Genomic DNA, 109,178 nt, shown 5'->3' with positions numbered 1-109,178 from the left:
TTAGACTGGCTGGGGCACTCCGCTGTCCCGCCAGCCCCCTAGCCGACTTCTGCCACCTGGGCCTTGCCGGAGGAGTCCAGCCTAGCTCCTAATTTCTGCCTTGGCCTTTTGCTGTTGCTGCTCCGTAGGGCCTGGGCATGGTGCCTCCGTGTCCCTCAGGCCTGACCTTCAGCCTTGTCCCGGCTCTTACCTGGGCAGGTCACCGCAGTCTCTGCTTTGTGGCAAGAGGAGCACTTTTGGACCAGGGGAAAAGGAGACGCGTCACAGGTAGCTGAGCTCCAGGTGGGTGGAAGGGGGTGTGGGGGAAGGCACAGGGGGAGAAGAAAGAGAAGAAGAGAAGAAGAAGGGAGGAGAAGGAGAAAACAGCAGTGGAAGAGGAAGGGAGGAGAGAGGGAGAGGGTGAAGGGAAGGGGAGGGGAGAGGAGAGGAGGAAGGGAATAGGAAAGGAAAGGAGGAGAGGGGAGAGGAAGGAAAGAAGGGAGGGAAGGGAGGGAAGAGGAAGAAGGGAATAGGAAAGGAAAGGAAAGGAGGAGAGAGGAGAGGAAGGAAAGAAGGGAGGGAAGGGGAGGGAAGAGGAAGAAGGGAATAGGAAAGGAAAGGAAAGGAGGAGAGGGGAGAGGAAGGAAAGAAGGGAGGGAAGAGGAAGAAGGGAATGGGAGGGGAGAGGGAAGGAAATGGGAGAGGAGAAGAGGAAGAGGAGAGGAAGAGGAAGAAGGGAAGGGGAAAGGAGAGGGAAGGAAATGGGAGAGGAGAGGAGGCAAGGCAGAGGAGAGGAGGAAGAGGAAGAGGAAGAAGGGAAGGGGAAAGTGAGAGCAGGGGAGAGGAGAGGAGGAAGAGAAGAGGAGAGGAGAACAGGGAAGGGCAGTGGAGGGGAGAGAAGAGGAGTTGGAGGAGGCAGCAACAGGAACAAGCAAAGAAGGGGCTGCTCCTACGATGGAAAGAGACCCAGAAGACTGACAGGCACCCATTAAGCCTGGGAACAATTCACTGAATTTTCTTGCCTCAAATCATTTGCGAACGGTGCTGGGGGGTGAGGGGTGGGTGGGTGGGTGGGTGGAGAACAATATTTTTTGCCCCCCACCCTCCTGTCCCACAGCGTTAAACCTTACAGGATCCTGCAGATCCAGGGACAAGATGGTAGCTAAACAACAGAACGGCGAGACTTTGTGCAAGGGCGGGTGCTCACGACAGAGGCCCCTGCCTGCCCCCACCCCAGTACTTCCCCCCACTAATGATGCAAGGCCTGGCCTCCACTAACACCAAGTTTATGAGACGGTTAAGATCTCCCCAGGGCCTGGGGGATCGGAGAGCAGCTGGTGCCCTGAAGTGGCAGCCTGCCATTGAGGTTAACTCTTTGCTGTGCCGCAGCCACCGACGGCTGACTGGGTGCCAAAGCTCCGTTCTGACGCTGAGAATCTAGAGCAGGGATCCCCAAACTTGGCATCTTTAAGACTTGTGGCCTTCAACTCCCAGAATCCCAAACTTGGCCACTTTTAAGAATTGTGGACTTCAACTCCCAGAATCCCAAACTTGGCAACTTTTAAGACTTGTGGACTTCAACTCCCAGAATCCCAAACTTGGCATCTTTAAGACTTGTGGACTTCAACTCCCAGAATCCCAAACTTGGCAACTTTTAAGACTTTTAAGACCCTCTTTATCCTGTTTTCCCAGCTGCAGCTAATGAAGGGAATCAGGGCCTTTTTCTCCCCCGTAATCCCACATTGCTCCCTTATCTGTTCCTCCCTGCGTGCCCTAGGATGAAGAGGGGGTGGGCCTGGGTCTTCCTCTGAATGCCCAGCCAGCCTGTGCCCTTTCCCAGTGACCGGAGCCACACTCCCACTCCTTGTCAGCTGTTCCATCTCTCCCTTGGAATCAGATTCCAACAGGGGCATGAGAGGCGGGGGTTGGACTAGATGACCTACAAGGTCCCTCCCGACTCTGATTATCTGTTATCTGTTCTTAATTCCCCACTTAGCAGTTCTACGCTGCAAACCCTGACAAGCGAGAGAGGAGAGGGAGATTTTCGGAGCGTGCCGTTCAAGCAGCCATCCGGAATGCGGCCATTCAGGTTACGGTTAAGCCACCTTTTGAGACGATGCCAAGCTACTTTGTGCAAAAGGCTGAGCTGAACTTTTAATTCCGGATTAGGTGTCCTGCAATAAGTCAAAACTATCTTACCGCTTACAGACACGTCCACTCGATTCCTTATGGTAAGCTAAAAAGTATTATCGTTTGTACAGGTAGTCCTTGACTTACAGCCATTTCTTTAGTCACTGTTTGAAGTGACAAGGGCACTGAAAAAATGAGACTTATGACCATCTCCGGAGATTCTCCATCCTCCAGGTCCTGGTTGTCTCAAAGGTGTTTTTTTTTTTCAAGAGGCAACAGGACTTACTTGTTTTTTCTTTGAAGACACTTCGCTTCTCCTCCAAGAAGCTTCTTCAACTCTTGAAGAAAGAAAAACAATAAACAGGAAATCCAGTTACCTCCCGAAAAAGCACCTTTGGGACAACCACTGATCTGGAGGACTGAGAATCTCTACAGACTTTTGGTCATACAATTTGGGATGAACAACCTTGGAATAGTGTGGGAGAAGGAATGGATTTCCAGAGGAAAGAAAAAATTGCAGACTACAGGAACCAGGAGCATCACTCAGGTGACCCTGAGGACACAGATAAACCTCCAAGTGGCCTCAACCACCCTCTAAAAGGATGCAAATGACCAGGGATTTAAATCCTTTCATTCCCCACCATCCAGTCAGAGTTGAAGAAGCTTCTTGGATGAGAAGCGAAACGTCTTCAAAAGAAAAACCAGAAAGTCCAGTTGCCTCTTGAAAGAAAAAAGCACCTTTGGGGTGACTTATGACTCTTTTTCTCCCAACCATTTTAGTCTTAAAAGTGGCCAAGTTTGGGATTCTGGGAGTTGAAGGACACAAGTCTTAAAAGTGGCCAAGTTTGGGATTCTGGGAGTTGAAGGCCACAAGTCTTAAAAGTGGCCAAGTTTGGGATTCTGGGAGTGGAAGGCCACAAGTCTTAAAAAGTTTGGCCGAGTTTGGGATTCTGGGAATTGAAGGCCACAAGTCTTAAAAGTGGCCAAGTTTGGGATTCTGGGAGTGGAAGTCCACAAGTCTTAAAAGTGGCCAAGTTTGGGATTCTGGGAGTGGAAGTCCACAAGTCTTAAAAGTGGCCAAGTTTGGGATTCTGGGAGTGGAAGTCCACAAGTCTTAAAAGTGGCCAAGTTTGGGATTCTGGGAGTTGAAGGCCACAAGTCTTAAAAGTGGCCAAGTTTGGGATTCTGGGAGTTGAAGTCCACAAGTCTTAAAAGTGACCAAGTTTGGGGATCCCTACTGTAGATAGAGATAGATTTGGTTTATGTTGGTGCCCGAGCCTGCTATTTATCAGATTAATTTCATGGCTCATGTCCCCTTCTTTTGTGACCTTCTGACAACCAAAGTCAATGGGTAAGCCAGGTTCACTTGACAGCTGTGCTACTAACTTAACTTTCACAATAATGCACTTAACAACGGTGGCAAGAAACTCACCTGAACAAATGTCTCGCTTAAGAACTGAAATTTTGAGCTCAATTGTGGTCATAAGTCAAGGGCAACCTATATATTATTGGTACCTACTTTTTGTTTTTATTATAATTCCCGTATATGTAGTGCTTTCTGCTCTAATAAAGATGAGTTGGTGGTAGTGATGTTAATGTTTTCTCTTTCTGACCAAGGACAGCCTCGAATGGTGTAGAAATCTGCTTGCCTTTGGCATCGACAGTTTGGAAAATAGTCAAGGATTGGAGGAAGGGAGGGCTGGACATGGGCTGGCAAGAAAACGAAGGAATTTCAGGCTGGGCTAGTTTTCTGCCAGTCCAAGAATGGGTGGGGAGGAACTCAGCCTGAGGGAAAAAAAAAACTCTTGTTAAGCCATGTTCCCCAAGAATATTATACTTTAAAGAGCCAGCCTGCCCATTCATGTTTAAGATGGCAAAGGATACAATCGTATACAAATCAATTCTGTTTTGACTGTGTTCCAGGCATCCAGAATTCTTTGGTTTTGAAATTCCTGTGCTCCTGTTACTTGATTTTGTGTGCTGAGCTGTGATATTTTACCAGCTAAAACAGGCAAAGTTTAGAGCTTTAGGTTGAATTCTTGAATGTTCCTTTGGACTGATACATAGGCACAAATAAATGATGCTTAAATATATACTTTTATTCGGTAGTATAACAAGACAAATAAAAAAGTAAATAATACCAATGCGAATAACAGAATTGGAAGGGACCTTGGAGATCTTCTAGTCCAGCCCCTATATCATTCCAGACAAGTGGCTGTCCAGTCTCTTCTTAAAAGCTTCCAGTGATGGAGAAGCCACAACTTCTGGAGGGAAGCAGTTCCACTGGTTAATGGTCCTCACTGCCAAGAAATTTCTCAATTCTAGGTTGCTTCTCTCCTTGATTAGTTTTCATCCATGGTTTCTTATCTTGGTTTCTGGTGCTTTGGAGAATAGTTTGACTCCCTCTTCTTTGGGGCAGCCCCTCAAACATTAGAAGAGTGCTATCATGTGACCCCTAGTCCTTTTTTTCATTAGACTAGACGTATCCAACTATTCATATGTTTTACCCTTCAGTCCCCTAATCATCTTCGTTGCTGTTCTCTGCACTCTTTCCAAAGTCTCAGCACCTTTTTTTATATCATGGTGGATGCAGGATTCCACGTAGGGTCTTATCAAGGCTTTATAAGGTGGTACTAAGACTTCGTGTGATCTTGATTTGATTTCTCTGCTGGTATGAGAATGATAATTACAAGTGAGACTAAAATGAACTAAAAGTTCCAAAATAAAAACGAATTTCCTATAGTCATATAAAACATGCAACTAGTTCAGTCTTTTGAAATATTTTTTAAAGCTGGACCATCTAGAAAGACCTTCTCCATCTTATTATTATTTTTTTGCATAATAAAACATATCTAACGAACATGCTTTTTTCTCACCTGTGTGGAATGATTCTCTTCACTTGAACCCCAGGTTCTTCGTGAAGGATCGAGTGCCATTTTTTTCTGCAACATTAGCAGCAATTACGTAATATAAATATAATTAAAAAAGAGGGGGGGAGGTCTTTGAAATCCTGACCACCACAGGATGGCAGCAAACAGTCATGTGCAAGGATCCTCCAGATTTCTGCAGTGGGGAGTTTATAATTCTTTATAAATAGATAGTTGATATCGAAGAACATCTCTAGCTAGCTTCCTTGCCTTTTTGGCTCCAAAATCTTTATACTGATGCTGGGGCTACCTGTTGCTGCCCATATCTTGCCCCTCTGGGATTGCATTCTTAATGAAATGTAATAGAATAAAATAGAATAAGAGATAGGCTAAGATAGAATGGAATGGAATAGGGATAGGGATAAAAGAGAAGAAGAGAAGAGAATAGAGAAATAGAAGAGAATATAGAATAGGGAATGAGAATAGAATAGAATATAGAATAGAATAGAATAAAATAGAATAGAATATAACAGAATACAGAATAGAATAAGAATAAAATAGAAGAATAAAAATGGAATAGAATAAAAAAAATAGAATAAAACAGAATAGAATAAATATAGAATATAGAATAGTACAGTATAGAATAGAATGCAGAATATTAGAAGAGAAGAGAGAGTGTAGAATAGAATAGAATGGAATTCTTTATTGGCCAAGTGTGTTTGGACACACAAGGAATTTGTCTTTGGTGCAAATGCTCTCAGTGTGCATAAAAGAAAATATACATTCGTCAAGAATCATCAGGTACAACACTTAATCATAGTCAAAGGGTGCAATAAGAATAGAATAGGAATTAGAATAGAATAAATGTTGGACGAAGAATAGAATAGAATAGAATAGATGTTGGATGAAGAATAGAATAGAATAGAATAGGAATTAGAATAGAATAGAATAAATGTTGGATGAAGAATAGAATAGAATAGAATAGAATAGAATAGAAATAGAATAGGAATTCTTTATTGACCAAGTGTGATTGGACACACAAGGAATTTGTCTTCGGCCTATAAGCTCTCAGTGTACATAAAATCTATAAGTGATAAATCATGATCATAGTCTTAGTGATAGTCTCACTCCGAAGTAAACGCGCAAGGAGCGATCCAGAGCCTCCCGGTCCTTCAAACCGGCTCGCAGAACCGCCGCTCAGCAAAGCTTGCGCGGATTTCCAACCCGGGCTCAGCGCCTGCGCAGAGCCGTGCGCTCGCCCCCGTCCCTCTCCCGAAACCGCGCGCGCGCACACACACATATACACATACATACATACATACATACATAGATAGATCGTGGCTGCTCCCTCAACCTGCCGCCCCTCCCTCCTCCTCCCAGTTCCGTGCCGCTCTTTCCCTCTCTCTCTCTCTCTCTCTCTCTCTGTTCCCACACCCCTCCCCCGCGGCCGGCTCCTCCCCTCGCGGGGCTGTTCCGCTGCCAAGGGCCTCTCCGCCCTCCGCAGCGCTACGGACCCAAGATGGCCGCCGTGTCAGTTTGGGTCTTCGTTGCCGTCTGGCCTGAGGCGCCCGGGCTCCGCCTCTCGTAGGCCCCGGTAAGGCTCGGGCGCCGCCGCGGGGTTCCGCACGGCCCCCGGCGGGGAACGAAGAGGCGGAGGGGGCCCTCTCCGGCGGGGAGAGGAGGGAGGAGGAGGAGGGTGGCGGGGTGGGGAAAAGGGAAAGGTGGCGGAGCGTCGGCGGCGCGTCGCCTCAGCGCCGGCGGGCGAGAGAGCGAGAGAAAGGGCCCTGCGCGGGCGGGCTTCTGGCGTTAGGCCCCGCGGCCTGCTCCGGCGCTCGCGCTTCACGCCGGGCCTCCTTCCCCCCCGCTCCTCCTCCTCCTCCCCGCGGCAGGTGCAAGCAGGCCGCCTTTCGCCGAGAAGCGAGCGACCCGCGCGGGCCTCGCGCCTCACGCCGAGCCGCCGTCCTCCGGGCGCCTGGGCAGGCCGGAGCGGGGTTAGGCCTCTCTCTCTCTCTCTCTCTCTCTCTCTCCTCAGCCGGGGGCGGGGGCTCGCTCGGGCCGCCTTTTCCCGTGGCAAAACCCCGCTCCTCTCCCTGGAGGACGCGGGGGAGACTCGACCGCCGGAGCGGGCTGCTTCGTGCCTCCGGGCCGCGGCCCTCCGGCCTCCCCTCCTTCCACAACCAGGGCCTCTCCGGCAAGCCCGAGTCCGTCGCCCCCCCCCCGGGAAAGGCTTTCCCCCTTCTTCTGCCGTCTCCTCCGCCGAGACGATATACGCCCGCTTGGTTTGAAGGCGGGAGGGAGGCCGGCCTCCGTCCCGTCCAGCCCCGCCGCGGGGAAGCCGCTCCCGGCCGCGGCCGCCGCCGCCGGTCGGTCAAGAGCGGATGGAAAGTTTCCCAGGGAAAGTTACTTTCCCACAGGAGAGGCTGCTGCTGCTGCTAGTCTCTCCCCCTCCGCCGTTGGCCAGCGACGATCCCCCAATTTTGCTCTTCTCTTTACCTCTTTTTTTTCCACCCCCCCCTTTTTGTCTGTGTGGGGATTTTTTTTTTTTTTGCTTTTATTAAAATCCGGGAGTTGAGAAAGTTTGCCGGCTGAGTTGCCTCCCCTCCCCATCCCAATTGATTTGCGTCTATTTAAAAGAATATAACCCTCATTCTCTGAAATATATCGGCTGTGCAACGTTGGCTGTTGCAAACACAACTCTCAGGGTTTTTTGGGGGGTGGTTTTTTTTTTCCTTCTCTCTTTGATTTCTCCCCATCTGGGGTTTGCCTCCCTGGTGTAAATCTGGAGTTTGATAAAGGGCATCTATGCGGCTGCCAAAAGTTCAGAGTTGGTTGGGGTAAAAAAAAAAAAAGAAGAAAAGAGAGGATTGATCATTGCTGTTTTAAGATAACCAGTTCTGAAATGCTTTCAGTTTCAGTTGTGGAACAAGTCAAAGTGCTCTTGGGAGGCAATTGGGGAGGAGGGGTGTTTATAAACAGGGCTGTTTTATGATAACGAATCCTACAATATCTTCACAGATTGTGTTAAGTTACTTAAATCTATGTTTCCCCCTTCTCCTCTCCTTTTCTTGCAGGTGCACAGTTTGCCTGTCAAATTGGGGATTACCAAGCAGTGGAATGAAATGTATTGATACCTTTTTACTTGTGTGGATACGTTTTTTTTTTCCATCCGGGTTGGGCTTTTTTGGAGGGGGAGGCTGTTGGAAAACCGTGAACCAGAAGTAGGAAATACTGATGTTTGTAAAAAACAAGAGCAATTGGGGGCCAAAAACGCATATGCTATGATTAACTGGTCCTCTTTCTCCGATCTTCTGTTTTCCCATTGTGTGAAACTCCTTCAGCATAGGGATAAGGGATAACGACTCTATGGATATAAAGAATTTTTCACCATGGTAAAACTCGCTAACCCGCTGTACACGGAGTGGATTTTGGAGGCAATTAAAAAGGTCAAGAAGCAAAAACAGCGGCCATCCGAAGAGAGGATATGCAATGCCGTCTCTTCATCCCACGGTTTGGATCGCAAAACTGTCCTGGAACAGTTGGAACTGAGCGTTAAAGATGGGACTATTTTAAAAGTTTCTAATAAAGGACTTAATTCCTACAAGGATCCCGATAACCCTGGGCGAATAGCACTTCCTAAACCACGGAACCATGGAAAGTTGGATGGTAAACCAAATGTGGACTGGAACAAACTGATCAAGAGGGCAATTGAGGGCTTGGCAGAGTCTTCTGGGTCATCTTTGAAGAACATTGAGCGTTACTTGAAAGGGCAGAAGGATGTCTCAGCTTTGTTTGCCAGTGGTGCCCCTTCTACCTTTCATCAGCAGCTGCGGTTGGCCATTAAGCGTGCGGTTGGCCATGGGCGACTCCTCAAAGACGGACCTTTGTATCAGCTCAACACGAAAGCAGCCACACACGCAGATGGGAAAGAGAGTTGTGAGTCTCTTTCTTGTCTTCCTCCGGTTTCACTGCTTCCACACGAAAAAGATAAGGTAAGAAGGGCATGCTTGCTGAATCTTTGGCCAGTAGTAATGAAGGATATCCAGGCCTACCTTGAGGTGTGGAATTGTAGAAATGCAACTAGCCAAGCCGTGGGCTGGAATTTTCCACTTCCGTTCTTGGCTCAGAAACTGACTTTCTAACAAGACCTTTTTTCTTTATCAGGTGGTGCCATTCCGCAGCGTCAAGATTGCATATGCATTCTCAAAAGTACTACCTTGCAAGCTTGTTGAGAGGATTTTTGAGAATGCATATGTACATTATCTGAGGTGACATATAATTAAAAAGCAGCCTGGACATCTGATACATATATTTAAATTGTAAATTTAGAATGTTGTTAAAAAAAAGCCCCAGGATAATCATGTTTGAAGGATGGCACAAATCCTAAATTTGTATAGTGCATAATTGTCACTGGTACAGGTTGTTTCATGGGAGAGTAAAATTTGTCAGTGGAAATATTTTGTCATTATCTTATGAAGTATGTGCATTATTCAGATGTCCAGATCCACTCAAAAATAGGGATGGATTTAATATGGCTAGACACACATTTAATTTTTAATATAATGGTACCAATTTGTAACCCCAAACTTGAGACCTTTGGGTGGTAACCCCTGACTGGTTTTAAATGAGCTTTGTAATTAAGTAGGGCTCATTCTGGCAGTACTTGGATTAGAGATCACCAAGAATTTGTGGGGTATAGATTAGATTGGGAAATCAAGATGGTAATTGCAAATCATGTTGATATTGTTGCCAGGAATACTTCATGTTTGTATCTGTATCAAAAATCAAGCTTGACTCATTGGTATTTGCGTGTATTTAAAAGAATATAACAATCGTATCTGTTATAAAATATATATTTGGTGTTTGCAGTTCTTTCCTGCAACAGAACTCTTACCTGAACTCTTACCTTGTCTAGAGTAGTCTAGTCTCCTGCTTGAACAGGGGGGTGGACTAAAAGACCTCCAAGGTCCCTTTCCCAACTCTGTTATTCTGAAACCGCATTTATAATTTTAGGTTAGTCCCTATTTACCAGCAGAATTAAAGATGTGGATTTATTTTCTAACTACGGTGCTTGTTTAACAGCGTGATAAACATACTTTGCTCTGTTCTTCTTCCCTTAGTCTTCGTTGATCCCTTGTCAGTGTTATTCAGCACTTATCATGGTGGTAATAAGTATAGGGCTGTGCATGGCTTCAGGGATAGATCCTAAAAGGTACTTTGGAGCATCAATATTGCACCTGCCTGTAAGTCATAATCTGACATGGTTTTTCTTGGGATCACACCGCAATTGCATAGGGTGATCCTGGGAAAGGAGGCAGTTGATTTAAAGTGTGCTATTACCTACCTTAACAGTGGCATCCAGCTGGAGTATTTCAGATCCAAAGCACTGCACAGTCCTAGTTATGCTAGTTGGATTCCTTTCACTAGTCCTAAAGCTTTCAGAAGGAGGAGAAAATTGGGAGTATGATATAGCAACAAGAGAAGAAAGTTTGAGTGTCGTATTTGCTTGGTGATCCTATAATTCCAATAGAAGTGGTGTAATCGTCTGCAACAGTTAAGGTTGACAGTGAAGCGTCCACAGAAGGAAGTTGGAAAGCTACTCACATTTTTTTCTAAGCCCAAGCTTGTCGGATGACAAATAGTTGGCTCCTAAACTCAGCTCACCTTTGCATTGAGTAAGAACAGTATTGGGCAACCTGTTGGGTAGCAATGTGACCATTTAGAGTCTTGCTAGCCAAGGAGGCAGCTTGTGGCAGAGAATTTAGCAAGCTGGGGCTTCAGTCTCTTCTATCACTTACATGCAGGACGCTGCCATTCTAATGTCTCCTTGATTTTTAAAGTGCTGTTGATCTCCAAATGATTTTCTCTGTATACAGTACGTTGATTATGTTGACAGTTTTAAAGTTTTAAGTCTTGACAGATAAGAATGAAGTGAATGAATCACCAATGTAATGTCTAATAGAATGATATGTATGCAAATATTATTGTCTAACCCTGTTTACAATTTGGGGGGGGGGGTATTTATTTATTAGACTTATATTCTGCCTTTCTCAAGTCTTATCTGCCTGTCTCTTTGCTAGAAGTAGGCAGTGTTGCTTTAGTGTCTATCCTAACTATTGTTACGTTTATTGTCTTGTTTAAATGGAGAAGTTCTATATTTCTGGAAACCTACAGTTTTTTTTAAGGGGAACTATGTTTTATATATTATAGCTTACTTAGTTTTATCTCCTGTATTAGTTGTGTGAGATAGATTGATCTGAGAAAAGTAACCCTATGATTAACGTTAGGAGAATTTTGAATCTAGCTCTACTACTTAAAACACTTAAGCTGTCACACTGTTTTTCTTCTCTGCTGGTTAATTTCCTGCCCTGTGGCAATTAATCCCAAATATTACTAAGGTATGATTAAAGAAAAGTATTAAGGAAGCATGTGGATTTCACTGAACAATTCACCTTGTATTGTGGAAAGTGTTTTGTACTTTGATGCCTCCATCATTCTTTTACATGTTGACACAGTGCCTTTATTCTGTGGCATATTTAACGACTAATTCTGCATATTTGTCTTGATGTCTATACTATTGACACAAGCAAGGTCTACATAATGATGTAGGATTGTAAAATCCCCAAATAATTTCAGTGTCCACTTTTTAGGTGTGCATCTATCCGCTGTGGCAGCAGCCCTGTTTTTTTTTCTAAAACTCTCTTCTCTCTTTTATTTCAGTTCCTAGATAAAGGATATTTATCGTGTTATGTTGACAATCTGAAATTATCTTACAGGAAAGTTTATAACGTTTGTCCCAGTGATTTATCTCTTAAGAAGGCCTAGTTAAGATTTGGCATTGTGATGCTTGCTGTTTTTTTTTTTTTTAATTTAGATCACAGTTTAATATTAACCTGTGATGTGGTTTGTTTTGGTTTAGTGTGTTGTATGACCATAATCACATTGTTTTGTAAACTATGGTTCATGACTTGCTATATTGTACTGCATTGCACGGATCCTACCATTAGGACTTATTCAGCAAATTATTCTTAAAACTATTTCTCAGGCAATATGTGATTCCAGTCTATAGACTATAGGAATTGTTAGCCAGTGCAATCATTAGTTTATATTTCCTTGTTGATTAGAATATAGAGATTTTTCTTTCGGTTATGGCTATCTGGGAAACAAGGGAACGAGTGGAAGAATCTCTCCTCTCCTCCACCAGACCTGTCACTCATCATCATGGAGTTCTTATTTGCTTGTGGGCTACCAGACAAGCAGTTAGAAACAAACCTAGTGTAAACAGATGCTGAGTTCCAAATCCACATCCGAAACAAGTGGCCCTTTATTGAATTCTTTCAAGAAGGCAGCGCTCTCTATACCTCTTAGAGAACTTTTGTTTAGTTTACTTCACTTTATTGTCATTGCACCTTGTACAATGAAATTAAATACCATATTGAATATTTTTGCACGCTTCTTGCTAGTGTGTAAGCAGCATCAGCACTTAATTTATTATCTGTCAGTTTAATTTCCCAATTGTAAGTATCTTGAATATGATGTTATCAATGGAGCATGCTTGTTTTATAAAGTCTAATATAATGGAATAGTCTGAAATCCATATATTTTTATTAACATTGTTTTTAGAAGTCCAGGAAGAGTCTCTTGGTAATATTTTCTTAAAGTCCAGGCCCTTAAACCGTGAGACATAGCAATGGTCTTTGAACAACGGAGCTACCTAGCTAATAGCTTTCATTTCCTGTAATAGTTTTGCTGAGGTGTTTTATAAGGTCTAACAAAGTTTACATATTATAAGTTGCAGAAATACTACTGTTTTGTAAGCTTGCTTACTAAGTACTGTAAAATTTGCAAGTGGTATGCGCAGAACTATTTTGTGTATGTTGGCTGATTGATCAAGTTCTTTTGTAAAATGATCTTGCCATTTTTCAGATACACTTGAATTATCTAAAGTATGACAATCTTGAAGCCTTGTAATAAAATATTTTAAATTATAGCATTCTGAAAGTTCTTGTAGAATAAAAGTTTCCTTATTTTGAAGAGTGATATATGATTCCTTGGGGAAAATCATTTGAGAAACAGTGTGCTCTCAGATATTTTGTGCCTGGTACTCCTTTGGTTTGTTTCTGTTGGAAGTCGTGGTCCATAACAGCTGGAGGGACCGATGCTAGGAAAGTCGAGCAGCTGTATATCCTTACGTTTTGGAAAACCTCTAGAATTGTTGCTCCTAATTCTCAAAGTAAACGTTTTCTTTGGCCCCCAATGCTTCAAAAGAAACACCATTTAGTAAATTATGGAGAATGCATGTTTATATTGGCTAACAGCTCCATTCATTGCATGGGAGCCAATGTATTGTGCCAAGACATAAAGACAACTCTTTGTGATTCAAAATTTAATTGACCTGAAACAGTGGTTAGATGATATTGCTGTGTTTGGATCATTTTATTTCGGTTTAATAACCTCAACTAAATATAAGAATGCCTTCACTCTTTCCATGAACTGGCAAACAAACCAGGAAGTCTTCCATTCCTTGTCCAAGACGAATTAATAAATTATGACTTGCCAGGCAGGACATTAATGCTTTCCCCAGCTTTTAACTGTAATTAAATTCTAATTTAAGAAGTAGAAAATCTTCCGTTTGCTTTCTATGTAATTCGTGCTCACCTTATTTCTTAGCTGTTCATTGAACTGGCTCAACTATTTCCACATGACGTATCGGGACTTCCCCCGCTTTGCTAAACCGGGCGGGGGCGTGGACAGCATGTGATACATCCGGCCTGCGGGCTGCAAGTTTGACAGCCCTGTTCTAGACTAATAGCCATTAATCTCTAGAGCCTGAAACTGCACTGCCCACAAAACCTGTCTTTGAGATGATGATGATGATGATGATGATGATAATGACCCAGAGGAGAATGATGTTTATCCACCTACTATGGAATATAGTCTTTTAATATTTCCAGACTTTTTCAAATAAGTCACTTAAGCAAGCTTCTTTTAGATCCCAGTCATGTCCTTAGACCAGAGGTCTCCAAACTTGGCCACTTTAAGACTTGTGGGCCTCAACTCCCAGAATTCTCCAGCCAGCAAAGCAAAGCTGGCTGGAGAATTCTAGGAGTTGAAGTCCACAAGTCTTAAAGTGGCCAGGTTTGGGGATCCCTGCCTTAGACTTATCATAGTTCTGAAGTCAAAAGATTGACAAAGTCTTGTCAACTGGGCTATCACTAGCAGTTGGTAGAATCATGATTGTCAAAAGAACAAGAAAATAAGAACAACAGTGTTGGTCACTTCTAAGCTGTTCATTTCAGTTTCTATTTGAGCTATTCATAGCCACAACCTCCCTTGAATCAGAATCTTAGCAGTTTCTCCCCAGGAATTTGAAATTAGTGGATGGGGAAACAGGATCACAAGCGAAAAAAGTATTTTTACTGTTCCGTCTCTTGCATTTATATCTCCTCTCCGCTTTTTCTCTAAGCAATGTCCAAAGGAAAGTAAAACTAAGTTTACCATTGTGGGCTGTCAAGAAACTGGGCAGAGGTCTGTTTTGTGGTAGAAGAACTAGGGAAAATTACGTGGGGAAAGATATAGTTTGGTACATGAGAAATTCAGCAATACGGGTAGCCCTCGATGTACAGCAGTTCACTTAGCGATCATTCAACCTTACGACGGCACTGAAAAAAGTGATTTGTGAGCATTACTCACAGTTGCGACCTTTGCAAGCATCCCCATAACCATGTGATCAAAATTCAGAGGCTTGGCAACTGTTTCACATTTATGTACGTTTCTGTGTCCCGAGGTCATGCGAAGATCCCCTTTTGCGACCTTCCGAGGAGCTAAGCCAACAGGGAAAGCAGATTCCCTTACTAACAGCTGCAGTGATTCACTGAACAAATGTCTCGCTTAACAACTGAAATGTTGGGCTCTATTGTGGTTGTAAGTCGAGGACCCCATGCCGGATTTTGTGCACAGCCATTTTAATAGCAAGTAACAGCAGAATTGTAGAATTCATGCATATGAATTGGTGCATCATTTCTATGGTCTTCAAAAGTGCTGAGTAAACGCTTACTGAGTTTCCTTGTACTCTATTATGTCAGTAATAACAAGTTTTCAGCATCAAATCTTTCTTTCTTTCTTTCTTTCTTTTTTTGCTCTTCTGACCTGCCATTTCCAAGTGATAGTTTAACTTAATAGAAAGCAGTTTTGATTTATTGAAAAAAGTTGTATCATTTGACAGTATTTGTACTAATGTTGCAAAGTACCCAACATCTCACTAATCTTGTGGAGAGAACAAAAGATACAATAGTGATCCGTCTGGAGAAGGACTTGGTAATTTATGTTTTTGGCACTCATGTCCATTTGGTTTCAAATCCTGCTGTGTGTAGCATAATTCTCAATGATCTATTCTTAGAACACAGATATTTGAAACAGTACGGTAATAAAATATGTTGATTTTGTAAAACGAATCAAGACAATTTACCATATTTGCTTATCTGAGTTTCTAATGCATACATTTCCTAAACAAAATATAAGATAAAGTTTCATTTGGTGAAACTTTCCAGTGTGGTTTTCTGAGAAAATAGGGTAGTCTACTTCCAGAATATTTTTTCAATGTCTTGATCTCTGCTGGCCTATGATTCTAATAAAGACTGATTTGATTTAATTTCCTAATCTGTAGCCTGGTAGTCTCTCATCTAAGTAAATTCCAGGTCTACCTTGGTTCCATTTTGAGATCACACAAGGTTAGCTAGGCCCTGTTACTTGATACATATGTTACAAATTAGCTGTTACAATTACAATGTTTTTAATAACCACATATTTTATATTTTAAATGAATATGATCTGATTTCTTGTCATGCAGCCCATTTCCGTGATGGCATTACAGAATGTTTATTGAGTGTGTATCTATGAATTAAGGATTTTTGTTTGGTTTTATTTGTGAATCCCAGCAAAATTGCTTACTTAAGTCTTTCACTATGCAAAATTTTCTAGAAGCTTAATTGGGTAAACCAGTGTTTCACCAAAAGATTCTGTGTGTCTGTGTTTTTAACATATTTGTACTCAGCTTTCATTTTAAACCAGATCATTACAAGTTTCTTTTATTGGCTGTCTCTTAAAAATCTGTTTTAATAACCGTTTTTTTATTCATTTTAAATGGTAAGATAGCGCAATGTTATTAAAATCTTCTGCTTTATTGGCATTTTTGGATGGGTTGCTTAGAGCTATTTTAAATGAAACATTCTGCCAGAGAAATCTTCAGTCGTAAGAGAGCATAATTCAAATCATTTCTATTCTTACTAATGAGAGTGGTTTGTAATACAGCTGCAGTTCCTTTTGCCAAAAAGGAGAATAGCTAATACAGCTTAGCCCAGGGAAGGAAGTAAACAAGTTATTTATATCTGTACTTTTAATTCTGGGGATTGCCTCTCTGATTTGACAGGAGAGGTCTTCTCAACCTTTGGACAAAGTTTCCTCGAGACACAACCTGCAATGCAAAATCTGTATTCCTCTTAGCAAGCTCCAGTTGACTCAGTTCTAATTATGTTTGAATAGATATTTATAGACACTAATTCTGGTTTTAGTTTTTGTTGACATAGCGCCTTATCAGCCTCCTCTAACATTTCTTGTGAAAGATTCTAAACTGAAAGGTACTTTTTGTGCGTGTGTTAAACTAGGTGCAGCAGCCAAAGGAAAAGAAACCTTGCACGCTGAGTAGGCGTAGACTAAGAATAGAAGCGACTGAAACGTTAGATGTTTTACACAGCATTTTGAAAGCACTAGTGAGTTGCTTGTTTTCTTACAGGAAAGGCAAATTAGTTGCTGTAAAACAACTCTTTTGTGTTTACCTGCCCTGCCTTATTTAGATTACACATTACTTAGATACCAATTGGTAAAATTTAACAGTCCAAAGTAATATTTTTAGTTGTTTGGAATAGATGGCTTAAAGGACTTGTTTCAGTTTTATAATTCACTTGTTTTCCATTTTTGAGGGTGGAAATTTGGGAACTGAGTTATGGAGGTTCTTAGGTGTCTTAGATTTCCTATCCGAGGTCATGTAAAACCCCCATTCCCAATAGCAGTTGTTCTAAGGGTTCAGTGTGCTCCTCGGTATGATTTTATATACATATGTAGAAACATCTGGAGGAAATAATTTTTGGACCTGAGCTCCTGTGAACTGATGGTAGTTCTTCCTTTTATTAGATCCAGATGAGGAGCAGTGTTTTTATATTTATGCTTATGATTGGTAGTCATTGGGCCAGTAGATCATGCCTCCCTTTTAAGATAAGCTTCATAGTCTGAAATATACCCAGGTTATGTCGTGAATCCTTATTGAAGATGGTTTGTGCTGTCTTATCGGTTAGCCCTGCTACTGGAAAATAGAGCTAGGCCTTGGGGACATCCAATTTAGATTGGATGAATGAAGCTACCTTTAAAAAGGATTCAGGCAGTTTTGTGGGTTTCAAAGACTATTTGCTCCTGTTACGCCATCAGAGATCATGGTATTGCTTGCTTTGTTGATGGTACGTGCACTTCCGTTAGCTTTAGTATATCAGTTTTGACTTTGAAATAAGCTAAGTGTGACAACAAAGTGTGGGGAGGAATTAACAGGAAAAAAAATATCTATGTAATACTTGGATAATCACAATTTATCTTTTTCTCCTATTGGTGTGATAATTTTGTTTGGATTTTCCTGCTAAAATACATTTTTAAAACTGTGATCTTGTTTCAGAAAGCTTTTGATCCCTGGCTTCTTGTCTTGCTTTTTTCTACGGTACCTAAAAAAAAAAGACACTGTCCACCTGGTTAGTACAATTTAATCTGGGATTAAAAACAACCCAGAGGTTTGCAATGTTCTGTTGGAATTTTAGTATTTTTTAAACAAGTAGGACATTAATCTCTAATGGCACGCCTGGAGTAAACTTCTGAAAATCTTCAAAAGACAGGTCTCTTGCTCTTTACGTTGCCATATCATTAATATTGCATTTCCTCCTAAGCAAACTTTCGAGGCAATAGTTAACAAGCAGAAAACTGACATACTGCTTATGGAATAGTTTGTTTTGGATGGAGCCAATATAAAAAAGAAAAAAATATCTTTGGTTGCCGGAGGAGTGTAGTGAGATGAGAGCAGACCTCACACCCCTCTTTAAGCGGGGTGTGTTCCAACCAGAGCAGGATTAGATGAATTGCTGTATTCCAGCTTGTTTATATCTGACAAGGAGAGTCATGATCTCAACAGATGGCCGCCATCTGTGCGTAACTCTGGAAACCTCAGTGCCAGGAAACTAATCTGAATTTTCTTCCCTGGGTTGGCGAACAGGTGAAATGATTCCTAATAACAAACACAATGCATCGTGTAAACGGTATCCACTCACGCGTTTCCATCACAGCGACGAGAAACAAAGCAACAGGAGGAAGCAGAGCCAGAGTTGGAATTTTAAACAAAGAAACCCGACAGACTATTGGCATTTAGTCAGAAAGGCCACAAAGGACCCCATCTAGGTAAAGACGCAGGAGGCTGAGGTCCCCAAAAATGGGCACCGTAGGAAAATGCCTTCATTCGGTTAAGGGAGTCGCTGTAGGAACTGAACTTGGAAATGCTGCAAAGGGAGTCCGATATTAATGGACAAGCCAGCTAGAACACCTTAAACATTTTCCCCCAGTTAAAGCAGTTATTACAGTGTTAATGGACTCTGGTGCGGGCATAAGCTCTCTTTAATAGTCTTGAATGCACCCTTTTCATTTGTGCTTATTAAAGCTAACTAAGTAGGGAGGAGTTAATTGGAAGGCGATTCGTTCAATCTGCCAATATGGGGGAGATTGGCTGCTATAACTTTGTCAGCTATTAGCCTCCAGATTTATTTGCTGGGTTATTTAAGAATGAACAGTATATAGAAAAGCTGTTAATTGCCCTGTCTTCCTCTCCCAACAGTGAGCCTGTTAGTAATTATATGGACTTATATTATATTATATAGAGAAACAAATAGTTATCTGTGTTTCAAAACACTATTTTTTTTTGGTGTATGTTTTAAAAAACATTTAATTAAGAACAAGTATGCTCTTAATTTAAAAGATGCTAAAAGATCTCTGCAATCTAGCTGAATCTATTCCCAGTGATAGTTGCAGCTCAGGCTTGTTTTTTCCTACGTAAGGTTAAGTGGTCTTACGTCCGTACTTCCTTCTTTACCGTACAGCTAGTCCTTGGCTTACGACCGCAGCGGAGCCCAAAATTTCAGTGGCTAAACAAGACCGCTAAGTGAGTTGTGCCTCATTTTATACGACCTATTTTTGCTACAGTCGTCAAGCGAATCACTGCAGTTGTTAAGTGAACCATGCAGCCATTCAGCACATCTGGCTGGAAGCCAGCTGGCAAGGTTACAGATGGCAATCATCACATAACCCTAGATCAGTGCAGCTGTCACAAATACATGCCAGTTGCCAAGCATCCGAATTTTGATCGTGCGATCACATGGATGCTGCAACAGTTGTAAGTGTGAAAACTGAGCATTAATCACTTTTTTTCAGTGCTGTAGAACAGTCACTAAGCAAACGGTTGTAAGTCGAGGACTGCCTGTGCTGTACAGGTATGCGAAACAAAACTCAGTTCTGCTCTGATCATCAACCAAATCATCTCCCTTCAAATTTTTGTGATGTCCTAATCAATTTCAGCTTGATGACATGGCATAGTCCATTCTTCTTAAGCCTGTGCAACTTACACAACTTTGATTTAAACGTAAGCTTTAAAGGGGTTATTTCTTCCTTACAGTGTTTTAGGCCTTAACAATGGTAATTATGTGCCATAAAAAGAGGTCAGTTCCACGATATATGCATATCAGAAAATTAGGCATATTTACTGCTTATTACTTTTCCATCTGGTGGTGTTGTTTTGCAGGAATTGGCACGAACTTGGTTGGGTTACAGTCAATGTGAGCAATTTTGCAGGATGAGATACGTAGTTTACTTTAGCAGTTTGTGTTGTCTTCCATCGTTCAGGAATTCTGTATTTTTTATTTAGAAAAGAAAGGAAGGTTTATGCTCTTTGCAGGAACAGCCAAATTACAAAATGGGTGTTTCAACATGAGTGTCCTCGTACTTATTCCCTCTGCTGTTTTATGGCTGTGTTGATTAGTAGTAGACCCTTTGGAATTTCTCTGCACACAACAATAAGGTTGGAAGATTATGGAAGGTTGTAGGATTGCCTGTTTCAATGGGCTGTAGCAGGCCTCTGTAGTTTTTATGCTGCTAGATTGAAGAGAATATGGATGGAAAAGGAGACACTTGAGGGCAGGTATAACAGAGTGACCTCATCAATCTATTCGCTTTGCTCTTCTGGAAGAGGATGCCATGTTTGCAGGCCTAGTGCTTACGATTATCTTTTAGTTGTTGATTCAGTATGTGGATTGCACTTCGGTTGCTGTGTGTGTGTGTGTGTGTGTGTGTGTGTGTGTGTGTGTGTGTGTTTGAGGGAGCTCCTGGGATCACGGATATTACCCAGTATTGCAATGCAGAGATGAATGGCATAGAATAAAGGGCAGTTTGGAAGAAACGGGGGCTTAAAAAGTACCTCAAGCGAGACTCGAGAAGATGCATGCAGCCGTATATTTACACCAAAGTAAATTGCAAACTTTGAAGGAATTAAGGCTTCCCAGACATATATTGACAAAACAGCCATGCAACTCTGTAGCTCCACTGAGGAATCTAGTTACTATGGTCAGTAGCAAGGGTTGATGTGAGCTTCAGTGCGAATTGTGGCCAATAAAAGGGCAAAATCACATTATGATTTGATGTTCAGTATAAACCAGACAGAACTATAAAATATATTTTAAAAATACTAAGCTATCCTCTCTCTTTCTTTCTCTCCCCTCTCTTCACTTTATGGCATTTGTCATTACTTTGGATATTTTATATCTCTCTGTTCAGACTGAAGTCCCAGGTTTATAAACTAATTTTTCTTTCCTTGTCATTGCCAAAGGGAAGCTCAGAACTGAGTTACTGTCAGCTGTAAAGTTGTTTTTGAAATGGTTGTTCTTTATGTGATAGAACATGTTCATTGAACCAATAATAAATGCTTTTTACAGAAATAAGAAATGTTTTCCTCTTCTTGTTTGGCACAAGAAAAGCCAGTTCATGATAATAACAGGAATCTTTGTTACAACTGGAGTTAATTTTAAAAATATGTGGATCAACTTTGAAATCTGGGAGAATGTTCCAATTTTCAGGCACATTCACCTTAAGAACTGTGGCTGTTTTTGTGTCTTTTAGGCTTTGGAAATTTATTGTGGCAATTAATAAATACTCATCCGTTGGCACATAGTACTGAACTGACTAGTGTTGGTTTAAGGCAAAGTGGCAATGATCCTTTTGTCAATGAATGTTGGCGATATTTATATAGGTTCAAGAAGAACGGAGCTTGTCAAGTGGCTGATCTGATTGTGTTGTTGCTGCCATGGGGGGTGGGGGGTGAGATAGAGATGGATGATGATGATGACAACAATGATGATGGGTCTTTAAATATTGTAAGCTGCCTGGAACCACCTATGTGTGAGTTGTGCTGCTATATAAATTTATATGGAAAATATAGAAGGAGGGAGGAAGCGGGGAGGAAAAAGGGAAGGAAGGAAGGATTCCTTGGTGAAGCAGATACTGTTTCCACCCCGTGGTCCAGTAGCTGTGGGTTGTTTCTGCTGCGCTGTTGTGTTATGGTATTATGTATAACACCTGCTTTATTGCATATTTTATTTATTTACCTGGCTATTATCCTGGTTGCTGTAAGAATGCAAGGTAATTTAAACATAGATTCATAACAATTGTTTTCACCCTGAAATAGCAGTTGAAGTGATGATAAGAAACTCCATTTGATTGCTATGTTTCCAAGATAGAGGCATTTCAAAGTGCCCTGTGTTTAGGGGATTTAAGAACGCAGTCTTCAGGGATGAAGAATTCACCGTCTTTCAGTGGCATGTTTTTAGAAGCAGTCTTAAAAAGCAGCGGTGTCCAACCTTAGCAACTTTAAAATTGGTGGACCTCAATCCCAGAATGCTGGCTGGGGATTTCTGGGAGTTGAAGCCCACCAAATTTAAAGTTCCAAAGTTGGACATTAAAAATTGAAGAACAATGAGCCTAACCCTAACCCAACTGAACATGGAGATGTGTTGAACTTTTGTCATCTACATTCACACTCACTGGTGTGAATGATAGAGGTTGCAGTCAGACACATCTGGAGGTTCAGTAATCTTATGCTTAGGCTGACCGCTAAGCATAACCTTAACGCCTGCCAGATATAATTGTAATTTAACTCCATCTGGAGGGCAGTTGATAAAAAGGCCCGTGTAATGAATCAAGCTTTATCTTTTGTTTGATTCAAGAACTGAAGCAAAAAAGAAATGCTTGACTTGTGAGATTACAGTTATTTATGAATTTACTGAGTCAAGTATCACTCTCTGTAATGTTTTTTCAAAGTACATGGATTGATTCCCCAAAGAATGCCTCACAGTCACTTCTAAGGCTTTGGACCTGATGTCAGAACTGAGTGGCGTTTTCTGTATCCTGCAGCAGTAGATTAAAAAGGGTCTGATCTTAAAACCGCTGCATGTTCAAAAGATTCTGCTGTTTCCAAGGGTACAGTTGGCCAAGGACGGCGAGTAGTCAGTTGTCAGAACATTCTGAGATTGATGATACTTTTAATCTGGAGGTGTTAAAAGGGGGATGTTCATTTGAAAAGAAATATATATATATATATATCAGGAGCTCTACACAAGCTGGCATAAAGAGCCAGCTTGTGATTCTAAATGGAGGGCCAATCTGAGGAAGTTAGCTTGGGGTGTTTTCACTGTCACTCTTCTCAATCTGTCTCCACCATAAGATTCTGCACTAATAGTAATGCAAGGGTAGGAGAATTAGGCATATACTTCGAAGATCTAATAGGAAGGATGATATACCCGAGGTTAAATTACTCCTGAGTAAGAGTGATATACAGGAGGGAGAAATGGTCTACCTGCCCTCGCAGACTGCCTTTCTACTCCCCACCTGTGTTCTAAGAACAGAAAAGTAAATCCGCCTCCAGGTACTTACAGTGTGTAAACATGAGTGCCTGTCTGTGTGTGTTTTTTTTTTAAAACTGGGTGCCCAGACTGTCATTGCTCCCTCCTCCCCTTCTGTTGTTTGCCTAAAGCAGAAGGATGGAAATGTAGCAAATTGCATAACGTGGAAGGGACCCTCTTTTTCTGCAAGCAGGAGTTGATATTCCAGTCTGCATCTGGACTTAGAACTCCCAAAATAGACGAAACAGAGCTCTCGCGCCTGGAGAGGAGGAGAAATTGTTGGCTGCTACCTCCATGTATACATCTCTTGTGTGTTTTTGTATTAAACCTTCCTTTCCATAAATTGTTCTCTTTTCGGTGCTTCGCTATGGGAACAGTCAAGCAAGGGGGCTTCCCAGACAGCTTTTGTGTTGTGCGCTGAGAAGCTGGCAACCCTTAAAACAGCCTCACTTTTTTCCCCCCCTCAGTCTCAGACTCTTCCCTTTCCTTTTTCCCTCCTCCCATTTTCCCTTCGGCTCTGCTGACATTACATCGATAGATGTGCTTGAAAGGAAAACAGCAGAGAGGGTTGAACGCCTGCCAGATTCTCTTGCTGCTATCCCTTGCCTATTCTCTCTCTCTCTCTCTCTCTCTCTCTCTCTCTCTCTCTCTCTCTCTCTCTCTCTCTCTCTCTCTCTCTCTCTCTCTTCCAGGTCTTCAGTTGTATACATTTATTTCTTTCCTTGCTGTCTCCAGATTTCTTTGCTGCCTATGTATATCACCAAGGGATATCTCACACCCCCTTCCTACAATAGTTGATTCAAAAGATTAGTCTTTCCCCTTGGCTTCCTGGCCTACTCTCTGTAATTACACGTATCCTAACTGCGTTCAATATACTTTCTTTCTGGGAAGGTACCGGTGTTGATTGCACTTGTAGAACTGTTAGTTGATTATTCGGTGATTCCCTTAGGGATGCCAGCTAGGGGAAGGCTTTTACACTCTCAAAAAGTGTTCTTCCTACCCTCTGCTGTGAGTCTTTCCCGGTTTGTCCTCCAGAGTTGCTCATTTGTTGCTTAGCTGACCAGAAGAGATGAGAAAGGGGTCAGGTGAGGGGATATAAAAAAGGGAGATGGGCGGCAGAAGTTTTGATTAGACCTTTTCCAGGAATTTTTCTTCAAAAAAAAAAAAGATTTTTTTTATTTCTGCAAAAAAAAAGAAAAAAGACGTTTACCCCCATTGTTGTCTTTTCTCACTAGGTGGAAAGAATCTGTTAGTGGTTCGAGTCCTTCCTTCCTGGCACCCACTTGCGTCTTTTAAACATTTCGTTCTGATCTTCCTGTATATTTAGTTTGGTGAAGGGCCCTCCAACTTCAGATTTAACACCTACGAGAAGGGGAAGGGGGTTTAGTTTGAATCGAGCCTGATTAGCTTCACTGCTTGATGGCATCTTTGCTAGAAATCCATCGATTATCAGTTGGATGGCTTGTCGTTGAGATCTTGGGTTCCGCATAACTGAGGGTTATCTAGAACCAGCACACAGACAACTCAATAATGCTGTCCCAATATGAAATAACAATAATTGCTTTGGCATTTGGGCATTAGTAGAATTAAGACCTCCAGCAAAAATCAGACATAATACGCCCCATCTCTACTTTGCAGCTAAAATTGCTTTTTTAAGGAGCCCCCCCGCCCTGCCCCCCGATGATTTCCTAAACAACCCAGTTACCCTGGGGAGGGATATATTGCTGATAATGTCACGAAACCGATTGACACGGCTGATGTAAAGTGCTAAGAGCGTATGATTTATAGCAAACCAGAGAGAGTTGCTACCTTCTGTCCTACGACCAAGTCTTTCCCATCATTTTATTGTTTCGATTTTGTTGAAACAGCATTTTATTATTGGGAAATAATTCATCAATAAACTTAGAATGCAAGATTACCAAATTAGTAAGTATGGGGACAATTTGTGCCATATAACACAGTAGCCTGCAGGTAGTCCCTAAGTCCTAAGTGAACTTGGGGACTATTCAAAGTTACAGATGACACTGAAACAAGTAACTTATGACTGTTTTCCATACCGAGGACCGTTGCAGCATCCTCATGAACACGGGATCAAAATCCAGTCGTTTGGCAACTGATCCATATTTATTGCAGTTGCAGAATCCTGGGGTCCCCTTTTCCGTCCTTCTAACCAGCAAAGAAGCCAGATTCATTTAACAACCACGCTACTAACGTCAACAGCTGCAACGATTCACTTAACAACAGTGGCAAGAAAGGTCGTAAAATGGGGAGGAGGCAAAACTCACTTAACAAATGTTTCACTTAGCAGCATAAATTCTGGGCTCAATTGCGGCCATTTAAGTCTGCTTGTATAATGATCCTCAACAGAAATCGTGACTGACTTTGTCTTCTCAAACTGCTGACTCGAATCCTGGTTGGATCATGTGAGCTAAAGGGGCATCTGTGGTTCGGGCAGCTTCTCCTTTGGACCTGAGACACCACTTCCCCCCCCCCCCATATGTTTGCTCCTGCCAGAGTGATTTGGACCTAGCTTCCTTTCAACTCTGTTTTCATTGTCAACTACTTTGACTTTGAGAGGGAGGAGCAGTCCCAGAACCCCAAGTTCTCCCATCTCTCATCTGATGTGGAAGTTAGGCTTCTTTGCCGTGCCATCTTGATACAGTATTTTGCAAACATGCTAATTAATGAAAGCTTGTGTTCTCTTTCTCCCTCCTTCTCCTCTCCCCCCCCTCCCCTTGCAGCCAGTTGCTGAACCAATCCCAATCTGCAGTTTCTGCCTTGGTACAAAAGAACAAAACCGAGAAAAGAAACCTGAGGAGCTCATCTCTTGTGCCGATTGCGGCAACAGCGGTAGGTGACTTTCCATGTAAAATTTGGGCACTAAGGTTTGTTGGCACTGGACATGATCCATCTGTTGATCTGGTTGGAAACAGTAAATAGTTTCTAAAGGTAAATGGGAATAATTATAATGTTCTCGTCTGCTAGTCGATTCTATATCGGTTGCAGGAAAGCACCAGAGTCCATCCCTTGTTTAGCTGCAGTAATTCCCAGCTATTCAGGGTTTTCCATTTGAGTTTCAATGGAGATCATGCACGAATCTCTCAGCATGCACTGTTTTAAACCAGGCACTCGCCCGTTGTCCTTGTTGCTCAGGGTCTAGAAGTTATAGTTGATACAACACAGCTATTTTCGTTTTTACTAGTAGCCCTTGACATACGGCCATTCCTTCAGGGACTGGGCACCGAACGAACGCTAGTTAGGACGGGTCCTACTCCTCATAGTTCCTTCCAGCTCAGCGTTCTCACAGTCATGTGATCTGGGTGCTTGTCAGTCAGCTCACACTTAGGACTGCTTGTGAACACCTGAACTCTGTTTGCAACGTTTCCCTGCCAGCTTCTTCAAAAAGTCAAGAGGGAAAGGTTTGCAAGTTGCTGGGGAAAGTGTTCCCCACCTACGCAAGCTCTCCTGGCCTTCTGCAGGGCCCCTATGCACCCCCCGTGATCCACCTATCTTGGGCACTCCCTCACACCCTGCCAACCTGTGCCTCTCACACACCTTGTTCTCTCCCCCGCCCAGCAGCAGCCACTTACCTGTCTGCAGGCTTGGAACCTGCAACTTCCTGCCAGGTTTCACCCTGACTTTTGGCTTCACACCTCACCCAACAAGTGGAGGGTCTCGATTAACCATGGCAACTGGGATTGCAGGGATCGCCACCACCATAAATGATACGGTCACGCTTTATGACTGCCTTGCTTAGCAACAGAAATTTCGATCCCGCTTGTTGCTGTAAGTCAAGAACTTAAAAGAAAAGAAATAAAGATTTCACCTGTCCCGTCATCTCCAGCTCTAGGGAGGTGGTGCTTATCTCTGCTTCCTCGCTGAGGAAGTCAGTGTTGCCAAGCATGCTGTGTGGCCATATGGCCAGCATGACTGTACACCAAGGCACAGGGGACACTGTTACCTGCCCACCGAAGTGGTACCTAATTATCTACTTGGATTTGCGTACTTTTGGACTAGTCGGTTGGCAGGTGCTGGAACAAGAGAAAGGAGCTCACCCCGTCACGTGGCATTTGGGTCTCGAACTGCCAACCTTTCGCCTGACAAACTCTGCATCTTAACCACCAATTCACTGTGGCCCCTAAGTCAAGGACCACCTAGAATTAAAAAGAGAACACTTCACCTCACTAAACAGAAAGGAGCATTGGGTGGTCTTCAAACTTTTACAGCTCAGATCAAATCATTACAGCACAAAGGCCAGGTAGAATAAAAATAATAAAAGAAGTATTGCATCTTTCCATACCTGTGTGTAAACGGTCAAACCGTAAGTGTAACAGAATCTAGAAATAATTCAGAACAAAAATGCTAAACAAATCCAAGTAAAATAAAAAAATATATAAAAAAATACATTCCAAATCTAAATAACAATGAAATATATTCAGCAAATGGTAGCACTGAATTGGGTGACTTGAGAGATTGTTTTTGAAGGTGTACTTCCTACCTGTACTTCCTAACTGTACTTCCTACCTTCAAGACCGGACGCATAAGGGTCTGTTTGGAATCCATATGGCTTAGAGTTCCTATGGAACCTTGACCACATGGGCATAACCAAAAGTGCTTAGGAGTACCCTTAAAACATCCAAAGAGGACTGCTAGGGGCAAAGCATCCAACCTGCCTTACAGCGAAGACATTACAAAATTTTAAAATCGGAATAGATGGAGTCTGGAGCAAATCTTTTGGAAGTAAATGATAGATATTGGGGTGTGACGCTTTAGTTAACATTGTTGGGAGATCTATATCCCAAATTAGTTTCTTAGAGGGAGTTGTAGCATTAGAAAAACTTAAAAAGCACAGACTTTCCATAGAGAGGCCTAGAAGTTGAATTTTTATCAAGGGCTTTTCAAAGCCACGATGATTTCAAACAATTTTTAAATACTAATGGGATCAAACCTATAGGAAGCGGAATTAACTTTAGCCAGAAGCCGAGAAAAAGGAACCCTGCTCCAGCATCCAAGAGAAACTAGGCCAGTTTTGCCATGTTGGATGGCATTTTTAATGAATGTTGGAACCATCAACATGGCTGTAACACATTTATTTTGGATGGGTTCAATTACACGAAGCTTTGCAAAAGAGTCAATTTGGGAGCCATAAAGAAGCTGAGGGACTCTTTGAGCTTGGAAGACCTTTAGTTTGGAAGGACTATAATAGACTCCTTTCAAGTGGGTAAAATCGTACAATAGCTACAGAGGTTACGCTTTGCAACATTGCCCGATAAGAAAAATGAAGGTGCCAGAATAAGAAAGCATGAAATTGCACGCCAGGGTATTTATAGGTGTGCACCTGTTCAGCTGGCGTCCCATTTATTTGCCATTTATAAATTTTACGACGTTGGGTAAAAACTTTTTAAAAAAATTATTGATAGATTTTGTTCTATGCAAAATAAAACCGATGCTTTCCTCATTCCCACGTGTGAAGTAGCTTTAATAAAGACATCAACAGCGTGCGGCAGTGTTGAAATCACACCCTCAGCCAGGATGGGTGGGTGATGGGCTAAAACTACAAGTGTTTGGGTTACAGGGAGTCCTCAACTTGCAACATTTCATTTATTGACTGTTTGAAGTCACACCTGCACTGGAAAAAGTGTCTTGTGACCGGGGGTGGGATTCTACAAGGTCAGACCAGTTCTATAGAACCAGTTGTTACAATTCTGCACAGTTCAGAGAACTGGCAAATCACACCACTGGCTGGCCCCTCCCCGCCCAGCTCACTCCTCACCTGGCATGTGCGCCATCAAACTTGCCTGCATTTGGTAAGTTGCTATTTTTCCTCCCCCGACCATCAGCTATTCTATTGTGTCGGGAGATTTAGATTACCTAGAAAGCAGGAAATCGTTGGATTTCTTGCTTTCTAGCTAAAAGCAGAGCTGAACCTTCCTTAGGACTGAAGCTTCTATTTTTCAGTGCAGACTCAGGTAGCAGATTGCAGAAAGATAGATCTCTGAGTGAATCTGTGATTCTGTGAGCAACTCAATCTGCCTGCCTCCTTTGCCTGATTTGGGGTAAAAATTGCTCTTTTTTAAATAAAAAATTTAAATAAAAAATCAATGTTTAGATAAATATTTATAATATTTACATACAAGCCACGCCCAGCCAGTCACATGACCACCAAGACACACCCACAAATTAAGCCAAGCCCGGAGAACCGGTTGTTAAGAAATTTGAATCCCACCCCTGTTTGTGACCATTTTTCTCACTTAAGACCATTGCAGCATTCCCCAGAGTCAACGTGACCCAAATTTAGATGCTGGGCAAGTGATTCATATTTATGACGGTTGCAGCGTTCTGGGATCACGTGACCCCCTTTTGCAACTTTCTGACAAGCAGAGTCAATGGGGAAGCCACTTTCCAGCCATGTTGCTAACTTAACAGCCCCAGTCATTCACTCAGCAACGGTGGCAAGAGAGGTCATAAAATGGGGCAAGATTCATTTAACAACTGTCAACGCTTGGCAGCAGAAATGTTGGGCTCAGTTATGGTTGTACGTCAAGGACTACCTGTGTTGAATTTAGATACACATTTACGGCAAAAACAAAGATGTATGCTTCCTCAAAACAGGGGATACATCATTTCATTCTGAGCAGTCATTTTAGTGCCAGGAGGCATTTCTTTGTCCAAAAATGCTACACAGATGAAAACAGAGATAAGTTTTAACAAGTTTTGCATGAGTGGTACTTTAAAATCATACGTGAATCGTGGGCATGTTGAAATCATTTGGTTTCAGCCATCCACAAAAATCTTTTAGGGCTAAACTTTTCCTCCTGAAGCCGGAATAAAGTTCTTGGGCAAGAAACCATTTCCTTTTGAAAACACAGCCCGTGAATGAATGCAAAGTGCCGAGACTGTGTTTTGAAATCCTTGGACAAACCAGGAATCTTCTCCGCAAGACAAGAACGAACCGCGTTAGAATCTGTAACCTTACTTTTAGTAAACATTAACTCTTTTTTCCCTTGGCATCATGGAAATTCCTCTTGTATCCTTGGCACGTACAGGTCATCCATCCTGCTTGAAGTTCTCCCCAGAATTAACCGTTCGGGTGAAGGCCTTACGATGGCAGTGCATTGAGTGTAAAACCTGCAGTTCCTGTCGAGACCAGGGCAAAAATGCTGTGAGTATGTGAGCTGAAGGTTTATCTGCTGGATCAGATATATCAGACAGCAAGAGCCCTTAGACTGATATACCGCTTCACAGTGCTTTACATCCCCCTCTCTGAGCGGTTTACAGAATCAGCCTCTTGCCCCCCAAAATCCTGGTCCTCATTTTACCCACCTTGGAAGGATGGAAGGCTGAGTCAACCTTGAGCCCGTCAGAATTGAACTCCTGGCTGTGTTCAGAGTTAGCCTTCATTCTAGCCACAGGGAGGGAGGGAGGAAGGAAGGAAGGAAGGAAAACAGCAATAGTACTTGGACTTATATACCACTTTCCAGCCCTCTCTAAGCAGTTTACAGAGTCAGCCTCTTGCCCCCAAAATCTGGGTCCACATTTTACCCACCTTGGAAGGATGGAAAGCTGAGTCAACCTTAAGCCCATCAGAGTTGAACTCCTGGCAGTGGGCAGAATTTGCCTACAATGCTGCACTCCAACCACTGCACCACCATGGCTCCTGGATAAAACTTGGAGTAATCTCTTTTGAAGAATTCATCTGATTTGCACTTAGACTTTGATTCAGCGACAATCACATATACCTTTGTAATGTCCAAGTTAGAGCACTTTAAAAATACTTTTGGGCTATTTGGAAACTACAGCTGGCACAAAGTGGGACGGGAGTCCAGCTGGAGCAACTTATTGCAGGAAACCGTTGAAACAATTGTTTTATTCCCAGCATGTTTTTGGATCTAATCCAAAGCTCTGAGGTTACTGTTTAATGCTCCGAAGGGCCTTGTAGTCTGTGAACTACTATATTCCCTGTGTGCCCGACCATTTTCTAAAGCCATCAAATGCAAGCGATGCTTTGTGTCGTTCTGCGGCTCATGTTAGATAAGTGGGTTTGCACGAGAGCATTTTTGTGGCCCTTGTTGTTGGTGATCTTTTTAATCTTTTCTTTCCAAAGCATATAGTGAAGAAGCCGGTCTTGATTTTATTTATGTATGTTTATTTATGTAAACATTCGTTAAAACGTGTTTTTTTAAATAGAAAAGCAGAACACAAATATTGTGAAAACAAAAGTTGACACTTTAAAAAGAGCAATAACAAAAGTATTTCTTCTCGTGCTTGTTAGTTTAATATGTTGCTTGTCACAATAGTGACAAATTTATTTAAAAGTTAATTTAATACATAATCTTTCCAAAATCGTGACAATGTAATCAGTAACAAAATGACAATAAATCAGTAGAACAATCAAACTGGAATGTGAATAAGAAGGGTTTCTAACTTTCAACTACTGCAGACAGCTTTGAATGCAAAAATTGCAAAACCAGTTCTGCATGAGGTGGCTGTCTTGTTGATTGTGGTTTTTCAGAAAGTTCCATACAGAAGGTGCCCTTTGTGGTTGTTCTAACTTTAGAATATGAGCAAGGCATATGAAATAAGTTATTTATCAGAGGGGTGGTGGTAATTATGAAGAAGACATTCTCTTAATTCGTTAATTGAGCCAATTTGGTCTAGTGGTTAAGGCACCAGCCTTGGAAGGGCAAGACTGTGGTGTTCAAGTTCTGCCTTAGGAATGAAAGCCAGCTGGGTGAGTTTGGGCCAGTCCCTCTCTCTCTCAGCACAACCCACCTCACAGATGGGAAAATAGGAGGAGGAAGAAGATGTGTTGGGTAGGTTCGCCACTTGGGTTATTTGTAAAAATAATAAATAATAAATTTATTTGGGCTACAAATACAATAAATCAGTTGGTTACAGTAGGTAGATCTATATCCTGCCCTTCCTCTAAGAGTGCAAAGTAGCATGATCCACCACCAGTTTTATCCCCACAGCAGCCCTGGGAATAAGTTAGGCCAGTGGTTCCCAACCTTTTCTTCACCCCACCCCCTTTCAATGCCTTTTGTGACCATGGACACCCATGACTTAAGATTAAAATCACAACATTTCTTCAAGCCTTTGCGAACCCCCTCTGATGACATCGTGGTCCCCCAGGAGTCCCTGGAGCACAGGTTGAGAACCCTTGGGTTAGACTGAGAGAAGGTAACTGGTCCAAAGGTATCCGGTCAACTTTTGTGGCTGGGGAATGGCCTCGAAGTTGCTCTAGCCACCGTATCACCGTGGCTCCCTTAGGTATTCTCAACTGTGGCCCAACGCATTGGGGACTCCCAGGATGTAACTCTCCTAAGCTTGCGCATACAAGGCATTAACCAGAAACATCTTTGCCTTTACAGGATAATATGCTCTTTTGTGACTCGTGCGATCGGGGCTTTCATATGGAGTGTTGTGATCCCCCTTTGACCAGGATGCCAAAAGGTAAGGAGGGTGGCGGCAGCTCAGAAATGCTACAAGAAGGAGCGGTAAAGTTTTTTAGATGACGTGGAAAAACTTGAGCACGCGGGATAGAATCCATAGGCAGAACCGTTTACCCATTTGCACTCCTGTGCAATGAAAGAAACCGCTTTATGATAAAGGAGCTAAGAAAATGAACGGCAAGGCTAGTTTTTCTTCCCTGCTTTTTAACATATATACGTGAAGTTGCTGGGAGATGTTCTTCAGTGGTTCAGGACATGGTGGTCTCCTCAATATCCTTGTCTGGCGTCCTATGGAGGGAAGAGAGAGCAGCTCTCCGAGTTGTTGTGAATACACCAGGGTTTTCCATCACTGCCTCAAGCATTCCCTGTCAAAGAGCAGGTACATGATATGGGAATCCTTCTGGATTCACAGCTTGTGGTGGATGTCATGGTTAGAAGATTCCCAACTTCAGCTGGCGCTTCAGTTACAACCCTACCTCAGGCACAAGTGAACCTAGCTGCAGTCATTCTCCTGCTTATCGCCATCTAGCTAACTTCCCTAGTGTGCTCTAGTTGTGGTTGCCCTTAAAAACTACCCCAAACATTACAACGGATCCAAAAAATGCACCAGCTTGCATACTTTTTGGCTTCTGTTGTTGGAAGTGCGTATGTGACACTGGTTTGTGCACCCTGTATTGGTTGCCTTTTGGTTTCCAAGTGCAATTTAGGGTGCTGTTTTGTTTTAAGCCATAAATGGTTAGATCACTGCAGGACTACCTACTCTAACGAGTATTGTCCTAATTGATGAGGTCTAAGAGGGAGAATCTATTACCAACTCTTCATTTTCAGAAGATCCAGGTGGCTACAGGGAGGAGGCCCTCCTGTGAGGTGATAGCACTGATGCTATGGAACAGCCTCACAGTTGAGATCAGGTTAGCCCCCCCCCCTCCATTGAAAGCATTTAAAAACTGACCCCAAAGTGCTTTTTCAAGAGGCAAGTGGACTTTCTGGTTTTTCTTTGAAGATGTTTCGCTTCTCCTCCAAGAAGCTTCTTCAGAAGTTAGGGTTCTTCTCTAAAACAGGATTTCTCAGCCTTAGCAATTTTAAGATGGGTGGGCTTTTCACTCCCAGAATTCCCAGGTGGTGGGGAATGAAAGGAAGATGCGAAACGTCTTCAAAGGAAAACCAGAAAGTCCAGTTGTCTCTTGAAAAAGAACCTCTGAGACCACCATGACCTGGATGACTGAGAATCTTCCTAGACATTTAAAAACCGAATTTTATTACCGATTTTAGTATGCCATCTTCATTTTCTACTTTTATTCTTGCTAGGTTTTTTTTGTTTGGGCGGTGACGTTTTTACTGTTTTTAGAATTGCTGTCCTGTCCAGTTTTACTCACCTTTATATTCTGTGCGAGAATCTCCAGATAGAAGATAGAAATGTGGGGCACAAACAAGCAAGACTGTGGTGCTCTTGTATGATGATGGGATTTGTCTCTTACAGGCATGTGGATATGTCAGATATGTCGACCACGTAAAAAAGGAAGAAAACTACTCCAAAAGAAGGCAGCACAGATTAAGCGACGTTATGCCAACCCAATAGGACGTCCCAAAAACAGATTAAAGAACCAAAATGCAACGTAAGTACTCTGTGGCTTGAATAGAGATTGAAGCAGTTTTGCTGTTGGAGACGCCCTCCTTTTTGCAAATTTAAGCACCGAGTAACTTAGTAGCTACTTCGGAAGATGTTGGTATTACCTCAATTTTAAATAGATTTTTCCTTTAAACCTTTGGGTTTTTTTATTCACTAAATTCTTTAATATTCAGCAACATTGTTTTGGTTTCAACATTTATTTCCATTTTTAGCTTTGGAGTTTGCCAGATGAAGAGTCGGGGAGAGTTAGGTGGAAGAACACTTTTACAGGATGGCACCGTGCAATATTGATATTTCTTAATTCTGTCTTCTAAAAGAACACGGCTGCAAAAGATGGATTTTGCCAGAAGAGCTACCCTTAGGTTAAAAATCCTTCAGGGAGTTTGGATTTCAATTTGATTTAGAGCCATTAGTGAGCTTTGATTCTTAGGAAAAATGTATGTTGAACATACATTTAATTAATACAACTTTTGAGTTAGGGATGTCCATTAAATGTTTTATTTTTTATTTTGAGCTTCTAACAAAACAGTCCCACTTGAAACATTCCATCAGACCATTTTGTTAGACTAGCAAAGCTAGCTTATGTTCTGCTAGAAAAAATCTCGAAGCAAACTCGTAGACCATTCACATTTTGCTTTAGTCTTGGAATACTACCAGTCCTCAACTTATAGCCACAATTAAGCGCCAAACTTTCTGTTGTTAAGTGAGACATTAAGTGAGTTTTGCCCCATTGAATAACCTTTCTTGTCACAGTTGTTAAGTGGCTCACTGCAGTTGTTAAGTGAATCTGTCTTCCCCATTGTCAGATGGTTGCAAAGGTGATCCAATGACCCTAGGACACTGCAGCCATCATAAACGTGAACCAGTTGCCATTCACCCAAATTTGGATTACGTGACCACGGCGATGCTGCAACGGTCATGAGTGTGAAAAATGATCATGTCAATTTTTTGCAGTGCCGTTATAACTTTGAACAGTCACAAAACAAACTGCTATATGTTGAGGACTACACATACTCAAACATGCCCTTTCTTGTGGTTGAAGTAACTCTTTCCAAGGCTCTTAGAAAGTCCAAATTTTGCTCCGAGTCTGGACCACTCACACTGTTTTCTGCACCCCTGTTTTTTTAGGATATGGATATTTTCGATATTGCATCCTTTTCTAGCATCCCCCGCTTCAAAACACAGAACAGTTCTATTAAGATACTGATTTCTAAAGAAGACCGTTTACTTTCCTGCAACCATATTATCTCCCAGAAGTTCAAAATTGTTGCGGCAACAATGAAATCTTTGTTCATTATTTCATTTGAATAATCAGCTAATCATCTGGCTGGAGAATTCTGGGAGTTGAACTCCAACAAGTCTTAAAGTTACCAAATTTGGAAACCTCTGGATTAGATGCTTATCAGTTAATCCAATGCAAAAAAAAAAAAAAAACCACCCTGGGAAGCGATATAAAAGATAAAACATTCAGGGATGTGCCAAAAGGGGACATGTCGCTGTTCCATAACACACGCAGAATATTGCACACCTATTCTTATTCTGGAAGATTTACTTCTGGAAAACAGAACAGCTGGATTGGGACATTCTGGGAAATACTGGGATATTCTACCCTTGTATGTGTTTTAGTTTTGCCCACAAGTGAAACCACCTTTTCAGAAGCCTTTTTATAGATCCTAAGATTCTGGCTCATAAAATGGTAAAGGAGTCCCTGCACATTTTACTCATTGCTAGAGAGCAGTGATCATCTCCGTTTCTTGCTCATAAACACAGATTTTTAATATTTTACCAAAAATGGAAGCATGCGTTTTTTGTGGTGGCAGTTGTATTTTATGTTTAGGCAGAAGAGTCGTGAGAAATCAACACCAGGTGCCATTTTGCACAGTAACATGGAAGTAATTTCTCTGTTGAACTATTGAACGTAGTTGGATTTGATTCCAGTAAACTCACAGGGATGATAAAGTATAACTCACAGCCCAAGGAGAATTTTTTTAAAAAAAAAATATACTGTGAATCAACTACTGTTTGCAAGCTTGGTTGATACTTTGCTGTCTTCTTTTCTGATAGCTAACACCCTCTTCTTTTCCTCTCCAATTATTTGTTCAGATCAAAAGCCCCCTTCAGCAAAGTTCAGACAGGACCCGGTCGGGGTCGTAAGCGTAAGACCCCCTTATCCAGCCAGTCAACTTGCTCATCAGATGGGGGTTACTTGGACCAAGTTGATGGTCTGGAGTTCTGCGGCGATGCGAGCATCACCTTGAAATTCAACAAGAAAACCAAAGGGCTTATCGATGGCCTTACCAAATTCTTCACCCCGTCCCCCGATGGGCGTAAAGCTCGAGGAGAAGTCGTGGATTACTCTCAGCAATATAGGATCAGGAGAAAGGAAAATAGGAAATCAAGCACTTCAGATTGGCCCACAGGTAGCGAAGAGAGATTGGCTCTGTGCTTTATGGAACTCGGAGGTTGTCAGGGTAAACGGCTACAACAAAGAAACTGCGATAACCACAGTTTAAGAGCTGTCCATTAGAAATGATCTGTTGTGTTATCATAGGAAGATCAGAGCAAATCTTTATCTTGATTTGCTTGCAATTTATTGTTTTAGTCAATAATACTCCAAAAAGCATTGGAAACTGGTTGGAATTACTCTGTCTATTAACAGGGGTTGCCAACCTTTTTGACCTCAGGGACCGCCAAACTCATAATTTTAAATCCCGCAGACCCTGGGAAAATCCCCCAAAAAAGTCTGCAGGAAAATTCCCCACCCCGTTTTCCTACCGATCGATCATTCTTTATTTGGGATCACAGGATACCGTCTCCAGCTCCATTCTCGGGGAGTGGGGGGGAGAGACTTTTGGCTTCGTGCAAGGAAAGCAGCAGAAGCAGCAGAAGTCTTTCTTTCTCTCCCCCAAATTCTGTCAGAAACAAGTCTTTGTGAGACTCGTCGTGCCGGCACAGCTTCTTGGAGCAGGAGGCCTTGCAGGGTCCCAAAGACTCATCTTTCTGAAGGAGTTTGGGGGAAGAGAAAGAAAGACTTCTGCTGCTTTCCTTGTGTGCAGCCAAAAGCAGAAGAAGAAAGAAGCGGAAAGAAGCAGCCCGGTGGCCAGGCACGTGGGGCAAGTCCCCTCCCTCCGCCCTTTCCCCCCCCCCACAGCCTGGTGTTGTTTGCAATGCAAGTGACACGATCCTTGTGTTCCCGCAGGCCATGTGGGTGCCGCAGCCTTGTATTCCTGTGCAGCCTGGATTAATTGCTTGGGGGAGGGGTAACATTTCTCTGCGGACCACCAAAATATTCTTGCAGATCACCAGTGGTCCCTACCCACCGGTTGGTGACCACTGCTCTAAAGAGCATTGGAAACTGTTTGGAATTACCCTGTCTATTAACTAGAGGCTTTTGCCATAAATCGAGAGAGGGCACAGGGCTGTTTTTGAGGAAGGGTTTTGGGTGGATGTGGAAGAAAGAAAAGCACTTTCGGTAACCGAGAAGACTTCCTTCTCTTGCCAAAATTAAGGAGGATGAGATTGTCTTGTTAGAAGGCAAAGAAAGGCACGGATGCCATTTCTTAATGGAGAAATTGCTTCACTTGCTGTTTCAATTGTGGATAGTTCATCCAGGCATTCTTTTAAATGTTCTGTTTTCAGACAATCAGGATGGCTGGGATGGAAAACAAGAAAATGAAGAGTGGCTTCTAGGAGGCCCAGACGTCATGGCGGAGAAAGATATGGAGTTGTTCAGAGACATCCAGGAGCAAGCATTGCAGGTAAAGTCAAGCTAACTTCCACCCAGTGTGTTCACAGCCAAAGAAGCTCACCAAGAAAGAAGCTTTTACTGCTGTCAAGGAAACCGAAGGAGATCACTGACATAAGATTTTCTGAGTATCAGACCACTGATGCGCAATTTATTAACTCTGATTTTGGTGCAAGAAGTTCTGGGGAAAACTTAGAAGACACTATGGCATGGCTCAGAAGCATGGGCCTGAGGATGCAACCCCCTGCTGGTTTAGGAAGACCTAGCTTATAAACCTTCCATGCAAATGGGAAACAATAATTTGGATCATTGCAGAATTAATATGGAATTACTGCTGTAGAGTTGAATACATTCTAACTGGGCATTTCTTGGTGGCTCCTCTTTCTGTCACGCACATCTAGTTGTGTGGGAACTCCCTTGAGATCCTTGTACAGTTTGTTACTTCCCTTTTTAGGAGGGATAGTAATTCAGAAAAACGTTTGGCAGTCTCTAAAACGTTCCATATTTTTGGAACACTTGTTCTACAGCCAGACATTATCCTCTTTTTAATGAAGGCAGGATTGATCACATTAGGAAACTATAAGAGAGTGGGAAGTTTGGGCTGCATTTACAGGTAAAGATGGGGAAGAGGCCTAAAAATTGTAGTGGCCCAGTGGTTAGAAGGCAGAATTTGCAGGCTTACTCTGTCCACACCCAGGAGTTTGATCCTGACCAGCTCCAAGTTGACTCAGCCATCCATCCTTCCGAGGTGGGTAAAATGAGGAGCCAGATTGTTGGGGGCAAGAGACTGACTCTATACCGCTTAGAGAGGGCTGTAAGGCACTGTGAAGTGGTGTATAAGTCTAAGTGCTACTGCTATGGCTTATTTGGAACCAACACAAAGGTGAAAAAGCATGGAAAAGCATGCAAACTTAAATGAACTGGTTAAACTTACACGTCTCTCAACTTTACTAGCCAAAGAGCCACTGCAAGACGAAATACGTGTCTCTCTGTTAATGTACGATGCCTTCAAGCCTTCGAAGCAAATTGTTTTAGTGTGGGTAGCAAGACAGAGAAGTGTGAAGCACTCGTGGTGGGGCTAGTAAGAAAGCACACGTGTTTTACAGCCTTCAGGAAGCATTAGATCCGTTCCTTCATGCCACAACTTTGCTAATTGGTTTGTTTTGGCAAGGACTGGGTTAAATGCAGCCGAGTAGCTGACGCAGTCCGTCTCTAGGTAGATCAGACGGCCGCACCTGACCAAAAGGGAATTCACTCAGTAAAAATGCAAAGATGGCTCGCTGATTTATTGGGGAATCTTGTCTGACAAGAAGAACCTCAGACTCTGTGTGGCCAGTTTGGGTATTGGCAGCTTTTGATGAAACCTGGGACCACCTGAAGGGGATTTGGGCTGTTGTGATGTGCAAACAGTTGTATTGGAACTGGGACTTCACCTTTATTTCGGATGCTCAGTTGGAGGCTGTCGGGAAGGCGCAAACTCACACGCTGTTATCACAGGTACAGTGAGCGGCGTTCCTGCTTGAAGCATCTCTGTGTACGATTAAAGAAATTCCAGCGGCCCCCCCAAAATACGAATATTCTCAGTTTCCCTAGTGAGATCATAGTTTTATATTCATTCTGATTGTTAAAAGCAATTACGTATTTTCCATTCTTATTAGGAATGAAATGGCGATTGATTCAGTAGGGCCCAAGGGGGCTTTTTCAGGAGGCAACTGGACTTTCTCGTTTTTTCTTTTGAAGACATTTTGCTTCTCATCCAAGAAGCTTCTTCAGCTCTGACCGGATAGTGGGGAATGGAAGCATTTATACTCCTTGCATTCAGTAGGCCGTATTCTTACAGGATGTTATTCCACCGATTAGTCTGTTTGTTAGAGCACTTGCACCTGAGCAAATTAATTGAAGGCAGCTTGTAGAATTAAACTTTTTTTTTCTCTTTCAATTTACCTGTTGTGTGTCCCCTCCCCCGCCCAATAAAGAGACTTTCTTAAACTGCGATGGAAACGCATTGTCTAGTTTGATTTGCTCAGACTCCTTAGATGCCCGAGGCTTGAGACTTCTTTGGTGAACCCTGGCAAAGAGATGGCATTTGAAGAAATTGAATTTCCTCTGGTGTGCAATGCGATACACTGACCGAAAGCTTTTGTTGTGCGGTGTTGTGAATAGGTCTAGCAGGTTGTACGCTAGTATGTCGGGTAAGTGTGAAGGCAAGGCAAGATTTTTCAGAGGCAGTGTTAGACTCATTGCTACTTTGAAACGGTGAAATAAAAGAGATGGTAAACAAGGCACACCTATAAATTCCCAAGGACTTGCTTTGCCCTGAGGTTGGTATAGGAATATACAGATTGCTTTGTGGGTTAAGATCAAAGGTTTTGCCTTCTGTGGCATCCTTTTTAACAGTTGTCAGCCAGAGGTCTCTAGCAGGTTCGTGAGCAGAGCTCGATGGCGGTAGCTAGCCACTTCTCGTTTTATCCTCAGTATATGGTGATCAGGCTTGCTGGTTCTAAATACAGAAATTGTGTTTAGCTATTAAAACCCATCCTTATCTTGCGGACAATGTCATCCACACCTAAATTACATAATCTTCATGCAGTTCCGAAGTTTCATGTGCTGGTTTCTGAAGATACCTCAGTTTAATAAACCGGTGTTTCCTAGACTTCAACTGAATGTTGTAATCTCTCCTGCTTTATAATGGAGGATTTAATGTAGGTTTAATGTAATGTAGGTTCGTGTAGGACATTAACCGGCATCATGTCACATCCAACTCTGGAAATTTAGCTTAATCTTGGACTACAAATTTGGATAGGAAACTAGAGAGTGAGAGAAGAGGAAACAAACTAACTCATTGTTCTCTGTTGATTTACTAAAAAAGAAAAGAAAAATAGAGCTGTTTATAGGTATTTTTAAACACCTAGAACCATTTTTTACACCATCAAATTATCATTTGGAGGGAGATCAGCTCCAGTGCAGTAAAATTAAATAATTGTTAACCTAAACCTGAAGAGACTTGCTTTTCCTGGTCTTCTAAATGAATCCTACCAATCTCTGGCTTAAAAAAATGATTAAATTATTGGTTGAAGGGCAGTCCTAAATCTTTGGGGACATAGTAATTGTGGCTTAAGCTAAAGAGAAAATAATTCACAGGGCTGAAGTAAGAAAAGTCGAAAGGAATACATGCACCCACAAGGCTTGCTTGCCTGATTAAAATTCTAAACAATGATTTGGCATGTCACCGTGGTTCGGTTCAGTGCATGAGGATGGGGGAAATCTTGTTCTTTTTTATCTAAACGTTTCAACATGTTCCTGTAATTCCCTAGGAAAGGGAACATAAAGGAAAAACAACCAACAAGAAATGGCTTTACGGTGGAGTTTCAGCTCTGGCTAAGCTGAACTAATTAATGCCTACTGAGAAACCATCTGCACGGCCTTCCTCAACTGGTTGGGAGCGGGGGGATAAAAATGGAGGAAAAGAAGGCAAGAAAGAACTGGACCTTCTGGCTGTAATGTTTTTTGGGTGCAAGAACTGGACACCTGAAACCCTCTGTAGGCTAAGAATATTATTTCGGGCAGGACGTGCTGCCCTCGAAGCTCAGGTGCGCGGATACGCAGTGCTGAGAGCAAAAACAACCCTAAGTACCCAAGAAGCAGCATCTGGAGTAAATAAGAGAGGAGGAAAAGCCCTGTCACTAGGAAAAGCTGTAAAACATTTATAGTCTTTATTGTTCAAAGTTCTTAGTGCACGGGGGAAACTAAACAGGAAAGGATTAAAAGAGCCTAATTGGCTCTTGTAATCTTCACCTTTCTGCCGCTTGCGAGGTATTCCCTCCTCTCCTTGAGAGGAGAAGGGGGTAGTAGGTAGAGAGGAGAAAAGAAGGATTCCTCCTTTTACAGAGAAGTAAAACTGTAAGCAACAATTAAGGCCAAAATTATGTTGATCACTTGAAAGGCAGAGGCAGGACTCCCACCCCCCACCCCACCCCCAGAGCACTTAAACTTTTATGACCTCCAGTCTTCCTGCAGAAAACCCCCATTTCTCCCCCCACCATGAAGCTGCTTCCTATGCAGTTAGAGCTAAGACTTTATTGTCCCTTTGAATGTACACTAATCGGTCACCACCTCCAAATACGCATTGCATAACCATGACAAAGTAAATAAATACAGAATGATGCGTCTGCCCACATATATTATATATATGACACAGAGAAACACCTCAGCCTGGTTCTGGTGCATGCATATATATATATACATGGTGAGAAAAAGGAATCCTGCGAGTTTGCCAGACGGGTGGCCTAGGGGAGAAAGCAGTTATAGAAGGGTTCTTGGGAGTTCCTAACTTGGTTTTTACTTGCACAAATAGCCTGTGTAGGGATAAGCTTTCTTTTGTCCTGGTTTATTTTATTTTATTTTGTTTTATTATTTTATTTTATTTTTTTGTCAAGCAATTATAAGATAAGAGGTATAAGTATAAACATAGTTATGAATACATGAAATGGGTAGATGTAAGAAAAATAAAAGAAACAATAGGACAGGGACAGTAGGCACGTTGGTGCGCTTATGCACGCCCCCTACAGACCTCTTAGGAAAAGGGTGAGGTCAATAGCAGACAATCTAAGGTTAAAGTTTTGGGGGTTTGGGGAAGAAACCACAGAGTCAGGTAGAGTATTCCAGACATTGACCTCTCTGTTGCTGAAGTCGTATTTCCTGCAATCAAGTTTGGTGCGGTTTACCTTGAGTTTGTATCTATTGTGTGCTCTTGTATTGTTGTGATTGAAGCTGAAGTAGTCATTGACAGGTAGGACATTGCAATATATAATTTTATATACTATACTTAGATCAGACTGAAGGCGGCGTAGTTCTAGGTTTTCTAGGTCTAGAATTTCAAATCTGGTGGCATAAGGTATTCTGCAACAAATAGAGGAGCGGAGAACTCTTCTTGTGAAATATTTCTGGAATTTTTCAACTGTATTAATATCAGATACGTAATGCGGATTCCAGGCTGATGAGCTGTATTCAAATATTGGTCTAGCAAATGTTTTGTATGCTCTAGTTAGTAGTGTGATTTTACCAGAGAAAAAGCTACGCAACTTTAAAAGTTTAAAACTTTAAAAGTTGTATCTGTATAAGTTGATAATGCTGATATTTTTTTCATGTTTACAAATAAAGAACGTATAACATTTCCCTTAGAGGTCTGAACTCAACCGATAATTCTTAAATTGAACTCAGTATCCTAAGGCAATTCCCTCTGAGGTTTACTCTATTTATTATAGATGCCCTTGATACACAGTTTTCCTTCTTCACTTTATTTGCCCCGAACTGCGAGATGGGTGGCATACAAACTGAACAAATAAAAATAAATAAATAAATACAATCCCATTTATTTCTTTAGAATGATAAGCGGAATTTAGTTTCCTTACGATCATTGCCTGGGTCATTACAATAAGAAACATTTCTCGAAATACGAAGTATGACTGGCACAACCTTTTTCCTATGTAATTTTCTCCATTTTTTTTGGCGTCGATGGAAAGAGATGTTCACATAAACTTGTTGCTTTTTAAAACTAGATTCCCAGAGCCGTGGAGTAAAATTGAGAGGGTTGAATTTGTGTATTTCTTTTTACAGAAAGTAGGAGTGACGGGGGCACATGATCCCCAGGTCCGCTGCCCATCAGTCATCGAGTTTGGAAAATATGAAATCCACACCTGGTATTCTTCTCCATATCCCCAAGAATATTCCAGGTAGGAAGCACCTTTTGTGATGTGCGGTGTGTTGCCCACTGGAACTTTTTGCCATCGCTGGAAGTAAAACTATGACATGTTTATCTGATACACTCCTTCTTTTAACCTCCCTTAAAAATGGGAGGGTGGCGGGGGGGGGGGCATGTCAGACGGAGAAAGGAAATAGTAGCCAGCAGTGTAATAAACATAAGAAGGATGCAGATAAAATTTTGGAAGGTAAAGTAAAGAATATGCTGGCTGATTTTACAACAAGCTTGTTTCCTGAATTTATTTTTCGAAAGAGTCCTTTTCGTAGAGGTTTTATAGGAGAGAGTAAAGAATTACATTTGAGTGTGATGGTTGGTGTACAGTTAAATCAGTAGGTTTGGTAGTATATAATATTGAGCCTCTGGTGACTTTCCTCATAACCCTTTTTGCACTGCGCCCGTTTGAGCTTGGAAAATACATTCCCTACTTTGTCTGCTTCTGCTTCTTCTTCTTATTGATGGATATGCAGGCAGTCCTCAACTTATGGCCACCATTGAGCCCCAAATTTATCCTGCAAAGTGAGACATTTCTTAAGTGGCTTTTGCCCCATTCAGTGACTTTTCTTGCCACCGTTGCTAAGCGAATCAATGCCCCTGTTAAAGTTAGTAACACAGTTCTGTGAATCTGGCTTCCTCCATTGAGTTTGCTTGTCAGAAGGTCACCAGAGGAGATGTCACGACCAACCCTGGGAAGGCTGCAGTGGTCACAAGTGTGAAAAATGACCTTAAGTCACCTTTTTCAGTGCCGTCCTACCTTCAAACGGACACTAAATGGACTGTTGTAAATGAAGGACTGCCTGTATCATGCCGGAAGTCAGCTTAAGTAGTCTTTCGCTTAGGCCTCTGCAGGTCTCCCTCTGATCCAATCTGCTCTTTGGTTTAATACTGTACAATGAATAATTATTTAAGAGAAAACACTTTCTTGCTCTTGTTATTTGTTGCAAGGATTGAGAACTGCAGGGATTATATTGCTTAGCTCTTTGAAAGTTACTTTTTTCTTTAGCTACGTAGAAGAATATATATAACTTTATTACAGTCATACACCAGCAATAGACATCACTATTTACAATAGATATAAAAAATACTGACACATTATAATACGTTAATAGTGGATAAAAACATCTGTTAAGAAAATACATGTTCTCAAACAATTAGGGGCACTCCCTGGTTTATATGAGTGGAGAGCCAATAAGTATGTGTGTAAATATCATTTTCCAAAGATTGTTCTATCTCCAAAAATTGTCACAAATTGACAGCTAAAATTCTGTAACCAATTTTTTTCTAGTAGACATTACAGCAACACCTTTAGCTATATATATATATATACGCTTTTCTTTAATAAACATAAAAACTCTGTGTCTATATGAACAGCGTGTTGTTTGAGTACAGTTAGTTTTGAACAACAAAAAGTGAATAAGCATAATGGTAATCCTATATGTATCATTGATAATAATCACATAATAATAGTAACATTGGTTATCCATACCAGGAAGCTTTCCTTATATAATTCATCATTCTTTTAGTCTCTTTAATTTCTAACCTCTGTTTCTATTAGCCATTGCTAAACATGTTAAAAAGTATTCAGTTGCTTTCTTCTCCTTTATTTTTAGTATTAATCTGTCCATCTCTGTGCATTCTAATATTTTTTATTGTACTTTCATCTAAAGAGATCTCTTCATTTTTCCACTGTTGTGCAAAGACAATTCTTGCTGCTATTAACACATGTAAAATTAAATATGTAGTCCCTTTATTATATTGTTCTGGTAAAATACCCCCCAGAATATTTCTAGTTTAAAATTAATGTATTAGTTTATTATTTTTTTCTAACCGTGTATGTATTTTGGTTCAGTATTTTTTTTTGCCTTTTTTCTTTAGTTCTGAGTGGGTATTAACTGGTTTGTATTTTTTTCAGGTTGCCCAAGTTGTACATTTGTGAATTCTGTCTCAAATACATGAAAAGCAGAACTATTCTCCAGCAGCACACGAAGAAATGTGGTTGGTTTCATCCCCCAGCCAATGAAATATACAGAAAGAGTAATGTCTCAGTTTTCGAGGTAAATTTCAACGGCTCTTAACTGCTGTTTGTCCCCAATAAAACAGGCAGCGTAGTTCACAATGAATTTTCACAGCAAGTTCTGAACCAAGGAATAGGAACTAGCTCTAGAACACAGAAATATAATCTGAATAGTCTCTGGGTATGTTGTTTGCAGAGTCCTGGGCAGCCAGCAATTTTTAGTGAAGGTACAGTGGGTGAGAATATGATTTATGCTCACATGTTTCTGCTGAAAATTTCTGCCTTCTACATTGGCTTTTTAAATACCATTTCCAAAAAGAGTTCTGTTTCACGATTTAGGAGTAGTAGTGTTTTAGGTACTCTTTAAATAAGGTTATAAATTCTTGCCCATATAAACAAATCTAAGTGGTTGCTAAGCTTAGGAATATGGGTTGCCTGGGGGGGGGGGAGGGCAAAGGTCAGAGTAGTGAAGCTTTCCAACTGCTCTCTTAATGCTTTCAAAAATGGATGTTTTCCCTGTTCGCTCTAATATTATTTGGCCAGGATGTCGTATTCTATTGTGGTTTTGTGATGAGGATACACTCAATTAATCTACTTCTCACTTTGAAGGTGGATGGCAACGTCAGTACTATTTACTGCCAGAACTTATGTCTATTGGCAAAACTCTTCCTGGACCATAAGACTCTGTACTATGACGTGGAGCCATTTCTTTTCTATGTGCTAACGCAAAACGATATGAAGGGCTGTCACCTCGTCGGCTACTTCTCCAAGGTGAGGGTGCAGGCGTTGAAACCTGGCTTTTGATGTGCGGGAACCCTGCAAGGGTGTGTCCTCAAAGTCACCAAGAAATGAACTGAGTTTGAAGGGGACTTTAGTTTCATTTTGCAGCCCTGGGCGTTGGTTCTCTTCTGACCCTCTCAACAGAGGGAAATAAGCTTCTGTAGTGTAAAAAAGCTACTATAAAATGTGGAGTTTGGAAATCCATTTAAATGATGCTAGCTATGTATAGGAACAGCCATTTCCTTAGCTGAATATTTCAGTTTTTACACGCCTTGTGTATATATGTGTGTGTGTGTGTGTGTGTGTGTGTGTGTGTGTATTCATTCATATTCTTAAGTTTTCGTGGGTACTTACCTGTATGGCATTCAGCTTTGTTCAGGTATTTTCCCACATCATTGTAGTTGTGCTTTTAAAGTTGTAGCAACGTTTCGGCAGAATCTCATCTGCCATCATCAGGCTTCTGTATTATATACAGAATATACAGTATACACAATACAGAAGCCTGATGATGGCAGATGAGATTCTGCTGAAACGCTACACTAACTTAAAAGCACATCCATAATGATGTGGGAAAATACCCGAACAAAGCTGAATGCCATACATATAGTACTCGAAAACTTAAGAGTGTGTGTATGTATGTATGTATGTATGTATGTGTATATATATTGTGTGTGTGTGTGTGTGTGTGTGTGTGTTGTGTGTGTGTGTATGTATGTATGTATATATATATATATATATATATATATATATATATATATATACACGCTAATTATTAGGATAGTAAATGCTGCATTCAGCATCAATCCCCCATGTTTTTTTGCTTGCCCCCATCCCCCAACACCACTTCTGAAACTATGATATAATTTGTGCAAAAATATAATTTTTCCTTCCCCTTTCTCTGGCTTTTTTCTTTTGCCGTCGCATTAAGCCCCCTGTGCTGATTCTTTATCTCTGCAAATTACCTTTGAAATTAGTTCTGAACTGCATTCTAGTGGCTATAATTGGGCTGGTGTTTTCAGTGTGCGAATTCAAAGTGATTCCGCCGTCATTCTTCCAAAAGTCTGCTGGATTTTTAACTGCCCGAGGGACTTCTGAAGCAGTGGGTGCATTTTTTCCCCCTATCCCTTTTAAAACTCTGTCTAGACAGATCCAGGGAACTGAAGCAGTTAACACGCCTGGCTTTCTCTTCATCCTGCCTTGAAACAGAGTGTATCCTCCGAGGAGGGTGAATTCCAGCTTCGGCGGTTCTAAAGGGAGGTTTTAAATCACTTCCTCATCCCTTGGGTAGCGAAGAGTACAGCTAGTTGGTGAAGTAAACATTCATTGTTGGCGCTGCTCCTCAAATCAGATGCTGACCTCATTGCAGAGCTTTTGTTTTGCGCCCCTGAAAAAAAAGACACACACACACACACACACACACACACACACACACAACATGGCCTTCGTATTCCTCCTGCATAGACGGGGTCCAGGCGTGAAGGCTTAAGACTGGCCTTTTGCAGAAACTGTTCTGCTGGGAGAAGAAATTTTCCAGGACGTGTGTGTGTGTGTGTGAGTGTGTGTGTGTGTGTGTGTGTGTGTGTGTGTGTGTGTGTGTGTGTGTGTAGAGGGGAGGAAATAACCATGCTGTGTAGTTCAGCTAGCCTGCTTACAGAATGGGGCGGGGTGCAGGGTATGCCTGCTGGATGGTAGTTCTGCTGTAAGGGCCTAAATCCTCTGTTTTTTTTTTGGGAGATGCTGCAGATCTTCAATTTCCACTCGGCAAGGCAAGGCAAGGCAAGAAGTGTGTGTGTGTGTTTGTGTGTGTGTGAGAGAGAGAGAGAGAGAGAGAGAGAGATTCGTGATGACAAGGCAGTGTTGAATAGGTTAAAAACATCATCAAAGAAACGAAGACCTAGGAATCAAGGCAGAGCTTAAATACAATAGTAGCATTTCGGGAAATACAAAAACATTCAAACAGCTACTGTTCAAATGGTTCACAAATTGCTCCAGAAATACTGTTTTCCAGAAGGACAGCAGGGGCAGAGGTGTGTGTGTGTGTGTGTGTGTGTGTCCAAATTGGTTTGAGGGGAACTGCTACTCCAAAGGAGAGAAGCAACAACAAGAACAGCACACCTCCTGGGTCCCACAAGGTGGCATTATTTTATAGATGGGCCCGGAGTATGCCCACCATGCCAGGTCTCATAGGACAGACTGGCATAACGCTGAGGCCAGTATTCCCATATATATACACGTATACGTATGCGTATACAGGCGAAATACCCCTCACGCATTATCACGAAATCCCCAGAACCAGTTTTGGAAAGTCGCAAAGAAGCAAGTAGGGAGAGCCAGAGTCATTTGGATGAAACACTGCTGGATTTCAGGAACCAAACCCATCTTTCTTCCCCCAGCCCCACCCTTCCCAAATAATTAGAGCCTTGCTGTTGTTCTTCCACCGGAGACGTGTTTTTCTCCTGACTCCCCGATGGAATTACACCTGTGTCCTCGGCTGGAATATTCCCCTCCGTATTAATTATTGCCCTAAAGAACTTCTTCCGTGCTTTTAATAACTGGATTCTCCCACCCACCCCTTTTTCCTTTCTCTCTCTCTTTTTCTCTAGGAGAAGCACTGCCAGCAGAAATACAACGTCTCCTGCATCATGATTCTTCCCCAGTACCAACGCAGGGGCTACGGCAGATTCCTCATTGACTTCAGTAAGGCCCCCTTCTTATTTTATATTTTTCTGGGTTGGTTGGTTTTATTTTTATTTTTTTAAATTTTCCCCTGTTCTAACTTGGCTTTACGGTTTACGGAGGGTATAATTCGCCTTCGACTGATTTGGCTGGATGTGACTTCAAAAGGATTCTTTACCTGAATCAGCTCTTATTTTGCAAATCCAGGAAACCTCTGCTCTCCACCTCTTAACTCTTTTTTTTTTTTTGGTGAAAGTTAATGTTTTATTTGTTTGTGTGTGTGTGTGTGTGTGTGTGTGTCTTACATCATCACCTTCCTTTTTTCCTCCCCCGTTGCATGTCCATTCAGCGGTCTTAAATTAACAATCCTGTTTTAAATCTGAATTTTGTTTTTATCCAGAAGTCCATTCCGGTAAATTGTTGCTAATTTAGATCATAGTTATACAATACCGCAGTAGCTCAGTGGTTAAGACGCTGGGCTTGTTGTCTGAAAAGCCAGCAGCCCAGGTTCGAGACCCGAGCGCCATGTGATGCGGTGAACTCTCATCCTCATCCCATCTCCTGCCCACCTAGAAGTTTGAAAGCATGCAAACGTGAGGAGAAAATGAAAAGAAAAGAAAGCTCAGGACCATATTTGTTGGAAATATATGGAAGAGGGCTTCATCCTGCAGGGGATCGATTGTGGCTAAGAGGAAGAGGAGAAGGAAGAAGAAGAGGAAGAAGAAAGAAGAGGAGGAGGAGGAAGAAGTTGAAGAAGTAGAAGGAAGAAGAAGGAAGAAGAAGAAGGAAGAAGAGGAGGCGGAGGTGGAAGAAGAAGTAGAAGAAGGAAGAAGAAGAAAAGGAAGAGGAAGAAGGAAGAAGAGGAGGAAGAAGAAGGTAGGAGAGGAGGAGGAGGAGGAAGTAATAGAAAAAGAAGAAGGAAGAAGAGGAAGAAGAAGAAGGAAGAGGAGGAGGAGGAGGAAGAAGAGGGAGAAGAAGAAGAAAAAAGAAAGAATAAATACATCTTTCCGTGACATCATGTTGGCCACATGACCATGGAAACGTCTTTGGACAGCGCTGACTGAATGGCCTTGAAACAGGGATGAGCATCGCCCCCTATAGTCAGCAACAACTAGCCGAGTAAAATCCACAGGGACTCCTTTACCTTTACTTTATGTAGTAGTGGTGCTGTTACACCTCTATTTAGGTCCATCAGCCTTGGGGACTGGGATGGCTTGCTTGAATCTCACCAGGGAGCCTGAGGGGCGGCCAGTGGCTATCTGGAGACGCCCTGTGTTGCATGCTAGGTTCCAACCAAATAAGCAAGCAAGCAAGCAAGCAAGCAAGCAAGCAAACGAAGGTTTCCTGCCTAGTCGTGTCCATCTCTAGGGGGTGGTGCTCATCTCCATTTCTTAGCCAGGGGGACCATGTAGTCATGTGGCTAGCGTGACTATATACCGAGGTGCATAGAACGTGGTTACCTTCCTTCCAAAGTGGTATCTATTTATTCACTGGCTGGAGAATTCTTTGGAGTTGAAGTCCACAAGCCTTTAAAGGTGCTAAGGTTGGAAATGCCTGCTCCAGATCCTTTGATTTGTCCCAAGTTTGGATTACTCCAGTTTGCAAAGGGAGAATCGATGGAAATTCTGTGATTCTGTCTTAGAACCATAACTTACAGAGCAAAGAGGTGAATTTAGAGTCGTAAACGACTGCTGTGCATGGGAAAAATACAGGTGTATTACTGTACCAATCTGAAAGTTCAGGCAGTGCTGGGGAAGAGACCTCAGCGTTATTTGAGAAAGAGGAAGTACTCTGGTTATTCTTTTTAGTTGCTCTTAAAGATTAGAAAATCTGATACATGCGGATTGTTTTAATTTTTTTTTTTTTAAGAATCTTGAATTGTGCATGGAAGTCAACTAAGTTGGATAGCAACTGACAGGAAATATAAAGCAATGCAGTGCTTTCTGGAGAGGAAGAGAAGTCCCATTTTCAAAGCCAAACTAAGCCAAACTCTACTCATTTTCCCCTTCATCTTTAAATGAGAAGAGGCTCATTTGTGCAGGCAGCTTCCTATGTCACGGAAAGTGAGCTGCGCACATGATGTGCCCTAAAGGGATGCTGACATTTCAGTCCTCATTATCTGGAACTGAACTCCATGCGCTGATAGCAATTTCTAGCTGGAGTTCCAGCTCTTTTCACCTTCTTTAAGTAATTGCTTGTGTACCACCTTGTTGCTGTCTGGTGCATTTGAAAAGCTCAGTGATCGCTCCTGAATCCCAGGCCTTTAGACGAGTCTCTGAATTGACTTCGTTACCAGCTTGCTGAAGGTGAAGTGTGAGCTGAAGGCTGGGGAGGAAAACCCTCTCAATCATGAGAGCTTCTTTGTATTAATTGTAGAACATGGATGACTGGAATTTAATTTTTATAAAGCCAGGGCGTGTAAATGAATTACGATTCCCCGACTTTAAGGTGAAAAATCATTCTAATTAGCTTCCTTGATTTGGTCAATTCTTGATCGTAGGAGGCCTTGACGCTACCAATATACAGGTAGTCAGTGCTTGACTTATTGAGCCCAAAATTTCTGTTACTACGCGAGACATTCGTTAAGAGGATTTAGTCTCATTTTACGAGCTTTCTTGCCAAAGTTCTTAATTGAATCACTGCAGTTCTTAAATTAGGGACACGGTTATGAAGTTAAGTTAATCTTAGAACAGAGTTGGAAGGGACACCTTGGAGTTCTTCTAATCCAACCCCCTGCTTAGGCAGGAAACTCTATACCGTTTCAGACAAGTGGCTGTCCATCCTCTGGCTTCCCCATGGACTGGTTGCAAAAGGTGATCACATGATCCCAGGACACTACAGCCGTCATAAATACGAGCCAGTTGCCAAGCGTCCGAATTCAGATCACACGGCCACGGGGATGATGCAAAGGTCCATAAGTGTGAAAAATGGTCATAAGTCATTTCCCCCCAGTGCTGTTGTAATTGAGAGCTCCAGCTCTAGGCCACAGCACCACTCTTGGAAGGGACCTTCCAGTGTGTGTTTATAGTCTACCTGGACCTCATTCTCTAGCGTTTCCTTCAGTAGAACTGGTGCCAAAGCCCTTCTCTGCCTTGGAAGAATTACTTGTTTTCCGTGAAAATTGAGATTTTGGTTAAAGGGGGTCCATATGACTATGGTTTTCACATGTCCGTCCATCTGCTGAAAAATCTCAGCTCTTTATGAAAATCCCCCTTGATGTCTGCCTCCTTTTCTTGACGAAACTGTGGAGAAGGTAGCATTTACTAATACGTATTAGATTTCCATCCCATTTTTTGTACAGGAGCTGAAGGCAAGCTCCCTGAGATAGATGTTCATAAGGACCAGAGTAACAACTTATTGGTCGTAACAGTTTGTTTTGTGAATTCCCCCCACCAAGAGATGTGTTTCAGGCCCCCTTAAAAGGTAAAGGTTCCTCTGCACATATGTGCTAGTCGTTTCCGGCTCTAGGGGGCGGTACTCATCTCCGTTGCAAAGCCGAAGAAGAGCCAGCGCTGTCCGAAGACGTCTCCGTGGTCATCTGGCTGGCATGACTAAACGCCAAAGGTGCACGGAACGCTGTTACCTTCCCACCAAAGTGGTGTCAGAGTATATTCATGAACTGGAATAGAGTTTACTAGCAAGGTCAGCCAGTGAGAGCTGAATTGAAGGCTGAAACTTAAAAGAGAGAATCTGGATGTGGTTTATCTCTGTTCTGTGCTCAGCTCTAAAGTGAAAGAGAAACTAAATTGCTTGTCTACTGAAGTTGAGTTGCTGTTAAGCTCTGAGCCTGTGTGCTTCTATTTGAGTTTGCTCCGTGTTGAAGTAATCTACAACTGGTATTGTAAAATTCACTTGTGTTTATAAAGAAGTTAAATGAAGCCTCAGCCATCTGTGTTTACTTTTCTGGCGCTGAATTTATGCTGCAATACTTTGAACAAGTGGTCCCTATTTTTCTACTTGCATTTTTTTTTACATGCTTTCGAGCTGCTGGATTGGCAGAAGCTGGGACAAGGAACGGGAACTCACTCCGTTATGCGGCGCTGGGGATTCAAACCGCCGACCTGCCGACCTTCCTGATTGACAAGCTCAGCCTCTTAGCCCCTGAGCCATCCTTAGCTGCTCCCAACTCTTGCTATTTCCTAACCTGAGAAGAGTTGGGTGGTCCTGAGCCCTTTCTGCTATTTCCTAGGTTATCTCCTCTCAAAACGTGAAGGCCAGGCAGGATCCCCGGAGAAGCCGCTGTCTGATTTGGGTCGTCTTTCCTACATGGCATACTGGAAAAGTGTAATCTTGGAGTGCCTTTATCACCAAAACGACAAGCAGATCAGCATCAAGAAGTTAAGCAAACTGACCGGCATCTGTCCTCAAGACATCACCTCGACCCTCCATCACCTGCGCATGCTTGATTTCCGTAACGATCAGTGAGTATCTCATTTCCTTCTCTCACGGAATCGGGTGGCTCGGGAAAGGGCAGGATTATGGTCAGGGCTGATTCTGTAGATGCAAAAATCCCCCCCAAATGCAATTAGCCCTTGTGCTATCAAGGTTATTCTTGAGAGGGTTGTTTCCGCGCCCCTTCAATCTCAGAAGTCAGGGTGAATTTAGAGAGCCAGAGAAGCGACTGAGGGGTTAAAATAGGAATGGAGAGGCTAGAATAGAATTAGAATTAGAATTAGAATTGCAGAGGGACCTTGGAGGTCTTCTAGTCCAACCTCTTGCCTAGGCAGGAAACCCTATAGTATTTCAGATAAATGGTTGTCCAATCTCTTCTTAAAAACTTCCAGTGTTGGAGCATTTACAACTTCTGGAGGCAAATTGTTCCACTGATCAACTGTTCTCACTGTCAGGAAATTTCTCCTGAGTTTTAAGTTGCTGGATTAATTTCCACCCATTGCTTCCTGCCCTGCCCTCAGGTGCTTTGCAGAATAGCTTGACTCCCTCTTCTTTGGGGCAGCCCCTGAGTATATTGGACCATTGCTATCATGTCTCCCCTAGTCCTCCTTTTCATCAACCTAGACATACCGAGTTCCAGCAACCGCTCTTCGTGTGGGTTGATGCATTTTATGAGCCCAACCAATGCGGCTGATTTCATCTCAAGGGTCTCTCTGACATTTCGAAGGCCCCAAGCTTACAGCGGTGAGCAACGGCTGCACCGCTTAGTAGCAAATGCTTAGTAATGCACCTCTCCTCTGAGTCTTCCAGTCGCCTTTTTTTTCTCCCTCCATTTCCACGTTTGAGACATGAACTTGATGCCATGTGACTGAAGCCGCCCATCCTTTTTCTCCTTCCTCAGATTTGTGATTGTTCGGCGGGAAAAACTTATCCAAGACCACATGGCGAAGCTGAAACAGAACACCCGGCCTGTAGTCGTGGACCCAGAATGTCTGCGCTGGACCCCGGTCATCGTCTCAAACTCGGTGGTTTCCGAGGATGAAGAGGATGATCCCGAAGAGACAGAAATCGAGGTCCCACCGCAGTTGCGGGAGAGAGACATTGAGGTCAGAATGCGAGGCATTTATGCGTTACTAGCTGGACACCCATGCTTCGCTATGTGTGGTCAGGTTTAGTTTTTGGGGAGGAAAATAAGGGGGGAAAATTGAGCCTCTGCCTACCAGCATCTATCGGTATTCATCTGGCTAGTGTCCTGTCAGTGTGTGAGAGAGTTGAGGGATGTTTGGAAACGGTAGTATTTGCTGTGTGAGCAAGAAGGAGACAGCAAGGAGCCTGGGCGTGGCTTAGCTCAACTGTTCTGTAGTAAAGCTGTTTGGTGCTGCTGTGAAACTGAAACTCCCCTCCTCTGCTTGTGTTTTGCATTTGGAAGAGATTTCTTTTCAGGTGAGGAGTAGGAGTCGAACTCCTTAGCATCAGAGCGTGTTAATAATAATAATATAGGAAATACTAATGCTCTGATGGCCATGTCAAAAAATCCTTTCTTAGTGAGCACCTAGAAGCCAAAAGGAACATATATGCCAAATTTCAAGTTTGTAGGCTTTACGGTTCTGGAGATTTTGTGATGATGCGTGAGCGGTCTTTTGCTTTTATATATAGAGAGATGATAAATTGTTAAGTAGTATAGAATCACAGAATAACAGAGTTTATGGAAGTCTTCTAGTCCAACATACTCCTTAAGAAGGAGACCCTATACAGTCCCAGACAAATGGTGGTCCAGTGTCTTCTTAAAAACCTCCAGTGATGGCGCACCCATAACTTCAGGACACAATCTGTTTAATTGTTCTCATGCTCAGGAAGTTTTTCCTTAGTTCCAGGTTAAATCTTCCTTTAATTATCTTCCCTCCATTACTTCTTGCCCTGCCCATAGATGCTTTGGAAAATATATTAGCTTCCAGCTCCCAGAATTCCCTAGCCGGCATGCTGACTGAAGAATTCTGAGACTGAAGCCCGTATATCCATATGCAATGAAGAAATGGAGCCTGTAGAGATTCTCAGCCCTCCAGGTCATGGTTGTCCCAAAGGGGATTTTTTCAGGAGGCAACTGGACTTTCTTGGTTTTCTTCGAAGCTTCTTCAGCTCTGATTGGATGGTGGGGAAGGAAAGGATTTATATTCCTTGCAGACAGCTGGTCATTTGCATCTTTTTAGAGGGTTGTTGAGGCCACTTGGAGGTTTATCTGTGCCCTCCGGGTCACCTGAATAGGGTAAAAAGTTCCTGTAGGCTGCATTACTCCATTAGCACTACCCAGGTGACTCTGAGGACACAGATAAACCTCCTAATGGCCTCAATAACCTCCTAAAAAGATGCAAATGACCAGAGCTGTCTGCAAGGAATATAAATCCTACCCTTCCCCACCATCCAGTCAGAGCTGAAGAAGCTTCTTGGAAGAGAAGCGAAACGTCTTCGAAGAAAAACCAAGAAAGTCCAGTTGCCTCCTGAAAAAAGCCCCTTTGGGACCAAGTGAGATATTGTGGTCTAGCAGTTCAGGCTACTGGAAAGAGGCCTCGCCCTTTTTCAGAAATCTGCCTGGAAGCAAAGCACATTCCCTAATTTTTTCCCCCTTCAAGCTCACTTCCTTTGCTTACCTCTTGAAGGGCGTTGAAAGTCCCCCCCTCACTCGGCCTGGTCCTGCCACGCCTCCCATGGCTTCAGTCACCAATATCATAACCATGTTTTAATTTCTTTTCTTTTTTTTAAAAAAAAGGATCCCAGATCTACCAGTCCCAGGAGCTTGGTTGTTTTTTATTTTTATGGCAGCCAGAAAAAAATAATAATTTCTTTTTATACCCCACCCCGCCATCCTCTCCCCTGTCGTCTCCCCCCAGGTGATAAAGTGCGTCTCCTGGGAGAGGAAAGAGCGAGAGCCTTGCTTTCCACTGGAGAGTGAAACCAAGCCGGAGGTTCTCCCGGTCAACCCCCTGCGATCTGGCAAGCAAAGTCTTCCCCTCAGCGGTCTTCCCGCCAACAGCCACACGCCGCGCAGGGGCCGGTGGAGCCGCAAGAACAAAAAGCTGCGGGAATCCTTTACCGAGAAGGACCCAAAGCTGACCTTGGAGGAGAAGTCGGCAATGGCCAGGGCGGCCGATGCGGCGAGTGCCAGGAAAAGGCGGCGGCAGCGGCGGCGGCAGCGGCGGTGGTGGTGGCGGCCTCTCGAGGGAGGTTTGCCGAGTGCGAAGAGAAGGCGGCGCCCTCCCAGGGACAGTGTGGGAAATGCGAGGAGAAGGCCCCGACTCCCCGAGGGCACTTTGGCAAAGAGGAAGAGAAGCCGGCCTCCGCCCAGGGGCCCTTTGGCAAAGGCGAGAAGGCCCCCGTCGGCCAGAGGCGGTGCAGCGAAGGCTTGGAGGCCTGGAAAGGGCAGATGAAAGCCCTCGAGCCCCTGAAAAGCCGGCTCTCGGAGCAGTGCGACCGGCTAGCCCGGCGACACAGCGACGGGGACCGCACGGCGCTCAGGCACTTCAGCGAGAGCAGCGAAGACGAAGATGAGGAGCCTGCCAGCCCCTGCTCCAGCTCCCCACCGGTTCTCACCAAGCCGGCGTTGAAGCGGAAGGTGCGTTTCTGCCTCTCCACCATTTGGGGTGGGGTCCCCCTTCCAAACTTGGTAACTTTAAGCCTCGTGGACTTCAACTCCCAGAATTCTCCAGCCAGCGTACGCTGGCTGGAGAATTCTGGGAGTTGAAGTCCACGAGGCTTAAAGTTGCCAAGTTTGGAGACCTCTGGTTTGGGGGCTCAGGAGAATGGCGCATTAAACAAAAATGACAAGCATTCAGCATTGGGCCTCAAATGGACTCTTGGACCCCTTGCTGGTTTTCCATCCAAGTTTGGTTAAGTGAGGAGCCTCGGTGGTTGCAGCAGTTACGGTGCCGTACTGCAAGCTACTTTTGCTGCCGCCAGCTTCCTACAATTTGGCTGTTTGAATCTCACCAGGCTCCAGGTTGACTCAATCTTCCGTCCTCCCGAGGTGGGAAAAATGAGGACCCAGATTGTTGGGGGCAAGAGGTGGACTCTGTAAACCGCTTAGAGAGGGCTGCAAAGCACTGTGAAGCGGCATATAAGTCTTAAGTGCTTTTGGGAAGGGAGGGAGGAAGAAGGAAAGAGGGAAGGAAGGAGCTGTGGTTAACGTGTAGTACTGCAGGCTAATTCTGCCAAATGCCAGCAGTTCAATCCTCACCAGGCTCCAGGTTGACTCAACCTTCCATCCTTCCAAGGTGGGTAAACTGAGGACTCAAATTGTTGAGGGAAAGAAGCTGACTCTATTGCTTAGAGGAGGCCTGTAAAGAGGTGTAAAAGTCTGAGTGCCCTTCCTTCCTTCCTTCCTTCCTTCCTTCCTTCCTTCCTTCCTTCCTTCCTTCCTTCCTTCCTTCCTTCCTTCCTTCCTCCCTCCCTCCCTCCCTCCCTCCCTCCCTCCCTCCCTCCTTCTGGTTAGAATGCAGTATTGCAGGCCAACACAGTCATCAGTCACATTTTTCAGTGCCCTTGTAACTTTGAACAATCACTAAATGAACTGTTGTAAGTCGAGGACTAGCTGTAAATGTACAATCTGCTTTTTTTTAAAAAAAATTCCCATACGTATTTTGTGATTCTGGGTGCCTTAAATGCCAGAAGTAATAATGAAGCGTTGGTAGCCAAGTTTCCTTATTTATCTGCCAGACGTCGGACAAGTGGTTTGTATGACAGACTATCTAAAAATGGAATTAATAATGGTTAGGTTTCATTGAAACCGGGGAAATCTAAGACATTAATATACGCTTCACATCCTGTGGGCTGAGTTCATGCAACACCCTAAGCCAGGGCTCCTCAAACCTGGCAGATTTAAGACTTGTGGACTTCAACTCCCAGAATTCTCCCAATTCTGGGAGTTGAAGTCTACAAATCTTAAAGTTGCCAGGTTTGGAGATCTCTGCCCTAAATCAAGATACCTTTTATGACTGTTTTTAATTGTGAGGAGCTGCCTTCCATTGAGTGGATCAAAAAATATAGAAATACAGAGCCACGGAGCTGGAAGGGACCCTGGAGGTCTTCTAGCCCAACCCCTACCCAAGGCAGGAAAACGTATACCACCTGAGATAAATGAATATCTAATATTTTTCTTGAAGACTTTCGGTGATGGAAGACCAGCAACTATGGGAGGGAAGCAGATCCGTTGACTAATTTTTCTCACCGATGCTTATGATAAACATCGATAAACAGATGCTTATGAGCTATCAGATGGTGGAGATAACTTTGCAGTGTTTTTTTTTTTCCTCACCATGTTGTTATTGTTGTTGTTTCCTTTTCTTTCTCTGGACTGTCCTGCGCAGAAGCCCATTCCCCGAAAGAGACGAGTCCGTAAGCGGAAACACCACAACAGCAGCGTGGTTACCGAAACGATCTCGGAAACAACGGAAGTCCTAGACGAGCCGTTTGAGGACTCGGATTCCGAGCGGCCCATGCCTCAGCTGGAGCCCACCTTTGAAATGGGAGATGAGGAGGAGGAGGAGGAGGAGGAAGAGGAAGAAGAGGAGGAGGAGGAGGAAGAGGAGGAGGAGGAGGAAGAGGAGGAAGAGGAGGAGGAGGAAGAAAGCGAATTGTTCTCTCGGGGATATCTCCGCCGTCTCTCTCCACAGGATTCCCTGAGGCATAGGCCCCCCTTAAAGAGAGGAAGTCAGGAAGAAGAGGAATCCGATGATATGGCCGGTAGGTTTTCTGATCCTCTGATTCCGTGTTTCATCTGAATCCAGGACGGTTGATGTCTTCCCTCCCTTAGTATTTATTCCTCCAGAATGTCCAAACTTGGCATTCTGTAAATGTCCAGTCAGTTGGTACGTGGCTTAGGCAGGCACACTCAATATCTTGGTATGTGAGAATGATCTTGGGAGACAGGGCAAAGAGAGGAAACGGTGTGACGGTCAGATAAAAGGCAGATGGGCCCGCAGCGGGAATGTTGGCAAGAGAAGACGACTCAGAAGACACGCACCCTGTCCCTAGTGTCTTGGCCAGTAAAGGGGACGGGCTGGTGATTTGGACTTTCAAATTTGCAAGATTGTGGTAACCCAATTAAATTAGCTTATCGGGTCTTCTTCCCTCTCTGGATGACACCCATCTAGCTGCCCGCCCTGTTCTACCGGAGTAACTTCCTGTGTTTTTGAACCCAAAAGAACCAAACAAACGTTTGCCATAGAGAGCAGAACTCATCTCTGCTTCCTCGCCAAGGGACCCAACATTTTCCAAAGACGCTTCTGTGGTCATCTGGCTGGTGTGACTATATGGTGGATAGTAATTCAGGGACGCGGTGGCTAAGAGGCTGAGCTTGTCGATCAGAAAGGTCGGCAGTTTGGCGGTTCGAATCCCTAGCGCCACGTCATGGAGTGAGCTCCCGCTCCTTGTCCCAGCAGCTTCTGCCAACCAAGCCGTTCGAAAGCACGTAAAAAAATGCAAGTCGAAAAACAGGGACCCCTTTGGTGGGAAGGGAACAGCATTCCGTGCACATTCGGCGTTTAGTCCTGCCGGCCACATGACCACGGAGACGTCTTCGGACAGCGCTGGCTCTTCTTCGGCTTTGTCACGGAGACGAGCAGCGCCCCTCCCCCAGAGCCGGAAACGACTAGCACGGATCTGCAAGGAGGGGATCCTTTGCCTTTAATTCAGGGAAAAAAGGAAGGAGGAAGTGGGGAATAGGCAGGATACAAAACTTAGGAAGAAACCTCAGCCCTACAGGGAGATGGGGGAAAATGGTGAGAAATAGCTCAGCTAGCCGGAGATAAATTTGCTGAAATCCCTGTAAATAAACGTTCCTGCTTGCGGGAGAAGCAAACCCCCCGAAGCAGCTGTGCTTCTGCAGTCCAAGCAGAAGTTCTTCTGACCTTGGTTCCATCCGATAAGGTTACCCAGCGTCGTCCCTGCCAGCCAGCCCACTTGGTATTGGTATTTTCAGCCCACAGCTGCTGCTTAGGGGGGCCCCAGAACTGGCAGGAGCAGGCCAGGCACGCACTACCCTCTAGCCGTCTTAGCTTTTAGATTGCCTGAGGTTTTCATTGAGATCCTTTGAAAATCTGGCCCAGGATTAAAACTCTGCCTAAGGCTGATGCCTAAGAGAGCGGCCTTCCGAGGGTGAAGCTGAAGATTCTGGCGTGGGATAGAAAAGGAGGCCACTTGAGGAAGGAGGGGCGTGAGCATATATTTTGCATCCATCCATACGTTCTCCCTCCCCTCTCGGCAGCCCTCATCTCATCCAGGACTAAACTAAAATTAGAAAGTAGCGTGACATATTTTTAGCCCAGTAGAACGTTGCTTTCAAATTGCGTTTGTTCAGACATACCAGGGTGAGCTCCCTTGCCAGGAGAAACAGCGTGGGGAAGTTGTGTGAATGGCTTCTTAGCCCTTCCGCAGGTATCACCCAAATCTTTTAATTGACATCTTAAAATAGCAGTCACTCACCCACCCATCCACCCACCCACCCTGAGTGCTTTCTGGAATATGCCTCTTAAATTGAGGTTTTTGTTTTTGTTTTAAACAGCTAGTCTCCCGCCTGCAAAATGCTTGTGCCAAATTAGATATAATGATATCCAATCACACACAGATGCCTAATAAAAAGTTGTTTTCCATTGACAGGTCTCTCTCAGTGGTTGACTAGTAGATTGAAAGGAGGTTGGAGCACCTGCGATCAAGGTGGTTTTATGTGGATTGAATAGATGGAGCATTAGTACATGATGAGACTTCCCACCTTGTAATGTGATGGACGTCAAAATCTACCTTCCTGTGTGATGGGTCCCCAACAAAATGCCGAATTGTTTTCCTGGCTCTTCCCCACCTACCCTCTTACTTTCAGCAGTGCCTGCATCACAGCACACTAGTCAATTATGAAGATGACTCTTTAGATCTAACCTTGACAGCTTTAAGACACTAAGATGCTGGCTGGGGAATTCTGAGAGTTGAAATCCGCGTGTCTCCCAAAAGTGCTTTTCCAAGAGGCGGCTGGACTTGCTGGTTTTTCTTTGAAGACGTTTCGCCTCTCATCCAAGAAGCTTCTTCAGCTTTGACTTCCACACCATCCGGTCAGAGCTGGAGAAGCTTCTTGGATGAGAAGCAAAACATCTTCCAAAGAAAAAAGCAGAAAGTCCAGTTGTCTCTTGGGGAAAAAAAAAAAAAAGGCACCTTTGGGACAACCAGGAACAGGATGACCGAGAATCTCCATCGACATGTGTCTTACAGTTACCTGAAGGTTGGGAAACCCTGCTTTGGATCAGGGGATCCCAACCTTTTGGGCACCAGGAACTGGTTTCTTTGTGGGCCATTTTTTTTCCCCGCAGGTGGGAGAAGCGGGCATGGGTTGGCGTGCTGCCTGGTTCCTGCTTGTGCGCTGATAGGGCTTTGATGACTTGCACAGCCCGGTTCCTGGTGGGCCGTGGACTGGTGCCAGGAGGTTGGGGACCCCTGCTTTAGATGGTCCCCTTGGTGCACCGGTAATGTGCTATGTCAGTGGCAGCGTGCCGTAAATTTCGATCTAATACTATGCCTGAGAAAGTATTGCTTCGTTGCACCTACAGTGTGTGTTCAGATGCAGCCTTCAAAGACTCTCTTTTCACCCCAGGTCTTTGATGAGGGAGGGTGATAACCCCTCCCTCCATCGCTCTTCCCATCTTTTATCTTTAGTTTTTATGTTTTTATTGATTTGATTGTAATTCCCCCTCCCCCCCCCTTTGTTTGATTGTTGTGAGTCACCCAGCGTTGCCAAGAGATGGGTAGCATACAAGTTCAACTTAATACGGTACGTCTGTCAGATGCTGACCGTTGGATTTGGGATTTTTGTCCTCCTAGTGCGTCCTTCCCAAAGACCTGAGATAGGCAGATGGGGAGGTTTGATGGAGTTAGAGAGGAATTGTCTCAGGATGTCAGCTGTCCTAAGTAAAGCTGCCTTTTGGATCTGACTGGTGGAGAATTTGTCAATGCTGGTGGTGCTCTGGTTGTTTTGGGATTGTACCCAAGGCGCCCATGACCGTTGATACTATCCTCATTTTTATTTTGCCACATCGTTCAATTTCTTTTTGTAGGTCTTTGTATTATGTTACCTTCTCCAGGTCTTTCTCTTTGGTTCTGCTGTCTCCAGGTACAGCCACGTCCAGCATCCAGACCATTTTTGGGCAGTTGTTAATGTTAATTGTTGTTATTATTATGGTTGGTCACTCATGATTATTGTTGTTTTATTATTATTTTCTAGAAATATTTCAGTATCATACGCGTTAAGTCTAGGAGTTGAGAAGTCTAATTTTCCCAGTTTCAGACCTTGAAACAAATTGGACGACTTTCCCAATTACACCGGCCCAGAATGTAGTAGACAAAATTTTTGTGTGATTTTGTGAGTATATATAGGGTTGAAAAGTTGACTTAATATGGTTGCACTTGACTTAGCCAATAATGTGGGGCAGTCTTCTGCAACAGTGAGAGTAAGGGGTATAGTTTTCCCACCCCCCAAATTCTAACTATTTCAGACCAAATATGTCTCTGAGAAAATGAAAAAGACAATAATGAATATTATTGTTCTTATTAACAGTGCTTGATAACATTTCACAGGTGGCAGGATTTTGAGAAAATTACTTTATTGAATCATTACAGATCACCAGTGTAAACAAACATCATTGATCCGCTCTAGATTTTGGCAGTGCTAACAGTAAATAATTGTGGATTGCTGTTCCAAAGTTGACGCCTTCTGTTTTGCATTCTCTTCAGATTCTCCTACTTTGAAACCCGTTTCCTTGCTGAGAAAATGCGAATCACTGGATTCTCCACTCCAGCCTGGCACTTCCACCCCCATGAAAAAGAAGAAAGGCTGGCCCAAGGGCAAGAGCCGTAAGCCCATCCACTGGAAGAAAAGGCCCGGGCGCAAGCCAGGCTTTCAACTGAGGAGGGGGAAAGTCCGAGCACCTGCTTCAGAGGAGACCACCGATCTCATGGAACCTTGCTCCAAATCAGGGCGTAAGATGAAAGTGCAAGACGAGGAAGAGCTGGCTGAGGAGAAGGAAGAACTTCTGCCCAGTGCTGAAGAAAGGAAGGATGAAGATGGGCCTCCGGAAGTTGGCGATTTAGGAGAAGAGGAAGATATTATGCCTGCTAGAGAAGCGAGGGTAACATCTCCCGTAGACAGCAGCAACAGCCCAGAAATGGACTCTAAAGAGCCTGAACTGGAGGAAGACGTGGAGAAGCCTCAAGTCCTCGAAGACCAGAGGCCGCCGTCCGAAGAAGAGCAGCAGGACGCAGAGGAACCCGAGCACGACCAGGAAGAGGAAGAAGAGGAAGTGGCCGCTGTCGCCAACCAGCACGAAGACCACGATGCCGACGACGAAGAAGACGATGGCCACCTGGGCTCGGTCAAAAAGGATGAGCTGGAAGAGCAGGCTGAGAAGGAAGGGCTGAAGGAAGACCCCGAAGTCCAGGAGCCTTTTTTAGAAACAAGCACACAGGACGATAGAGAAGAGGACGCCAAGAACAAGAGCGAAGGCGAGGGCAATTCCGAGGAGGATGCGGTGTCCCACGAGACGTCGGTCGGGTCAGACCCGGTTCCCGTCTCGGAAGACGATCCAGAGGAAGAGCAGCACCCCAAGGAAGGGCTGATGGAGCTGAAGGAAGACGAGCCGATCCCTCACAGTGAACTGGACCTCGAAACGGTCCAGGCCGTGCAGTCCTTGACGCAAGAGGAAGACAACCACGAGCACGACGTGGCTTATCAGGACTGCGAGGAGACGCTGGCCGCTTGCCAGAACCTGCAGAGCTACACCCAAGCCGAGGAGGACCCCCAGATGCCGATGGTGGAGGACTGCCAGGCCTCCGAACACAACAGCCCCATCTCCTCGGTCCAGTCTCACCCCAGCCAGTCGGTGCGCTCCGTCAGCAGCCCCAGCGTGCCTGGTGCCCTGGAGAGCAGCTACACCCAGATCAGCCCCGAGCAGGGCTCCCTGTCGGCCCCTTCTATGCAGAACATGGAGACCAGCCCGATGATGGACGTGCCTTCGGTGTCGGACCATTCCCAGCAGGTGGTGGACAGCGGCTTCAGCGACCTGGGCAGCATCGAGAGCACCACGGAGAACTACGAGAACCCCAGCAGCTACGACTCCACCATGGGGGGCAGCATCTGCGGCAACGCCTCCTCGCAGAGCAGCTGCTCCTACGGGGGCCTCTCCTCCTCCAGCAGCCTGACCCAGAACAGCTGCGTGGTCACCCAGCAGATGGCGGGCATGGGCAGCAGCTGCAGCCTCATGCCCCAAGGCAGCGTCCCGCCAGCCGCCAACTGCAATATCAAGTCTCCCCAGAGCTGCGTGGTGGAGAGACCCCCGAGTAACCAGCAAGCCGCGGCGCAGCCTCCCAGGCCCAGCAGCCCCAGCAGCCCCAGCCCCCTCCGGCACAGCAGCAACAACAGCAGCAGCAACAACAACAGCAGCAGCAGCAGCAGCAGCCGCGCAGCAGCAACAACAGCAGCAGCAGCAGCAGCAGCCGTCCCTGTCGCAGTGTAGCATGAACAACAGTTTCACTCCGGCGCCGATGATCATGGAGATCCCGGAATCGGGCAGCCCCGGCAACATCAGCATCTATGAGAGGCTCCCCGGGGACTTTGGGGCCGGCGGTTACTCCCAGCCGTCAGCCACCTTCAGCTTGGCCAAGCTGCAGCAGCTGACCAACACCATTATGGACCCGCACGCCATGCCTTACAGCCATTCCTCCGCGGTGACATCCTATGCAACCAGCGTGTCTTTGTCGAACACGGGCCTGGCGCAGTTGGCCCCCTCGCACCCTCTGGCCGGAGCGGCCCAAGCACAAGCCACCATGACCCCCCCGCCCAACCTGGCCCCCACCACCATGAACCTGACCTCTCCCTTGCTCCAGTGCAACATGTCCACCACCAACCTCGGCATCCCTCACACCCAGCGGCTGCAAGGCCAGATGCCGGTCAAGGGCCACATCTCCATCCGGTCGAAGTCGGCTCCGCTGCCCTCGGCCGCGGCCCACCAGCAGCAGCTCTACGGCCGCAGCCCTCCGGCGGTGGCCATGCAGGCCAGTCCCCGGGCCCTGGCCGTCCAGCGGGGGATGAATATGGGGGTGAACCTGATGCCGGCCACCCCGTACAACGTCAACTCCATGAACATGAACACCCTGAACGCCATGAACAGCTACCGGATGCCTCAGCCCATGATGAACAGCAGCTACCACAGCAACCCGGCCTACATGAACCAGACGGCCCAGTATCCTATGCAGATGCAGATGGGGATGATGGGTAGCCAGGCCTACCCCCAGCAGCCTATGCAGCCCAACCCCCACGGGAACATGATGTACACGGGCCCCTCGCACCACAGCTACATGAACGCCGCCGGCGTCCCCAAGCAGTCGCTCAACGGCCCCTACATGAGGAGATGAGCAGGATGAGGCCCCGCCCGCCCCGCCGCCCGGCCCCGCCGCCCGCCCCCCCCCCAGAAACTTCTCGCTCAATCAAGGAAACTTTTATACTGACAGACGGGAAAAAAAAAAAATCAGAGACAACGGACCTGTTTAATTTTTTTTCTTTCCCCCAATTAAATATTGCTGTAGATCTTAGATAGGGTTTTTTCGTTCCTTTCGGATTATTTTAATTTTAATTTTATTATTTTTTAAAGGGGCCTGGTCTCTTTTTTTTTTCTTTTTTCTTTTTATTTTAGCCACCACCTTCCTTCCTCCCTCCCTCCCTCCCTCCCTCCCTCCCTCTCCTTCCTTCCTTCCTTCCTTCCTTCCTTCCTTCCTCCCTTCCTCCCTTCCTCCCTCCCTCTCCTTCCTTCCTTCCTTCCTTCCTTCCTTCCTCCCTTCCTCCCTTCCTCCCTCCCTTCCTCCCTCCCTCCCTCCCTCCTTCCTTCTCCTTCCTTCCTTCCTTCCTTCCTTCTTTCCTTCCTTCCTTCCTTCCTTCCTTCCTCCCTCCCTCCCTCCCTCCCTCCCCCTTCCTTCCTTCCTTCCTTCCTTCCTTCCTTCCTTCCTTCTCTCTTCTTCCTTCCTCCTCCCTCCCTCCTCCCTCCCTCCCTCCCTCCCTCCCTCTCCTTCCTTCCTTCCTTCCTTCCTTCCTCCCTCCCTCTCCTTCCTTCCTTCCTTCCTTCCTTCCTTCCTTCTTTCCTTCCTTCCTTCCTTCCTCCCTCCCTCTCCTTCCTTCCTTCCTTCCTTCTTTCCTTCCTTCCTTCCTTCCTTCCTCCCTCCCTCCTCCCTCCCTCCCTCCCTTCCTTCCTTCCTTCCTTCCTTCCTTCCTTCCTTCCTTCTTTCCTTCCTTCCTCCCTCCCTCCCTCCCTCCCTCCCTCCCTCCCTCCCTCCCTTCCTTCCTTCCTTCCTTCTTTCCACAATCTGGAAACGCTTCACCGTTCCAATCTCATTTTGGGGGTGGGGGGGGGGACTGGGTTTGGGGATCCCAATTTTTTTTCTTTCTCCCCCTCCCTCTTTTTTTCCGTCGGGGGGCGGGGAGGAGAGGGATTGAAAACGTGCACGCCGTATATATTCCCATCATCGGACTTAGAGAATTGAGTCCTGACTTTGCCAGAACCGCCTGGGCAAAGAGTCCGCGGCCTCTTTGTTTTTAAGGTGCGGGAAGTCTTTTTCTCCTCTTGACTCCTTGTGTCCAGCTCTTCAGGTGGCCCAATCCTGAAGGGTCAGAGCCTTCCCACCTTCGGCCTTGCCCTCGGCTTTGTGGCAGTGCACGGAGCCCAAAGCAAATTCTCGGAGCCTCTGTTGCCATTTCCCCCCAAATACAGGAACTGAATAGTTGGTATTTTGTTTTTCCTCCTCCTCCTCCTCCTCCCTCCCCCTTTTCCTCCTCTTCCTCCTCCTCCCTCCCCCTCCCCCCCCTCCTCCTCCTCTCTCTCATTCTCTCTCTCCTTGGGTGAACTGAAATACGGTTTAAATGTAACTAAAGTGCACCCTTGTCACATATCCAAGCCAGAACTGTGTCCTCCAGTCCAGCCAAAAAAAACGGGGGTGGTGGTGGAAGAAGCAGACATCTGGAGGTCGACGCCCCCCCCTTCCCCCCCCTTCAAACCTGGACTTTTCCAATTGCGAAATCTGCTTGGAGGGTCCGGTTCCCAGAGGCACCTGTGCAAAGCTGTCCTACTCCTCCTGGAAGGTCGGGATGTTAACATCTAAACGGCCGTCGCAATCGCTTCACGTATTTTATATATATATATATTTTTAATTTTTTCTTTCTTTTTGGCTGGCCTGGTGCCAGCGTGCGGGGACTCACGTAGGACTTCCTCCTCCTGGTAAAGAGTCCTCTCCCCCCCCCCTCCCTCTTCTTTTTAAAAATCCCCTTTGCCTCCCTACATCTCTGGAGGTTCTCTAGCCGGAGTTTCCCCCCCACCTCCACACACTCACTCCCTTTGGTGTGAGAGCTTTTTTTGGGGGTGGCTGGGAATGACAGGAGGATTACCACCACCCTCCCCGCATTGCGGTCCATCCCATCAAACCGACCATCCGTAAGGCCCGCGGGCCACACACCACCCGCCGATTGCAAGGAGGAGGAGGAGGAGGAGGGTGGGGGAAAAAACGTAGCTTATCCTTCTGATGTGTAAAGTCTTCTCTGTATATTCCTGTAGAGCTACAGACGCACTTAGAATCGACTTAGATGTGTAAAGATTTTGTTTTTGGGGTTTTTTTTGGGGGGGGGGTTATTCAAAGCAACCTGAAAGGCAGTTTGGAGCGCCCCCCCCGCCCCCGCCCCGAGCTCCAGCTGCAACACCGTGGACTTCCTCTGTCCTCCTGAGGATGGGAAGGCAGATTCCCTTGGGCTTCCAGCCCTCATTTTTTTCTCTCTCTCTCTCTCGAGTTCTTGAGCATGTGTAGGACCCAGGACCCTGTAAATAAATACCCACCGACCCAGGCTCACTTCATCTGTCTTGAAAGGTGACCCAGCCTGGCCCCTCCTGCCCAGGTGATCTGCTGGCTGGGGTTGCTTCCTGGCTGCAGATGGGTAGGAGCTGGTTGGTTGGGGGTGTTGAAAGCAAAGTTGTTGGCACGAGGGCCGTAAAATATATATATATATATACATATACATATACATATATATTTTCCGTCTGCTGTTAACCATTACCCCCCCCCTCTCCCCCCGGTTTTGGATTTTTCTACTTTTATTTTTAATTTTTAAATCAATTGGGCAGCTCCCTTTTTTCCACAAACCTTTGTGACTGTAGAGCTTATTGTAGATGAACCGGTGTTTTTTCTATATTATTATTATTATTATTAAGAAGAAGAAGAAGAGAAAAAAAAAATTATCCAACACAGTAATATTGGTACCTGTCATTTTTTTTTCCACTTCTGTTTAAGAAAAAGAAAAAAGAAAAAAAGAAAGAAAATAATAATGTATTTTTAGCAAAATAAACTTGGGTAATCTTCTAAAAAGACATTTTAAAAAAAAAAGAAAAACTCACTGTTAGTGACTTTGATGCCTTTTAAAAAAAAAAAAAAGAGCTTTTTTCATTTCATTCCATCTTTAAAAATTTTTTATCTTTGTTGTAGAATATTAAAGACTATTTTAAGAAAGATGAAAATTCTCTTTAAAGAGATCTCTAGAATGTGTGACTAGAGCTCCAGATGCCTCTAAAAGCCGCATGTACAAAATGAAGCCGCCGTCTATTCCTGTCTGTTTATATTTGCTTTTCCTGTTTTGTAACTTCTTTGTACTTTGTTCTTGGTGACTTGTAAGCTTCAAAAGGGGAAGGGGTGCCTGGATGATAACCCTTTGTGATTCTCCATGTCATGAGCTCCTGGGCCGGCCGGCCTCTCTTCCTCCTCCCCTTGTATGTAATATCACTTTTTCCCTCCCCCCTTTCTAGCAAGTACTTTCAAAAGAACTCTGTACATTTTAACATAAAAAAAAAATAAATTATGTTGAGCCATTTTGGAGGTCTGGTTTTGCACCTGGAATCTTTCTTCCTCTGGTATGTTGAATCTTAACAAGGGCTCCGGAATTGCCTTTTTAACACACAAAGCGGGTTTTTCGCTTGAGGTTTTGCCTTTTTGTTCACTCAGGGGAAAAAAATAATAATAATAATCTCAATTTTTCTGGCCTTCCCTTTTGCCCTCCTGTTCCTAGTTCCCCCCAACCTGCAGGAAAGTAACCTCTGACTTAGTTTCGAAATCCGCTAAAGCGAAACGGCCCTTTTTTTCCCCTCTCTGTGGCTCCGAGAGTCCGGAGAGAGTGGGTAGGCCTGAGTCCTCGGCCTCTTGGACTGAGTCTGCACATTGATTGAAGCTCCGCCCTGCGCCATGCCCACACTCCAGTTTTCGACTCAGTCCCGCCAGGACGGACATGAATCCTGGGGCTCCCCTTTGATTAGAAGTGGAGGCCTGTTTTTCTTCAATGGCGACCTTTTTTTTTTTTTTTTCAAGAGACTCAGCACTAGGAAGTAAGAGAGGAGGACAGCAGCCAGGACAAAGGGGTTTTTCACCACCCCAGTCCAGGTGGGAGCGCTCAGGGCTGAGGCCCTAGTGCTTGGACCGCGACCGCGTGGCCGCGGTTAGACCGGTGGCAGAGCGATTGACCCAATAAAGGCTCAGCTGTTGGGCATGGAAGCAGAGCAGCACTTTTCTGATCGAGAGATTGACAATTGCTGTCCTCTTGAGAAGAGCCTTGTCGCCGGGTGAAGATGGCATGCTTTGAGCCCTGAGGTGTTTTCATTTTGGAAAATGTATTCCCCCGCTCCAGTTCATAGTGCCTGTCGCTTGCTTATTTCAGGAACCTCATGAACATTGAGTACTGTAGATGTAAGAGAAAAACACGAGCTTCAAGCATGAGATCCAAACGCAGCTTGAAACCCATGGAAAGGATTGAACCACGAAATGCTGCTGGTTATTTGCAGCTTCCTGTCCTGCAGCTCGGTCTCTTGTAAGCTGTCACAGCGGATGTGACAAAAACATTGGGGATAAGCATTCAGATGTACTCATTTAGTATTAGCTTCTTTTAACAACCCCATAATCCCTTGCGGGGCGGAGTCTGTGCAACTGAATGGAGCTAGCAGAGTGTTTTAATGGCTGGATGCCCTTCCTGTCACCAGTGCAGAGTTTTGTTCAGCAGATATATTGTCAGTGTGCCCAGAGAGAGAAATACCTGCCTCTACCAAGGATCGACCTCACAGCCTCCTGATTGTGAGGTGAGAATTCCACCTCTAGGCCACCGTAGCACTCCATGTCCACATCTAGTCTGTTTGTAAGTAAAAGTTTTAGGCTTCCTTTACTACAAACTAGACAACACAGGACCCACATCAGAGATATTTCCTTACCTAAACACAGAAGCCCTTCTCACCACCCGTGGTCAAACAAGCAAGGGGAAACAGCGGCGACTTCCTGCTGTCTTCCCCACTGACTTCGCTTGCGGGGAGTTGGCGGGGAGCATCGGAAATCACAAGAACAGGTAGCGGCCGCAACTTTGCAAATCCAACTGGTGTGACGCTCCTCGAATTTTTCATTACATAAAAAGAGATCCCAGGTTTGGCACACATTCTTGCCCTTTGTGGATTCCGAGGTACCTTGATTCAAATGTTGTTTGCGTTACAGTGTACCATTTGGCCTAACGGAAGGGTTACAAACAGGCAAAGGGAGTTTCAGTAATATATAGATAGTAAAACTGTTGTAGTTTGAAAAATTTATCTCAGGTTCAAAAGATCTATTCTCCAAAGCACCCGAAGGCAGGAGAAGAAACAACGGGTGGAAACTAACCAAGGAGAGAAGCAACTAAGAACTAAGGAGAAATTTCCTGACATTGCCAACCATTAACCAGTGGAACCACTTGCCTCCAGAAGTTGTGAATGCTCCCACACTGGAGGTTTTTAAGAAGAGATTGGACAACCATTTGTCTGAAATGGTATAGGATTTCCTGTTTGAGCAGGGGGTTGGACTAGAAGACCTCCAAGGTCCCTTCCAACTCTGTTATTCTGTTACACCACTGCCTGTTACATCCAGGCTTAATAAATGCCACTGACTTTCAGGAGGTGGCTCTGAAGGTGGACCACAGAGAGAGAGAGGCATCTTGTTTGGAGAAGGAACTGAACAGAATAACAAAAAGGATTTTTAAATCTTGAATCAGAGCAACCTGGGATTTGGGGGCTGCAGGCTCACCAGTTCAGAGAGTGCCAGTTGTGCCCATTGGGACGGCTGGTGTAGAGGACCAGCGGATTAAAAAAGGAGATGGGAAAGAGGGTTTAATTTAGGCTTACCTCGGCAACTTTCCGAGGCTTGGCATATCCTGCAACCGCGTCTGCAGTTTTCTGGTGTGAACCGAAAGATTTACTGGAGTCAAGTCCATGTCCTAAAAGTTGCCCTTCTCCACGGTGTAAGAACTGGAGAATGAACGTTTATGAAGTGGCAATGTTTATGCCCTCTGCCAGTGAGGCACAGCAGTCGGATTCATCTTTATAGGTCTTGGATCGTGATAAAACAACCTCCTTCGATGGGTTTGCTACGAAGAAAACAATACCTCTCCTTATTTAAGCCACCATTTCCGTTTCCAAATAAGTTGCGATCTTTTTTTTTTTTTTTTAAAAAGTGGTAAAATATAAACCGATTGCTCATTAAAGGGTAAGGAAGCGCCAACCACAAAATCAGGTTTGGACAAAACTCATTTGGCGCTTTTGGATAAGGGCAGAACTTTCACTTGGACTGAATCAAAGGCTGCTCGCTTCAACCTGGGGCCAGTTTGACTCAGGATTTGTGCCTTCTGTTGATCAGCCCGAGGAAACCTTAGCTCTTTTAAATTAAAAAAAAAAGGAAGATCTTTAATTCTCCGTGCCCCTTTTATTTATTCAGCAGAATAAGATGGTATTTGCTGGCTTAAGGGCCCCTCTAGTTAAATTGTAACTTTTTCCCCCCCCCCTGATTCATTTTGGGGTTGAACCATAACTAAAAAGTAAATGTTCCCCTTGCACACATGTTCTAGTCGTTTCCGGCTCTAGGGGGCGCTGCTCATCTCCGTTACAAAGCCGAAGAAGAGCCAGCGCTGTCCGAAGACGTCTCCGCGGTCATGTGGCCGGCAGGACTAAACACCAAAGGTGCACAGAACACTGTTCCCTTCCCACCAAAGGGGGTCCCTATTTTTCTACCTGCATTTTTTACATGCTTTCGAAATGCTGGGACAAGTAATGGGAGCTCACTCCGTGACGCGGCGCTGGGGATTCGAACCGCCGAAACTTTACCCAAGAGGCAGCGGGACTTTCTGGTTTTCTTTGAAGACATTTCGCTTCTCATTCAAGAAGCTTCTTCGGCTCTGACTGGATGGTGGAAAATGGAAGGGTTTGTATTCCTTGCAAACCGCTGGTCATTGACATCCTTTTAGAGACCCATTAAGGCCACCTGGAGGTTTATAGGAAAATATAGGGAAACAAACCCATCAGAACTAGATTCAGCAGTCCATCTGCATTTAAAAGATACGTGCCACTCTTGAAGACAACAAAGTCCATATTTTGGACAGAGAGGACCGCTGGTTTGAAAGAGGGGTTAAAGAGACCATCTATGACAAAATGGAAGAGCCCTCCCTCCACAGAGGGGGAGGGACACGACATCATCTCTCTCCAATCCACAACACAGTCCTTTCAGCAGTTCCAAGAAGGCTCCACACCCGTTTGCACCACTCGGGTGACCCTGAGGGCACAGAGGAACCTCCAGGTGGCCTCAATGACCCTCTAAAAGGATGCAAATGACCAGCTGCCTGCAAGGAGTTATAAATCCTTCCCTTCCCCACCATCCAGTTAGAACTGAAGAAGCTTCTTGGATGAGAAACGAAACGTCTTCAAACGAAAAACCAGAAAGTCTGGCAGGATGGAGCGATGGACTATGGAGCGATTGAAGAATAGAATAGAATAGAATAGAATAGAATAGAATAGAATAGAAAATAGGAATAGGATTGAGAATAGAATAGAATAGAATAGAGAATAGAATAGAGAATAGAATAGGAATAGGATTGAGAATAGAATAGAATAGAGAATAGAATAGAATAGAGTAGAATAGGATTGAGAATAGAATAGAGAATAGAATAGAATAGGGAATAGGATTAGGATCGAGAATAGAACAGCATACAGAATAGAATAGAAAATAGAATAGTTGGAAGGGACCTTGGAGGTCATCTAGTCCAACCCCCTACTTAGGCAGGAAACCCTCTACCATTTAGACAAATGCTCGTCCCATCTCTTCTTACAAACTTCCAGTGTTCTCAACTTCTGGAGGGAAGCTGTTCCACCGCTTAACTGTTCTCCCTGTTCCCTCCAGAAGTTGTGAGTCCTCCAACGCAGCAGCACGCTTTTAAAGAAGAGGCTGGCCATTTGTCCAAAGTGGTGTAGGGTTTCCTGCCCCAAAGAAAGAAAGAAGGACCGTGCGAAGGCCTGTGGAAATCTGGAAGAACCAGATAAACAGGGTGGGGAAGACTCGCCTTTTCACCTCCCAGCAGGAGAAGTGGGTGGGGATGGATTCCGGTGCCCATTCTCCCCAGCCAGCAGAGCCCACGGCGTTTAACCCCCCCCCAAAGGATGCCTCCTGTATGTTCCCTGCAGGGATTTCAGCCCTCACTATAGGAAAGGGGCCTATATACTTTGGTCCTAATTTATTACTTGCCAACCGCATTTTGATGGATAGTTAAACAAAGTCCCCTATTTGGAACGGTGGGTGATGTTCTCGTTTCTTTTTCTTTTTTTAAATAAACTTTATTGCATTTTTATCACATTAAAAACATAAAAAAATATATCCCTCAATAACGGCTATTTGCGGTGCTCATAACAATCATTTGTGCAATATTTACAGGTATTAATTTGTGCATAATTATATTCTTATTCTACCTATATTCTATATTTAACAATGACCTATCCTTAAACTGTCTCATATCTATCCAGCTGTACCATTGTTCCCATACCTTATCAAATATTGAAGCTTCCTTATCTTTTAAAGGTTAGTTTATCCATTTCAGCACAATGCACAACTTTTTGTATAACCAGTTCCTCTTACAGGTATATACAGTATATGGCTGATTCCAACATTGGGCAAAAGGGATTCTGGCAGCAGTCAATATATGTAATAATAAGTATTTTGTGTTCTTTACGTATTTATTTTTTTGAAGTTCCCCAATAGGAAGAGTTCTGGTTCTAGGTCTAATTGTTCATTGGTGATTTCCTGTAACCAATGTTGGATTTTGAGCCAATATTTTCGTTGATGCGCTCGCTTCTTATCAGCCTGCTTTTTTGTAGGTTTTTGCAGCTTCTTGAAATGGCCTGAATTCCTATCCTAAGTCTGGCCCCTGCGTATGTCCAGCCATCCTATAAGCGGCTATGCCCACAGTCTTTTTTTATCCAGTCCTCCTCTGATGTCTTTTGCATTCCAACAGTCTCAGTTTCTAACAGTCCACTTATCATCCATTGCAACTTCCTCCTGCTTGGGAGGATGAAATGAGATTCAGCCGGCTCGGGAGCTGGACCGACGCTTCCTTGCACAGCGGCCGAGGAAGCGCCAGGGGGAAGCAGAGCTGCACGGGTTGCATCTCTGCATGGCTCCTCCGCCACCTTTACCTCGTCATTCCATGCTCCCAGGACGTCTGGGAATTGTAGTCCAGTATATCTGCAGCACCCCCTCCACCCCCCCCGAGAAGGCTAGCCTGCAGGCGGCAGCAAGGATTGGAGCATTGAGTCCTGCATTTTTTGTAAGCACGCTTAATCCCCCAGCCACCTTCATTTTATATTTGTTATGTTTTATTTTGTTTTGTTCTAATTTTATCCTATTTATTCTGTTGTATTCTGTCCTATTCGATTCCATTCATTCCATTTCATTCCCTATTCTATTCTATTTCTGTTATTTCTATTCTCTCCTCTCCTATTCTAGATCCTATTCCTACCACTATTTCTTTTCTCTTCTCTTCTCTTCTCTTCTCTTCTCTTCTCTTCTCTTCTCTTCTCTTCTCTTCTCTTCCCTTCTCTTTCCCTTCCCTTCCCTTCCCTTCCCTTCTCTTTCCCTTCCCTACCATATTCTAGATCCTATTCCAATATTTCTATTCTATTCTATTCTATTCTATTCTATTCTACTCTACTCCACTCCACTCCACTCCACTCCACTCCACTCCACTCCACTCCACTCCATTCCATTCCATTCCATTCCATTCCATTCTATTCTATTCCATTCCATTCCATTCCATTCCATTCCATCCCATCCCATCCCATCCTTGCTTCCTTATCTGCAATTCCTGAGTGAAAAGTGACAGAAAATAGATCTTGATAAATGGGTATTCCCAAGGGTTTGACTCTGTGTGCATAGGAGCATATTTGCACCAGCCAGTTCCTAACTTTAATTCTATGCTCTGTTTGCACACTTTGTCCAGGTATTAAAATGTAAAGGCAGGGTCACATTTTGATGCGTGGGTGGGTGCCTGCAGGGAAGAGATTAAAAAAATAATAATGATACCAGGAGGGGACCCCTCATCGTCCCATCCAATAAACCCCCTGCTCCTTTTTACGTCCGCTGCAATTCATAAATAAATGGAAGGAACTTTGATCACATATGGTTGTGGCTGCCATTTTGACTTTTTTTTGCCTCCTTCCTACAATTACCCCTGAATCCTTAATAGGGAATTAAGAGTTAGATTTAGGACTCTGCATGTTGTTTCCATGGGAACAAGTCTCCCCACACCCCCCAAGTCTAAATGGTGTGTTATAAAAGAAGGATGAGGGACATCATTAATTGTGTTTGCCCTTCGGGGACACATTTTTGTTATTAACTTAGTGCATTCATGAGTGTCAAGAGAAAAATGTGTTTAAGAGGTGTTCAAATAACCCTAGGTGTGTGTCTCTTCCGTTCTTCCCGCAGGGAATTTTCCTCATTTCAAGACGTTTCCCAACTATTCAATAGTCCCAATTAACAGATGAAATGTAATGGTGAAAAAAACCCACCCCTTTGCTGTACAAGTCTAAGATCTTTGTTCAAGCTCTGCCTTTTCCATTAAAAAATAAATAAAATAAAATTCAAGTAGCTTTGTCAAGCCAATCGCATCGAAGTCTGGCTTCATACCACACAGGAAACCCCAAAACCACTTTAACAAGCCACAACTTTTCCAAAGCACCTGGATTTTCCAAGGCACCTGAAGGCCAGACAAGGAATAATGGATGGAAACCAAACGAGGAGAGAGATTCAACCTGGAAATAAGGAGGAATTTTCCGACAGTGAGAACAATCAACTGATGGAGCAGAACTTCAGAAGTTGTGGGAGCTTCATCACTGGAGGCTTTCAAGAAGAGACTGGACTGCTATCTGTCAGAAATGGTGTAGGGTTTCCTACTTGGGCAGGGGGTTGGACTAGATGATCTACAAGTTCCCTTCCAGCTCTGTTAATCTGAATCTGAACTGTTGTATCCTCATAACATATTATGCCTTCTTCCCATATGATGCCTTACACAAGACAACCTGGTTTCATGCAACTTTCTAAGGCAACGGTGGACTTCTCATGTTATACTGAACCACAAACTACTCATGGAACATAGAAGAATAGAGTTGGAAGGGATCCTGGAGGTCTTCTAGTCCAACCCCTTGCTCAAGCAAGAGGCCCTATATGATTCTGGACAAATGGCTGTCCGCTCTCCTGTCAGGGCTTCAGCAAATCCACCCTCATTCAAACCAAAAGTCTCTAGCCGCATCTCAGAAAAAGTAAACTGGTTTATTAGAAATTGCCATGTTGGCGCATGGCTGTGTGCAGCCGGTACTAAATCACATCATACATTTCCCCCTTGACCCTGGTCTTTCCCCCACCCCCCTGGATGTGACTTCTTCAATGAGACACACCCGTCTCCCAAGAGTCATCCATCATGCTCTCCAATAACCTTCTTAATGCTCCGATAACTTTGGGCTGCTGAGGTGATTATCTAGGCATTTCAAAAATGCCTTGTTTTTCCATACACCCTTTTTCTGACAGCCAAAAAGACCAAAGGAGTATCTTTTTAGTTGACATCTCCACTGATGAAGCACCCGTGACTTCTGGTAGCAGGTAGTTCCACTGGTTAATTGTTGTCACTGTTAGGAAGTTTCTGCTTAATTCCAGCTTGTTTCTTTCCTTGGTTCATTTCCATCCGTTGCTTCTTCTCCTTCCTTCAGGGGCTTTGGAGAATAGGTTGACTCCCTCTCCTTTGGGGCAGCCCCCAAGATATCTGAATAGTGCTATCATGTCTCTCCTAGTCCTTCTTTTCATCAAACTAGACACACCCAATTTAAGCAACCATTCTTCGTATGTTTTAGTCTCCAGTCCTCTAATCATCCTGGTTGCTCTTCTCTGCACTCTTTCCAGGGTCTCACCATCTTTCTTACATCGTGGCGACCAAAACTGGATGCAGTCTTCCAAGTGTGGCTAAGCTTACCAAGGCCTTATAAAGTGGTATTATACCCTTCATGTGATATTGATTCCATCCCTCTGTTAATGCAGCCTAGAACCGCGTTGGCTTTTTTAGCAGCTGATGCACACTGCTGGCTCATATTTAAATGGTCATCCACTAGGACCATGTACATTTTCTTAATCAATCAGTAAAATTTACTGTACTCCGGGCCTCTGCCAGATGCTGCTGGAGAGACTTAAAGTGCAACATCAGATCGGTTTAAAGATGAATGATCAGCAAAGGAGAATCTATCTGATATATCGCCATTAGGAGATAACAAGATTTTACTCACCCTCAAACATTCCCCTGAAGAGCCATTATTTTCTTTCATGCTTGGGAATATTTTCTTACAAAAACCCTACTCTTGATTTTAGTGGCTTTCTGCAAAATAAAAAAACAGAAAAAACAGTAAAACCCAACAGAAGATATACCTAATTTTTTTCCTGTAGAGCCCGGAGAAGAGGAATGGTTAAGAGTTTCTCTATGGTTCCTGCTGTGCGCATTTAAAAATAATAAGCACATTTACTTCCCCGAAGTGAAAATGGCCAGGATTGGAATCTTACTGGAAATGAAACCTCAAATGCAAACTTCATCAGACAGATTTCTAAACATTCAGGAGCTATATTAAACATCATCCCTGATCCATTGAGTTAAATTTAAACTTCTTGCAAAACCCATTTTTTTAAATTTTACTTTGCCATTTTTAAAATAATGGTTGAATGTCCAGGGCCCAGTTGGGACGATAACTGCCTATATTTATTTCAATAACATTCAAATAGAAGATATAACAGGCATAACATATATTCTTAACAGGTATTCAGAGTTGGAAGGGTCCTTGTAGGTCATCTAGTCCAACCCCCCCAATTTTAATGGACATTGTTTGACAGGCCAACACCCTCAACATATCATTTCTTACCTTTATAAATTCCTTCTATTGTTTATTCGGTGTCTAAGGAGTTACACCAAATATTAGCAGGATTGTAATTTTTTTGAAGCACTAATGGAACTTGAAAGATAAAACCCCAAACCCATTTGCCACCACCCCGCCCCTTGATTTGAAAGGTGAAGCCATGCTGGTCACCAGGACTTGTGTTATTTGCACAAGTAAGTTGATTGTTAGAGCAACTAGCACATTGTGTTTTGGCCTAGGCTTTCCAAGATCGTGAAGCACACTCCTCGTCCCGATAAAGCCCTTTTTATTTAGGTCAAAGGGAATTCCTCTCCAGCAAAGTCCCGGCCAACAGTCTTTCATGAGATTTCACAACTACAGACTTTTATCAGACTTGGAGAGTTGCCAGGCTGATATCTTCCAAACGCCACTCTGTAGCAGCAATGACTTGGCAAGAAGTCAGGAACAGATTTTCACCCTCATGAATTGAACTAATTGTCTCCTGCAAACCCCACTCCCCTTTCGCTCCTCTTTATTCCCTATGGGAGGGGCCATTCACTGTCCACCTGTGGCTTTACTGATGAGTCGACCCTTGTTCCTTAACTGTTCCCTTCTTCTGGCAGCTCCATGCATGAGCACACTGGGAACAGGCTCCAGCTGTTCTTCTTCCCCACTGATCTCCAACTCTGAAGGCAGCTGATAACTGTCAGAGGGCCCTGGCCCCATCTCTGCCTCTGATGCAGAGCCCTTGTCCGAGCCTTCCCCAGGCTCCAGGACTGACCCATGTTCCTCCCCGACCTCCTCACTGCCCGAGTCTGCCACCAGCTCTGCCGGCTGCTGGCCGGCCATAACATGTTGTTGAATTGTTGATGCAGCCACAAAGCTGGGATTAAAGTCATTAACCCATTTTTATAGCTTTCAACACAGCTGTGGAACCACAGCCCCTGTGCCAAATTCTCCTCTGTTTTCCTCTCCCTTTCTTCGATCACGTTAAGATGCTTCCAGAGAGGTCAACATTCAGTTCAGACCAACTGCACAATCTCAATTCAACACTGTACAGTTAAAGCATAATCAAACTGGAATCACCTGGAGCAGGGTGCAGAATGATTACAGCACATCCTAGAAAGCACGCCGAAACACGCTTGGATTCCAGGTTTCTATAAATGCTGGAGGCTGTAAGGATGATGGATGAGGCATAGCTTGAGAGGCTGACAAGGTTTTCCCTAACAGCTCAGGAGCTGAATGTTCTTCCAGCTTTTTTCTTTAGTTTTTATCTGACTCAATTCTCTTTTCGATCTTCCACCTCCAGATGTTGGCTGGGCCAACTTTGCTGGTTGGCCATACAACAGCTGGAGGCGCCTGGTTAGGGTGATCTGTTTGGGAAGATTAACTAAGCCCATTCTTGGCCTCTATTCTGGCTAAACTGCACTGGCCAGCTGTCCTGTGCCTTAGCTAAAGAGAAGCACTGTGTGTGTGTGTGTGTTTGTGTGATTAGTTGTGAGTCAGCAAAACAGACCAAATTTAATTTGTGTTTGCCAGTTTGGTCAGCCTAGCTGATCGCGAAAAGAAGCTGTTCCCAGTTGCAGTGCTTGCTGTTAGAAAGTTAGAATGTAGAATAATAGAGTTGAAAGGGATCTTGGAGGTCATCTAGCCCGGGGGTCGCCAACCTTTTGGACCTCAGGGACCACCAAACTCATAATTTTAAACCCCGCGGATCAGAGACCCTGGGAAAATCCCCCAAAAAAGTCTGCAGGAAAATTCCCCATGCTGTTTTCCTACCGATCGATCGTTCTTTATTTGGGATCTCAGGATATCGTCTCCAGCTCTGTTCTCAGGAGGAATGAGAGAGAGAGAGACTTTTGGCTTCATGCAAGGAAAGCAGCAGAAGCCGCAGAAGTTTTTCTTTCTCTCGTGCAAACTCTGCCAGAAATGAGTCTTTACCGGTGCAGCCTCTTGGAGCAGGAGGCCTTGCAGGGTCCCAAAGACTCATTTCTGGCAGAATTTGGGGGAGAGAAAGACAGACTTTTGCTGCTTTCCTTGTGTGCAGCCAAAAGCAGAAGAAAGAAGTAGAAAGAAGCAGCCTGGTGGCCAGGCGACACGCGTGGGGAGAATGGGGCAAGTTTACCCCCTCCGCCCTTTCTCCCCCTCCCCTCACTACCTCATGTTGTTCACAATGCAAGCGACGCAAGCCTTGTGTTCCTGCAGACCTTATGGGTGGCGCAGCCTTGTGTTCCTGTGCAGCCTGGATTAATTGCTTTTGGGGTGAAATTTCTCTGCGGGCCTCCAAAATTTTCTTGTGGATCATCAGTGGTCCACGGCCCACTGGTTGGCGACCGCTGCTTTAATCATCTTAGTTGTTCTGAGTCTCAACATCTTTTTTTTTTTAACAGTGTGATGACCAAAAATGGACGCGGTATTCCTGGTGTGGTCTTACTAAGGTTTTACTCATTTGGGATTCTGCAGCAATAAAAAAAAAATTCTGGAATTCGTGTGGTGGATTATTATTTTTTTTTGACATGGCCTACATCAAATGGCTGGCAAACCCGGTTGAATGCCAAGGGGACTTTTATAAAGAGGCCCCGAACCTCAGGAATATTTATGGAGAGTTTTCTTGGAGTTGGCTAGCTGATGCACAGAACCAAGTCTGGGCTGAGACCAAAAGTATCAGGTTTCTTGCCATGTTTTATATGCAGACAATATAAATAACTCAATGCCTGGAGCTGGTTTGATGGTACACCTTATCAGGGACTTGGCTAAAACCCAAATGTTTGAGTAGCCGCCAAAGATATTCCAAATATATTATCTTTGGCTCTGGTGTACCTGCCTTCCCCTCTTCAGGTATCAAACCGGGGGATATTATTAGAAGAAACATGATCTCTATCTATCTATTTCAAGCTGTCATACAGGCACAGGACATTCAAAATGCAACAGAGGTGAAGGCGGTTAGCAGGCCATCTTTCAGTAGCGAACAAAATATGGTTTTATAGGGTTCACACTTTATGTCTCTCTGCACACCTCTTGCATATGCCAAGACGAAAAATTGGGCCACACTGCTACCACAACCTCCTTGTTATGTCTTCTGCGATAGCACTCCAGTGACACTGGAGAGGGGTTTGTCCGGACCATGCAAGCCCCTGTATTTTTGTGGGCAGGGGAGGCTGCGCGGTTGTGGACAAACCAAAAGATTTGCAGAAAACGTTGGACGGATTGTATGATGAAACCAGGAGCCTCAATCTCAAAATTCAAAAGTATTGAAGTGCAAAGCAGTTTGTGTCTGGCAGGAAAAGTGGAGAGTGAGTGATTGCAAGTTATACTTAAAATGGTGAGAAACAAAACAAATGAACGTATTTCCATATCCTGGTAGATTGTATGTTATATTGTGTGCGGCAACAGCCCCAAAAGCCAATGTAATCCTAAATTGCATTAACAGAGGGATACAATCAAGATCAAGGGAGGTACTAATACCACTCTATGAAGCCTTGGTAAGGCCACACCTAGAGTACCGCATCCAGTTTTGGTCACCACACTATAAAAAAAGATGTTGAGACTCTAGAAAGGATGCAGAGAAGAGCAACCAGGATGATGAGAGGACTGGAGACTAAAACATACGATGAACGGTTGCAGGAACTGGGCTTGGCTGAAGAGGAAGGACCAGGGGAGACAGGAGAGCAACCTTCCAGTATTTGAGGGGATGCCACAGAGAGGAAGGGGTCAAGCTATTTTCTAAAGCTCCTGTAGGCCAGACAAGGAACAATGGATGGAAACTGAACAAGAAGAGATTCAACCTGGAAATAAGGAGGAATTTTCTTGACAGGGAGAACAATCAACCAATGGAACAGAAGTTGCCTTAGGAAGTTGTGGGAGCTTCATCCCTGGAGACTTTCAAGAAGAGACTGGACTGCTATCTGTAAGACCTGGTGCAGGGTCTCCTGCTTAGGTGGGGGGTTGGACTAGATGACCTACAAGGTCCCTTCCAACTTGGTTCACCTGTTAAAGATGGAGAAATTTCAAGGCACGTTAAATGCTTAGAGAGCAACGGGTAGCATGTGTTCTGTTACAAGGCATAAAGGCTTGTCAAAACAAGCAGGGATGATTGTGGATAACCCTTCATTATGTGACAGGGAGCGATGACTATTTTAGGAGAAATATCAAACTCAGCGGAAGGTGCGGAGAAGAGAAATGTGTGTATTAAGACCGGAAAGCAAGCTGGATCAAGAAGGAAGGAGGACTCCATCGCAAAACAAATGTGTGAAAGAGGAATGGATACGTGGACAAGAAGAGGAACCCTAAGAAAACTGGAATTGGATGGAGTAGGTCAGATTCGGAAAGAATCATAGAATAACAGAGTCGGAAGGGACCTTGGAGGTCATCTAGCCCAACCCCCTGCTCGAGAGAAAGGATACAGACATTTGAAGGACAAGGGCATGGTATGAAACGGGCGCAGGCCAGTTGGCAACGAAACAAAAGTAGAGAGTAGGGAAATGAGGTGGTGTTGTTCAAATTGCAGCTCTGCTTTTTTCTGTCTTGGGTGTTGGAAGAAAAATCCGGTCTAGTTCCAAGCCAGGAGAAGGTGCTGGAAAGAATAAGGAGACCGACCGGCTGCAAGGAACGAAGGTTGTTTTGGTTTCCAGAAACTTCTATTAATTAACTCTGTTAATCTGTTAAAAAGTCTCTAGAGTTTTTAACAAATTAGCAGAGTTGGAAGGGACCTTGTAGGTCATCTAGTCCAACCCCACACCCAAGCAGGAGACCCTACACCATTTCTGGCAGATGGCAGTCTAGTCTCTTCTTGAAAGCCTCCAGGGATGAAGCTCCCACAACTTCTGAAGGCAACTTCTATTTCATGGGTTGATTGTTCTCCCTGTCAGAAAATTCCTCCTTATTTCCAGGTTGAATCTCTCTCCTTGGTCAGTTTCCATCCGTTATTCCTTGTCTGGCCTTCCGGTGCTTTGGAAGATTCTTCAACTAAAGAAGTCAGGAACAAATGGTTGGTTTCTCCACTCTAAATTTTTTTTTTAAAAAAATCACTTTCTCCAAAAACAGAACCAATTCTTCAGGTGAACAAAGAGGAGCCAGGCAGGTTTACTTCCTGGGGCGTGTCAAGATTTTGAAATGAGCGGCTGTAGCTTCAGGGGCTGGCCCAGGACAAACATCATGTCTCGATATGCAGACATTGTCTTCCAAGTTGGCATGGAACCAGAGTAAAGATCAACCTGGGTGAGTCTTCTTTTCGAATATAATTGCCATTAGGCATGTGTTCTGCAATTGTTTTCACGAACAAACCATTTTTTGATCCCCTCTTCTTTGTGGCAGCCCCTTAAATACTGAAGTTCTGCTATCGTGTCACCCCTAATTCTTCTTTTCCTTAGACTAGCCAAACCGAAAACCTGCAGCTGTTTTTCATAGGTTTTAGTCTCTAGGCCTTTGATCATCTTAGTTGATCTTCCTTCCTTCCTTCCTTCCTTCCTTCCTTCCTTCCTTCCTTCCTTCCTTCCTTCCTTCCTTCCTTCCTTCTTTCCTTCCTTCCTTCCTTCCTTCCTTCCTTCCTTCCTTCCTTCCTTCCTTCCTTCCTTCCTTCCTTCCTTCCTTCCTTCCCTGTTTTAGTCTCCTTGATCATCTTAATTGCTCTTCCGTGAACTTTTTCCAAAGTCTCAACATCTTTTTTGTAGTACGGTAATCAACATTGGCTGCAGTATTCCAGGTGTGGCCTTAATAGGGTTTTATAAAGCAGCACTAATGCTTCACATGATCTTGATTCTGTGCTTCTATTTATACAACCCAGGATCATGTTAGCTTTTTTGGCTGCCGCCGCGCAATGCTAGCTCATATTCAAGTGATCATCCAACAAGACTGTAAGGTCCCTCTCACAGTTGCTGTTTTTCTGTTTACTGATCTTCTGGTTCTTTACACAATCTGCACTTGTGTAAAATGTGTTTTTTTTTTCCAGTTCTGGCCTTGATTGCATTCGTCTGAATAGCTTGTTCTTGCGCAGGCAAAATCAAGTCTTTATTTTCTTTCTCTCTTTTTTTAAAAAAATATTCCACTTTTAGCCATTGGCAGGTTTGTTCTTTGTCCACTTCCCCTCAATCTTTTGTAGAAACTGACTGTGTAACGTACGGCTTTTCCTTGACGGCATTCTTTCCTTTTTATTTTCCATTATAGTGTTTCAATATTCACCTTTTCCTTCCTGCACCATCAGTAAGTTCCAGATTTTTTAAACTTGCATGAATGCATGTTCTTGGCTGTCTTTTACATAATCTCTCGATAAACACTTTTCTTCTTTGACAGTTTGTTAGACTTGAAATTAAAAAAAAACTCCATTTCTGCAGGGCAGGTAGAATCTATCAGTATCATTATCGAGACTTGCTGCATAATGACTTATTGCTTTTCCAGTCTAAATGCCCACTTCAGTTGGAGTCCAGTGAGTAATTCCATCAATGTCTTATGGAGTTTCCACCATTCAATTTTCTCTTTAATCATTTCCTCACTCTTTGGATATTTTATTCATCGCATTTTTAGCTTGTTCATACTTGATGTTATCAAAATGGTAAAATGCCCAGATACTTTTAGGTTTCATCCTGATGGCCATTTGGCATTTCAGCGCCATGACTGATTTTTACCCTAATTCGTTGCTTTTACTGTAGCATATTTCTTTAGGCCAAATTCCATTGCGTTATCTTTGCTAAAAACTCTTATAGGCTGCATTTCAATTCCTGGGTTTTCCATAAAGCTTCAGATCATCCATATAAAGCAAATGTGACATTTTAGTAATGAAATAACCAAGAATAATAAGCTGAATTCTAAATAGCTATTTTTCTGATAAAGTAAAACCCTTGCTGAGTTATGGGCGGGGAATGTGAGTGTGCCATATACAAACGAAATAATAAAACTTTCCTTTGAACCAAATGCTGAGAGCTAGAAATGAAACCCTCTGCTGCTCTTGGTAAGATTCACTGTGCTGGACATCTTTTATAAATCCTGCAACTGCAGGAAAGGGAATTTTTCTGCAGCATCTCTGCATCACATCTGGCTGGCTCATTCACCTATCTTCTGGCCACGATTTCTAACAACAGAAAGGTTTAAATCTCTTTGAATTTAACTATATGATCTCTCTCTCTCTCTGAGTCTATCCTCTATTTATCCATCCATCCATCCATCCGTCTATTATCTATCTGTCTATCTTTTATCTATCTTCTATCCATCCATCCATCCACCCACCCACACACCCACCACCTATTACTATCTATCTATCTATCTATCTATCTATCTATCTATCTATCTATCTATCTATCTATCTATCTATCTATCTATCTATCTATCTATCTACCTATATATCTGTCTATCTCTGCATGCCTTCCTGCCTATCTATCTGTCTATCTGTCTGTCTGTCTGTCTATCTATCTATCTGTCTGTCTGTCTGTCTATCTATCTATCTATCTATCTATCTATCTATCTATCTATCTATCTATCTATCTATCTATCTATCCATCCGTCTATCTCTATCTACCTACCTACCTACCTATCCACCCACCCACCCATTCATCCATCTCTCTCTCTCTGTTTATCCGTCTATCTTTTATCTTTCTTCTGTCTATCCATCCATCCTTCCATCTGTCTTATCTTCTATCTATCTATCTATCTATCTATCTATCTATCTATCTATCTATCTATCATCTATCCGTCTATTATCTCTGTCTGTCTACCTACCTACCTATCCACCCACCCACCCATTCATCCATCTCTCTCTCTCTCTCTGTCTATCTATCTATCTTTTAGCTTTCTTCTATCCATCCATCCACCTGTCTATCTTCTATCTAGCCATCCATCTATTATCTATCTATCTATCTGTCTGTCTTTCTGTCTCTGTCTATCTGTCTATCTTATATCTGTCTAACCATCTGTCTATCTTCTATCTATCTATCATCTATCCATCCATCCATCTACCTACCTACCTATTATCTATCTATCTATCTATCTATCTATCTATCTATCTGAATTTAACTATATCAGATAGATATCAGTTTTGATGCAGCATGATAGAAATATTCATTGACAAACAAGCCATTGCTTTTCATTGACAATACTCTGTGATTACTTTTCCAGGGAAAAGCAAACGTGAGCAGATAATGCAGAAGCGGACAGAAATTGGAATATTCTACGGCGAGACATAGCGCATTTTGCACCCTAGCACAGGGTTCCCCAGCCTCTGCTCTGTGGAAAGGCCCTGGTGTACAGCATGCCAGGAATTGATCCACGCCAACAAGTAAAGCCCCTTCTATGGGATGCAGGCAGCATGTGAAATGGTGCCGCCTTCGGTCCACGGAAAAACCTCTCTCCACGGAACCGGTCCCTGGGGCCCAAAAGGTTGAGGGCCATAGCCCAAGAAGTCAGGGGACCTTCCCATATCAAGTGGAAGTCAAGCACGCTTCCAATGTTACTTCTATCCCTTAAAAAAAAAAAGGGAAAAAAAGCAGAATCGCTTAGATGAGCCATTTGGGGACATTTCTGCATTCTTATGAAAACCAAAAAACAACAACAAAAACCCCCACCAAGGAAGAGCAGGGTTTCATTTTGGGGTTGATTCTTTTTAAGAAACATATCGCACATTAAAATTTGTTCGTTTTGGGGTGTTTTTTTTTTGTTGCTACTAAGTGGTTTCTCACGAGCGAATCAATTTTTGGCAGCCCACGGCAACCTTCCAGTGATGCATATCTATTGATTCAACACGCTGGAAATGTTTACAACGTTTTGTCGCTCCCCTGATTTGGATGGATAGAATTGCTGAGCTGGCTTCCCAAGCGAGGATTTGAACCCGGGCTCTGAAGGCAGCCCAGAAAGATTTCCTTCCTACCCATAATGGAGCATCTCTAATCCTGCACAATCCACCGTTGAGAAGGTTGGACAAACAAGGACAGGCGCTCTTATTGTCCTACTCCTGTGATGGCAAACACAGGACACGTGACACACAGAACCATTTGTGTGGGCAAGCGAGTCCCCAGGCCAACTTACCTCACTGCACATGCACGCACCTCCCAGCTGATTTTTGGCCCATTTGAGGCCTTTCTTCAGACTCCCAGAAGCTTGAGGGAAGCCTCTGCAGCCTTTGTCGGCTGAAAAATGGGCCAGTTTTGTCACTTCCTGTATTGCGGGAAATACCGGAAATGACGAAACAGGACCCGTTTTTCGGCCTACAAAGGCTGCAGAGGCTTCCCTCAAGCCTCTGGGAGGCCGAGAAAGGCCTCAAATGGGCCAATAATCAGCTGGGAGGTGCAATGCAGGTAAGGGTAAAAAGGTTAGCCATCACTGTCCCACTTGGTGGTGGGATGCTGCCAGTGTAACAATCGGTTCAGCGATAGCGCGCTTCGCAAGGAGTGGAAGCTACAAATATTTTTTATTTATTTGATTTTATTTCTTTGATTTGTCGATCGCTTCCAAGATAATAAGTATAAGAATAAAAATGAGTATGAATACAGGAAATAGGTATGAACAATTGGGGATAATAGGGCAGGGATGGTAGGCACAATGGTGCGCTTATGCACAATATGCTCCTGTATCAGTACTTGCAATGCTGCAAAATAATAATAATAATAATAATAATAATAATAATAATAATATTGGAGACTGATTCAAACATGGATGGAACAAACGGTGTGAGAGTGTATTCCATTTAAACCAGAATTTTTTATCCTAGGAATAATATTAGAAAATTATAAGAAGGAAAATAAGGTATCTAACAGTACATGCATTGACGGCGGCTAGAATAATATATGCACAATACTGGAAAAATGAAATCATACCTCCAGAAATAGAGATAATGAGAAAAAAATTATGGCATGTGCAGAACCAGATAGATTAACTTTAGAATTGAAAGATAAAAGAGAATCGAAATGCTATAAAATATGGAATAAATTTTTATCAATGGTGATTTAGAAGAAGACAAGGTTGAAATATTAGTAGTTATGATTAGATGAATTAGTAAACAATATATCAAATAAGGAGATTATAAATGATGAAGTAAAATGTATATATGTATGACAAGGTTAAGTTGGATGTACTGTATTGTATTCTCATAATTAAAATTAAAAAATAAATTTAAGTAAAAAAAGAATAGTACTGCTCCCTACCAACACTGATGATGATACCTAGTTTGGTGGTGAAATGCCTGCAAGAAAACAACCAGGTTCAGAGGGTACCAAGGACCCCATAGTTGTCTTCCTCTTCTTCCACCCAGGGATGGGATTCTACCTGGTTGCACTGGTTCTATAGAACCGGTTGTTAGGATTCTGCCCAGTTCAGAGAACTGGCAAATTGCGCCACTGGCTGGCCCCACCCTTCCCCAACCCGTCCACTCACTCCTTACCTTCTATGCGCGCCATCAAACTTGCTTGCTAAGTTGCTATTTTTCCTTTTTTTCCCCTCTGACCATCAGCTGTTCTGCTGTGCCGGGAGATTTAGATTAGCTAGAAAGCAGGAAATCGTTGGATTTCTTGCTTTCTAGCTAATCTAAAAGCAGAGCTGAACCTTCCTTAGGACTGAAGCTTCTATTTTTCAGTGCAGACTCAGGCAGCAGATTGCAGAATGGTAGATCTCTAAGTGAATCTGTGATTCTGTGAGCAACTCAATCTGCCTGCCTGCTTTGCCTGATTCTGGGTAAAAGTTGCTCTTTTTTAAATAAAAAATTCAATGTTTAGATAAATATTTATAATATTTACATACAAGCCATGCCCAGCCAGTCATGTGACCACCAAGCCACACCCAGCCACATGACCACCAAGCCACACCCACAAACTAGGCCATGCCCACAGAACCGGTTGTTAAGAAATTTGAATCCCACAAATATTCTCCTCTAACGCTATTAATGGAAGTTTGCTTTCCATTCTAAGCCCTCTTCCCGTTTTTTTTGCCAAACCCACCAGTCTGCAAAGCACAGGGCCAAAGCCAGTGAAAACTCCCCAACATGTGGTGTATTTATCTGAATCCGAGGTTTCCTACCCTCTGGTAATTTAAATCTGAACAAAAGACACCCAGGCACGTGCCCAGGCTGGGAGGCACATAAAAACCACGCCAACCCTGTGGCAGCTTAATGACTACTCGCGGTTTGCAAACTACACTTTTGAGGCTTAGCGTGTTGTTGTTGTTGTTGTTGTTGTGTGAGGCTGTCTGTTGTGCCTACCCAATAAATCCTGTTCCCACAAAACAATACTTAGTGCAGTCTGCAAACCCAGAAATAGGAAATAGCAAAGGACCGGTTGCAACTTGGTGTGCAAACACATCAACGTACTCGGAGACCCAGGACTCTTCAACATCTTCATCAACGACTTGGACAAGGAGATAGATGGGGAACTCATCAAATCTGCAGGCGACCCCAAGGTGACAGGAATAGCCAACCCTCGAGAAGACGGGCTTAAGATACAGAAGGATCTTGACAGACTTGAGCATTGGGCGCTAGCTAACAAAATGAAAATCAAGGGCGAAAAAGGTCAAGTTCTACATTTAGGCAAGAAAAACAAAACGCACAGGTGTAGTATATGTGGTACCTTGCTCAATAGCAGCTACTGAGGGAGGGATCCTAGCGGACAACCATTTAAACACGAGCCAGCCGTGTGCTGCAGCCGCCAAAAAAGCCAACACAGTTCCAGGCTGCATAAGCAAAGGGACAGAATCAAGACCACATGAAGCCTCAATACCACTTTATCATGCCTTGGTAAGGCCACACTTGGAATACGGCATCCACTTTTGGTCACCAAGATGTAAAAAAGATGTTGAGACTCTACAAAGAGAAGAGCAACCAAGAGGATTAGGGGACTGAAGGTGAAGACATATGAAGAACGTTTGCAGGAACCGGGTATGTCTAGTCTGATGAAAAGAAGGACAGGGGGAGACAGGACAGCAGTCTTCCAACATCTCAGGGGCTGCCCCAAAGAAGAGGGAGTCAAGCTATTCTCCAAGGCACCTGGTGGAAACTAATCAAGGAGAGAAGCAACCTAGAACTAAGCAGAAATTTTCTGACAGTGAGAACAATTAACCATTGGAACAACTCGCCACCAGAAATTGTAAATGCTCCAAGACTGGAAGTTTTTAAGAAGAGATCGGACAAGCATTTGCCTGAAATGGTTTAGGGTTTCCTGCCTAAGCAGGAGGTTGGACTAGAAGACCTCCAAAGTCCCTTCCAACTCTGTTATTGTATTCTATTCAAAGTGCCTTAACGGCCACCGTCGTTAAGGGAACGATGGGTCCAGAATTCTCAAACAGCAACTGGCCAGGTTACGCTCTCCTCTGACTGTTTATTTAGCTCACTGGGTTTGAAAGGGCATCCCTGCGCTATCATTTTAGTATAGTTAGACCACCTGCAAGACTGGATTTTATCATCGATTTTAATCTGTTATTTATTATTTTATTCTAGAGTATTTAATTGGATACTCATCAAATGCTTTCATTTGTTCTCGTCCCTGGTCCGTGACTGTGATAAACTGAAATGGAACTGAAGTGACTTAAAAAACAGTTTTTTTTAGTTCACTGGTTTTGAAATGGCACCGCAGCATTGTGACCCTGACTGCTGGTGTATATTGCACGAGTGCCGTTTCTATCCATCCTCCAGCATTTCTGTGATTTGAAATGACACACGGGGATTCTGCCCCGGAGCGCAACTTTCGAGATCCCGGGTGAAATTCAGAAGACAGGCGAACCCCAGAACCGTTCCACTGTAGCTGAAAAACCCCAAGGGCCGCAAGCCAAGATCAAACCACAAAATTAATAAAATTAAGTTGTAAACGTGGTCAGGCAAGTGGGAAAGGAAACCCGACATTTCTTTTGCAACTGGACACCCGAGAAAAAGGAACGGGCCCTTAGAATAGAATAGAATAGAAAAGAGGAATGGAATGGAATGGAATAGAATAGAATAGAATAGAATAGAATAGAATAGAATAGAATAGAATGGAACAGAACAGAACAGAATAGAGGAATGGAATGGAATGGAATAGAATAGAATAGAATAGAATAGAATAGAATAGAATAGAATAGAATAGAATAGAATTGAGTAGAAGAATGGAATGGAATGGAATAGAATAGAATAGAAAATAGAAAAGAATAGAATAGAATAGAATAGAATAGAATAGAATAGAATAGAGGAATAGAATGGATTGGAATGGAATAGAATAGAATTGAGCAGAAGAATGGAATGGAATGGAATGGAATGGAATAGAATAGAATAGAATAGAATAGAATAGAATAGAATAGAGGAATGGAATGGAATGGAATAGAATAGAAAAGAGGAATAGAATGGAATGGAATGGAATGGAATGGAATAGAATAGAATAGAATAGAATAGAATAGAATAGAATAGAATAGAATAATGGAATGGAATGGAATAGAATAGAATAGAGGAATAGAATGGAATGGAATGGAATAGAATAGAATAGAATAGAATAGAATAGAAAAGAGGAATAGAATGGATTGGAATAGAATAGAATTGAGTAGAAGAATGGAATGGAATGGAATGGAATGGAATGGAATAGAATAGAATAGAATAGAATAGAATAGAATAGAGGAATGGAATGGAATGGAATGGAATAGAATAGAATAACAAAGTTGGAAGGGACCTGGTAGGTCATCCAGTCCAACCCCCTGCCTAGGCAGGAGACCCTACAACCATTTCTGACAAAGGACTGTCCAATCTCTTCTTTAAAATCTCCAGTGTTGAAGCATTTACAAATTTTACAACCTCTGGAGGCCAGTGGTTCCACTGGTTAATTGTTCTCACTGTCAGGAAATTCCTCCTTCGTTCTAAGTTGCTTCTCTCCTTGATCAGTTTCCACCGGTCGCTTCTTGTCCTGCCCTCAGGGGCTTTGGGGAACAGCTTGACTCTCTTTTCTTTGGGGCAACCTTTGAGGTGTTGGACCACTGCTATCATGTCTCTCCTAGTCCTTCTTTTCATCACACCAGACAAAGCCCAATTCCCGCCACCGTACCTCATAGGTTTTCGCCTCCTGTCCCCTAATCATCTTGGTTGCTCTTCTCTGCTCTCTTTCTAGAGTCCCGACATCCTTTTTACATCGTGGCAACCAAAACTGGATGCAGGATTCCATATGTGGCCTCACCAAGGCCTTATAAAGTGGTATTAACCCTTCGTGTGATCTTGATTCTATCCTTCTATTAATGCAGCCTAGGACTGTGTTAGCCTTGACAAATACAAGCCCGAACCTCATTTCCTTCCTTCCTTCCTTCCTTCCTTCCTTCCTTCCTTCCTTCCTTCCTTCCTTCCTTCCCTCCCTCCTTCCTTCCTTCCTTCCTTCCTTCTCCATCACTGGAGGTTTTCAAGAGCCCAGATTGTGGACTGCAATCCGTCAGAAATGCTGTGGGGTCCCCTGCTTGGGCGAGGGGTTGGACTAGATGACCTAGAAGGTCCCTTCCAACGCTGATGACCTGTTAACTGATTCACCGTACCTGCAACACGCGCAGAGACCCCCTGCCTCCCTTCCCCTGCCTCCTGGAGGAAGCCAACCCGTTGGCGCTGGCTTCGCGCGCAAACCCCTTGCACCATCCACACTCCTTCCTCCGGGGTGGGGGGGGGGCTACTGCGCGCAAAGCTGGGGCGCAGGGAAGGAGAGAGAGAGAATGGCGTGGAGGGGGGGGACGGACACGTGGGCGCTGCCCCAGGCCGGGAGCAAAGAGGCGGGGTGGGGTGGCGGGGCAGAGGCGCAGCTGCCTCGGTTCGAATCCCCCTCCCCGCGCACGCTGCGCCCTGCAGCCTCCAGCCCCTTGCATCGCTCCGGGTGGCTGCTGCCGCGGGCGCTGTTGCACGGCTCGCGCGCCCGCGCGCCCAGCTCCCGTGCTGGGGAGACGCGCAGCAGCCGCAGCAGCCACTGCAGCAGAAGCGCCCTCCTGCCTTGGCTGCCTTGGCTGGCGCTGCGCAGGTTGGAAGCGGCTGCCCGGTGGAAGAGGAGGAGGAGGAGGAGGAGGAGGAAGGCTCGGCCCGCGCAACGGGGCGGCGGGCTTGCAGGAGCGGCCACCCCGGCGCCCCCCGCGCAGCCCCGCCGGGCCATGCTGCGCGCTTCCCGGCGCCCTCCCCGATCAGACGCCTCGCCCCGCCCGCCGCTGCTGCCGCTGCCGCCGCCGCCGCCGCCAGGACGCCTCTAGCCCGGCCCGTCCGGTCCGCAGCTCCGGCTCCGCGGCTGCCCGGCTCGGGGCGGCGGGACTGCAGCGGCGGCGGCGGCGCCTCCTCCTCCTCCTCCCGGCCGCGCCATGGCTCAGGCGGCCAAGCAGCTGAAGAAGATCAAAGACATCGAGGCGCAGGCCCTGCAGGAGCAGAAGGAGAAGGAGGAGTCGAACCGCAAACGGAGGAACCGCTCGCGGGACCGCAAGAAGAAGGTCAGCCCGCCCGGAACGGCCGGCCGGGGCCACGTGCCCGCCGCAGCCCTCCTCCTCCTCCTCTTCCTCCTCTCCTTCTTCTACCCCTTCCTTCTCTTTTTCTCCCCTTCCTCTTCTTCCTCCTCCTCCTCCTCTTCCTCCTCTTCTTCCTCCTCTTCTTCTTCTTCCTTCTTCCTCCCCTTCCTCCTCCTCCTCCTCTTCTTCTTCCTTCCCTTCCTCTTCTTCCTTCTTCCTCCCTCCTCTTCTTCCTCTTCCTTCTCTTCTTTCTCCCCTTCCTCTTCTTCCTCCTGCTCCTCATCTTCTTCTCCCTCCTCCTCCTCTTCCTCCCCTTCCTCTTCTTCCTCCAGTTCCTTTTCTACCTTCCTCCTCCCCTTCCTCTTCTGCCTCTTCTTCCTCCCCTTCCTCCTCCTCCTCCTCCTCCTCTTCCTCCTCTTCTTCCTCCAGTTCCTCTTCTTCCCTTCTTCCTCCCCTTCCTCCTCCTCCTCCTCCTCCTCCTCCTCTCCTCCCCTTCCTCCTCCTCCTCCTCCTCCTCCTCTCTCCTCCTCTTCCTCCTCCTTCCTCCTCCTCCAGTTCCTCTTCTTCCTTCTTCCCTTCCTTCTCCTCCTCCTCCTCTTCTTCCTTCCCCTTCCTTCCTCTTCCTCTTCCTCTTCTTCCTTCCCTTCCCTCCTCCTCCTCCTCCTCCTCTTCTCCCCCTCCTCCTCTTCCTCTTCCTCTTCCTCTTCTTCCTCTTCTTCCTCCTCCTCCTCCCCGCTTGCGCGCTTTCGAGCCTCGGAACCGACGCAACTCCGGGATCCCGGCCTCCCCCTCGGGCTCTGCGGCGCCCCGGGACGCGGGACGCGTCGGCGGGGGAGCTGCTGCTTCTGCCGCTTCGACCGCTGCTCCTCCTGGCGGGACAATTCTTTGGGGCGGGGGTCCCCGGGCGGCGGCTCGGCAGCGTCTTGCAAGGAGGGGCTCCCGCTGGGGTCGTGGCCAGGAACTGGCGCCCCTCGGGGGGCCGGAAAGGCCGTGGGGGGGGGGGGGGGGGGGGAAGCCTCGCCCGGAGCTGTCCGGCTTGCTGGAAGGGAGCTGACCAGCCTCCGTCTCGCCTGGGTTCTCCTCCCGTTGCCTGGCCTGGGCGACTTGGGGCTGTTCCCAAGAAGCCCGCTTGGCTTCTGGACCAAAACGTTTCCCCGGGGCTGGGGCTGATGGCGTTTGTAGTCCGACCCACAGAAGGAGGATAGGCGAGGTGTGGAGAAGAGCCCAGCACAAGGGGTGGCGGAGGGAAGCTGCCAGCAGGGCCTTAAAAAGATGGAGGGGAGGCCATCCCCGATTCCCTCCTGCCGGGAGCTGCGATTGGAGGTAGACTGCCCCCTTAGCTGGAGGTTCCATTGAGGGAGAAATGTCTTATCATCGCAGCCCCTTGGAAAATTGGGGCTTCCTAGGCCTCCGTTTTGCCCGACTCCTGCTAAGCCAGGGGGTGGGTGGGTGGGGAGGGTGCAGAGTCACCCCCCCTCTGATGAAGAATCAGGGTGCTTTTTGGATATACCTCCCACCCACCCCCCCCGAGTTCTTTTAAAGCCAGCCATCTTTCTCTAGAATGCCTGAAGCTCCTTCTGAGCTTCCAGGTTTGTCAGGCTGTCTCCAGAGGTCAGGTGAGGTATATGCAGTGGGGAGGGGGGAAATGGTTTTTTGGGGGGAGAGGAGGGGAGTGGGAGATGGAAGTTTCCTCCCAAGTGTAACTTGGGGTTTGGGGCGCCATCTCTAGCACTGCCAGAAAGGGGGAGAGAGAGAGAGAGAGGGAGAGAGAGAAGGGAAGGAGAAGGGAGGGAGGGAGAGGGAGAAGGGAGAGAGAGAGAGGGAGGGAGGGAGGAGGAGAAAGAGAGAGAGAGAGAGGAGGGAGGGAGAGAAAGGGAAGGGGGAGAGAGAGAGAAAGGGGGAGGAGAGAGAGAGAAGGGAGGGAGGGAGAGAGAGAGAAGAGGGAGAGAGAGAGAGAGGGAGGAGGGAGAGAGAGAGAGAAAGGAGGGAGGGGAGAAAGAGAGAAGGGAGAGAGAGAGAAGGGAGAAAGAGGGGGGAGAGAGAGGGAAGGAGGGAACTAATAATAATAATAATAATAATAATAATAATAATAATAATAATAATAATAATAATAATAATAATAATAATAATAATATCCAGGACGGCTTCCCTATCAGAGCAAGGACAAGCTTTCTCCAGATGCTCACTTCAAGGAGGGACGTGCATTTTGTAGGCTCACGGCCACAAGCCCTTCTCCAATGGGCTTAGAACTCCTTCAAAAAGGGGGTAGGGTCTCCTGCTTGGATAGGGGGTTGGACTAGAAGACCTACAAGGTCCCTTCCAACTCTGCTAATCTGCTCAAACTGTTTTAAAATTCTACCACTTTCCTTTTTTAAAAATAAAATTGGACAGAAAGGGAAAAAGACAAAACGCCCAGGGAAGCGATAAGATAGGAGACAGCCGTGTCAATTTTTTGGAAACAAACCCCAAACCAACTCAGGAGGAACCCGGTTGTAGTTTTTCCAGTTGGGGTGGAGGGAGAAAGCAATGCTCATTCTAGAATTGATGAATGAAGCGTTCAGCAAAATTTGCATTTTGCAGTCCCGCTACATACCTTTCGGAGAATATACTTGCCCCAGTTTTGATTTACCTTTACCAGGTATGGGCCTTAACAAGCTGTTCCCCCCCACCCTCCCCGCTTCTGAATTGCACTCCTCTGACATAACTGGACCAGGAACTGGTCCGGCTCATTTGCATGCAAGACAAGAATCCCACCTCCGACCTCCTGATTCCTTGAGATGCAAGGAAGAACCTTGGGTGAAGCCAACCCGTAGCTGCTCCTTGGGCCGTGCAAATTTTTGTGTGCTCCGCTAAACAGCTTTTCAAGCTGAATGCTTATGGATTATTTGGTAAGAGCAGAGGGTGTGTGTGTGTGAAAAAAGGCATTTTTTAAAAAAAGTCAAGTTTTTTATTTATATATAAATACTTCGAAGACAGTGTATTGTCCGGGCATTTCGTTTTACAGAAGGAAAAAAAAAAGTAAATATTCTGGTAGTGACCATGATAATACATGTAATAAGCATATTTATAATGATATTAGCTTATTTATGATCATATTAATTATACTAGCCTACGTATAGTTATAAACAACCCTCATATTTTAGTTACACGAAACAAAGAAGGCATTTCTTTAGGATACAGACTTTAAAATCCTTCTCTATTTTTTTTTTTACCTCTGTATTTTTCCCCCCTCTGGTTATAGCATGTGCTTGTTAGTCTGGAAACCTATATATTTTACTTTTTTTTTTAAAGCATTGTTTTGGTTCTGATAAGGACACTGCTTTACATAACCCTGGGATGGCCATAGCTGGCCCATCTAGGGAAATTGTTGAAAGAAAACAGCTTGCCTTTGGAAGTTGTGGGAGCGCCATTGCTTGAGACTTTCAAGAAGAGATCAGACTGCCATCTGTCAGAAATGGTGTAGGGTCTCCTGCTTGGGCAGGGGGTTGGACTAGATGACCTACGAGGTCCCTTCCAACTCTGATTATCTGTTATCTGAAAAGATGGACAGGATTTGTACTGGAGTGCTCTTTCAGGATGAAACCTGGCATGATTTGAGTCTGTTAAAATGTCTTTTGTATTCAAGCAGGTTTTTGTGTATGTATCCATTCCCTGTTCTCCTTTGTCGAAGTTGTAATGCCGGTCCTTTGCACTAACAACCACCCAAGTTTTGTGACACTTTAACAGTGGAATTAGCTGGTGGTTTAAGGGGGTGCTTTGCTGTTTTGTTGATCGGCTGTGTCGAATGCAAATTTCATCCACAAAATCCGATTTAGACTTACTTTTCTGCAAGACAGTGAGTTAACTTTTCATGATTGTATCTTGGAGATGTGACACAATTGGGGGGAGGCAGGAATGCTAGCAATCCCTCCCCATTGCAATAACAAACACAACAATATTATACTTTATCCTTTATATACTACAATATTGTTTTGTATACTTTACGTATACATTTTTTTACCATCCAAAACTTTCTGCCTTACTGTCCCCCAAATACGGCGGGACTGCAAGTCCCATCAGCCTCAGTCATGGATTATTTCATGGTCAAGCTGTATGATCCCTGTAGATTACCTTCCTCTGATACTCCTTGGAGTGGACCTCCTCATTAATTCATTTTGCAAAGACTTTGATAAAGATCAAAACGTTGGCAAGGAAGAAATTATACCGTACGGCTAATCAAAAGCAATCAAGATCCTTTCATTTCCAAGATCCTATCATTTCCAAGTCTGACCATTTGATAGCAGTATATAAAATATAAATTTTGACTGTTCCTGAGATGCTCCCTTAGAGTTTCAGGCAGACAGGTAGGCCTTGAGTTATAACAGCTCATTGCTGGGAGGTTACACTGAAAAAAGTGAGTTAGGACCGTTTTGTTCACACTTATGATCCCTGCAACAAAAATATTTCTGGTCTTTTAGAGTTGCCAGCAGAAAGGGAGTGGGGCGGAGCAGTGCATTCCTTAAATGCTTCAGATAACTGCTAGGCAGCCGAAGCTGTTGGCGTGCAAGATTATTACTGGAGAGCATGACTGATGACTCTTGGCTATGGATGTGTCCCATTGGAGAATATACATCCAGGAGGTGGGGGAAGACCAGGATCAAGGGGGAAATGAATGATGTGTCTCAGAGTCGGCTGCACCCAGGTAACGCCGACATGTTCACTCCTAATAAATCTTGTTTTTTGTTTTAACTCTGAAAGATGCGGCTAGAGACTCGTGATTTGAATGGGGGTGGATGCCAGAGCCCTGACATTCACAACATTGGCAACATAAATTCTGGGCTACAATTGTGGTCATAAGTTGAGGACTGGCTGTATACTTGTAACTCAGCATTTCTGTATTGTATTTGTTTTAAAGATCTGATGCACTGGATTGTAGTCCCCGAAAATATGCGGCGCCTTAATATTGACGCTACGGTCAAATACTCACATTCCATTCAGTTACTGTTCCATTTCAGGAATCTTGTGTAAGGGGCACAGCAGAATATCTCTGCTCTTGACAGGCTGTTCTGTATTTTGTGTATATAACCAGAAAGAGAAGAAAAAAAAAAACCTACTTAATGTAGTCGTCTCATATGAGCTGCATGCTATGAAAGGGGAAAGAATTGTAGCTTGAGAACAACTGCAGGGAAGTTTGATCCAAAGATGAATGGCACGAATGAAACCAGGCTGGATGTATCTCTCCTTTTCTTATAATTTCACCTAGATTAACTTTTACAAGTGATGTTTCTGCAGTCTGATTGTCAATTGTACTGATTGTCAATTTTTTTTCCCCCTCTTTTGGCCTTACTGCAAAGAAATGATGCAGTGAACTATGCAGCCCTGTATCTTGGCTCGGTGTTTTATTTCACCGCGATCCGTGGCTACAAATTACGGCGGCAATGATAATATTGAGGATAAAAATAGGGGCGAAAAGCAGGCGGGCAAAAAGAGATAACATACTCCCCCCACCCTCCCTGGGTTACACAGCCCTGTGAAGGAACTCAGTTAAACTGACCGTCAGCGGATGCAAAAGAAGGACCTGCAGCCACAATCCACTTCGCACAACTCCTAATTAGCACACACAATTCATTGGCGTAAGATTGTGGTAATTGCCTGTGGTTGAAGTTGTCTTTCAGAAAAAAAACAACAACAAATACATGAATTTCATAGATCCAGTCCAGATTTGTCTCTGTATTATCTGAATGGATCTTCTATATTTAGAAGCAAGCGTATCGTTTTTCCAGAATGAAACAAGAGGGAAAACACGGCTGCCTTCAGGCTCAAATATGGAAATATTTGATTGTTATTCTCTCTCTCTCTCTCTCTCTCTCTCTCTCTCTCTCTCTCTCTGTGTGTGTGTGTGTGTGTAACAACGAAGCTGTCGGGAGTGCTGCTTTATTTTTTTGCAGCCAGTAGCTTTTAAAACTCTGTCCTTGGCTTTGATTTTCGGGTGATTGACTCAAATTAGTTGGTTAGCGAGGTTGGCGCTTTGATAAATGCCTTGCCCACATCAGTTGACACGCTCCATTTTGTGGGCTTAACCCAGTTTTCTGCAGGAAGTTGCACAACAGGACCAGAACTCAAAAAAAGTATTTTGGGGACACGGGAAAAGCGAGACACAGACAGAATGAAAAAAATACAGCAGAGAAAATGCTTGGGTGACGAGAGGGACAGTTTTTCCTTTTGCATGCTTCCCCCATGAAAGGATTTTAAAACAGGTTAGATTTTTTTCGGGACGTTTGCCGTATAGGTTGGATTTGCATAACAGCTTCATCCAGGTCAATACAACTTGATTCCTTCCTTCCTTCCTTCCCTTCCTTCCTTCCTTCCTTCCCTTCCCTTCCTTCCTTCCTTCCTTCCTTCCTTCCTTCCTTCCTTCCTTCCTTCCTTCCTTCCTTCCTTCCTTTCTTTCTTAAACCTGTACCGATTTGTTTTGCTTATTTTTTTGTGGTTTAAAACTTGGTTTGCGTTTCAGTTGCGCAGCTCCTCCGGAAACGCACGCAAAGCAAATGGATAGGTTTGAAGGCATTTTGTGTTTGAACCTGCAGATGAAACGGGGGTGAAGTGGGGGGCTTTCCGTGTAACTTTCCATGTCGTAACAGGATTCTGTGTGCTTTGTCCACGACAAGCGATTGATTGATTGATTGGAAACTAAAAACATTGACGTTTCTGGAACTGGCCAGTCAGCCCTGGGTGCTAAACACAATTCAATGTAGAAGAACAATTTGATCAGATACAGATTAACAGAGTTGGAAAGGATCTTGTAGGTCATCCAGTCCAACTCCCCTGCCAAGCACCATTTCTGACAGATGGCGGTCCAGTCTCTTCTTGAAAGCCTCCAGGGATGAAGCTCCCACAGCTTCTGAAGGCAACTTCTGTTCCTTTGGTTGATTGTTCTCACTGTCAGAAAGTTTCTCCTTATTTGTAGGTTGAATCTGTCTTTGTTCAGTTTCCATCCATTATTCCTCGTCTGGCCTTTGGGTGCTTTGGAAAATAGTTTGATCCCCCTCCTCTCTGGGGCAGCCCCTCAAATATTAGATGCTATCATGTCTCCCCTGGTCCTTCTCTTCCCTAGACTAGCCAGGCCCAGTTCCTGCAACCGTTCTTCGTATGTCTCATCCTCCAGTCCCCTCATCATCCTGGTTGCTCTTCTCTGCCCTCTTTCTAGAGTCTCCACATCTTTTTCATAGTGTGATGATGAAAACTGGATGCAGTACTCTAGGTGTGGCCTTACTAAGGCTTTATAGAGTGATAGTAGTACCTCCCTTGATCTCGATTGTATCCCTCTGTTAATGCAACTTAGGACTGCATTGGCTTTTTTGGATCCCGCTGCACATGGCTGGCTCATATTTAGCTGGTTATCCACTAAGACTCCAAGATCCCTCTCACAGTTCCTGCGATTAAGCCTGGTTTCACTCAGTCCATATTTCTAAGTGTTGTTCACGAAGTTTACAATCCACTTCTTATTTTGAACTGCAGAAGTCCTCACTGAATCACCTTGAGTTAATTTTATCATATATATTTTTTTGGCTTCTTCTCCATTTGAGCTTTTTATTTATATTTTTTTAAAGATCATGCGTTCTGGGGAACTCAATGCTTATATAACTTTTTCATGCCTTTTTGCTAGGTTCTGATAAAAGAAGGAACGCATGTCAGGACACGCTGCTGTTTTAGTTCTTCTCTGACTTAAATGTTCCCATCCTGCGTAGTCTGGGGATGATAAGCATTGTAGTAAGGAGTCCGGGAAAGAAAAAAAATTGAGGGGGGGTCTCAGATGAGAGTCCATATCTTCACCTGGCCAAAACCTCATTTCAATTTCTGCTCGTCTTTTCGACAACGTGCAAATTAGTGGTGCTTTCTCCCCGGCTCTCGATATCACAAATGTATTTCATAAGATGAATACATAAGATGAATACATAAGATTCCTTAGGTTTACTATTAAGATGATCAATAATATTGATAGCTAAGGTGCTCAATACATTGCAGAAATTTTTTTGGAGAGGATACTGCAGTGGTTCATGGCTTTTCTAAATAAAACCACCAAATGCTGTGTTTTTTTCCCCGGTTGCATAAGATCTGGTTGCTTTCTCCAGAGGGACGTGGTAGCTTCTGAGGTTGGAGAAGGAAGAGCTGTTAGCAGGGATAATGGTTCAGTGATTCAAATGAAATGCTGCGTTCCAGAAGGATGGATGCTCTGGTGAATAGAATAGAACAGAACAGAATAGACTAGAATATAGACTAGCATATAGAGTAGAATATAGACTAGATTGGAATAGCATAGAGAAAATTGGAATAGAATAGAGAAAATTGGAATAGAGAAAATTAGAATACAACAGATTAGAATGGAATAGAGAAAATTAGAATAGAATAGAGAAAATTAGAATACAGATTAGAATAGAATAGAGAAAATTGGAATAGAATAGAGAAAATTTGAATAGAGAAAATTAGAATACAACAGATTAGAATGGAATAGAGAAAATTAGAATAGAATAGAGAAAATTAGAATACAGATTAGAATAGAATAGAGAAAATTTGAATAGAATAGAGAAAATTTGAATAGAATAGAGAAAATTGGAATAGAATAGAGAAAATTTGAATAGAGAAAATTAGAGTACAACAGATTAGAATGGAATAGAGAAAATTAGAATAGAATAGATTAGAATAGAGAACATTAGATTAGAATAGAGGAAATTAGAATAGAATAGAGGAAATTAGAATAGAATAGAGAAAATTAGAATGCAGATTAGAATAGAATAGAGAAAATTAGAATAGAATAGAATAGAGAAAATTAGAATAGAATAGAGAAAATTGAAATAGAATAGAATAGAGAAAATTAGAATAGAATAGAATAGAGAAAATTAGAATAGAATAGAGAAAATTAGAAAATTAGAATAGAGAAAATTAGAATAGAATAGAGAAAATTAGAATAGAATAGAACAGAACAGAACAGAATTCTTTATTGGCCAAGTGTGTTTGGACACACGAGGAATTTGTCTTCGGTGCAGAAGCTCACATTGTACATAAAAGCCATAAGCGATAAATCATGATCATAGTCATCCTAAAAATACATTCATCACAAATCATAAGATACAAGCCCTAGTGATAGTCATAGGATACTAAATAAGCAATCAACCTAAATCGTACTAAGAAACAAAAACAATATAAATCATAAAGACGCAAGTAACAAGTTTGTAGTCATAAGTGGAAGGAGATAGGTAATAGGAAGGATGAGAAGAAGAATAGTAACACAGTCTTACTAAATAATTCGACAATGTTGTGGGAATGAGTTGTTTAGCAAAATGATGGCATTGAGGAAAAAACTGTCTGTGTGTCTAGTTGTTCTGGTGTGCAGGGCTCTATAGCATCGTTTTGAGGGTAGGAGTTGAAACAATTTATGTCCGGGATGTGAGGGGATCCGTAGATATTTTCCCAGCCTTCTTTTGGACGCGTGCAAGAAGGCAGGTTGGTAGCCATTGTTTGGTAGCAATTCATGCTACCATAAGTCTCAGAGGCGTGGCCTCTTTTCAGTTCCTTTCTGAGGAACAGGGGTGTCCAACCTTGGCAACTTGGAAGACTTGTGGACTTGAAGTTGAAGTCCACAAGTCTTCAAAGATGCCACGGTTGGACATCCCTGGTTCCACACAGTCTTCCTCGATAGTCACAAAACGGAGCTGTCATTTGGGGGCCATCAAACAAGGAAGTTGCAGTCTGAAATAGTTGTGATGTGTGCACGGAAACTCTTGTTTCGTTGTTCTAGAATAGGACACACACCACCCCATCCCTAGAAAACCTCAGTCCGTGGGCCTAAGTTGGTGGGAATACCAAACATTTGACTCGGTTGGAGAAGGATCCATCTCATCTTTTTCTACAAGGTCTGGAGAAGGTGCAGAATGGCTGCTCTTCGGCACTGAGCAGAATTGGCTGGAGAAGGACATAAAACAAAAAATAATGACCTTTTGTTGGCTAAGGAAGAGGCAAACAAGCACAAAGCCATGGGGGTGTTTCCATTAAGATTGTTGGACCAGGAACAGGGAAACTCCATTTCAAGGCCATCTACAACATCCATGGGAACTCCCTGGAAGTGTTTGGCTCCGTTACCTTTTTCTTCCACCAAGCTATTCCAGAAGATTCTTGACGATGTGGGGAAAAAAATAAAAAAGGAAAAATGAGGCACGATATCCTGAAACAAAGGTGGGAAGTAACAACTTTAGCTAAAACAGGTAGTCCTCGATTTACAACAGTTCATTCGGTGACCCTTGGGGAGTGGTGTGGTGGCGTAGAGGTGGAGGTCTTGCCTCACCATCAGGACGCTGTGAGTCAGTGGTGGGATTCAAATTTTTCACTACCGGTTCTGTGGGTGTGGCTTGGTGGGCGTGGCTGGGGAAGGAGAAGAGATGGGGGTGGGGCCAGTCAGAGGTGGGATTTGCCGATTCGCCGAACTACTCAAAAATTTCCGCTATCAGTTCTCCAGAACCGGTCAGAACCTGCTGAATACCACCCTTACTCCTAGTGTATCTTTACCTCGATCCTAGGCAGAGGCAGATATTTCTTTTTCTGGGTACATTGAGAATAAATCTGCTAAACAAAATTCCACATTGGCGACGGGGAAGGGCATCCGGCTATGAAAACACTCTGCTAACTCCATTCAGTTGCCCTGACTTCCCCCTGCAAGGGATTATGGGATCATTAAAAGAAGATGATTCAGTGGTCATTGGGAGTCAGAACGGCGCTGAAAAATGGGACTTACGACTGTTTTTCACAGTTAGGACCTTTGTAGCATCCCCACGCAATCAAAATTCAGGTGCTTGGCAACCGACTCACATTTTATGACCGTTACAGTGTCCTGAGGTCATGTGGTTCCCGTTTGCAACCTTCTGACAAGCAAAAGCCATGGGGAAGCCAGATTCACTCAACTAGTTACTAACTGTTACTAACTTAAAGAACTGCCGTGATTCACTTAACAACGGTGGCAAGGAAGGTTGTAGAGTGGCGCAAAACTCACACAAGCATAGTCTTGTTTGAAGCAGGACTACCTGTCTATAAATTATCCAACCTCGAAGGCAGAAAAGCGAGCTCCTAGTGAGTTGCTCAACAGAAGGAAAAAAAGTGGAGTTAAAATAAGGCCAAGCAGGAGACAGAGAACTTCTAGATTAACTCTATAGATTAAATTCTAGAGAGATGCAATCTAGAATTAAGGAGAAATTTTCAAACAGCTTGCCCCCAGAAGTTGTGGGTGCTCAACAGTGGAGGCTTTTAAGAAGACGAGGGACAGCCATTTATCTGGCATGGTATATGGTCTCCTCCTGCTTGAGCAGAGGGGTGGACTAGATGACCTCCAAAGTTCAGAGAACCGGCAAATCCCACCTCTGACTGGCCCCGCCCCAACTATTCCCCGCCTCCCGAGTCCCAGCTGATTGGGTGGGTCTCCTTTGGTTGCCTTGCCCAGGAGAACGGAGCTGGAAAGCAGGTTAGTGGCAAATCCCGCCTTTGACTGGCCCCGTCCCCACTTATTCCCCGCCTCCCGAGTCCCGGCTGATTGGGTGGGTCTCCTTTGGTTGCTCTGCTCAGGAGAACGGAGCTGGAAAGCAGGTTAGTGGGGTAGGGAGGGAATGGGATTTTGTTTTAACCTCCGCCCAGGAGTGGGGAGGGAATGGGGATTTTGAATTCCTTCCCCTGCCACACCCACCAAGCCATGCCACGCCCACCAAACCATGCCACGCCCACCAAGCCACGTCCACAGAACCGCTGGACTTGCACCCCAGCCCGAGACAACCTCATGGGTTTCAACCTTATTTGTAAGGCATTAAATCCCCATCATGGGTTCTGCTGGGTTTTGCCAAGCTGGCAGATTCTACTTATAACCACCGGCACCGGCCAGTGTCAGACAAACAGGTGAGAATTATGAGCGGCTCCTGATGGCAATTGACAGTAGATGTCCGGTTCGGAGGGCATTCTGAAGGTGACGGAAAGCTCGGAGGCGCATGAGGTTCTTTGGCACAGCATGAATCCCTCGGGTCCAAAGGTCTTCCTGAACCAGATATCCGAGCTGGCTCCCCAGAGAACGGAGCGAATAAGCCAAGATCTACTCTTGGCATTGTGTTAACCTTGGCAAATGGTCCAGAGAGAAATGTTTAAAAGGATGGGAGATGATTGGAGAAGAGAAAATGGCTCTCCTTTTTTTTCCCTCTGATTTCTTTTAAACCAGAGGTGTCAAACTCATGAAGATCGAAGTTAAGTTGGCGTGCGGCTTCAAGGCTGCCCTGTCCTGCCCCTGTTGGAGTCTGATTCTGACGGGGAGGTCGAGCAGCTGACGGAGTGGGAGTGCGGCTGGGGAGGAAAGTGGGGAAGTGCACAGTCCAGCTGGGCATTCAGAGGAAGACCCAGGCCCACCCCGTCTTCATCCTAGGGCACTCAGGGAGGAAAGGATAAGGGAGCAACATGGGTTACAGGGGAGAAAAAGGCCCTGATTCCCTTCATTAGCCACAGCTGGGAAAACAGGATAAAGAAGGCGTTTGCGCACAGAACCTTGCTGGAAGCAAAGCGTGCATTATCTTTGTTTGTCAAGTCCTATCTGGGTTCTGGTGTCCTCCCAACTGTGTGTGTTTCATGCTTTTGTGCTGCGTCCCGGGTCGTCATAGCCCTGAAGGTAGCTCAGAAGTGTGGCTCCTTCCCTCCCAACTCCATGGGTCCTTCTTGCCCCTTCCCGTCCTCTCCAGGTGGGCCTCCAAAGAGAGGCTGAACCAGAAAAGGGTTACAGGTGCTCACCCAAGCTCTTTTTGGCTGTCGCAAAAGATGCCAGGGTGGACATGTTTTGTTGGATGATACACCCAGAGGGGTGGGGGGGAAAGCAGGGTGAAGGGTGACAGTGAATTACGTATCTCAGAGTTGGCTATCTGTAAGGGTTCCGGCAGTTACTCCAATTAAATCATGAGCCCTGAGCCCCACTCCCAAAACTTCAAAGGATTTATTAGAAGTTAACATGCCAGCATTAGCCTAGCTGTAGCCAACTCTGAGATATGTAATTCACTGTCACCCTTGACCCTGATTTTCCCCCCACCCCTCTGGGTGTATCATCCAATGAAACACGTCCCTAGCCAAGAGTCATCAATCATGCTCTCTCCAATTAGATTTTTGCGCGGCAGAAGCTTGAGTCATCTAATCGGTCTTTGAAGAAAAGATGAATGGAAGGTACTTTCGATTCCACACTGCCGCCTCCTCTTTGAAACTCCCCCCCCCTCTTCTTTCTGTTGACAACTATCAAACGTGTGTACAAAATGGTTTATGAGTTGAACAAAAGGGACTTGATCAGGGGTGGGCCGTTGGCGGTTCGGGAGAGCCCCCTAGCTAAGATTCTGCGCAGTTCGGAGAATCCCCCCCCCCAAATCCCCCTCCTAGCTGGCTCTGCCCGTCCCTCCCCTCCTCTCCCAGGAGTCCCCACATGGCCCATTTTGCAGGTAAGTGCACACAACCATGTGACTAACTTAACAGCCGCAATGATTTCACTTAACGGTGGCAAGAAAGATTGTCCCATGGGGCAAAACTCACAGAACAACGGTCCTACTTAGCAGTGGACGGTTTGGGCTCCACTGTAGTTGTACAACAAGGACTACCTTCAAGTTACCTTTCTGCCTCCCCCTCCCCTTTTAAAAACAGTCTTGCTAAGACTGGCCAAAATGTATCCAAACATAAAAGCAGAATGTTGGAAGTGTAAATATACAGCAGGAATGTTCTTCCATATGTGGTGGCAGTGTCCAGAGGTTAAAAAATATCACGTGAGGGTACAAAGATGGCTATTAGAAATTACAGAACACAAATTGTAACTTGAACCGGAAATATTTTTATTAGGAATAATTAAGGGGAAATTGAGCAAGGGCATCCAATATATCATTATACATATCATAACGGCGGCGAGAATAGCTTTCACACAGGGATGGAAGAAAGGAAAAGATACCATCTGAAGAAGACTTGACATAAAAAATAATGGATTGGATAAATTGGATGGAATAAATTCACAATGGAATTAAGAGGCAAAGATGATTTGGACTATTATGCAGTTTGGGATAGGTGGTACAAATGGATGGAGGATAGAAATAAGAGTTGATGTTTAGGTATAAAAGGAGATGTAAGTTTAATAATGACACAGACGCCGTTAATGTGAATAGAGATTTGTATTTTTGTTTTTAAAAAATAAAATATTAAAAAAGATAGAATAAAATAGTCTTGCTAATTTTACAGGCTTGCTTTTTAAAACAAATAAAAATAAATGAAATAATTTCTCCTATATATATATATATATATCTGAGCTGGTTTATTTTAGCCACAGTTCACAAATGTGCTGTTTAAAATATTGAGGAGGAGACGAATTGGCTGTCTGGGAGGAACAGGCGATTATCCTGGACTTAAAAGTGACATATACTCTGGCCCACTCCCCCAAATTAGAATTAATGTCCTGGAAAGGTTTCTCCAAGGTCAGAGGTCGGGAAGTAGAATCAGGCCCCTTGCCTCCCCCCTCTCTTGTCCTCCTTGGTCTGATCTATAAATATTAATCAAGGATGCACTTTGGATTTCTGGCATTTCTGCTGCTTATTCTATTTATTCTCAATATTGATCATTTTGAACCTTGAATTATTTGTGTGCATGTTTTTTTTTTTAAAAAAATCCTTGGCTAACGATGATATCTGGTGCTTTACTAGAATAGCAGGATGGGTGAAAAAAGACGTACGGTTGCAAAGTTGGAAGGGGTTTCGAGGCCATCTAGTCCACCCCTCTATTTAGGAATGGAATAAAATAGAGCTGGAAGGCACCTTGGAGGTCTTCTAGTCCAGCCCACTGCTTAAGCAGGAGAACCTACCCTATCTCAGAGAAGTGGCTGTCTAGATGCTTCTTAAAAACCTCCAGTGTTGGAGTGCCTGCAATTTCTGGTGGCCAGCTGTTCCACCGGTTAATTGTCCTCACTGTTAGGAAGTTTCTGTTTAATTCCAGGTTGCTTCTCTCCTTGATGAGTTTCCAACCATCGTTTCTTGTCCTGCCCTCTGATG

At 44.2% G+C, this 109,178-nt stretch overlaps 2 protein-coding genes and 1 long non-coding RNA gene across 6 annotated transcripts in view; 2 read left to right on the top strand and 1 right to left on the bottom strand.

Annotated features, from left to right (window-relative positions):
- Positions 1 to 4,187: 4,187 nt before the first annotated feature.
- On the bottom strand, positions 4,188 to 5,172 carry LOC148125007 (uncharacterized). The gene is made up of 2 exons (XR_015744640.1): positions 4,986 to 5,172; positions 4,188 to 4,777 (listed from the first exon to the last, which is right to left on the bottom strand). It is a non-coding gene; the product is annotated as an uncharacterized LOC148125007 (long non-coding RNA).
- A 1,304-nt stretch (positions 5,173 to 6,476) lies between these two features.
- KAT6A (lysine acetyltransferase 6A) lies at positions 6,477 to 65,921 on the top strand. The gene is given in 20 exon segments (XM_026715177.2): positions 6,477 to 6,570; positions 8,048 to 8,965; positions 25,741 to 25,849; positions 30,046 to 30,161; positions 32,371 to 32,452; positions 33,932 to 34,067; positions 36,185 to 36,501; positions 37,721 to 37,839; positions 43,443 to 43,558; positions 45,497 to 45,638; positions 46,208 to 46,369; positions 48,982 to 49,075; positions 53,244 to 53,475; positions 54,348 to 54,552; positions 56,332 to 56,578; positions 56,581 to 57,053; positions 58,804 to 59,179; positions 63,209 to 64,843; positions 64,846 to 64,929; positions 64,932 to 65,921. Coding segments are annotated over 19 exon segments (6,201 nt in total). The 5' UTR covers positions 6,477 to 6,570; positions 8,048 to 8,362; the 3' UTR covers positions 65,885 to 65,921.
- A 27,815-nt stretch (positions 65,922 to 93,736) lies between these two features.
- The window catches only part of ANK1 (ankyrin 1), a 150,645-nt gene continuing 135,203 nt past the window's right edge, over positions 93,737 to 109,178 (top strand). For 3 of the 4 annotated variants that reach the window (XM_087938818.1, XM_087938820.1, XM_087938817.1), the window contains exon 1: positions 93,742 to 94,107. In XM_087938818.1, the coding sequence (XP_087794944.1) occupies positions 93,982 to 94,107 (126 nt within the window). In that variant the 5' untranslated portion in view covers positions 93,742 to 93,981. Of the gene's footprint in view, positions 94,108 to 109,178 lie in introns of all 4 variants that reach the window. The other variant, XR_015744639.1, reaches the window with a different exon arrangement.

Source organism: Pseudonaja textilis, chromosome 9 (genome assembly GCF_049901715.1).
Source record: "Pseudonaja textilis isolate UNSWEBS1 chromosome 9, rPseTex1.2, whole genome shotgun sequence".
Classification (NCBI taxonomy): Eukaryota; Metazoa; Chordata; class Lepidosauria; order Squamata; family Elapidae; genus Pseudonaja; species Pseudonaja textilis.
Note: the sequence above shows the minus strand (reverse complement) of the source record. Positions and strands in the feature narration are given on the sequence as shown.